A 144179-nucleotide genomic window follows, 5' to 3' on the forward strand; every position below is an offset into this window, starting at 1 on the left:
TTTTTGACTTTTGTCGTCCGATTTTGACGCCTTACTATACTATGACGTTTTTTATGACATTTTGAGGTCGAAAAAAATTTTGACTTTTTTTGTCCGAAAAAAACGCCTTACTATACTATGACGTTTTTTATGACATTTTGAGGTCGAAAAAATTTTTGACTTTTTTTGTCCGAAAAAAACGCCTTACTATACTATGACGTTTTTTATGACATTTTGAGGTCGAAAAAAATTTTGACTTTTTTTGCCCGAAAAAACGCATTACTATACTATGACGTTTTTTTTGACATTTTGAGGTCGAAATTTTTTTTGACTTTTTTCGTCCGATTTTGACGCCTTACTATACTATGACGTTTTTTCTGACATTTTGAGGTCGAAAAAAATTTTGACTTTTTTCGTCCGATTTTGACGACTTACTATACTATGACGTTTTTTATGACATTTTGAGGTCGAAAAAATTTTTGACTTTTTTTGTCCGAAAAAAACGCCTTACTATACTATGACGTTTTTTATGACATTTTGAGGTCGAAAAAATTTTTGACTTTTTTTGTCCGAAAAAAACGCCTTACTATACTATGACGTTTTTTATGACATTTTGAGGTCGAAAAAAATTTTGACTTTTTTTGTCCGAAAAAAACGCCTTACTATACTATGACGTTTTTTATGACATTTTGAGGTCGAAATTTTTTTTGACTTTTTTCGTCCGATTTTGACGCCTTACTATACTATGACGTTTTTTATGACATTTTGAGGTCGAAAAATTTTTTGACTTTTTTTGTCCGAAAAAAACGCCTTACTATACTATGACGTTTTTTATGACATTTTGAGGTCGAAAAAATTTTTGACTTTTTTTGTCCGAAAAAAACGCCTTACTATACTATGACGTTTTTTGACATTTTGAGGTCGAAAATTTTTTTGACTTTTGTCGTCCGATTTTGACGCTTTACTATACTATGACATTTTTTATGATATTTTGAGGTCGAAAAAAATTTTGACTTTTTTGTCCGAAAAAAACGCCTTACTATACTATGACGTTTTTTATGACATTTTGAGGTCGAAAAAATTTTTGACTTTTTTTGTCCGAAAAAAACGCCTTACTATACTATGACGTTTTTTATGACATTTTGAGGTCGAAAAAATTTTTGACTTTTTTTGTCCAAAAAAAACGCCTTACTATACTATGACGTTTTTTATGACATTTTGAGGTCGAAAAAAATTTTGACTTTTTTTGTCCGAAAAAAACGCCTTACTATACTATGACGTTTTTTATGACATTTTGAGGTCGAAAAAAATTTTGACTTTTTTTGTCCGAAAAAACGCCTTACTATACTATGACGTTTTTTATGACATTTTGAGGTCGAAAAAATTTTTGACTTTTTTTGTCCGAAAAAAACGCCTTACTATACTATGACGTTTTTTGACATTTTGAGGTCGAAAATTTTTTTGACTTTTTTTGTCCGATTTTGACGCCTTACTATACTATGACGTTTTTTATGACATTTTGAGGTCGAAAAAAATTTTGACTTTTTTTGTCCGAAAAAAACGCCTTACTATACTATGACGTTTTTTATGACATTTTGAGGTCGAAAAAATTTTTGACTTTTTTTGTCCGAAAAAAACGCCTTACTATACTATGACGTTTTTTATGACATTTTGAGGTCGAAAAAATGTTTGACTTTTTTTGTCCGAAAAAAACGCCTTACTATACTATGACGTTTTTTATGACATTTTGAGGTCGAAATTTTTTTTAACTTTTTTCGTCAGATTTTGACGCCTTACTATACTATGACGTTTTTTATGACATTTTGAGGTCGAAAAATTTTTTGACTTTTTTTGTCCGATTTTGACGCCTTACTATACTATGACGTTTTTTATGACATTTTGAGGTCGAAAAAATTTTTGACTTTTTTTGTCCGAAAAAAACGCCTTACTATACTATGACGTTTTTTATGACATTTTGAGGTCGAAAAAAATTTTGACTTTTTTTGTCCGAAAAAAACGCCTTACTATACTATGACGTTTTTTATGACATTTTGAGGTCGAAAAAAATTTTGACTTTTTTTGCCCGAAAAAAACGGCATACTATACTATGACGTTTTTTTTTGACATTTTGAGGTCGAAATTTTTTTTGACTTTTTTCGTCCGATTTTGACGCCTTACTATACTATGACGTTTTTTATGACATTTTGAGGTCGAAAAAATTTTTGAGTTTTTTTGTCCGAAAAAAACGCCTTACTATACTATGACGTTTTTTATGACATTTTGAGGTCGAAAAAATTTTTGACTTTTTTTGTCCGAAAAAAATGCCTTACTATACTATGACGTTTTTTATGACATTTTGAGGTCAAAAAATTTTTTGACTTTTTTTGTCCGATTTTGACGCCTTACGCCTTTTGAGGTCTTACTAAAATATCATTTTAAAAAATATATTTTTAAGCATTAATGTATACTATGTTTTTTTATGACATTTTGAGGTCTCACTAAAATATGACTTTTTTGTCATTTTTCGAAGCCTTACCATCATATGACATTTTTTATGACTACAATATTTCTCCGATAATTTACTAATAAGGTTGATCACATTGAAAATGAGTTGATGATGAATAAATCATGTATAAACAATGTTGACACAGCATTTTCAATAATGTGTATCAATCATCAATAAATATTGTACAACTTTAGTTATAAATGGCTTTATAATTATTTACAAATGTATATAAATGGTTTCTTCATGATTAGTTTAATATCTGCTAATACCTAATAAATGTCTTGTATCTTAAGTAATAAGTGTTTTAATAATCATTTCCAAATGTATGTTTTGTTCATGATTAGTTTACTATCTTTCTAACTTTTTTAACAACGTGCATGTGTGCATGTCAAAACTCCATTCTGCAAATGCTGATTCAACATTGCAATTCATAAGCACAGTGAACCAGTGTATCTGAGCCAAGACAATGTGAGAGCAGTGTTTTCTTTAACTTTACGTCTTGCAATACAGTTGTGTTCAGGAAGTTGTTTCGCTTTTAATCAAGGTGGGAGATAAACTCGAGGCAAATGCAGGTTAAGTCTCAGCATTGGCAGAGGTTTATTTAGCTCAATGCCACTTTGGCAGGTATGTAGCACAGGTTTGGAGGTTATTTTTAATCCAAAAGGTCAAACATTGCTTGTGAATTTGGGAATCTGGTTTTGGCCCATTAGCAAAAAATGTTAATTTCAATTGTTAATGTTCATTTATTTACGCAGATGAGTCACAGAGGGTTCAAGTTGAGTTACTCTGAGGAAACTGAACCAGGAAGTAAGACTAAAAAGTACAGAAAGCTGCTGGCCAGTTGCCAGAGAGCCACACAGAGAGGTCCATTTCATTTTTTTGCACTCCTCAGCTGCCCCTCACACTCTCTCAAATGAAATGACCACTGGCAGGGATCATGGAGGATGTCTTTTGTGAGGGAGTAATACTGTTGCAGCATAAACAGAAAAAAAAGTTCACATCTGCGTGTCACCCCCTCCCCAGTCTTTCCTCCTGGTTAATTTCCTTGGAGCCTGCAGGGCCAGCCGGTAGGGGGATTTGACAGAGGACTTCTGACAATCCTGAGGAGAGCTGACACTGAGAGCACCAGTCTCTCCATCGCTTGCGGCCAGATTGGAAGATGCTCAGCATGCAGAGAGCAGATGAGACAAACCCGAGGAGCCGGGAGGGCTGTTTGTGCAGAGCTGGCTAAGCCTGAGATGTCTCAGAGAGTGACACTGTGAGCTCATACTGCCACACAGAGGCTGTAATTCATACCTCTGCCACAGCCTGCAACAAAATGAACCCCTGGTCACAAAAATCTTTACTTGATTTCTATGTCGTGCACAAAATTAGATAACTAATAATTAGGGACACCACACACCCAAGATGAGTACTCGCAGGGATTTTTTTGGAAACAGTTTAGTAAAATGCAGCCCTGCAGAAATGAGTGGGTGTCACTATCATCTGATATCAAAAGTGATATGAATTCAGTAAGTGTGTAACTTGGCTGTTGGAGGTCCATTTGAAATGTAGCACCAATTGGTGGTCTGCCGCTCACATATTTCAGTTGTGTCTTTGTGACCACTCACAGCAGACCTTACATTTGAATTTAAATAACAGGCAAGTTCACCATTTCAAAGTGATATTCTGAGGCGAAATTCATGCCCAGCTCTTTTCTCTGCTTTATCCACAATTCTGCCACTTAAAATATAAATGTGACAGAGGAATGTGCAGGCAGCCATTTGCCCCATCAATGTCAAATCACAGCACAGTATTCCTGAGTCATGGGAATGAAAGCCAGTGTTTGGTACAGACAAATGTATAGTAAAGGGAAAAGAATAGAGACAGGCAAGCTCAAACAATGGCATCAGGAGATGCAGAGGGTCTCTGGGCAGAAAGAGGAAAACATGTCACTCAAGTTGAGTCTGATGAATTTTTAGTGCTGTGTTGAAGCTTGGCAGATCACAATCTACATGTAATAGAAAGAGCTGTTTTGATTCATGCAAAGAAGAGTGTGGAGAAAAATCTTGACAATTACTTGATGAAATATTTTTCTGTGTCGCAAAGTTGCGCTCTGTATTCAGTGTATGCTACCAAAAATGAATCAAAAGATGAATAAAGAAAGACCTTGACATGCCAGACAGTCATGAAACTCCACTCGTTACAATCATTGCCCAAACCAAGGACAACTTTATTATAAACCTACCCAGTATCTAAGACACCATAAAGTGCTCTTGGAAGGAGATTGAAGGCTGAATGTGTTGTCCATATTCAGAGTAAACAACAATCGAGTTTCAAGACAACACAGGGTTTTTCTCTCAAGCAGCAGAGCCAAGTGTTGTTGTGTGAGATTTTGCTTCAGTGGTTAAAAACCGGGTCCCAGAACTGCCGCCAGGTCACTGAGACAATCTAGTCATAATTAGTAGAAGTTAATGGACCAGACTAGTGATTTTGCATGGTTTAGCTCATTTACTACAAACAACTTAAACTTAGCATAAGTGCTTACATTGCTGCCGTCTTTCAGATTTTTTAAATGTATTTTTTTTTTACCTTTGAGCCTGTCATTAATTTCCATTCCTTATAGCTTAAACACCAGGCTCATGAAAATTGCTCGAGTTGCATAATCCAGCACAGTGAACCCTAGTTATGTATTAATTTGTGTCCACATACATTATCTTCATATTATTGGGATGGATGACGGGTCATCGTGTCTTTCATCTGTGACTGTTTCACATCTTAACCATGACAGCGAAGGTCCTCTGACCTTAAGGAAGTACTTATTTTGCATATAATTGATGTTGCTTTTCTCTGTTTTATAGGATTGAATATCTTTAGGGTTTGGACTGCTGCTCATTCAAAACAAACAATTTGAACTTGTGGTGGGCTTTTTTTCCCCCCACTCTCCTGACATTTCAAAGACTAAAACAATCTGTCTGGGATCTGAAATATTTCAGGTCACAGACACCAAATGAACACATGTTCCTGTTCAATTTTGTCCCAGAATGCTACATACCTAGGGAACTGTTGCTTCTGATTTAGCACAGAATTAACTTTGGTCATCATTAATGGGGAAATGATAGTAGTGAGAATGAAACCTCATTAGAATAGTCTTTCATTGCTCCTAATTTTACCAGAAACCTCCTGAATCCCCCTCCAGGATCCCTCCTGTGGGCCCCCAGATCCCACTTTGGCAACCACCGCTCTACCTGTGCACCGACACCCCCACCCCCAGCTAATCTGTGAGACTCAATTATTCCTATTCAAACCTGATTAGGAGCTGAGGTTGTTTCACATTCAAACAGCAGTTAGTGTTGGTAACAGCCCCCATGAGGTCGTGAAGATGTCGCTCCCTCTTGTTCTCTCTCTCTGTCTCAGTTCTAATTCTATATATTCACACCTGGCTGCCAAGGTGAGAGAGCTGGAGTGATAGCAGCCCTCGCCACTGTTCCTTTCGACTAATGGTGGCCATGTCCAGCCTTTGATTAATTAAACATTCCTTAGGGTCAGGGAGTCATGGAAGGCGATGTAATTTATCATCTGGCTGATGCGTAATGGACTGTGGCCTACTGCAGAGTCTCTCATTAAGAGTGATAAACTCAGTCGTTGCATCCAAGGCCTCTCTACAATTCAGAGAGGCCAGCAAAGGCACGGCACAGGGAAATGTTTTCTCAAAGAAGTGCTCCTGGAGACCAAACGACTGTAATTGTAATCATCTGCTTTCACCTTGAACTGAATGGAACAATACCAGCTTTCCCTAACACCAAGGACTTAGCTTTTTCCAAAGGGCAGATTAAATAACGTTAGCACTAAATTTGAAGCACCTTTACAAACACTGCTACAAATACAGGTCACATTAGTTTGGATGCCAGTTATATCAACATTCGCGTGTCTGTCAGATCTCTGTTGGTTAAGTCTGACTTGCCAACACTCCTGTTCTTTGACGTTGTACTTTGTTTTTGGCCTATCCAGTCATGACTTTTGAGACCATTTATAAACTATCTGACATAAACTTGAACCTGCATTAACTGAAATTTTGTCTACATGTGGGCCATGGGAACAAGCTGTAAACAAGCTGTAAGAGTTATTATCACTTTTTTTCCACATAGACGTTGCAAACTTGTTAGCCTGCAGTTGCCAATTTACACATCTCGCAGATGCAGAGCAACATTACCGTTCATCTGTAATTGTGTTTCTGTCCACCTGCTGAGTGATAATCCAATGTTCGCCCTCCTTTTAACAGTTTTCGGTCTCCACTGACTCCTGAGAAAAATATCTGGCTCTTTAGTTGCTAAATGGGTCACTATGTTCAGCAGCTAGTTTCTAACTTTGCTTGCCTTTTGGTGCTGAGCAGGTAGAGTAATGTGGGTTTTTAGAGCTTTTCACTGACAACAGCTGCTCGCTGCTGCCAAAAATGATGCTATGAGAAATGACAGTGAATCAAAACAGTAAAGTTGCGTCATGTAAAACCTTAACAGTTAGCTGAAAGATGCTACAAAGCTCTGAAAAGCTGAGAGAACTGGAGCTGATCATTCTCTGCAGGTTAGCCATTACAGGGACCCCTTTCACACTAGACCAGGGGTGGGCAAACTGTTCCACAAAGGGCCGGTGTGGCTGCAGGTTTTTGTTCCAACCAATGAAGAGCACACAGTTTAACCAATCAACTGTCTGAAGACTGAGATCAGTTGATTAAATGAGTCAAGTCTGGTGTGATGCTGCTTGGTTGGAACAAAAACCTGCAGCCACACCGGCCCTTTGTGGAACAGTTTGCCCACCCCTGCACTAGACACTCATTTAACCCATTATTATTAAAAAAAAAAAATGCTGGTAACATTCACTTTAAACTTGCTAAGCTAACACTCCAACTATTGTATATTTGCCAAAAGCCAAAAATGCAAATAGACAATTTAGCAAAAACAGGGATAGGTCAGTTAAGTGTCACTGCAAATGTGGCACAGCAATCCATCTAAGGTAGCTATCCAGTCAGTCCATCAAAATGGGTTTCTTTGAGAAGTCACATATCAAACTACTACAGTTTCATTTCACACTTTGTATTAGGTGCTTACATTGTTGTGTCTACACTCTGTATAGGTGCCGTCTCAGAAAATTTTCTCTTTGGCTCCTGGCTCATGTTCTGGCTAAGCAGCTGTAAGCAAATCCAAAACCACAACTAGTCATCTTCCTCTGAGACAGAGATTAACAGGCCTCGGGAAGCTGTCTAATTTATTTAGTAACACCAGATTCTGACAATCCTTCAGTGGACTGAAATAGAGCTCAATGATCTTACACAAGGCATGGTCACATGTTAACATTTTTTTTTTGTTTCCAACTTTGCAAAACATAACTCATCTATTCTAACACACTTCAGAGGAGACAAAGGGATAAACTGGAAACAACATGATGTAACTATTGCAAGAAAAGAGACTTTGAAATCTCTTCATCTTTGTGTAATGATGTGATGTTGAGAGAGTCTCACGCTGGATTAGTGGTTTTCCCCTGGTTGGGCTTGTCCACATTATCTATAATAGGATATCTCTATACATAGATACATATATCTATATATGCTAATATCTATAATTATTGAAAATATGTATTATATTGACGTATTTTGCTTAATATGCACTCACAGATTCAACAGCTGGACTGCAAAATCTCAGCAATGAATGATTAATGAATCGTTTAATGAATCGAGTTCAAATTTTCTCCTCTTTCATGTCTACTCAAATCTGACTGTGGGCCCCCTCTCATGAATCTAATTACTATGTTGTTGTTTTGCAAGGGTCAGAAGCCAGAAAGTGTTGCTTCTTAACATCTATTTGAACAGCAGTAAAAGCACTGAGCAAGACAGAGACTTCCTGACACTCCGTAAATTAGTACAGTCTGTGATCAGCTCTTCTCTCTTGCCCTCGTTGGTAAATGCACCAACGTGACCCGAGGAGCATGCCGCTGCTCATTGCCTGCCATTTTCCCGGCTTCTCCTGCTGAGCTGCGTAGGCGTGACTCAACTGAACTTCCCCCTGCTAGGCAGAGAACAGCCATGAGGCCCCGCAGCTATACCCCTGCTGGAATATCAGAGCATCTGTCCCCCCTGCGGCTCGCCTTTCAAACAGCGCAAGGCCATCTTCTCCCAGCACCAGCATTTTTCAAAGGCAGAGCCAACGCTTGGGGAATATATTATCATCACATCCCAAGCCCATCTGGTGGAGCAACACCTGGGAGGGCGTTTTAACTGATTCTCAAGCCCACACCAGGAGGGAAACTCTTGCCCAGCAACACTAATAAAGAATCCCTCCGTCATCATAAGTTGTTAATCATTAAAATTCATTTTCATGCACCCACTTTTCACTTTGGAGGGGTGAAGAGTAAAGATGACATCTGATAAGAAAACGGACGCTTTTTTACTTTCTTTTATTTAAGTTCTGAAATCAGATATTAATGTGCATGAAAGGAGCCGAGAGCTATTTCTTTGTGGCCAATGCAAAAAAGAAAAATCACAAAGGTGCAGCAATGAATAGCATGCTGGGTTATAATTTGTCAGAAGATCCAGCAAATTTTCATTTAGAATAGATGACAATCACAGGCAATAAAAGCTGTGAAGCTCCAATATTTCCTTAAGATGAAATCCCCCTTTCTTTCCTCTGAAGGATGTTTTGGCAGTATTTGCTGATTACATGGTTCACATGGCTTTCACAAAAGAGGAAATTGGTTTTTCATTATTCTATTCCACTGGGACACAACAGGTCTCAAGTGGACAAAGATGGTCTTGACCTGACCTTCGTATAAATATTCAGTTGTTGTTCATGTCTAATGCGGGACGTGAAACAAAGAGGAAGAGTGACAGAAATGGCCTCAGCACATTCTTTCTTTCTGGTCAGAGAATTAATTAGCTTCCTCATCAAATACACCTTTGCCAAGGTGTGTGTGTGTTAATTACAGGAGGACGAAGCCTGCACAGAAACACAAATGTGTTCATAAACAAGTACACAAGACCTAGAACACTAATTGTGTATTGATTACCTGAACTGGAATAGAAGCAATTTGTCTTAAAGTGCACATTTGATTTATTTCTCTGCTCATAAAATAAATTAATAAGTTAAATAAGAGCATCCCGCTATATGTGCAGCTATTCTGTAAGTTCCAACATGCTGGAATAATGAATCAGATGTCTCAAAATCATACTTAGCGAATGTTCAATCAGGAACTTTTCTTACGCGTGCTTCTTTATATTTATACATATAGATTGTGTGCAGTAATTCTGCCCTGTTGTGTCTCTGTGTTCCTGTTACACACTCTCCACCAATTAAGTTTGGTCAAGTTTGCTGTCAACTAACACTGCTCTCAGATTTTAAAAATGCTCCTTTTCTGCTGTTCCTAGGTGTCAGCTCTGGGTTATGGTTACATGACTCACCTCCACCACCTCCTGTGTTCATCAGAAGTGGAATGGAGCTCCAGGTGCTGTTCAGTATGCCCATCAGGAAGTCCTGATCCAGGAAGATCAACATGAGGAGGAGTGTCCTCGATCGCTGCAGGGTCATTGTGTGTTCCCAAGGTTTGTTGTTTCCACTGCACCCTCACCTAACAGAATGTTAATAGTGAAATATTTAGATTCAGGGAACAGCCATATTACATTCTTTGACAGTGTTTTGGATTGATTAGTGTAAACATGTTTTAAAATGATTATTCCCACGACATACGTGGCTCAGGTACATTTACAGGAAAATGCTGTTTATTGTTACTTGGGTCTTATTTTTTGTAATTTTGGCTCTTCATTAGTTAAAACATTGTACTCACCAGTTTAGTTGCTAAGATCTCATTGCCAACACTGATGGCCACCATTGTTTCTTTTTTTTTAAATGGTTCTTCATCTTTTATTCTTCCAGTTTTTTTTTTATGGAGCAAAGTTTAGGTAGTGTTATCATCTCAGTGGCTGCGAGTCTTCCCACCATTTTCCTGTGTTGACACGTGTGTTTAAATAGAAATGGACTGGGCCTCAGAGCTTGGAAGAAATGTAGACACTGAAGTATCAAATTGTGTTGTTGAGGGGAACATGGGGCTGTTCTCAGTTTGAAAAGAAAAAAAGTTGCTCTGAGGGAATAGAGAGCTCTGGGAATTGTACAATGGGTACACTCCAAGTAGCCATATGCTCTGTTTTTTTCCAGTGTGTAGATTCCACTGGGATGAGCTCATTATTTCTCAATGGGGTCCAATCACTGAAGAGTATATGTTTATGTTTACTCGACTAATGTCAAAACCACGGTGACACGTCGCTATAGACCAGTGCCCACAACACTTCTTTTTCCTGAGTGAAGTGTGTTTCTGATCTGAATCTAATCTGAATCTGAAAGTTAAAATCCTACCAAATTAACTGGAAACATGTTAATCTTCAAACATATTAACCCAGAGAGGAGTACAGTGAAGCTCCTGTGGTGGTTGAGGCTGCCTGTTTTAAATACAAGTGGGAAATGTCATCTTCTTATTATTACCTCTGCATTTATCACCAGTAGACAGACCGAATGAATATTGGCAATGCCTGGAATAATAGCTTACAAAGCACAAAGTCTGGGCTATTCAAATATTGCTCCCCTGCAAATGCAGACTCATGAGCTCCACTGAATCCTCCTCCCACTAATTTAATTTCCCTCCTCCTTTTCCACCACTCCTACTTGTGCGCCCTCACCACTCCGGCCCTCTCTCATCAGTTGAGTTGTGAACCCGGTGTTCTTCCCCTCAGGATCTCCCACCATATGCCACTCTATCCTATTCTACCTTCGGCATCCCACTTCTCTGCAATGGAATTAATATTTCACACGCGGCTCCTCAGCCATTTTTCTTGCTGACGAGTTGGGAGGTGGAGAGAAAGTTTCCGACCAGCCACAGAACAATAAATATTAAAGTGTTTCTCTTGGAAGTTCTCCAATCCAGAGCTCCTTATGTACACTGTCAAACACGTGCTCTCGTGCCATTTCTCTCTTTCCCTGTCTCTCTCACTCCTTATCTATCCATCTATCCCTCCCACCTCATCTGCTGCACCATCTGTGCAGCTGTAATAATCAGGGCTCCTCATGTGTTCTCTTTCACTCCCTTGCTTTCTCTTCCCTCCTGATCCTGGCTCATCTCTCTCTCCAGACATGGCCTCCCCTGCCTGGCTGTTTGACTGACTTTTTTTGCATCCCATGACGGCGCTGCCATGCAGTCAGACTCGCCGTGTGCAAAAATGGCTCACACGTTTTTGTCACACGCTACGTTCTTGCCATTGCGCAGCAAGCCCCGCCAGTTAACACAGCACTGCTTTCATCTTTCCGTGAAAGCATGCTGCAAGGTTAAATGTGAAAACCTTACATGTGTTCACTCCGTGGCGTATACAAGATGCGTGGTCACTCTCAATTTCCTCCAACAAAACAAAACCATCGCCCTCTCATAGTGAAGAGCGTACAAGCCCTAGATCTAACAATTCAAGTCCTCACCACCAGTACACTATTGATCTGAGTCAGTCATCACACTGACATCCCTCTCAGCTGGATAATGGAAAAATCAGTGTGACATATTGTGTGTGATTCTCTTGGCTTATGGTTCAAACACAACAAAACTATCTTCGAAGACCAACTCAGAGTATATGTTTTCTTTCTCTAACAATGTAAAGTGCCTGGTAAAAGGCTTCTATCAGCAGGCAAGGACACTTTGCCACACTGCAAACGCCGATGGGCTTTTGTGGCGTCCATATTGATTGTATGCCCACCAGAACGAAATGGCATGACTGGGAAAACAAAGCATGTCATCCAATACAACAAAGAGCTCTGCCGCCTCACAGTGGCACGTTTGGGCAACAATCCTACAGCTCCCTCTAAAATTATTGGAATTTCAAAGCCAGTTCCTTTGTTTCTGTTGTATACTGAAGACATTTGGGTTTGAGATCAAATAAGACAAGAGTTCAGAATTTCAGCTTTTATTTCCTGGTATTTATATTCATATCTCGATGTGTTAATCAACTTAGGATGTAGCACCTTTTGAATCAGACCACTGCATTTTAGATGAGCAAAAGTAAAGAAACAGATTGTCTTAAAATTACTTAAAGTAAATTACATTTAATATTTAGTTGCATAGCCTGGTGATTGATTTGGTCAGTCTAAAACCTTCGAGCCAGTTCCAGAAGCAGCCAGATGAGCTTGTATGTTTTGGATCATGAGCAGATCCTTTTGTTTCTCCACACTTTGACCTTTCCATCACTTTGTTAGATGTTAATTTTGGTGTTATCAGTCCATAACATTTTGTTCCAGAACTTTTGCAGCTCATCTTTGTACGTGTTTGTTCCAATGTGGCCTTCCAGTTCTTACTGCTGATGAGTGGTTTGCATCTTGTGGTATGGCCTCTATATTTCTGCTCTCACTGACTGTTGTTCTGGGGTTTTTTCCTTCACAACTCTCACAATGTTTCTGTCATCAGCTGCTGCCCTTGGCTGACCTGTTTGATGGCTGTTAATCAGTATAACCAGTAGTTTCTTTCTTTTTTAGGACATGCCAAATCGTTGTATTGGCTATGCGCAGTGTTTGTGCAATGGCTCTGATTGATTTTCCTTCTTTTCTCAGCTTCAAAATGGCTTGTTTTTCCTTCATAGATGGCTCTCTGGTCTTCATGCTGGTTTATTCTTTTTAACAGCAAATGCAGTGTTCACACGTGAAACTCAAAGGCTAAAATCAAATGTAGACATTCAGAGCTATTTAATGTTTAAACAATCCATCTAAAAGGCAATATTTTGGCAACAAGAAACACCTGACTGTCGCATGTTCCTTTTTTTTCCCCAAACAAAAGGTGATATGTCCTTAGTTGTTTAACACACGATGTAAATACCAGCAAATAACACCTGATATTCTGAATTCTTGTCTCATATACATCTTTTCATCTCAATCCCAAATGTCTTCGGTGCACAACAAAAACAAAGGAATTGGCCTTGCCAATTAAAAAGACATGTTTATCCTGAGATATCTGGGAGGTTTTAGGGGGAAATGTCAGACCAAGGAAATCAGTTGAAACACAAACACAGCAGCCAGGTTTGCTGAGCCCTTACATTAAATTGAGAATTTCTGTATATTTGTATAAAGCCCTGATCAAGTTAATCTTCTTATTTTAAAGTATATTCAGTTTATTGTCAAATAAAGCAGGATTCAGAGAAAATATGTTTGCTGGGGTCTTTTGAAAATGGCTTTTCTTTCTTACCAGCCTGTTACTCTGAGTGAACTCGATATTTTCTGTCAAAGTTAGAAGAGTTTTGTTTATTTTATACAAGAGATGGCTTTAATTGTGTTTTTGTTTGTTCTTTTCTTGTTGGTTTGAAGTGGGTGAGGCTCACTTGGAATATGTGATCACATACTTCTGTTCGCCAATCAGTTTAGCTACATTTGAAAAAAAAAAAATTAAGAATGCAATGACAGGTGTGGAGTTGTTTGCTTATGTTGCCAGCGCTGTCAATTAAATCTGATCAAACCACACCCACAAGACCCTGAAGAAGCAGTCGCAGCTGAATTTTTGAGCTATGGATTGTTTTTATAAACTTTAATTGCTTAATATTTTGTCAAAAATACTTCACAGAAAAGTGGGTCTTTAAGCAAATGTAATCTGAAATATAGGCTGAGTTAGAAGTTTAGCAATTTATTCAAAACATAAAGCCAGAGCGTATCCACATCTGCACTTTGACAATATTGTGTAACTTCATAAGCAAGGTGAATTGCTTTTGATGCATTTTTCTCAGAGACCGGTTCAAGGGTGCATATCAGCTGAGGCAATATTACATTTTCTCTCACTGATAGCTCTTCCTTCCATTGGATTGGATTTTAAAACTCCTCTTAAGCAGGAGGAATTCTATAGGAATGATTCCTCAAGAGTTATTGATTATAAAAAGTCTGATATCTCTGGACAGTGCAGAATCAATATTACTAAGCTATCTCATATCTATCTGTATAATGCCTCCAGTTAGCCAATCCTTCCAGTTTAGAGGTCAAGGAGTTGGCCTAATATCCGAACAATTTAGCTGCTAAGCCAGAGACAAACCAATTTTTTGAGGAGGCCACGGTCATAATTAGGGAAATACATTACACAGGAAGACAGGAATGATCCCTCAACGAGTTATTGATTAGAGAATATTGAATGGGAGTCAGCAGTACCTGAGGAGCCATCTCTGGCTCCCTGATTCACCATCAGAGGATAGACAGCAAGCCTGCCTGCACATCCCCACTGTGGGTCTTCACAGACCGTGGGGATGTGGGTAGGTGGGGAGGGGGATTATCCTGGCAGTGCAGAGCAGGGTTTCTGCAGCACCAAGTGGGACTCAGCGGTACCACGAGGACTCAGTGGATAATGAGCAGTCTTTGTGATGTGTGCTACAGGGGCTAGTGAAGGCTGAGCCAGGGAATGGTAATGAAGCGCAGGCCTCCATCTAAAGTCACACAGACATTCAGAGATATAAATCCACCTCTATTGTCCTATGCGCCTGCTTTTTTTTTTCCCTCTCTACTTTCACTTCTGTTTCATTAGATTTCATACATTTCTGCACATCATCCTGAATCTTATTCTCATTATGGAAATCATGGAAGGCGTTGGACATAATAATATGTTTTTAACATATGTCAGACCATAGGCACATACAATAAGGCAGACATGTAGAGATACATGTCGAATATTAAAAACACGAATGAATTAAATAGTGCTGTGAATAAAAAAAAAAGTCTCCCCTGTCTTTAACCACATTCAAACATATTTCCTTTTCTGCAAACTAAATCTTGATATTCTGGGTTTGATTATAAATGTGAAGCACAAAAAACATGTTTGTATGCACATGCTAGTTTATATGCAGTGGTAGTTACTAGATGACTGGTGAGGACGAGACACCCTGACCTTTGCTTCCACAACAACATGTAATGCACTTGTCACTGCTGCTTTGCAATTCACAGACCGCCCACGGAACGTGCTTCTCAGGATAACATCCTCAAATTCATGTAATTAAATGCGAACGCACGCATGCATACAAACACGCTGTAGTTTCACCTCACCGCCACTTAACTGCTGGACAACTTCTTCCACACTTTACAGCTCAATCTCATTAACTGAACACAACAGATTTCTGCTAAAACAGCATGGTAATGTGAGTTATCAAAAGGAGCAGGTTCTCCTTGAGTTACTGCTGTCAGCGAAGGCTGGAAAAATAATGACTGCTGCCGGCTGCTTAAACCCCTCTGAAGTAAAGCAAAATGCACACTGCTGCTACTGTATGAGTGCCACAGTTATGTGTGGGGGTGAAGAAAAACAATGCCAGTGATATGACTTGTAGATGAAGGCTCACAATTGCACATTACTAGAGTGTGATGTGCAGGGTTGCACGGGCTGCTGCACCCATTGGCCTTTTGCCCATTTAAGTTGCACAGTCAATCTGTTGTGTGCACTCATGCTAAAGAGAGAGATGCAGTGAAATCCCTGCTTGGGCGGCACATATGTTCACAGCCAAGAAGCATCCAATTTCTTCTTTAAGAAGCAAACTTCTCATCACTGTTTTTTTTCTTTACAACCATTAGAATATCTATATGCACTTAATTTCATGCTTGACGTGCATATCTCCATAGATGTAAGCAGAAATGGCAAAGACAGAATGACTTCCTCGCAACAATCAGAATTAAAAAAAAAAAAAAAAAAAAAAAAAAAAAGAAGAAAAAGAAAAAGTTGACTTGTCTTTGTCTTCATCTGCTTATCCGGGGCCGGGTCGTGGGGGCAGCAGTCTAAGCAGGGACGTCCAGACTTCCCTCTCCCTGGACACTTCTTCCAGCTCTTCCGGGGGAACCCCGAGGCGTTCCCAGGCCAGTCGAGAGACATAGTCCCTCCAGCGTGTCCTAGGTCTTCCCTGGGGCCTCCTCCTGGTGGGACATGCCCGGAACACCTCCCCAGGGAGGCGTGCAGGGGGCATCCTAAATAGATGCCCAAGCCACCTCAACTGACTCCTCTCGATGTGGAGGAGCAGCGGCTGTACTTCAAACTCCTCCCAGATGACCAAGCTCCTCACCCTATCTCTAAGGGAGCGCCCAGCCACCCTGCAGAGGAAACTCATTTTGGCCACTTGTATCCAAGACCTTGTCCTTTCGGTCATGACCCAAAGCTCATGTCCACAGACTTGTCTTTGTTTCTTTTTAAATTAATGATGTGTTTGAGTGAGTTACAATCATGTTTACAATGCCCTGACTTTTTTCACTGTTACTTCACTGTATTGAAGTAACATGAGGTTACTGGTCATCTGTACAATAACCCATTAGGTCAAACTCCAAGCACATTTTTGACAATATTTATGGTCTTTTTTTGTGCAAATTTTACATTTAATAATTCGCTCCATATAGTAAAAGAAGTGTCAATTATACATGCATGTAATTCAGTGTAATTTTAGTCTCATTGTTTATTGTTCACTGTCTTTGCACTGTGTCAGAGCTGTATAAAGTTACCACTAATCCAAACCAAAAATCCTAGTGCTGCTATTTAACATCAAAAGCTTACAACTGGAGGAATATGGGATGGATTTTATTTTTGAGGCAGCTACAAAGAACAGCATGTTTTTTTTTTTTTTTTTACTGTGGTTTGGAACCTTGTGTTTTCTGTTTTGTTGTGTTTTACACCAAACGGCCACCACACACATCAGTTCCACATATCCACAAAGAGTAACAAAGGTAATTTTAACATGCAATGTTGTACTGAGTGTTGTCTAATAAATGAATTGTTGTTATTGAGGTTAACTGTTTATGCCTAATGAAGGATTATGACCAAAATACTGCATTTTAAATAGATTTAGTGCCATCTGAAATTCTTTGGTTGTCTTGTAAAATCAAATAAAAGTGTCTTAAGGAGTCACATGCAATAAAGACCACTATGTTTTAAACATCGAAACACATTTCACTTCACATTTTATTTCTCACATCAGCTCATTTACAGTCCAACTTCAGTTTGCATCCAAATAGAAAACCTGAGTCGGAGATAAGATACAGTACAGCAATGAATAAGTGAATTAGGTGAATGACTTTTTCTAATGTCAGCTCATTTTCTGAGACAGCTTAATGCTGTGATCCAAGTGGCAGCGAGCACTAACAGCCTGCATTACTAGAGAGAGTCAAGAAGCGCCTAAATGATCTGCATCTTTTAATAAAGCCAGAGATCATGTACCTCGGAGGATAAATACTAAAATATTCATCAAAGGATTTCTTAGTTATGATAAATCATATCGTGTTCATTCTGCAAATAAAAGTGATCCTTATCATCTAGGATGTTAAAAAAAAAAAAAAAAAAATCAGATTTTTAATGCCATGTTGTGTCTGTTTGAAGTCAGTGGGCAGCAGTGATGCGGTGCAGTGAAAAAAAGAATAAAAAAAAAAATCCGACCTCTCGTCAGGCTCTGTTGTCACCTCTGATTCACTGGAGCGTGAGAGTGGCTGAGATGACCAGAGGCAGCAGAAGACCAGAGGACACACGTGTGCTTTCTGAGGTGAGAGTCTCCCCATACTGGTCCAGGAGCTGCAACGCCACGCCATTTGTCCAACCAAAACCCAGCTACAGAAGGGGCAACACAGAAGAGCATAAGTTATGTTTTTAAATTTTATTTAGCACATTAGGAAAGCTGCAAAACACTGTGATGAAATCCGGCGATTATAAATACTAAGAAGTAAAACAAGTGATTAATTTGTGCTAGTGGAAGTAGTAAGAAAATCAAGTGATTCAGTAAGTGAAAAGTAGGCAACAAAAATTATCAAAAAAGAAAACACAAAATGACAAAGAAATAAAGCGGAGTCAGAATACATGTGCATGAGCCTGCAAATGTGTTCAAGTTAAGAGGCAGAAGTGAGGTAGAAAGAATTTACAGGGCTTTGCATGAAATTAGAAGGACTAGTGTGACTGTAAGCACATTAGATTTACACCATCCAACACATGAAAGGAAATACCTGAACTTCATATTCTCCTCCACCACCAGGTTTGCCATCACCGTTCACATCATACTGTCAGGAGGAAGAAAAATTACAGATTCTGAGCCAGCTGTGCTATCGCTGCGCAACACAAGCTCTGAAATACTAAAACCATTAAAAAAAAAAAAAAAAAACACCTCACCTTTTCAAACATGGCGTCATACTTAATGTATGCCAACCAATTTGTTTTGATCCAACGCTGGGCCAAATCAAATGCTAGCTGTTTAGCATCCTCTGAAGGCAGTTTGGATAAACCTTGAAATACAAGGAGTTTTCAGTAATTAGATAAACCCACAAACATATTTTTAAACATGAGGCTGTTCAAAGTATTAAAGATAACTTGTTTTTCATTGTGTTTGCTCCCTACTGCAGCACATTGGATGCTGGATATCTGGTGAATTCATGGCCCTGTTGGGTGTGATTACTGGCTATACGTGATTACAGGACAATGATCATCCAAAGTAAGAAACCAAGGAGTTTTAGGGACAAAAATCACTGATCTCTCTGATCACGTCACGCTCGCTCAAGACCAGATTAAAGGCGAAAAGAGAAGCTGGCTACTGTACGGACCTGGCTACAGCATCAGATACAACATGTGTGCTGATGTCTGTGGGTGGTAGGATTTTAAGTCAAACAGTAAACATGATTTTAAGGTCACCTGTGGAGTTTCTGACCAATCATCTCTCTATGGAGGAATGTTTTTTTAGGTGTTGGTTTTGCGGGTCTCTGTTTTGTCTCTGTTGTGTTTGTACTGTGCACACACACACAAGGACATGTGCACAGATGGATGATAGACAGGTGGTGGTAATGTGCCAAGAAATGCTACAGTGCACCAGTAAAGGCAGGGAAGAATCAAACACTGATGACAACAATGCTGGTTTAAAACAGTCAGAAAATTTGCTTTGCAAATGTTACACAAGGAGCAAAATACTTTTGACCATGGACACTTAATGTAAACATAAATTTGGATTATTTTACATGAAATTCAACAAAGCATCTTCAAGGGTGTGGGTGTCAAAAAACATCAACAAATTAAACCTAAACAGTTGTTTTTCAACTGCTTTGATTCAAATCCAGTGATCTGGAGTACAAAGCTGGAGCAAAAAATAATAATACTAAATAAAGAACTATCCTGCCACTGTGTATTTTCAGATAATATTATGCAAAGACAACAGAGCAACATGTGTAACAGTTGGTAAATCATCACTATGGGTCTCATGAAATTCTTATGGTGGCAGATAATTCATGATCGCCTACCATTGATGAGCATGTGCTGTAAAGGAGGCCATGCGTTAGGATAGTCCCACTGTTGACCAGAGTCTTTCAGTGACGTTGGGACTCCATTGGGGAACTGTAGAGCACCACTCCCCTGTACAGACATGAAAAGCAGTCGCAAACAGAAGAATGCGTGGCTGAAATCTATGTAGTCTGTGTGTGCCATCTGCTGGCACAAATGAGCACTGTTGATAAAGCATGTTACATCCTACTGGGATTGGGCCTCCGAGCAGAGGGAGGGCTGACAACTCAAAATGCTGGTGGGGAAATAAAACGAGCAACAATCTCTCCTCCCTCAACAACTGTCAAGAAGCACTCCAGCAAAATATTTAAAGCCTACGCTGTTGAGAGTGGAGCTGCAGTCACCAACAGAAGAGGTTACTAATCATACTGTGCAGCTGTGTGCAGGGGTGGATGTGTGCAGCTGTGTTGGCATTTGTGGAAGGAAAAAAAATGTCCATACTCATTTAACCTTATCTGGATAAATGCAGGGTAAAAGTTTTTTTCAGACAAATGCATAAACTCATCATATCTTACTTACCCCAAATGGTATCTGGCCACACAGTTTTCGTATTGGAGGTATTTTACTGCCACCCCTTTGGTAATTTAGTCTTTTTTTTTTTTTTTTTTCACTGTAACCACTTTCCACTGCAGACATAGTCCCTATGAAAACTATTCACATTCGGTCCTGTGATTTATCCAGAGGCAATGGAGAATTGTATATGTAAAAACATTTTTTTGGAAACACAATTTTCAAGCACAATTCTATACACTTCCAGTGTATTGGTGTGGAGGCAGAAATCTCAGAGATATCCCAAAACCTGTTCAAATAAAACCAAATCTGCAGAACGGTATCTCCATAACTAGATAACATAAGAGGTAAGTATGAATCTCAGAATGAACTGACCCTTAAAATAAAGAAAATCATCTATTCTTTCACATTTATTTGAGAACTGAAAGCACAACTAAGCAGCACCGACCTTCAGATACTGCACAGCCTTCTCTGCCATCTCAGGCCGAGAATAGCACTGCGCCCAAACAGGTGCCAGGTTGGAGGGGTAAAACTCAAAGTGTTTTGAGTGAGTCATCAGGTTGAAGTCAAACCAGACTCCTCTCTCAGCATCCCACAGCACAGACTCTATCGCCCCCAGTCTGCGGGCTGCAGCCTGGTCATACTGTGCAGCTGAGTCACCATCACCTGTCAGGAAACAGCCCATCACAGTTATGTAACACCAGTCAGGAGCTAAACAGTGTGTGGACCAAAGTTAGTTCCAAGGTCAAAGGCTGCTCATACACTCTCACCCAGTATCCTGTGAAATGAAGCAAGAGTCTTCTCATTGAGGCACATTAGAGCGTTGAGGTCTGTGGGGAGGATCTGACTGGTGCGGGTCTCTCTGAGGGTGCCGCTGTTGTGGCTGTCACCGTCTATATACCAGCGGGATGTGAAGTCCCAACCAGACTCTGCACCCACATGCAGATTCATCCACAGCTGCTCTTTACGGTCTGAGGGCAAGAGGAAACATGAAATTGCTGCATGAGACACAACAAATCAGCATCTAAAATGTTGCACTTAATTGTGTTTGTCTTGTTTTTTTAACTGGATGTGAAAAAGTGAAATATGCAGCCTCCAAAAAACATGTTTGTTTCAATTTTCTAACTTTTTTCAAAAGCTTTGGAGACAAAAAAAATTGTCTCTTCCAAGGAGGAGGAAATGACGACCTTGACAATTTGTTATTAATAAAAAAAAAATTCATACATAAATGTGAGCAGAAATGAGAGAAACACATTTTAGTGGTAGAAAAAAAAATCTACATTTTAGAGAACAAAAACAGTATTTTCCTTTCAAGCAGATTTTCTTTAAAGTGTGGTCAAATTGTTCAGAGGTGATGTGAAAGAATGAATGTATTTAACATTAAATATTCATTACCACATGGTACTGGGCTATTTTCAGAGCAAATTTGTTTTGTACAGATGATCTTTGAATCCAGGAGACTATATTCCCCTTTTCCGCTGAGAAGCAATTATAAAAATGCAGTACATTCATTCCAGGACTGAGCGCCCCACAGCATAATCTCTTCTTTTTTTTCTTTCATGGAATGAAATGACCGTAGCAGGGTAATATTTCTCATGCTCATAGAGAGGGATTCATTCAGCCACCAAGGATATGAACGCTAATAAGCCATTACCATCAGTGAGTCCTTCAGCTAATTCTAGATCATCTGTGTAAGATTCAGGCCTAGAAAGAACAAAAGACATGTTAGTGTAGGTGAAGGCACAACCCCACAATATCCACATTCTTCGGTCTGTTTATTTATTATTTAATAAATTTCATACTGACATACCTGGGCAAGCCCACCTGCACATGATAGCGATTCAGTACATGCTCTGCCCCGTTTACTGTCACAGCCACGGAACGGTTCTGCATCCAAAAGCGATACTCCTGCTCCAGAATTGGTAACGCTGCTCTATAAAGCGTGAAAGTTTGTGCAGACAGCAGGAAGCAATGTTTCAATTCAAAATACTTTTCACAGTCTTTAATATCATTACACACAAAAGTTGGGGTGTCACATTCTAATTAAGCGTGTTAGGAAAAACAAAACACTGGAGGCAGAGAGAGACATGAGCAGTGAGGTTTTGATGCTCAGTGTGCCTTTTTTTTTCTGCTCTGGGAGCGATGCGAAGCAGCTGAAGAATGATAATGTGTCTGGCAGGACATCAGCTCGGGCCTAAATATCACCTGAGGAAATCTTTATCCTTGGTTGTTTGATAGAAGCTCTCCACCATCAGAGTGAGGAATGGAGGCTGACTGCGCCTTTCATAGTAAATCCGCCCACCATTTGGAATGAAGCCATATCTGCGGGAGAGATATAGAAAAAAATCTTTTATACCCTGAAACTTGAAATCCCCCCCTCCCAGCCCAAGTGCTCCATTTCCAAAGTGTACAACTAAATGACTTATTATTCCAAATGAGCATGCTGAACTACCTGCAGCGACCTGGACTTTTTTAAGTGCTATGAAAGATGAAAGGTGCCTTAAGGCTCACCTGTTGACAAAATAGAGGAAGTTTTGAATCATCCCGTAGGCCGTCTCTGTCATCTCTGACAGCAGGAGTCCGTTGATGACCCAGTAGGAGTCCCTGTTGGGCAAAGAGCAACTCAAGTAACTGTCTGCACATGATACCTGGGTGGGCTCTCAGCAGAGACCCCTGGCTGGGACCAGCTGTGATCTCTCCTCGCCCTGACCTGGTGAGACTCTACGTTAACTGTCAGGCAACTGAGCGACAGGCTTCACCGTTCACTCACCAATAGTAGACTTCCCTGAAGCGCCCTCCTGGCACAACAAAAGGATGTGGGAGGTATATCTGCGAGTAGAGCTCTGGGTGATCTTTAACATCGACACGGATCTGGAGGAGAAATCATTTTTAATTCAAAGTCCGTGGGCTGGGTACTGATGGAGGTGGAAAATGCTGTTACTAAGGCTGCAAATAACAATTACTGTCATTGAGTAATTTATTTTTTTTGATTAATCATTTGGTGTATGAAATATCAGAAAATAGCGAATAACGTTCATCTTAACTGCCTAAAACCCTGGATGACATATTCCATTTGCATCTTTTGGTTAAACAACAGTCCAGAATCCATAGATAATCAGTTTGCTTTTACAGTAGACTAAGAAAACCATCAAAAATTCACACTGGAGAAACTGAAAACTGTGACTGAAATTATTATTCAGTTATCAAGTAGCTGGCAGTTAATTTGTTCATTTCAAATACACTCATTATCATCACCTTTCTGCCGAGAGACTTCCACAGATTGTGTATCTTTTCAGCCCAGTCGCGCAGTTTTTGGTCTGTTATTCCTCCCAGAAACTTTGGCCTGTGTATAAAATTCAACTCATGTCAACCATGCAAAATTAAATAAATAAATAAATACAGTACAATCAGATTATGGGTCCTGAAACAACTTGATCTCACTTATCATGCCAGTCTGGTGGTGTCCATGACTCAAATTCTGTCCCTGGTTTCTCAAAGTACACACTGAGGAACTCCTGCAGCTTGGCAGGCAGGACAGTCATGTTTGGCGCTTCACTTGAAAGGTTACGAAAAGCCGACAAAACATCACCTGCAGGGACAAGACATATATCAGAAAACTGCGAATAATGTGCAACCTCAGAAAGTTAAAACAAGACAAAACCAAAAAAAAAAAACATTTACTTACCAGGAGCTGCTTTTAGCTTCATGTCAACAAAGTACTTGTCATCATCAAACAGTTTAGCTTTCTGTACCTGATGCAAGATGGGCCCAGTGCAGTATATTTCACTGAAATAAATTTAGAGTTGTGAATTATTAAACAGATATCATAAAGGCAAAATGCCTGTTAGCACAATAAACCCCCAGTCATGTTACAGAGCTGTGTTATTACACAGTAAAACCATATCAATGCAATAAAACCATATCAATGTCTTTTAGAAAAAAAAAAAAAAAAAAAAAACAGGACAAAGGTCTGAGCACTCACTTCTGCTAAAGGAGATAATTATACAACACAAATGAGAAATGTTCATTTACTGCATATATATATGTTTTTTTTTTTTTTTTTTTTTAAAGAACGCCCACCACCTTAAATGGGTTCAGCAGCAGCAGAAGCCTGATGTCATGGCACAGATATTTTTTTTGAACAAGCGAAGCAGCAGAAAGCTGCCAAGATAACTGTCTGCATTTCTGCCATTAGAGTACAACTTCCCTTTTTAGCAAATTCAGACACACTGTACCTGTAGGAAACTCTTGTAAGAACTCAAAAACATAGGAAATCATGAGTCATTTGGCAAACAGAAAGCTTGCAGAATATCAGTGGTTTATACACCATACAGATGAATTATTTTTGGTGGCAAATATGAAATTGAAGAGTTTGACAAAAAGATACAGACAAAAGGACAGAGACATGCTTTAGATAAAATGGACACTTTTATAAATTAACAACTTTCCTACGGAACAACGGGTGTTCAGTATCAGGAAGCGGTCTTCATAGTCTCCCTGAGAGACAAATATCTTTTAAAGGAAAAGCACATTCAGTGATTCATCTTACCTGTCACATGGTGGTGGAAAAGCACTCTTTACACCGGCCAAAAGAGCAACTGCTGAAAAGCAAAACACCACCAGTCTACGCATCTTGAAATATAAACTGAACTGATCCCAGAGTACGAGTTAAGACTGACTTAAGAACTGCTTCTGGGTCGTAGTTTATTTTAAGACATGAACAGAAGAAACACACTGACCCCTAGCTTTGAAAGAACAGTTTAACAGGACACTGCAGTGGTGAGGCTAGAAAAGCAAAAAAAAAAAAAAAAAAAAAAAAAAAAAAAAAAAAAAAAAATCATCAGACACAGTAAATTTCAGTGAGCTTTATTTTCAACAAAATGTCCCCAATTATATTCATGACATGACAAACTTAGTCCATTGTAAAATTAGCTTCACTGAAAAAACTGCCAATTAAGTAATGGCCAAATTTCAAACATAAAAAAAAGAAATAAACTCAGGCTTTTAATTCTTCACTTAAATTTGGATACTTTTTAAATAAGGTGTATTCCACTTGAACATTTCATTTGGAAAAAAAAAAAAAAGAATCCAAATCTAAGGGCAACTCTTTTTTTTTTTTTAAACCTTTTTTTATACCCATTATCATAACTGTGGATCATTACATCATGTCATCCTGTTTTTGTAATGCCCAAAGGCTCCTCCCCGAGTTTTTTTTTTGTGTTTTTTTTTTTTTTTTTTGTTTTTTTACTGATGCATCACATTTAGAAAGGAATTCCTGAAGGACTCCTTCCACATGCTCCTCAACAGATTAGTGACTGAATGGCCAATTTGTACACAAAAGCTGTGTTATTTGAAATGCGTCACTATCAAGAGAGGATGAACGTGTGCATCAGGGCAGCAAGTGCACTAATTTACCCACCCCAGAATTTTAAAAAGACCTTAAAGAATGAGACAATTTGGATACACAAACTATCCAATTAGTGACCAGATCTAGGGCAAGATGCTCTTGTCTCAGTCTTTGAGGTTCTCAAGATGACAGCCACTGGCAGTAAAGCGTCATCCCATCAAAAGGTAACAATATGCCAAATGCAGAAGGATCGCCGATTTGGCCCTGCAAGCATTTGCTCTCGCAATCACTGCCAGTGGGCTGACAACAAACAGACAGCTGCCAAGTGCCTGCACAATTAGATCCCTGTTCGCTCAACTACTGCGTAATTAATTTCGATATTTTAACAAACAAAACCCTCCCACCCAAAAAAATAATTCAAAACAGCCAAATTAGATGTGCAAGTATTTCTGGGACAACAACAGAATTAAGAGAACAGGGATCACAGTCCTAACCAATGAGAAATAACAGGGTAATCCTTAACTAATCAACACTGTCACACTGTTTACAATCTTTTAAAAAGAGCTTAAATTAAATGTGCAATAACACTTCTCACTGATTAGAACAGTCAAGAGAGCATCTCACCATAATAATAATAAAGGGAACCTCATTTGCAAGAAGGTTCTGACTGAACAAATGGTCACAGGACCTTAATGCAAATTAAGGCTGTCATGTTGCATAAAAAAATGCAAAACGTAATCCCAAAATACGTAACCAAACCCAAAAAAACTGAAGCAATAGAGGGCAGAAAAATAAGCCATAAAGGTACAGTCTGAGGTGCCCAAGTTTTTTTTTTATACTTTTAAACAAGCAGTCCGACTAACAGTAATTTTTTTTAATCCTTCATGCCCATTCCCCCTCCGTGCCAATTCTGTTGTATTTTTTGTTTTTTCATTTAAATGTTCTGCACCAACATACACTTCGTTCCCCTCTGGGCATCATGAGTGTACAAAAAGCAGTGCAATCAGTGTTATTGCCTGAACCCATCTCTGTGCGTTACGTGCAGCCCAACCTGCTCAGGTTGTTTTTAAGCAAAGCATCTTTTGTTAGCTGGTTTTAGGAAAGTCCGCTAACTTGAAATGCACAGAGAATGAATTCCTGCTACATTTTAGGTCAGATGGTTCATTTTGATGCATTTGGCCGACATTCTTCAAAAGGGGGAGGGGCGGGGGATAAAACCACAGCATTCTACCCAACATTTATGAAGTAATGTAGCTGTGCTTAAAGAGCACAGATTAAAGTAACAGCTAATACCTCCCCCCAGAAAACTAATTCTCTGCCAATTCAGCTGCACTGCAGCGAGTAGTACTACTACGTGATAGAATAATATTTTCTCTTCCAACAACACTCACTATAACTGGAGATCTTCAGAGTGTCTCAAGAGTCAGTTTCACAAGTTAAGGCTGGTGACAACAAAGAATTCATTACTCAAATGCACAAGGCTTAACAAAGCCATCTGTCTAGACTGAATACTTGTTAACACTGGTAGCAAGAGAAGAGAATGAGGGCAACTGCTTTAACAATCTCAGTTTAAGTGCCGCTTTGAAGAATTACACTTGCCACCAAATTTGGAGGGGCTAAAAGATTATCAGTGATGAACTCTGCCTCCAAAACATCTGATGCACAAGGTCATTTAAACGTTTCAGATCCTAATAAATTCTGCAATTTTTAAAAAAATTATAAATAACATCACAGGCCAATATTGCAGATCAAACAAACCGATAGTTAAGGAAACAGTCTCCAGTGCTAACAAGAGAGGGGGGGGGGGGGGAGCTTTGCAGTTTGTCAGCCAGCCTTTTGAACTTGTTTAAAACAATCTTAAAATGAAGGTATATACACAAGGTGTATGGTGCGCCCCACGTCTGCAGCACATCTCGCAGAATTAAGTATGGCCATCCATAGAAAGGTGAAACGCAGGTCAAAAAAACAAAACAAAAAAAAGATAAAGCATTCTCTCCAATTAAACTCCACCAAAACAGGAATCCTCATGACTCATGGTGTTGAGAGGCTGCTTATTCATTTTTAGTGTTCTGATGCTGAAGACAGAGGAAAGGGTCTGGGTCTTTTAGAAGCACAAGCTTCTTCACAAGCAACGGGACAGTCTGGCTGTCTCTTGGAAAAACATCCAGCATCTCTGTCCATGGAAAATCCAAGTTTGTCCTCATTTATCAGCCAGACCCAAATGCAGCTAAGCCAGCAAAAAAGACTTTTCAGACCAGCCTCCCTCCTGATCATCTCCATTCCTTGCAAACAGATGTTCCAACCAAAAAAACAGTTACGCATTCACCTGTGTGGCCAGACATTAAATTAGTGTAACGACTTTTGAATTAGGTGAACGTGATTGTGTGGTATGATGTGAGCAAGGATAACGAAGGGTTATTACTTTAGAACGAGTTGAACTGCTTGTTAAGGCACTTGATACAAATTGGTTAAAACTTCCAAAATGAAAAGTGAAGAATGGAGGGTGTCGTTTAGGGAGTCTGACGGTGCTGGCTTTGTGTCATTGGTGGATATGAATCATCACGATGTGCACTGTAATTTTCAACTTGGTCCCATGCTTTCCTCCCGGTGCTTATGTCTTCAGATGTGGTGGTGCAGCACAGAGCCTATAAAAAGGCAAATGAGTTCTTCCAAAACGCGTCCATCAAAACACACATTCCTTATGGTGGCATCCAAAAAAGGAAGACAGACAGAAACTGTACATAAAAAAAGGAAAAAAATACAAGACAGGGGGTGGTGAGGGATGGAAAAAAAAAGGTACATGGGGGAATGGAGGATGGACTGATCTGGAGAGAAAGAGAGAAGAGTGAAATTAAGTTAAACGAGATGATATTCAAGCCCCACTGACATTACTATGTCTTATTCCAGAATAGCTGAAGCTATTTTGAAGTGTTCCACATGAACGTACTTACTCTGAATTTTTATTCAGTCCTGCATAAAGAGATCATTCACAAACTGTAATGTGCCCCTTTATAGATTTATTTGGCCTACAATCAGTGTCATTATACTCATCAGTTTCACACAATTTAGCCATTACATAGAGATAACCTTAATATAATTATGACAAAAAATTGTAATGACAAAAAATAAACCCAACCAAATACCAATCCTCTGTTTATTGTACCTTTATTGTACTCCCCTTTTCAACAGCTTACAGTGTGAGCATTTCAGTCGCATATGTGACTGAAAATGCAGATGTGTCACGTGTTGCTAATTAACATTTATGGCATGAGTAACTTGTTGACAAACTTGTGTGTATTGCCAGCCAGTGTGTGTGTGTGTACTCACTGGCTCATGGCTTGACTTCTTCACCACTCTCACTGTGGTACTCTGCCACATACAGGCTCTTGTCAATGATGCCAGGGATGGGCTTGATCTCTGTTCCAAGCTGCTCCTCAATCCCTTTGAGGTTGAAGCGATCATCGTAAGTGATGAGGTTGATGGCTAGACCCAAGTGTCCAAAGCGGCCTGGATATTAAAGTAATAGTGAGGGTTTAAATTACTGTATTATTATTATTATTTGCTAATAATTCTTTGTACATAAGAAGCGGGTCAAAAAAAAGAAAAAGAAAAAGAAAAGACAACATAACCGTTATGGGTTCTTACCAGATCTACCGATGCGATGAAGGTACGTTTCTCCCAGCTTAGGAAAGTCAAAATTGATCACAACATTCACAGCTTGAATGTCAATTCCTCTTGTGAAGAGGTCTAGAGGAAACAACAGGAAATCAAAACCTCCATCAACATATATGTCTAAATTAAAATGTTAATTATCTGCAGAGTAGTAATTGCAAGAAAATAAGCAGTAGTTTATTATAATCCACACAAGTCATGGCTAACTGAAAATAAAAGGTGTATAGAATAATACAGAGTTCTGTTGCCATCACCACTACAGTCAAAAAAACGTGGCCACACCTGTGGAGCAACTTAAGTCTAACCAATAAATCACCAGGAATGTATTTATGTGCACTGGAGTCTCACTTTCATTTCTCTTTCTTTAAACTCACAATCCTATCAAAGTAATAAAATCCTCCTTTTACCAAAATCAAGGCTGAACGTTTGCTCCAAATAAACTGGGGTGTGCTCCCAAAGGCAAACTGAGCCTGCTGTGGACAAACTCTAGCACCGTACAAGGATTTGCAGCATCCAGATCTTGTTTAGATCCCTAGACTGCCTTTTGCTCTGTGCATTTTTGTTTATGAGGGCACATATTAAGATCCAGAACTAATTAGATCAGCCAAACATTTTTTAACTAGGCACCTCTGACAATTCAATCAGTGATAATGTGTTGACAGTCTCACAAAAGCTGCCCATTGCAAAAACAAAAAAAGACTGCTTGTAGAGTATTCCACCATTCTGCTTGTAAAAGCATATGTACATGTACACAGCTCTACTACTTACCAGTGCAGACAAGATTCCGACACAGGCCGTTTCTGAAGTCGTGGAACACTCGGTTGCGATGCTCCTGTAAAGCACAGAAGAGCCAAGTCCATTTAGTTAGAAGCCACATATGTAAGCATCTACTTCACATTAAAGATAAACAGCAGCATGTAATGTACACTTCATATGCAGGGCACTGCACAGTACTGCCTGTGTGTAGCTCCACTGTTATCAACCGGTAAAACTTGACTATAAACAGTAAAAGCTAGGCTGCAAAACATCTCTGTAAAGTGAATACATGTCTTCAATGCAACATTCTGTAACAGTGGATGACAAATAATATGGGACAGTCCAAATGCTGTTGTTTGTACATATCGTTCAGCTACCCAGGTGTTACCACAGCCATTTCTCATCAGAAAACAAAAAAGTGGCAGAAACATTCACTCATACAAAAATAGAGCACTGGAGTGAACTGTACATGCACAGAGTAAAGAGGCACATGTAGATCTATTTGATGCGCCTCTTTAATGCACACTGAAAGTAAAACTAACAGCTGTTCTGATATGCATCCATTACCACCAGTGTATTTTAGTCTTAAGCTGGTAAACAAGTATCTCTGAGGCAGTACTTTGAGCTGACCTGTCTCATCTTGGCATGAATGTAGAAACATGAATAACCAAGCTGGGAGATCTTCTTGGCAAGGAGTTCCACTCTCTGAGAGGAGTTGCAGAAGATTATAGACTGGTTGATCTGGAGCTGAAAAAGAAAATCAGCAGACACAAGTCCTGGTGAAATTACAGCTTGAACTGTGAGGTTTCTAGTTATTTGTTGCTAGTATCCAATAATATACATTTAAAATGTTCAATGCAATGTAAAATGCCACAAAGTTCTTTAGAGAACTATATTTATAACACCATTCCTGCTCAAAGTTTGCATTAAAAGCCTGCCATTTGCTTAGCGTTTTACAGCATTTTTTTAATGACACAGCTGAAGTCAGTTAATTAAAACTGCATCATGAAGTGCAACACTTACCCTGGAGAACAAGGTGTTAAGGCAATGGACCTTTTGCCTTTCAGTTACATAAGCGTAATACTGAGTCACACCCTTCAGTGTAAGCTCCTCCATTAGGTTGATCTCATAGGGCTTCTGCAAGTGAGCATTCTACAAAAAGACAAAACAAAAAAGGAGTTATGTTCTGGGTGTGATACACATAAAGGTAGATCTGTATATCAGTTAATAGGACAAAAGTTCTAAAATAAAAAAAATATGTGAAAAATATACCATAAACTTCTGCACACTGAGAGGGAAGGTTGCAGAGTAAAGCAGAATCTGCCTCTGTTTGGGCAGGAAGCCCAGTATCTCCTCCATCATGACCACAAAATCCTGAGACAGGAGTTTGTCTGCCTGTTGACCAGGGGGACACGGGGTTAATGGCATATTGAGAGTTGCCTCAAACTTACATTTTACACTTAAAGTCACACTTGTTTATTTGGAAAAAGTAATATAGGTCAAACGGCACAACAAATGAACTATTTAACTCACTTCATCCAGAACAATCATCTGCACTTGATTGACTTTGGCCACTCCTTTCTTAATGAGGTCTAAAATCCTCCCAGGAGTGGCAATGACCACGTGTACTATAAAACAAACAGAACTGGTGAAACAAATATAAAAATACACAGGGGTTGAATTTAAGAATGGCAGTGTTATGTTCATTGCAGAATTGTGAATTTAATGATCATGTCTGGATTACTGGCAATATTCAATCACTGACAACACTGCAGTACAGAAGGCTGTATCCACCCCTTCAGGAGAAATTTTCAATTATTTCAAAAATTGTTCACTCTGTTAAAGAACATGTATTTTGATTGGCTGCCATATTCTAATTATCAAAACCTCTTGCCTGCCAAAAATATGTAGTATGTAGTAAAACATGTAGTAAAAAGATATTTTAAAAAAACTGATGGTACATGTTTGCTAGTTATCAGGACACATCTCATTATGGAGTTTATGGATCCTAACAGTGTAGTTAATAATTATAGCTTTAAACAAGAAGAAACTAACAGTCACCTCACTGCGGTTTTGTGATGTGACCATTAAGTAAGAAACATATGCTTTTTTGAGAAACTCGGTTTTCCGATATCCAACCTAACAGGACACAGTCCCTTCGTTATCCGTGCCAGACACTGACAAGACCAGACTGTGGAGTTCATACATGAGCCAGACTGACATCCATCATCTGGGCCTCAAAATCAATCTGCTGAAAGTGTATAACCTTAGTCTTCTGCACAGACCTCAGTGCAGTGCCCAGAGAAATAAAATCAGGAATTCCATTTGAGATAATGACTTCATCTCACAGGAAGCACTAGGAATGTTCCTACTGAATAGAGCAGATGGGGATTTCCATTTGCTTGCATTGTATAACGTGCAACAAATCAAGCAACGCAGACGGGCCAGTTTAGAACGAGAGCTTGAGTACCAACATTAATATTTCAGTTTTCAATAAGTCATTTAAGATATTAACACAGTATTTAGTATGAAGACAGACAGAAATCGTGTTTACCTGTTTCATCGAGTCTCATGATGTCATCACGTAGGTTGGTTCCACCTGTGGTTGCCATTACCTTCACTCCACCCATGTGTTTGCTGACCTGGATACATATTTGGCTTACTTGCAGAGCCAGTTCTCTGGTGGGCACTATGACCAAAGCTGGATAAAACAGACACACATTCTTGTGAGTATTCATACATATATTAAACCCGTCCCAGCTTAGTCTGAATTTGGACACATGAACAACATAAAAAAAAAAAAAAAACTATCTAGACACATGGGAGGACACAGGGAGAAACTACAATGAAGCTTCACGTAGTTCTACAAAAACCCTGATTAGTGTTGTGCTTTTATTTGGCTGTTTCATACAGTACCAACAGAAAGATGTTTTATACAGTGGATGATCATTCAATTGATTCAATTAATCTGTTTGAATATAGTCAAGCAAACAGCACAACTATTTTTTTCATTATGAATAAATCTTAAGGCAATTCAGTCAAACACAGAGGGCTAAGAAAACCACTATGATAAGTTGAAACCTGACATTTTTATTCTATTACATCCCGTTTCAACCCCATTCTCTTGATGAATGAGATTAGAGGACAGCTGTCTTTCTGACATTTAGTGTGAGTAAACTGTGGCAGAAAACTAGCTCTCTCACCTTGTATGCAGTCCTTCTTCAGGTCAATACGTTCAAGTAAGGGAATGAGGTAGGCTCCACTCTTTCCCGTGCCATTCTTGGCTCTGGCTAGTATGTCCCTCCCTGACAGTGCAATGGGAATGCTTTCCTCCTGTACAAAAGTCAGTCAAGTCAGTGCATTTCTGGCACCTACAAATTATTTTTTCTAACAAAATATGTTCAAAGATTTATTTTTGTGAGCATGTTAGCAACCAGATACAGATACTCAATACAATAAATCAACCTTATACCATGAGCACAACCAAGAAGTGGTAGACTATAATTATTGAGTGCTTTATTAATCAAAGTATTTCATAAGGCTTCAATTAAACAAACAAAAAAAAAAAAACAAACAAAAAAAACAAAAACAAACGAAGAACATATGGGTAAAGAGTAAAAGTCAACGCACTGGAATGGTTAGCAGGATGTTTCAAATACACCCACTCTAATTATCAAAACATGCACTTCCTTAACCACAAGACACTTTTTTTTAGCTGACAAAGCGGACAAATCTGAATCTACCTGGATTGGAGATGGCTTTTCCCAGCCCATCTCAAAGATTCCCATGAGCAGCTCCCTCTTTAGGCAATAATCTTCAAACTCGTTGCCTTTCGTTGCAGTCACATCCTGTAATCATCATAAAATAAAAATGGCAGTTAATTAACATCTGACTCAAGAAATAAACAGATCATGACCTTACAAAGTGATGAACTGTGTTCCACTGAAAATGAAATAGAGTTAGAAAAAAAATGGAACAAAAGTGACAGCCAGGAATAAAGCACAGGAGTAAAACATTTCTGTAAACTAAAATCTCTAATTTGCACAGTACAGTAGCAAGTCTCTCTTACAGCTTGAAGCAATGTTAATGCTAATCAAACCACTGCAATAATTCCTATGAAGATGAAAACATGATTTTCCTAACCATAACTGCGGTGCTGTTATGACTGTGCTGCTGCTTTACAAAAAAGGACCACATATCAATAGTTAAGAACCCCTAACCGTAGTACAACATGCATAACTATTATGTGGTAACCACATAATAGTTAATGCAGATATATTACAAGGCATCCTTTCCCTAATAAAAAGAAATAATAAAGCCTTTCTCTTTAGATAGAAAGACAGATTTAAAAAAAAATAGCCAAGATTAGAAAGATTTCCCAGCATGATTAGAAGACCTTACTCAAAGGGACACACATTATGAGGAAATGATTTAAGATATTCTTAATGAACACTTTGTATAAAAAAAGAATGAATAACAGTGACATAAACTCAAGGACCTGTCAAAACCACGACTATCTACAATTTCTACTTTCAAACCAGATGGGTTTCAGATCAGTAACTGGAAGAATGTCTTGTACCAACCGAAGTTTTCATTCTCATGTCCTTTGGGGGCAATTTCAAATTTTTCTTCCAGTCATCTCCAGGCCTGTGGGGGTAAAGTTTGATTTAAGCAAAGAGCATAAAGAACTGACAATGATAATTGTGCCAAATACAGGAAACAAAGTGCACATTTTCTGTATTACTAGTCTCAAATAACTTACTTGATGACAGCGTTAGTTGTAGGCGCTGGCTGGGAATTACCATTGTTGATTGTGCCTTTCATCTGGTTAAGTTGCTGTTGTTGAGGGCCACCTCCACCTCCACCTGGTGCTCCAGCAGGCTTCACGGAGCCTCTGAGCTGTCCATTCTGATTAGACAAGCCCAAAATCACAGGGTTCTCTGTCCTGGTGGTACTCATGTTTTCTTAGCTTAACTCTTCTGTTCCAAACCTCTAAACAGTCTCTGGATGGAGTGAGTCCACTCTGCTGGGACCACTCAAAACTTAAGATTGTCCTTCCCTCTTGAGACTTTATTAATTATCTAAATGTTAAGTGTCCAAAATCTTCTGTTTCAGTAGGCTCTTCAATAATAATGTTTCTCAGACATCAAGTATCAAGAAACAAATTCCTCTTTTGAATTTTTAGAAGACTCCTAAGCATGGATTCCTTGAGCAAATTAGGGCTTAGCATAGATGTAATCTGCCAGTGTTATCTGGAAAACCATACACCAGGAGGGCTTAACTAGCTTTCAAGTATTGGCCGACTCTTCAGCTAGCCATCATATTTAGCTTAACTGAGTCGCCGCGTCCTTGCTCAGGTTTTTCCAACCCTGAAACATAAGAAACACAATGTCAGAAAACCTATACTCGACGAAGATAATAATAATAATAGACACAATGAATGAGGCTATGAGGCAAAATACAATAATGTTTTCTGAGGGCAGGCAGACTTATCGAGTCAATATTTAGCTGATCAATAACTGTAGCAGCAGATAGCTGGCCTACGTCAAAAGTTAGCCGACACAGCGACGGATGTTAATGTTATTTAGCTAACCTTTGCTAACAATGTGGAAACAGCGGCGTTATACGAACTTCCAGGCACATCCATCATTAGTTGTACAGTTACCCCAAACTGTACCGCCTGCTAAGTCAGGTGCAAAAATCCCTGAATATGTGATTTGCCAGGCGCACACTGTGTCCGTTTAATCCGACGAACTACTGGGCAACTAGCGTCAAGCTAGCATTCTGCCAACCACCGACATCTGGCTAACTAGCACACGAAGCTTTAGCTTAATGCTAATGTGCTGTTTTGGTCATCGACGCTACGATGCCGGACTCAAAATATTTAAATGATGTCGATATAAGAGCCAATAACACTCAATACGTTTTCAGTGTCAACTTAAAAACAAGATAAGTTATCTGCCGCCAACTGATATCAGATACTCCAGCCGATCCGGCTGCCATGCTAGGTCTGCTAGCAAGCTAACATAAACTGGCTAACGATGGCGAAATAACATTAACAGTTCATGCTAACTGCGAAAGGCACCACGGAATAATAGAATATTTGGTAAAGAGCCACCCATAAGTAAAAACAGTTTAGGTTTACATGCATTTACCTCAGATAAATGAAATAACCGGTTCCCTACGCGGTGTTTGAGAGGTGTAATCAATTCTTAGCTGACTACGAAAGACTCTTGTCAACCAGCCGTTCAAGATGGCTTCCACTCGTATTTGAACCCGCCCACATCCAACTAATCAGCTGATTTCATTTCAAATCAAGGTTTTAATTCAAATGTGTTCTAAGAAAATAATCCATTAATCTTAACTCACTACATCCACGCCACTGCACCTATTCCAGCGCGAATCTTTGTTGGCACCGAGTACCGTCTGTATTTTTCTTTGACACAAATGTATTTGGCCAGAAGTTATCATAACAGTTCAATTAGCAGGTGAATGTAATATTTTATACCTGAATATCTCCCCAAAATGTCATCTTTTATTTCTATTGCTACAAGCTTGAACATTTATTTACCGCCCCTATCCCGTTAACAGCTGCTGATAACAAATGATTTTAAATGTTTAAAAGTGTCGTATTTACCTATATACAATCAAATAATTAGAATGGGATGATGAGGAAACTCAATAGAGCGCATACCTCCACCAAGGCGAAAAATGCGCTGGCAAAGTGCAAATCGGTCCAATGCTTTTTGCTTTTTCTAATTCTGCTGGCATAAACCAACACACAAAAAACAAAATCACGTACACCGTTCAATGCTGACGACAGTTATCAGTCATCAGAAATTAAATAAATATACTCTATATATATAAAAGTGGCAAAAATATACACAATCACACATAACAACAGCAGAGAATAACAATAAAATAAAAATAAAAACAATATAATTTTATTGTTTTTGAATAATAAAAAAAGAATAACATACAAATAAAATATAGAATAAATATTCTGAATAGCGCAAATCCTTGATCACACAAATGAAAACACACTAAAGGAAATCACTATTGTACTAAGAGCAGCAAACAAAAACTTAAACTAAAACCTGATCTTTCTGGCCTTCCTTGATGCAAAATCATCAAAACTGTCATCATACGAAATCTGCTCCCCTATTGAGTGATTGATACTGATGAGAACAAGGCCAGTGAGCCGTTCCTGAGACATGGTTGACCTCAGGTACGACTTGGACCCCCCCCCTCCCCAGAGACCCAGAGGTGAACTGTCCCCCGCGCCCCCCTCCCCTTTCCCCTCCTCACAGCTTCTGAGCAGGGCACCTTCTCAGCAAGCAAGGGCGCCTGCAGCTGCAGGCGGCGCCAATTTGCTCATTCCAAACACAGTAATATGATAGATAATAGAAAACCGCTTAGCGGCTCAGATGATTTTTTTTTCACGTGGTTGTGCCGTCCCCCATGAGATGCCGCCCACCACTGGAGGACGGAGCTAAAAGTAAAAAACTCATTTTCTTATTTCTCTTTCCCCCAGCCATTGCGATCCCTCGACTCCAGTGAGATCTATATGAAGCAACTGAAAACGTTTTTATTCACACAAACTTTTGGTAAAACTTTTGTCCGAATTTATTTGTTTCTTCGTCTGTTTGGATTTTTTTGACCATTGTATTTTTAATAATGCTACTTAATGCTGCTTACTTAATTACCTACTTCTTTTTACATCAGCAGAGGGTCCACCACACGGGAAATCAAACACTCAACTGATATTTTCGTGTTCAAACTGTAAATCATATGGAGGGGAATCAGGGCGTATTCTTATTTCTGCGTCTTCTTTAGAAAACGAAACAAACACTCTCAGTTCAGTGGAAATACTAAAATACTAATAAGCCATACATCCATGATATTTTCCTGATAAATGTCACAATCAAAAACACAGAACTGATGTCGGTGATAAAGATGGATGATGATGGATGATTTTTAATGTAATCTCACACCAACATTCTTATTGTTAGAGCATGGCTGGAGCTTGTATTCAGATATAATTTGTAAGGGTTGTGCAGTTGTTGCCAGGGATGTCTGAAATAAATCTGACTGCAGTACAGTATAATTGTCTCTGGTTTGTCAAAACCTAGAAAATATTGTTGGTTGGGTTTCCTTGGACTTGCATTGCTGTTTTTGTTCCACTATGGAAAGTCTTCTATAAAGCTTGTTTTTGCCAAAGGCTCCCTAGCAGCTGCAAACCTCCCAAAAGAGACATCAGCAAAGCAAATATATAAGAAACAGCACTAACAGGAAGTACAACACATTTCTCTGTTGCAGTGTGAGATATACATTCAAGCGACCGAGATTTATCCACATGGCTGTCACAGGCACTTTCAAACTTTCTGAGGTAAGACATAATTAAGAATTGTTGAAGTGAATGGTACATTTCTGTAGAACTATTGTCTCTTTAAGGGTTTTATTATTTTATCATGTATAGCGCTTCATATTCTGCTCCAAATTTGATTTTATATATCCAAATGTACTTGTTGCGCATGTTGAGTTAGCAATTTCTATAATCAATGTCACTGTAAACAACAGATTGAGTCTTACTGTGATTTAGTCTTTAGTTAAATGTTCTTTAACTGCTAGTGAATACTTTCCAGTAGTTCTAACCTAATATTTAAGACAGTTCAGCACAATTACTAAGTCTTAGCTGACATTTAAAACAAAAACTTTTAAGGAAGCTTTTACTTGATTTCTATAATTAAGGTTCAACCACAAGATTTTTAAATGTTTACAAAGTACAGCAAAAGTACAGCAAAAGTACAGTAGCTTGATTTGCTGAACTGTGAAAAACTGCACCTAAACAGATGTGGGTTAGTTACACTATACTGCTTCTTTCCTGTTGACTCACCCAGGGAAATAAGCGAGGAAGAAACGAACTATAATACATCCCACGTTTGTCATGTCTTGACAAGAGAGCAGGGTGATATTTTCCGTTTTTCTAATCACAGGCTGCAATTTGCTTGCAGTACATTTATCACCACACTGATGCAGTAGGTAGAAAGAACACATTTGCAATTATATATGTGATTATTTCTAATTTCAAATCACAGCAGTTTAGCACAACATATCATAATTTAATCAAACATACAAACCCAATGACTGTAGAGGAAGTAACTTTATAAAATGTTGTTAAAACATTCTGATATAGGAACGTTACAGTGCCGCAGTCATGAACGCCCAGTACTAACACTGACGCTAAGGGCAGCAGAAATTCAACTCTAATTAGTTCAGCCTATGTTATTATTATTATATGCCTATTATTGGAGTATATTTTCTTTCCATTGATAAGAGTGGACAGGAAAAGCATCAGGAATATATCTATATATCATAAAAATATTTACCCGTCTGTCTTATGCAAAGACATTTTTTTTTCCACAAGTTGCATGAAAATACTGGTTTAAATGTGGCACCGAGTACATTCATGAGGATGCATTCAGTGCTGTTGTGTAAAATTATGAACATATTTTTATACAATATGACAATTATCCATGTTTTTATTTTAGGAACATATATGGTTATATTTTATATTTTCAGTTACTAAAACTGAAGATCTTCTAAAATCTAGCCATTATTTAAAGAGGCAATTCAGGTTTTTGTGATTTCTCCACCAGATATAATACTAACTTGGTTGCTGACTGGGGAAGAAGTAATTACTATTCATTCATTAGTATATAGCCAAAGTAGGATGTTTTGCAATATTTGCTCGCTTAGTTACTGTGAAGAGGAAGTGAAAAAAAATCTCGCTTATTCAATCTGTTTCCTGCCAAACAATTTGACTAATAAAACTGCAGGGAACAAAAACCACAATCAAGGCAGTGACTTTAAAGCTCTTCAGACTTAAATAATAATGATTCATTTTTCATTTCATCATCAAAAACATTATGCTAGCACTATTAGAATTTAGCCCAAATCAATCATGTACAACTGTGTATTATTCCACAGCACACAAAGTGATTCTCTAACTTTGATGAAGTAATTGAAACTATCATCCTCCAACCCCAACCCCCACCCCCTTTAACTTTTAAAGCTGGGAATCACCTCAGAGTCTTGGAATGAGAATGCTTCATACTACGACTCTCAGAACTTTACAGACTTCACCTGCGAAGAAAAGGAACTGGGCCTAGAGACCTTTTATGCCGTGTTCCAGCCTGTGCTTTACAGCTTGATCTTTCTTCTGGGCATGGTGGGGAATGGCCTGATGATAACAGTCCTCCTGAGACGCTGGCACCTCCTGCGCATCACTGAGATTTACCTACTGCACCTTGCCCTGGCTGACCTCATGTTCCTTTTAACGTTGCCTTTCCATGTGGCTGACAGCGTCACTGGTTGGCTGTTTGGGGAGTTTCTCTGCAAGCTGATGGGCCTGTTGAAAAATCTTAACCTCCTCTGTGGGAGTATCCTTCTAGCTTGTATTGGGTTTGATCGGTATTTGGCTATTGTTCATGCTATTCCTAGTATGCGAAGTCGACGCCCAAGAACAGTGCATCTAACGTGCATTGTACTGTGGCTGGTCTGTTTGGGTTTATCGGTACCCAATACTGTGTTTCTTGCTGTGGCACCTGACACAGCAAACACATCTAGGCTCTCCTGTTTCTATTATGATTATGAAATCCATGCACACAATTGGCTTTTGGCCAGCAGAGTCTTAGGTCATATTTGCTTCTTCCTACCTCTGGCTGTCATGAGCTATTGCTACGCAGCAGTGGTAGTCACTTTGTGCAACAGTCAGAAAAGCCAAGCAAAGCAAGGAGCCATTCGACTGGCTTTACTTGTCACTCTCATCTTTTGCTTCTGTTGGCTCCCATATAATATCACCTCACTGATACAAACCATGATAGAACTGGATGCTATCTCTCATGAAGACTGCCAATCTTATGTCCTACAGCAAGCAGCCCTTGTTGTGACAGAAAGCTTGGGTTTCTTTCACTGTTGCCTGAACCCTTTCCTGTACGCCTTTGTTGGGGTGCAGTTTCGCAATGAGTTAAATCGGCTACTTTATGAGCTGGGCTGCAGCCCTGTTTGTCTGTCTTTCATCAGAGTTCAGGGTCACAGCCGACCATCCATTTCTGATGGAGCAACAAACACCAGCACAGTCCTCATGTAATAATGTCAGCTGTAACTAAAATGCTTCTCTTCTGTTCTATTGTATTTCACTTGTAATGATGAAAAATGTCACTTATTTTATCAGATGCTCTGACAATATTGTTACTCATTGCTACTTTGCACTGTAAAGATGTTTTATTTACCCAGTCAAGAAAAAAATATTGTTGGCTGAAATCTGTTTTTGCTTCTATTTTAGCTACTGCTACTTAAATGTAATAAAGATTTCATTTATCAAACAACAACCATGTCCCCTTGTCAGTATTATTAAACCACAGTAATTGACAAGACAACCCTCTTAGAGATCAGTATTGTTCTATTTTTAGACTTCTATTAAAACACAGTTATACAGAACAACTGCAAACAATCACAAATCGCATCTTATATACAGCAAGTGCATATATATATATATATATATATATATATATATATATATATATATATATATATATATATATATATATATATATATAGTCCTTTTGCACAACAGTTTGGTAGTTGGAGAAAATAAAATCAATGATATTAAAACAAATAGAAATTTGAGGCACTCCTCTCCTGGCTGCCACTCTGTTCCCACAACAAATACACACATCTTTGAAATTTACATATTTTACAGTATTTTTTAGAAAATGGCTTCAGATTTGTTATTGAACCATGTTACAGTGCTTTTAAATATTCATTTTTTTAAATCAGCTGTAATCCAAAATTTGAAGATTATCACTGATATACTGTTTTTACATTCCTCTTTTCAAACAACCGCAAGAATAACATTAATGAAAAAATTTGGACACAATGGGAAGGTAACCTAGTGGACACGTTTTTTTTTTTTGTTTGTTTTTTTCATTTTAGTTCCAGTTTCCAGCTTATGTGAGCTGGATCAGAATGGCATATTGGCCATGCCTCCAGGGCCATAGCCAATGGGACTGTCCAGAGACATTCCCCGCTGTCTGAGAGACTGGGGGCCCATCATACCAGACTGTGGGTGAGGAGGGGCCATCATGGGACCCTGAGGGGACATTAGAGGACCCTGGGGGCCAAAGGGATCCCCTGGAACTGACATGCTTCGCTGCTTAGCCTGCATCATCATAATGTTTTGCTGTGCCATCAGATTTTGTGGGTGCTGCTGGGAGGACATCATGCCAGGGTATGGATTAGAAGGATGGTGGAGAAGGCTGTTGGCCATCATGGCTTGCTGTTGCTGGAGTTGCTGCTGGGGAACCATGCCTGTCCTTCCTATCATATGTCCAGGGGGGCACATGGGGCCCATGCCCCCACCAGAAACCATACCTCTTGAGCCCCCTTGAGGAATACCCATGCTTTGGCGTATCACACCGTGTGAGGGGTGAGGTGGCAGCTGCTGTTCAGCCATCATATTCTGTAGGTTTGCTAAGTGGGGGTTGGATGATGGGCCGCTGCTGTGTGGAGGGCCTGAAGAAGACAGCTGTTTGAGGAGCTGCTGTGGAGTAGGTTGCTGGGATGGTGGCCCCGGATGTAGATTCTGATGAGGGTCACTCTTCGGGAAATACTGAAGAGTGCTACTGGGCTTATCAGAAGGAATGATGCGGGAGAGATCAAATTCAGGGATCCCCGTATGAGTGGGTCGTATGACTTCACTTAGATCTGGGCCTTCCCCCATGGGCAGAGAGGCAAATGAGTCTGAAGGGTGAGAGGGGCGTTGGTGAGGATGACCTTTACTAAGCAGGTGTAACTGCTGGGGTGGCAGAATATCCTCATTAGACTGGGAAAAATTCTGTGACATTCCTCCAATAGGTGAATGCATGGGCCCATGCGATGGTGGCTGCATGCGAGGAAAACCAGCCATCTGGTTCTGAGATATGGGTGAAACATTGCAGGGTCCCATTGCGTCAGGTGCGCCTCCCCCCATCATGGCAGAATTCATGGCAGGCATGCCCATTTGGTTTGGGGAAGAAAGCACAGGTCCTGAGGCGTCATGGGACAGGTGCTGCTGACCTTGGCTTACAATACCCATGGGGCTTTGTGGATCACTGTGTGGACCAATGGAGCCTTGGGAGACAAGTATCTGGGAGGCCTGGGGGTTCCCCATGTTTCCTGGTAATGAAACAAGGCCAGAATGAGAAAATTCACACTGACATCGCATTGACATTTGAAAGCAGATTGCCCCTTTTTCCCCACGCTTTTGACGTATGAAGTATAAATTGAATATCTATTAATAGTTTCAGACAGCACTACTATCATACGAGCGTTTAGAATGAAAGAAGGTTTTTATAGGCAAAACAACACAAATCTAAGAATAAACAAATGTCTTTCAGCTGGTTAATCTTTCTCTGATGACATGGAAATATCTATAAACGACACACTGAACCGGGTCGCTCTACTACTTCATCTCTGCATACTGCCTAACTGTATAAGGAGTTTTCTGTCTGTGTCAAGATGCATCTTGGTTTTCATACCTCCGATGCTAACACCAGACAGAAGAGGCCGATCAGGCAGCATCTCATCATCGGAAGTGGCAATTGTTTTGATTGCATCATGGTAGAGAGGAGTAGAACTGGGCATGGCATACTTGGACATCTGCGACATGATAAGGGATAAAGGATTCTGAGATGGAGGGGCATCTGGAGAGGAAGTAAATGGCATACTCGGATTCATAGAGCCTGGCTGGCTTATGGGGGTAGAGTTGGAGCTCCTGGGGGGAAGTGACTGGCCTGCAAAAAACATTAAAAACGATTAATGTCACAGCAAAATGAGGAACAGCATTAATGATGATCAGACACCAGAGATGCCAGTGCTGAGATTTCTGATGTGTATTTTAACTGTCTTGGATTCTAAGTATACCTGTTTCAGTGGAACTACTTCCGCCATTACCCGCTACTTTCCCACTGGTTGGAACACCTGGACTTGGAAGTGCTGTTTTAGGAGACGTCCACCCAGGAGAGCCCACAGCCATAGCTGGGGACTTCAGTCGTCCAGGAGAGGCAGACGGAGAGTGCAACCCAAGGTTTGAAGACCCCATTACCTGGGGAGACTTCATGGAAGAAGAGGAAGGAGTCCCAGCACCAGACGCTGGGGGAAGAGGAGGGTGATGCCCTGCAGAGGAGATCTGAGAGGGTGACTTCAGTCCTGGAGCAGAGGGGGAGGGTAGAAGAGGAGATGGCTCTTGGTTGAGGGATGGAGACTTAAGCTGATGAGGAGGAGGCACTGAAGGGGAAGTCAGGGGGTTAACATTGATTGATAGGTCAGAGGGGTGCCTAGGACCAAGGTCTGTTACCCTTAGTCCTCCAGTCATTGGCATGTGACTCAGACGCGATGTACTTCCCATTTGATTAGGACCTTGATGGTCAGGCCCAAACATTGCAGGGCCAGATTGCTGAAGATAGGGCCCTTCCATCTGACCTCCAGAGAAGGAACCTTGATTAGGAAACTGGAAGGGCCCATCGGGTCCTGGGATCATTCCTTTATTTCCTCCTCTTCCATTCTGTGAAGCCCTGATTCGTGACATCTCTCCGGGGCTAAACATCTCACCTAAAGGGCCCCCTCCTGCAGGACCTCCTCTGAGCTTCTGGGATAGCATCATCTGCTGTTGTTGCTGAACGTTCATCTGTGGGTTCATGTTCATTGTGAGGTTGCTCCCCAGAGGAGAATCCACCAAGTCTCTCATCTGAGGACCCCCTCCAGGAGAGCCCACAATCTCCCGTGAGCTAGGAAAGTCCATAGGATCACCTCTAGAAGAGGGTGGACCACGGCCCATTACCAAATTGGAAAAGTCTTGGCCCCCAGGATTATCCATAATTCTTGAGGCCAGATTCTCTTGTTGCTGCTGTTTTGCTAATCTATCAAGTTCAAACCTGGGAAGCCCCTGCATTTGCCGTTTTTCCATGATACGAAACATTTCCTCACGTGTTAAAAGATGATCTGGGTCACACTGTAAGTGCTGAGCAGGTCCACTGGGGTAGCAGCCATGAAAAGGACCTCCCCCACCTATGTCATCTAGCCAAATCATCCCTGGCCTGGTGGGCCTTTGGGGTCCTAGACCCTCCACTGATAAAACTCCCCCTGGACTACCAGGAAACCCCCCTCCCCCAGGTGGCCCTCTCTGTATCTGTCCCAGGAACCTTGGGCCACGGGGTCCCTCTTGGTGCATGTCTATCATTCGTGCATTTCCACCCATACTTCCTCCCATCATATTGCCAGGACCCCATTGCTGGTCTCCTGGCTTGCTGTGGTAGGGAGGAGGGGGTCCTCTCATCATCAAGGGACCTCCATGCATGCCCATCTCAGTCACCATTCTAAAGTGCTGGGGATGTGTGGGGGGTTGCATTTCCTGTTGTCGTCTCTTCTCTTGGTAGTATTCTTCTTGAAGTTTCCTCCACGCCATTTGCTCTGGCGTCAGCCCTTCTGGTCCAAGTAAGGGACCCATGTCAACCCCAGGTGAAGACAGCTGGTGATGGGGGTGTTGCGGTAGGTTATGATGAGAGTCCATTTGGGGGCTGTCAAGGGCAGGTCCACCAAGGGACTGTGTTTGAGAAATTATGGACTGGAGGGGTTCTTCATATTTCTTCATCCCTCCCATAGGAGCCAAGGCTGATGATAGCATATTACCGCTACTGCAATTTCCAGAGTTATTAGTACCATTGTCACTGTCCTCAAGAATACCACTCCTGTCAGTATTGTTGTTACTGGTGGAGTTGTTAGTAGCATTATTGTTGTTGGAGCCTCCTGTGTCTCCAGGGCCTCCGCTTGCCCCACTGCGCAGAAGCAGTCTCTCAATGTCCCTCAGCGTCTGCAAAGAACGCTCCCTATGCTCCAGCTGCTCTTTGGAAAGACCATCTGTGTTCCCTGGGCCACTCCTCTGGCCCATATCACTCTGTAAGTGTGCAGATAGGATGGAGGGACTCTGTGAGGGAGAAACAGCAGCAACAGGAAGGGGCATACCCCCTACACCCTCCCCATCTCCAGTTCCTGCGACTGCAGGTGTGGCTGTGCTCCCTCCTTCTGACCTGTGTGTGACAATGCTATTATTGCTGGAGGCTGCACCTGATCTGGTCTGAGAGGATTCATTATCGGAGTGTCCTGTTGATGACGGTGTGCCTGCAGGATGCAATGGGCCTCCAACTCCTACAGAGGCTGGCCGCGGAGTTCCACTTTGAGATTTAGGGGTGCCTGTGGGTGGAGAGGTGCTGGAGTTTACCTTCTCAGATATGTTAGGAAGCTTCCCTGATGGGTGGCCCTGTGGCAAACAAAAGAAGAAGGAGAAGAAACAAGTTCAGGCTATTAAAATGGTATCACTACTCCTACAATTATATTATTATTTTTAGTGGTAGTAGTAGCAGTAGTAGTATAACTTGTTGTTATTATATTATATTATATTATATTATATTATATTATATCATATTATATTATATTAGCTTTCCAAAGCAACACATAGTGTACTTCACTTTCTCAGTACAGCAGTCACAACAACTGCTAATAGAAACAGGAACAAAGAGGTACTGAGACTAAAATAGTTAAACAAACTAATCTTCCCACATACTTTGCACCTGTGGTCTTTACTGTGTAAAACACTTTTAGTCCCTTGTGGCCAAACAGGTTTAACCCAAACTTGACATTTTGATAAATCTGCCACTGAACTGTGGATGTCTGACCTGCTCAAGCTTGGTGCGTGGAACATTTTGCTGGTGAAACAGAAGAATGGAATCGGTCTGTCCTTTCATTACTGCCTCTGCAGCACTGTCAAACATGTAGAGGAAAAACAGAAGCTAAATGATCACTGCAGTTGTATAATTCAGTGTTGAAGTAGACAATCTAACGTAAATCTGGAAAAACAAATCAAATCTTGTTTATTGTAAAGATAAAAAAAAAATCTATCTGCAGATCTCTATTTATGATACGAATAAGAACATGCATGTAAGGCCTGCAAATAGTCCTCACCTGTTGGCTAGACTGGTTGTGAAAACATACACCACTTGCTGTGAAGACTGAGATGGCTCTGCCTTCAACACTGGTCCCACTCCACAGCCCAAGACAGGACCCCCAGGTTCAGACATGGGCCCTGCAGACATGCGATCAGAAAGCCCCTGGATAGAACCTGCCAGCCCACGCTCTCCTAAGAAAAATCACCAGCACATTGATCTAATTGCTCTAAAATCATCTCCTGGTTTATAATTATAATACCAGTACATCCTTTTGGCTGCATCTAAACACTAGATGGAGCTAAAACACATGTAAAGTAAAATCGGTGGAAAGGGATAGTATGGCATTCCAGGCTGACATCCTCTTCCTTTCAGTGCATGTGCAGGATCTGAAAACAGCAATGGATAATTTATGGCTTTAACTTGTTTTCGTGGAAAATAAAATTGAGACATGGCCGGGGATTTCTACATGTAATGCATACAGCCTTTACAGTTGTGGCTACAATGACACTGTTGTTAGTAAGGACCGCGCTACATTCAGGACATAACAGCAAATGGCAATGTGTTTCCTCCACTGTGGAGGTTGGCAGACTCACGGTGGGTAGTAGTGTGCGGCTTGTCTTCATCCTCCTCTGTGTCAGGTCCAGAGCACCACTCATCTCCACTGTATGGCTGTTTCTTCTCCAGAACACAGCGCCGCTTACTGCGCATAACACTCTCTAGAGAATAACACACACACATCAGCACCTGGATAACAAATGTCACAGTACTGTCCCTTTAAAGTGTTTTAAAGTGGGGTTTTTTTGGTACATTTACCATTTATGGTCTAGACCGCTGTATTCTCCAGGAGCAGAATCTAAGAATCTAAAGTACTACTATCTGTTATACTGCAGATTGTCTTACCTGCTAGAAGTTATAGGATCCCAGCTTCCCAGCATCAAAAGTTACCTTAGTAAAATGAACCATTGCCATGTCATGAAAAATTATGGATTAGGTTAACCAGAGCTACAATGTCTCAGTGAGCCTATGAATGTGAAACATGGTTTATGCAACCACGCTTGAACCATCTCCTCTGCAAACAGGCTCCTGTTCTGAAGCGAAAGTATACTCATATTTTCTGCATTCTCATTCTTGTACTGTCATGGGAAAATAAAGCTATAACAGACTTAACACATGTAAATATGCTTTCTCTGTCTGTGCAAATAGTGAAACATTAATAATACTAAAATACACCAATTGAACTGACTTACAAATGTATTTTCTTTAATTAACTTAAATATAAAATAACACATATACACACCCAAATTATCAAAACTAATAGGTAAAAATTATACAGGATCATTTGCAGTTCTACTCATCTTTGCTTTGTTTTTTCTTTTTTTTTCCCTCAACAATGTACCATGCATACTGATCACATCTGCAGATGCAATGTTTTGAGAAGCATGTGCTGAGCATTCTCACATGGCACAATAATGATTTTGTGGATGTGAAAGCTGCTGTGTGCCAGTGGTTGCAAACAGCTGCAAGAAATATGCTGCAGTTGTAACGTTTCTGCAAGGTGGCCTGAAGCGCAAGAGGACAGAATCAACTTCTGACAACCAAATACAACGGTGGGTTTAAACTCCAAATGGCGACAGCTGAATAAGCCCACTGGCAATATTCGTGATCAGTGTCACATATTTAAAGAAGCTCTATAAACAAATCACTGAGGATTTTTCAGGTTCATTACTCAACATGTTAGTGACTCTGTGGCAGAAAACTGCCTTCAAATAAACACATCAGATGAGCCTGGGTAACCACAGACCTAAAGGACTGTGAATGTACAGTGAGGAAGGAAGGAAGTTTGCAATGACAATACAGAGCAAATGACAGCAGAGGGAGGACTGCTGCTTCGAGAGGCAGAGAGGCAGCATTAAGCTGTATGAAGTGTGAAGAGCTAACCTCTCTTTTTCTGTGAATGTTTTTGTTACCAACAGTTATTGGTTTATCAGTAGTAGAAGTCAGCTATTGAGCCTGGTTTGTTACTGTGATCAGATTATTTGTCTCTAAATCTACAGGTTTCTAGGTTTAGTAGCAGAGCAATTTGAAGTAAAGAGGAGGGAGACTTGCATTTCATTTGAATGCACTTTTGTTTTACGACAGAAATTAGATCACAGGGAACCAGACAGAAAGAGAGACAGACAGAAAGAAAGAGCGTGTGTGTGTGTGTGTGTAGAGGGGAGGTCAAATGGAGCCAGAAGAGATTTGCCTTCAAATGATCCACCCTATCTTTCATTCTCTCCCTCTTTCAGACTGTCGCTCCTTTGTGTTGGAACCACACCTCTCCCTCTGAGTGTGTCAAGGTATGTGTGTGTTCACGTCATGGGCATGAAGCCCAGATGAGTTTAACAAAGTCACATTAATGTCATCTGCACTTAAACCCTCACATGAACAAATGTCTAAATTAACAACAGCCAACAAATGCAAATCAAACACTTTGTTCTGAGCTACAAAAAACACAAATATTTACAGAGACACTCACAAAAAGAAACTTAATGTCTTTCCACCCACTCATCATCTCTTGCTTTAATAACAACCTCTCTAGGCTTCCTAAGTTTTCACAACCTCATGACCCGCCTCTCCCTCTGAGCACTACAGAAAGCCCAGACGCTTTTTCATCTGAGACACGTCACTGTAGCGCAGGCATGGCACAAACTATCAAAAGCCAGGGGGAAATTCTGACGCTTCACTGAAAGGTCAGGGCATTTCAGTGAGAGAGAAAACAATTTCTTCTGTCCTCTCAGTCCTTACATTCACTTCCTGCTGTGGAGGCGGTGAATGCTCGTAATCTGGTATTTCGGGTAAAGATTTGGCTGATAGGAAGGTAAAGGAAATGAACTTCTGCATACTTAGAACAGAAACACACTGTCTATACATCCCAGATGCTGACACAGTCTCTTCTGTGCATGCATGCCTTACCTCCTTTGGCATCTGTCTCCAGGGCTGGAGGAATGGCATTTCTTGATTCACCAGAGTCGATGGAGACACTTCGCTCCCGCTTGGATTTGGTTTTCAGCATACCTCCGACGCTGCTCACTGATTGGCTGACAGCCTTTAGCCCAGAGTTGCCAGGGGATATCTGGTTGGTTTTGACTCCATGGCTCCCCACACCTACGCCCTTTGAAACCAGGTGGCTCGCACCTCCCTGCTGCTGCTGAGCCTGCTGGTTTACACCCGGTATTAGGGATCGGCTGTCACTGGTGACCTGTTTGCCATGATTGGCCAGTTTATTGTCTTGGTGCATTTGATTAGCTGGTGATTGAGGTGGAGGTCCGGTATGGAGAATAGCTGTGCCTGTCTGTCAGTGGAGCTCACATTGCATACAGGCAACACTGGTGGAGAAAAGAAAAGTCATGATCAGACCTAAAAGTGTTTCAGACTAAAATTCTATAGTGGGCCTTTAAGTTGAAAGACAAATTGCGATAATTTCTAATCTAGAAGCCTGATCTGGGATTAAAACAAATACACACCTGACCACTGACCCAAGCAATTATTTGGAAATGTAAAACAATCAGAAAATTGTTACCATAAAGAGTTTATAGATACATAGTTTCACTAAATCCATTTTTGCTTATAAAATAAATCTTAAACCTTGAGTCGGTACTGAGTAGATGATTGGCAGCACACTCTGGTTCCAGGTTAGGCTTTAAAGCAAACTTTTCGGCCTGTACACTCACCTCATCTCACCCAGATGTTCAACTGACACACTGCCATGCTGCTCTCTAGGACACTTCACTGACTACACACGGACCTGGGGGACAACAAGAGAATAATATCATCAGTGGAGGCAGATAGCAACCTTTACAGTCAGTGCTATCTGTCAGCCTGCGTGTCTTCAGCCCGCAGGTCAACATCAACTTCATGAGCAAAGACAGAAAAGAGAGTGAAGAAGCTAAAAGATTGACAAGAGAGCAAGGCCAGAGAGACACTGTGAGGTAACTGTCCCTTTAAGGGAAAGAGAGCAAAGACTGAGTTCAAGCTGGGGGAGGGACCTGCAAGCAGAAGTAGCTCAACAGTGTTTTAGGTCCCTCCCCCAACCAAACACTTTACAAACCACAAAAACACCACACATTCCACAACACTGTCTGTAGCAATACCTGTCTCTCTCTCTCTCTCTCTCTCTCTCAGAGACGCATTTTCTCAGTTTCACACTTTGAGTTTAAGCACAAACAGGCAGAAAGTTAATACCTGCTGATTACAGACTTTGGGTTTTACAGACTGAGTTATATCACAAGCCAAAGAGTTCATTAGTATTATCCGTACTTGTTTTTAATCTATTTTACTGTGTACTGAAAGCAGATGATGAGGCCTTCAGCTCAGTTCTCAGCTATCTGCCTCGACTTTTGCTGATAAAGGGAGTAACAACAGCTTTCAGCTGAGTGGGATTCAAGCTGAGCATTAAAAATGAAGGACACTTCTCTGTATATGAGGCTTCATTCTGGGTTCAAGTCCATAGCTGCAAGCTGATGCCCTCTTGACACCACCACCTGCCTGTGTCCATAACCCCAAGCTTCTGATTTTAACCTTTGCAACTGGGGTGTGCTCATCTGTGTCCTAAAGAATTTGCGTGCAGTCTGCAAACTACTTGTACACAAGTTTTCTTGCTGTCTATTCCTCAAAAGCTGCTCATGCACAGAGCATTAAACAGTTCCTCGGCATTTGCAGGTCTCAACAAGACCCTTCCACACCTGTTGCTGGTGAACAATAGTTGGTCAAAACAGTCATCACAGCCTGTTGAAAAACATCTAGCCTGAGATATTTGGCTGACACAATGCAGATGTCATGTAAATATTTCCACCGGGCTCCATTTTCCCCCGCTGACACAATCCTACCGCTGCACACAGCATAGTCAATCAGGTCAGCTGTCCTGCTCTAACAGAACCATCTGTACCACTCACTCACCTTGACAGGTAATGGTAAACACAATGCTGCAATTAGTCATTAACTAACACCAGCTCAAGTCAGCACAGAAAGGCGCCTTGTTCGCTGGCTGAGGACTTCATCACTCATTAACTCGAACAGGGACAGTCAGACATCATTCCTGTTGACAAAGTGTGACTCACTTGCTTTGTGCAACACAAAGAGTAGGCAGATTAATTGTAGAGTGAGACGCTGACCTTCGAGAGGACAGTTAAGAAAAGATAGGTCTATCTAAAGTGAATACCAGTCTAGTAGATATCAAGAAGACGCCCAGTCATTTCTGCTGTATTCGACATGATCAACAAGGTAACAAGGGATAAGCCTACAGAAATCAGGCGCAGCCCAGTTTGAACTGTAAAAGTAAATGTGTCTCACTGGAATATTTTGTAAACCTGGAGTTAGGCCTCACACTCCCATTATTCCCACTCCTAACCACGTGTACAGAGCCTATACTTTAGCAATCAGCCATAAAGAACATGACAGTGATTTTTTAACAGCCAACAGTTAAAGCTTTTTTTTGGATTGGATGAATTTTAAGTGGATTTGAGGTTCTGTAAATACACTTATTACAAATGATTTAAACCAATCTGCCCTTAATGAATATTCTAAGATCTAATAAATGTTGCTTCTTGACCTTCTGGAGTAGTAGCTAGACAAGATTCTGGTGTGACCAGCCATTTTTTGGTTGGCATATTAATGTTTAACTGAACTGTTATGCAGGTCTCAAACAAAGCAGGTTTCCTCGTCCAAGCCAAGAAATTATATTTGTGCAGTGCTGTGGCTTCAAAAGTCATTTTAGCTGGAAGAATCTCAAGACCTAATTTGTGTTACAACATCTTGAGGAGAGCGCTTCAGTGATTTACAGACAAGAGAACAAAATTAAAAACCAGAAACCATAATGTTTTATAGGAGAACATGGAGGGTTGGGCTTAAGATTAAAATAATAATAATTTGAGAATACAAACGATTAACTTGAGTGAACAATTTAAGTATTCTGAGGGCACAAGTTATTAATTTGAGGCTTACTAATCATAAAATCACTCGTGACACCTGATTACACATGGCTAATCTACATTATACTGATTATGTAACTTCTTAAAATAAGAAGTTACATGTGTCATAGTACAGTGTGAAAATACATTTTTAGGTACAGAGCTGTATATTAAACAGCAGTGCAGGTACAAGCAAAATCTGATCTGCATGTAGTGCCATCAGGTCTTGTTTTTCTTTATAAAGTTGTCAATAAATCACACAAACCTGGAGCACCACAACTAAACTTAACTGATGTCATCCGCATTTATTACATCCTGACCTCAACACATGAACATAGCAAGACATTTAACAGCTAAGCTTGAGAAATGATTAGTACTTAATTATGATGACATTTGAATGATGAATTAAATCAAATCAACCTGGCTGCTGTGCAATTAATCTGCAATAAAATCAAGGTTGTAAAATGTGAATATCCCTTAAGGGAAACGCTCTCCTGTTACCTTCCCCCTCATCCATTCAAACAGTTTCTGTCAAAGCCGGTTTTCAACATTCATTTTCAGTCTAGCTTTTGTGTTCATGTTGACAAGGCTGCAGCTCTCCACCTGGCCTCACAGGCTGTAGCTTTCCTTATCAAACGGGGTCTCCTGTAATTTTCCTCTAATGGTTTTACAACTCGTCACTGGAAAAATATGTTGCTGTCATATATTTGTATTTGCAGGTCCAAAATCCTAATTGCATGTTTTTCACTAGAAAGGAATAGAGATAAAATGGCCAGCATCTGAAACCACACATAAAAATCTTTGAAGAAGAAGACTTTCTTACCCAAGTTGAACTAGTATAGGCTTCAGGCCCACGCAACCCTAAAAAGAAAGTGAGTAGAGATAATGGGTGGATGGATAGATAGATGAAACCTGATTAAGACCTAAGTCTTACTGTGCAAAGGAAGCATGCTGACACGGTTTGGAAATGTACAAACACCAGTTCAGCTTGTTATGTAAAGGGTACAGGCTCCTATGACTAATCACACATACCTGGTGTGTACAGAGACTGACTAATCAAGACCATGGCGTCACCCATACTGACTTGCAACTGACCAATTACTGAGGCAACACATCGAAAAGAAACCATGTTAATCACTTCCCACATGGCTAAAAGCTTGATAAATAACTATAGATAAAGTAGGATGACATTTGACTCTCGGATTTAGCCAAATGTACTAAATAACACTCCAAACTGCAAGCTCACAGTAGTTAGATACAAATAAGAATGTAACAGGAAATATTGCAGTTATACATTACCTGCTTTAACGCCACTATGTGAAATGCTACTTTTATAAGAGATCATATTGTGCACTATTATACAGTGGACCGTGTGCACACAGCAGCTGAAAGAACAGCCTGTGCGGTATCAAGAGAAAAGTGTGTCAAGGAAATAAAGACAGATGGAGTGAATGAAATAAAGTAAAGTAATAATAATAAAGTACTTGGAAGGCATCACTCAACCAAAACATAGTTGTTCGCTTGCTAACACTCCAGTGCTCCTCCCTGACTGTCCAGATTACACAAAGCAACATGTAACTTCAGTTTCTGCTGCTAAAAGACTTGCTATTCATTTTAGAATATTAATAAATGAATATACACACACACACACACACACACACACACATATATATATATAAATGCACAAATGATTGCAGTAACTAAGGGGGAAAAATACAATTTTGTGTGGACGCTAAAATTTTTTTTGAATTGTTTCAGTTCAAATCAGTCAGTGTACTAAGATAAAATCCTAACTTCACAAAGGTTATAATGTCCAACTTCGGTAGAAACTGCTTTAAAGTGGTGCTGATTCAATTTTACGGTTACAGTGTATAATACTGAGGTTTAATATTTGGTAAACCCTCAATGATGTAAACCGGGTGGACAAAATACTACAAACACCTCCCAGGTTTGATCCCTACAGCAGCAAATATTTGAACTGGCAGACAAAGACACACAGGCACTGACAGACTGCTTATTTCTTGTAACTAATGCTGACTAATTTAAATTTAATGTAATGCCTGTATGTTGCACAGCAGCCTGGAGTGTGCAGCAGGTGTGCAACAACAGATATGGAGGGAAAAACAGTTGCCAGCTTACTTAAATTTCAAGCACGCCTCAAACCACTACTGAACTGAACATTTTTCACCACCAAAGGCGTTATGTCAAGGTGGAGCCTATTCTAAAAAAAGACGTCTCCAAGTGAGGAAGGAGAGATAATGGCTGTTTGCTAGGATCAAATGGTATCAAACAAGCTGGTGCCTTTGGTTGCAACAAAAAAGTCATTGTCTTGATGTACACAATATTTATTGGGTTACTTCAGTGTAGAATCCAGTCCAAAGGACACCTGGTGATTATGTGAAGGACTTTTTCTAAATGTCCGAATGTTCATTCACACTATAATACTGTTTAATGACAAGTTAAGTCTCAGTCACAGCTCCATACACTCTAAACTTTTGTTTGTATGGTTTTTCAGGATTGGCATATCCATCATCAGTCACTGTTAGCTTTCTCATCTTGCTGTTGACTTACAGCAGCAGCAGTAGCTAACTTTTTTTTTTTTTTTTACCTTATTTGCAAAATCTGCTCAACAGTGTATTGAGGTTCATAAAGAGTTTGTTTCCATTAATGTGGTCTGAGTTACCAAAGCTTTTATAAATAACAGGTCAAAGACATTATCTAATTGGCTGTTTTTCTACCAGTTATTTTAAAGCGCACACAAACAGTGAAGCAGGGGAAGCTGCCAGGAAAACAGAAAAAAAAATGTGGGCTGGCATTATTATGTTCATGCCCTGGTCTACATTGTTTTTCTTATTGACTTCTTGAAAGGTCCAATAAGGATGGGAGACTCTTAATAAGCATGCAAGGCATGCTGGTGTAGTTGCTCCTGTTTAAGCTAATGGATATATGTTTATGCAAAGGTTAGCTATTATACAATCACCAAATGTGTTAAGGCATAAAATGTTCTCAGTTCCCCTTTTCTCATTTGACATTTTCCCAAGCTGTTTTTGAAACAAATTCAATTTGACAATTGGACCTTATCCAGATGTGTCCAATCACTGCCCCAAACAAATTTGGGAAATAATTCAATGAGTTTTAAAATCCATAGCACATGGTCTTTACGTATAAAGCCAATTTATTTAGGGCCACCATGGTAGGTGCATACACACACAAAGCAGGCCAACACACACAAACACACACCCCTTCATTCCTTCAACGTCAATGGAAACAAACATCACTGTCCTGAGTAAGGCCTTGAGTTAGGCCTAGGCCCAGTAAAATGATGTAAATGAATCTACCAAAAGGTATTTGCCTTTCAGTGTGGAAAATACTGATGTTCTGTTAATTTTTTTCAGCTGAGCATCCAAGGCTGCTGTATTCTAAAACTCATGGGTAATTTGATTTCCAGGTTTCAGTACAATACAGGTCACAATTTCTAACTGCTGTGTGTGTGTGTGTGTGTGTGTGTGTGTGTGTGTCAGTTTGCCTACGGTAAGAGGTTGAGCTCCTATTTAGTCCCAGTGGGTCACACAGTACTCTGTATTTTTAGAGCGAGCTGGTATTAATAGACCCAAAGAGCCCTGGGAAGTCAGGGCCAACAGTGAGAACAAAATACGAAGCCAAGTCCAAAACACAGATGCCACAGTGCTGCTCTGTGGATCAACACCAGTAAACACTGAGGCCAAAGTGTTTAACAGTACTGATGAAATGTGTATGACGCAGGACAGCACACACTTACACAGAGATGCACAGCTGAGGCTTTTTTGACATCAGCTGGTTAACAAACTGCATTTACACATGGCGCCAGTCGAAATGTAGCCTAAGAGAAGGAAAATGAGTTAAATGTGCTTGGCCACTCTGCACTCTAACTTAGGACAAGGCCATGGCTAGCACAACACGTATGACTGTTAACAAAATAAATCCTCTGCGAAGGACTAATCAAAGTTAAAACTTGTCCTTGCAGGCTCTGCCAAGTTGTTCTTCAGTTTTTATTAATGATAATAATAGTAATAATGGAGATCTAATGCTACAGCCACGACAAATATCCATACCAGGTTCACCAGAGGACATTTGTTAGTTTTGAGCTGATGGTACAGGTTGTGTGATGATTCGTATAAAGGCTGCAGGGTGGTATACTGCAAGTTTAACTTTGATAAAGAAGACTGTCAAAAGTCCATGAAAGAGGTAATCGGCTGAAAAGACGCCAAAATATAACAATGATGTTAATAACACTGTTGGGAGTACTGCGGGAATATGACAATGATTTCTCCAAAGAGCTGGTGGACAATCAGCACTGTGAGAGAACTATAATGTTTTTAAAGGTCTCGTATCTCGTCTCAAATTACAATATTTCCAGGTAAGGATTTAAATTTGCTCATTTAAGCTAACTGTGACTCTTGTCTGGCATTGTTTTCCTGAAATGTCTTTTTGTCTTTACTGCAAATGAGTTCTCACCACCTAAGGCACAGTTTCCACTCAACCTTGTCATCAATATCTTCAAAATATTTCCATACTTCATCTGAATGTCTCGTCAGCATCCTCCAGAATGACTGTGTCTGTGTATACTGCATTCCCCAACAAACATCATTTGAAAAACAACTATTGGGACATGCTCTGTAAAAAAGTGCTGAAATTAGTGGTTTTTAAAGCGATGACAAAGTCCCTGATTGTAAGCTGCATTTTCAAATAGAATCACCTCAGGACTTTTACACACGCAATCATGAGCTGCAAAAACATATCTCTAAAGCTGTTTTTGCAGCGTAAAGTTGTCATTTTTAAGCACATAAGATGACACGAATTAACATCAACAATTTAACTATAGATTTTTTTTCCCCCAGAGTATTATTCGAGTAAGTATTGACCTTAACGTCTTTTTCACTATGAATTTTTGTTTGTGAGACATGCAACTCCAGTTTATCACAACCTGCTAAAAATAAAGAATACAAAACACCTCTGATGTTACACGCTGTAATGTGGGCTATGCGGCTGGTGTAATGACTCCCTTCATGTCGACACACAAAGGTTTCAAACAAGCCCAAAATTGTCACCCTTACCACCACTGACCACTTTCCACTGAGTCAGACAGACCACATATTTCCCCGGGTTGCTGCTGGTAAATCTACCTGGGGGCCTTCTTTAATAATTTAATCAACTCTAAAGGGGACGGTGACAAATTTTATGTGATGTGATGTGAAATGGACAGCTTTGAACTCTTTTATGATAGAGCTTAGAAATAACCACGCAACCCCATGATCACATTGAAGCTACCGTGAGAGAACAGTTTGGGATGCACTGTGATAACGTGGGATGTAGCGTAATAAAATTAAAAGGAAAAAAAACTATGAGTGGTGTCATGTACATATGAGTGGTGTAGTGTAATTTCTCCAAAGTGTCTTGCTAGCATAGAAATATGTTTTCAGTCACTGGTGGGGCTGCATAGTACCAAAACTACTATTTGCAGCAGTAGTGCAGTGCAGAGCTAGCAAATATCTCAGAAGACTTACAGCCAAAGGACACAACTGAGACTGAGGAAAGGACTCTAGTGTCTCTGCAGCAACATAGAAAAAAAAGTTAAACTAGCCAGTTGTTGGTATAAGGAGTTTAATTTAGTTTAGACCTGTGGACAGAAAATACAGCAGAGTACTGTTCACTGTCTCCTGTGGTTCAGAACCCACCGCGGCATATCAAAGACGTACATAACGCTATATATTAAAAAAAATCCTCCACTCAGTGAGAACTGTCTGAAAATAGAAAAAAAAATCACAAAGACATCCCTCAGCTTTGAAATCCACAGTGAGCTGTCCTTAATTGAATTAAAATACATGTTTGAACTACATGTTTGAAATTTAAGGCAATCGCACAACGGTTCTGTCAGCTATGCCTCTGTCACTGGAGCTGAAATAATTTGCAGGCCATGCAACTTTAGAGAAATCAACATGGATGATGACAGGCCAGCACGGCTAGGTTTAAAGATGTTGAATCAGCCATCAAACCCCTGCCAACTTTTACTCAAGGAAAACCAACTGGGACCAATAATGTGAAACTGATTCCAAGTGACAGCCATCAGGACATTTTGAGTGATTACTGGTGCCAGCATCCAATAAAATACAGCCTTTAGACTCTGTTTGATGAATGAAGTTTCTGATTTGATTTTTTTTATGCTTCTGCTGGAATCAAAACCAGTGTTAAAGAAATATATTTCACTCATGGGTCTCTTAACAATGTGACCACTCAAAGGTCATTTAATTGGAAAGCACCAACCACCCGTGTCTGATAGCATAGCAACTGATTCCAGGTTAGAAACTAGGAAACTATTACCCAACATGGAGAAATGATCTGCTATTGATGCAGCCAGTGTGAAAGCTTTCTGCAAAGAAGCAGATGATTAAAAACTCATAACTTCTAAACAGGAGAAAACTACATTTGTATGCTATCAGAGGCTGTAGGCAAGAAAAGGACACAACTGGAACTTGTTCCAGTTGAAAAGTCTTGTAGAAGGAAAAAAATAGAAAGCATACTGCATGTTTGTCATTTTTTGGTCAGAGCTCTCCAGTGGGCCTGCTAAGAGTAACAGACAGGGAAACCCTGATCATGGATTATTGACCCTGCGATTATTCAACCCTGCAGCCATATCTATTTCTTGCTCTTTATAATCCTCGCCATAACCATTTTTCCTCCCTCCTCCCTTCAGTCATTTGCTTGTTCTTCTCTCCCATCATCCAGTTTGTTTTTCTGCAGCCTGGTGTTGTGGGAGTGTATTAGTCTACAGGCATAACAAGAGGTTACTGCAGGTCAGCATCATTTTGAACAAACATCTAAAAATGAGAGGGTTTTGACTGAGTTAGTTCAAAAAACTATTATGTTTAACCTTTGATTAAACAATGTGTTTTTATTTTTTCAGAGGTTAATCCACACTCTGTTTACACGTCTGTGAGATGCCTGCTCTGCACTCACAATTCTCAGTCTGCTCATAGTACTAGTTGGGGGTAAACTGCAGTGCATTGTGGGACAGTACACAGGTGACAGCCAAAAAATAAAATCTGCACACGGGGGGGTTGTGGCAGGTTGCTGTGGCAACAAAACATGTCACGGGGCTGAGTAAATATAGGCTAACCAGTAGGCGATGTGCAGAGAGAAGGGCTTGCAACAGAGGAAAGGCCACAGGAAAAAAAAAACTGAGACACTTGTGAAGATCTCAAAACATCACTGTCTTTTTATGTAACAGGCCTCTCTGAATAGTGACAACAAAAGAGATGACCTAAGATGCACCTGTATTATAAACCATACAAAAAGTGGTGAGTTAAGCGGAGGAAAATTGATATTTCAGCCAAAAGATTAACTGATTTACTGAAGCCATGAACAATTCTGATTTATGTGTGTTTTAAAATGGAATGGATTTTGCACATGTCTGTGACATATGTGTTCTGGACTGGGTGAACTGGGGGAATTTTGCTGAAGGCATGGAAATATGGCCAATTTACGCAGGATTTGTTGGCTGTTCCAGACAAACAAAGATGAAGACCTACGCAAAAGGATGGAAATAAAGTGGTAAGAAGCCTGTAGGCACCTAGTCCATGGTTTGGCCTCAGCTCAGGGACAGAGAAGCACTGCGCTCATTTTGTACAGAGGGTCAAGGGTTGTATCCTCTCCAACACATTCTGGGATGAAAGCCAACTAGAGCAAGGAAAAAGATCAAACTGCAACCTTAGTACTGACAGAAGGCAGGCATTACGGCACACAGGCAAGTTGGAAAACAGAAGGCTGATGGACAGAAGCCGAACACACACCTCCCAGTCTGCTCAGGAGAGGACGACCAGTACTTCCAGATACAGTGTCTTGGTTGAGTGTAATGATGCACTCCACACAGGGTTTATCATTGAATATATTTTTACATAACCCTTTTTTTCAGATTAGATTAGAATTAACATAGTTGAACTAAAAGTGTAACTGTTGTTCCCACTGGGAGCATTAGGGGTTGAACACAGCATCTTCTTCCCAAAACAACACTCAACTAACTGTAAACAGTGGCCAAAACTTTAACCTAAAATCTGACTTTAACGGAAAGAACTTGAAATTAGGCAACTTGTGGGACAGAAGGACTACAATGAGAGAAATGTCAAAACTGACATTACAATCAGCCTTAGATGTCCAAAACCGAATAACAAGTGGTGAAGTACAGAAAAAGTAGGAGGGTGAGTGTCCGAGGCTGAAGCAATGATGCAAGATGAGAGAAACTTGGGATGGAAAAGAGATGAAAGAAAGCCAAGAGGAAAATTCACCTGGATTAAACAGGCAAACTTGTAAGTACTGGAATGGATATAAACAATGTGGGAAATTACCTCCAGATCATCCAAGTGCTTGCACGTGTTTAGCCTTTGCTAGTTAATTTAAAGCATTTATGCTTGTAGACATTTGGTAATTTAACCACCGTTAAACTTAAAGTGATGTTCTTTACTTAAAGTGTATTTGTTAGGCCAGAAAGTGAGTGTCCTACAGATTTCAGTACTATATACACACTGTAAATAATGGTATGCTTACAAAAGCAAAGGGCGAGAAAGCCACAGAGCATAGAGGTGCTGACAAATACAGCATCTGGATGCAGAATCCCAGTCAGAGCCTGTTTGTGCATTCATATGTAATAGAATTTGCAATACACACTACTTAGAGGGAACAATGGTATACACTGTTAAAACCACGCCTAGCTCCATGAGACCCTCGCAAAGATAAAATACTATTGTGCATTCATATAGCAAGCACTAGAAGTCAAACACGCATCTGCCAAGTTCTGCATTCACATTCCAGCAAGTCACTTGGCAATTTTCCGCACTGAGTGCATAAATTAAAAATGTTATGTAGTAATTTTCCAAAAACGCTCTTCTCTCATAGTCCTTTGGTGAAGAGAAGCAGAGCTTTAACATTAAACTGGCGTCAAACACAAATTATACAAAGTCGGACCCCTTCACAAAGAGAGGTCCTGCATCGCAAGAACATGCCAGTTTCTTTGTTATAAGCATTTTTAGCCTGGCTAAGTGTTACATAAATGCCACTGTCAGATTCTCTATTCAAAACTCAAAGAAGTGGCATGAAATTTAAAGCCTCTAATGGGGCTTTAAATTTTTAATTGTTTGTAAAATATAAATGTCTGCATCTGAAAAAGTTTAGCAAAAGATTATGGCTACCTCTTTCAGTTCTGCACACTAGCCTACAGTACTGTACATACTGCACATACTGCAGTATGTAGCCAAACACTGCTTATATATCTTTGGGTTTTGGACTGTTGATCGAAAAAAGCAAGAAATCTGAGGATGTCACACCAAGTTCTGAGAAACTGAGAGAGACATTTTTCACAATTTTTAAACATTTTAAAGCTACAACACAATAACTGTTTAATCATGAAATTGTCATTACTGACAATCATCAATAATGAAATCAGCCATTAGTCAGTCACAGTCAGCATGAGATTCAATACATTTCAACTTATGTTAACTGTCCTTGTGATGTGATGTTAAAACTCATTTGCAGTATTTTTCCTTCATAGAGCATCCTTGCATTTCATTTACAAGGTTTCTGACATTGTTCAAATATTCTGATGATTGGTTAGATCTGGTCAGAGGTCAGGCCTCATGGTGGCCTCACTGGTAACTAAGCCTGTGATCACACCCACAGTTGGTTTTGTATCTGGAAAAGTTCACTTTGATGCATTTTCCTGTTTGAGTCATCTACTTTCAGGACTACATGTTTCAAACCTGGTCACTCTTGTCTCTATAACTATAACTATGCATGATACATTTGACTGTGCTCTTTACTAAATTTGACATTTTCTAGTATTTATATCATTTGGGAAAACGTGAAGAAATATCCTAAGCATCCATTGAGACTTAATTTGTTACATGATGCTTTCCAAGCATAAGTAAGTGCTGACAAACAGAGGTGAACATCTGTTCTCTTGCACCCATGAAACTGTGTACAGTATCTGAGGGTTAAATCCTGTAGCTGGTTCAGATTACATCCTCGCTTCTACCAAGCAGTACCACAGTTTGCTTGGAAAAAGACCAGAACCTGCATGTTCACAAGGTCTTGGTGTGGTTCAAATGGCATTGTTCTCACCTGACCAAACAAAGTAAAGTTAAAGAGCCTTAATACGCTGCTGGTGTATGCCTGGTGTGACTATATTTATTAATGCAGTTTAAAAGGTTGAGGACCAGTAGCAGAGAGGATGGAGACTATATGCAAAAAACATGCAAAAGACAAGCACATAGAAAGGCTCAAAACCACAACAGACACTGTGGCATTAATGTGAACCTGAATGCAAGTGTCATAAAAAATGCTTAGCTCTAATACTTTCTATTTAGGGATTAGACAGGGCCTCGCTTTTTTCGCTAGTCCAGTGCTTAAGTGTCCTAGCATATTCTGTCGTGTGGAAACGTTCTCAATATCACATTATTCTTTCATAGCTCACCTTAGCAGTGCTCCCTGTAACTCACCCCAAAGTTCTCAGATCACCTAACCAGATAAGAAACACTTTGTCAGCAGCTCACCAAATCTGTCTCTGCTTGCACTGGAGCAGTCTGTGTGGACACGCAGTGACTGCCACATGCGTATTCACTCAAATCAACTCTAGACAAAACAAAAGGCAGGAAATACACTTTTCATTCACACCTAGAGTATGGCAATATATGCATACAAGCTTATATTTTGCTATGGTGTACAATTATAGATACATTAGCCGTCTTGTTGCAGGAAGGCTGCTCCATCATCACTGATTCTGTCATTTATTTCATCCAAACCAAGTGTTCAAATTTACTTACTAAAATATCCATGCAGTTTGTCAAGTGCTGAGCACCGGATGGACTAACAACAAAATAACTCTGTCACTATGCACTACAACCTCATTTATGGGTGCCCATGAGGACAAAACACATACAAAAACAAAAACACAAAATGAAACAGGTTTGCACAAAGGCCTACAGGCAGGCAGTGAACTGTCCTTTAAAACAAAGAAAATCATAAAAGAAAAAGATACTCTGAACTGAAAGATGAGGGAGATATGTCACTTCCAGTGGAAAGCAACACACAGTGTACTGTAGCCCTGAAAGACAATTCAGATCAAGTTGCAAACTCTGTTAGGTGCTATATATAGCTCACCAGGATATTGTAGATACACACACAGCATGAAGCGCCTGTGCACACACGGAAAGGCTGTGTAGCAAATGAGAAAAGCTGTATTATCTCTTCTTGTGAGCAGGTTTAAATGCAGCATTATCACACCATATTCAACAGGCTGAACTAGCAGGGTCATAGGTTGTCATAAGTTTACTGGACTGAGACCACACACACACAGAGGGAGAGAGAGAAAAAGAGAGAGAAACAGGAAAAAGGGTGTGTGAGAGAGAGAGCTTTGCTTAAACATTTATGCTACACCACTTTTTACAGGCTGTATGTCAGCATTTAGCTATAACATTATGTTAACTAAAATTCTAATATCGGTACTAACATACCAAGTTTGACCACTTTAACTTGAACCAACATGACATGTTAGTTGTCACAGCTTCACGTCCAGCAACACACTACGTATGCGTGATCACAGCGGGACAGGAAATACATATTAAAATAAAATATTTTGAAATGTGTATTTTTTTTTTTTTTTGCATTAGGGTAACGCTGCCCACGGTAATATCAAAGTGGCTCACAGTGTTAAGCAGCGGCAGCATTAACAGCATGTTGATCTCCACATGCCTACGCTGAGTGTGTTGAAGTGACAGGTATCCTTACGCAGCCTGTCACCCACCGAACACGGTTTAGCTGCTTAGCTCAAAAACACCATTCAAATGCTGCTTTGGCTGAGTCTGTCAGATTAGCTAGCTGACAAGCTAATATTAGTAAATTACACATCTGGATTGAAACGTTCCTATCGGCACACCCGAGAGGGATAAAACACAAAGTTGAGCAAGCACCGCATTGTTGTTAGGAGAATTTAAGGACACATGCCCCTGATGTGAACCCCAGCTCTCATGACTGGAGACCTGCTGCGCCAGCCAGGTCCACGGGCTAACTTAGCATGCTAATTCATGTCTCCGCTAGGCTACTTGCTTGTAAGCCGACGTTGCCGTAGCACACATCTGCAAGCGAACCAATGCTAGCTAACGGGATTTGAACTTTGTTATTGGCTTGCTAGCGACTCTGAGACTTAGTAAAAAAAAAAAAAAAAAGCAAAGAAAGTTGTATGAGTCCGCACATAAAGAAGACAGCTCCGAAATATGTGGACAGCTAGCATGACAGTCTTTTGAAATGCCGTGTACTCTACCCCATTTGGCTGGTGTCTGAGATCAGAAGAGGCCGATGTCAGGACTGACGGCCAGTCGACATTCCCCGGAGTGGCCGCCGCCGCCACCGCTTGCTCCGCTCGCCGTACCACTGCGCAAGATGGTCCCGATCCCGATGTTTGATAAGAAAAGGAGGTGGTGCAGTTTGACGGAGGTTCAGATGGTGATAAATAACACGGCGTGTCTAGGTTGAAGTTTCGGTTGAAATCAGAGGACGTGTCACCTTGCAGCGGTTCATGACTCCCACTATTCAAGATGTAGAAGGGCAGGACGTTGCATTTCTCTGCGAGTCCATTCACTCCCAGCCGCTGACAATAATTAGTGTGGCCACACGGGCATCCGTATGTCACTGTACTGATATGTCACACTGGACTTCTGTGCTGCCTGAGAGTCGGATTATTTTTTTTTCTCTCTCTCTCTCTTCATGTATAAATATTTACAATATTTTCAGATGACGGTGACGATGTCAACTCTGAAATGAAATTTAGTCTTGCAGACATGAAATGAATCTGCTTTTCCTTAAACTTGAAAGAATCAATCAGTCAATCAAATAATGAAAAAACAGATACGTTTTTACTATTATTTTATCTGATTATCTGATCCAGCGAGTCCATGAGGTCTCAGATCACATTTCTGGTAGATAGCCTGATTTCCTGCCGTGATACTTCAAATTTCAAAGCAGAAGTAAATCAGAAACTGAGCTGCAGACACCTCATGTTCTGCGAACCATTATGAAGTTAAGTCAGAGTGAGAATACAGTTGTTGCACTGTTAAACCTGTTCTTTTATTTCAGAGGAATACTCCCTCTGGTGGTATGGGTAGCACAAGTGGGGCTTGCAAACATACCCTCAAGTGAACTTGAGGGCATGCCTTGCAAATGTACTGGGTGTGTTTTTAAATTGAGATAGGAGTTCAATTGATGTCACCTGCAATCTGTTCTATAGGAACATGTCTTTTACTCTTGCATTTCCATTTATACAGTTAAAAATACTTACAGTAGACTACATCTTGGAGCAACAGAAGACATCCATACCTTTCTGGTGCTGGCTACCGCTTAGCCCTACTAATAAACTAATTGCCATAATCAAGACATTGTTCACACTTTTTTTTTTACTTGTCCAGATGTTTCCACTGCTGCAAGAATTTGAAACTGCAACGGTTGCTACTTCAACCTAAGATGTAGGTTTCTAGGCCACCCACAAGATTTTTTTGTGCTCAAAGGATGAACAAGAAACCCTACTCTGATTTTTTCTCCCCTTTTTTCTTTTCTTTTCTTTATTTTTTAACATGAAACAACCAGTTGAATGTTAGGGAAGAGTGGTACAGTACAGGTCCCAAATCCTTGTGGAGGGAACAACAGTGATTTAAGCTGAAAAGGTGAGGAATAAAACACAAATCTGCAATGGATAAGGGTCAGAATAGAGCAATGAATATAATTACAGTCCATGGAGGTGCCTTGCCAGGACTCCCTGACCTGTTGATGTGGAGCCAGGACTGGAAGTCTGGTCAAAGCCGTGCAGGAGAATGACCACCTTCTGCATGACCTTCTTCAAGACAAGGCAGAAAGGACTGGCATTAATTAACTGAGGAAGCACCATCACACCTGTTGGCATCAGACATTTTTCATTATTTAGTAATTAAATAGCTTGAGATTTTAATTCCAAATCATAATGTCAGACTGGATTTAGGATGAAAGCATTTTTTAATTTGAGTAACTAAATTGAAGGATAAGCAAACATATTGGGTTATTTGATAGCAGCATCTTGTTTTTCTCATTGCTCTTTCTTCTTTTTGAGTGCTGTATGCCCTTGTGTAGGCACACTAATTGCCAAAAAAGTGTTTTGTTTTTTTTTTAAATCAGAGGAAAGGATCCACATTGTTTTAATTCAACAATTTTGGGCTCTGGGCATCACTCCTGCCAAACAGGCAGGCCCGGGAATATTTAAGAGTGAATAGAATAGCCCACAGACAGAGTATTGTTCATTTGTATATTATGATAAAAATGCAAAAAGATGCTGTGAATTCTATCCCACCATTCCCCCCAGGATATGTTTTATCTGAGTCCATTATTCTCTGCTGGTATATGGCAAGCAGAGGAATGAGCTCAATTAGGTGAGGAAATGAGGAGAGAGGAGGAATTTGGACCTTGGTATTTGGAGAGAAAGAAAATGAAACATTGGAGGAAGGTCAAAAGAACATAAGAAAGGAGCAGTGGGGAATGAGAGAAGAGAGGAGGGAGACAGAGAGTGAGACAGAGAGGATGAGAAAGTGAAACTATGTTGTCATGGAAACTGGCATGGATCTGAAGAGCAAAACAAGAATGTAAATTGGTTTACCCTTAGGGAATGTGATGGCGCTACAGGGAAGAAATAAGCAGTGAGATGTATTTAACAGAGGACCTTCCATAACGTTATATATAAATAAAGAGATTGGAAACAAAATAAATATATGATAGTAATGATGAAGCTATATGTGTGGCTCTTTAAATATAGAGGCTTAATGTATTGACTCCCAGCATCTACCAGATAAAGACAGCTGTAGCCATCCCTCATCTCTAGGCTGAACAGTTACAAATGACTAATTAAAAAATACATCCGTTTGAGGTGCAGAGGTCAGTCTGAGTGGGTGAATGACTTATGCGGATAAACAACTTGTGGCTTGGCTACTGCTGCGTGCCAGGAATGTTGTTTAATTTTAACAGGTTGACATTTAGTGATGGAGATGCATGCTAGCCCTCTCACGCTTATCATTCAAGAGTGTTACAGATGGCAGGGTTCGAGTCTAAATGTCTGATTTTCGTCTTTACAAAACCACCTGTCAGCAGCTGCAAGAAGCCTGTACAGACCCACTGGGTAGGGATTGAAAAAGAAAAAGTTTTGTGAACCTCATCCTTATTTTCCCTCTCAGCCTTTGTCACCCCTTTGCACGATAACATTCTTCTTTCAGTCGACTGCCAGAATCCCATCATTAGATTCGAATTTAGAGTCAGCTAGAGATGATATGAATGTTGCCAAGAAACTAATGGTTTCCGTGGTGACACTACCCCTGTCATTGTGTGTAGCAATGCAGGAAGTCAAGTCTCTCACATACAATCTCTACCTGTGCTTTCAGAGTGGAAGCAGAGTACATCTGAGAACAGCTTGTACTCAACAGACAATAGCATGTGCTTTAATCTGTGTGCATGTGCTTGTGTACATGTCTATCTATGTTTGTGTGGACAAAATTTAGCTTGAAACCATTGTCATGAGGACATTTTGGCCAGTCCACACAACTTGAAGGGGCTTTTTGTGGGTTAAGAATTGGTTTAAGGTGAAGGTTAGAATTAGGTTTAGGTTATGGTTAAGCATTTATATGTTATGGATAAGGTTAAGGTAAGGGGCAAGGGAATACTTTATGTCAACAAGTGTCCTCACAACTAATGTAAGACAAGCACATGTGTGCCTATTTGTGTGTGCTCTTGTACAAAAGGATCATACATCTTCTGGTTGCTCTCTTGTATTCACATAAATGAAACTATTCTTTATGCAATATATGTGTTTGTGCATGTTAAAATGTTGAAATTGTGTAATGTATTTTCATGTACTTTCACCCACAATGTCATGATTTTTGCTTTGGCAGGCAACTTGTGCACCAATTCATGTATACAGTACATTATATCTAATAACATACAAGACAGTAACATAGAAAAGAACTGACGCAATAGGTGAATGTCAAAAACAGTACTGACAAAATTAAACTACACTGAAACACTGCAGCAGTTTTCACAGACTATGCTGCCATTATCAGTTATAATGCTAAATACCTCAAACAGAAAAGGATCAACTTAAGAATGCAGTGAAGCACAAAATAAAGTGGAAATGATGTCTCAGTGGCAGACACTGATAAATAGACTGAATAACCTAATAACCAGCAGCCATGTGCAGATTTGTTTGTTTGTTCAGTCGGTTTGCCAGTATGACGATGGTGTGTGTGTGTGTGTGTGTGTGTGTGTGTTTTCGGTGAAGAGGGTAATTGTGATTGGGGAGAAGTGGTTGCCGTGGCATCTGGTGCAGGCACTGATGCACAGGACCGGTATCTCAAACAGGTGGATTCCCAGATGGGCAAAGTCAGCAACAATTATGTTTTCCTCTTGCCCTTACTTTAAAATCATGCAGCTCTTTGATGGAGGACAGCCAGCAGACATGGAAGTGACAAACTGCTCAGAAAAGGAGGAAGCTAAATCAAGCAGTGATGGATGCTGAACAGATTTTCATTGACAATAATCTGGACCAGACACTGCTGTGACATGTTCAAGCTGCCTATTTTGAGACAGGAAAAGCATATTTCAGTCTGACTGGAAATGTTCTTGTCTGACCTGAGGGCTTTGATGTATTTAATCTGCTCCACTGTGTGCACAAGGTATTGTCATTGATTACCAGGGGGAGATGAGCATATGGGTTCTTGTGGAAGTCAATCTAATCTCCACAGTCTTGTTTGTGTTATTATCAAGGCTGTTGGCACACCTAAATACCCACGTGGCCAATCCTCTGCTGTAGATGGCCAACTTATTTTCTTAAATTAAGTTCAGAAGGGTGGTGAATGAAGGTAATTTTTAGCTTGTTAGTTTAGGTTCAAATATTACCATACTGACAGCAGAAGTTTATTAAAACACAATAACACAAAGGTTCAGATTTTGCATCTCTAATTGGGGTGGAAGTGGGTAAGATGGCATTACACAAATACTACAACTAAAACTAGAAAAATAATAATTCTAATTGAGTAACAAAGCATAAATCCAAATAAATTGTGCAACATAAGGTTCAGGTAAAGATAAGAATTTTACCTTTCAAAAAAGAAAGAATGAGGAAGGAAGAAAATTCATCATTGTGTCCCTAGAGACATAAAGAGTACTGTCCCCTGGATGGCAAAATACCCATGATCATTTGGACATACACCTGAGCTACTTTGAGCTAGGAAAACATGCTTAGCAGCAACTCCAAAATGACTTGGTTGAACATTAAGCAGAGCTCAGAGCCTTTTAGCACAAGATTTGGAAGAAGACCATGCTGACCATATCATATTTTCTCTAACTACAGACGATCAGATTTCAGATTTATTGCAAGTTTGGACAAAACCAGCTGCTCTAGGTTCTTCATTATCATTACAGATAATGTTTTAAAAATCAATAGTTTTAGAACATTTAACCGCTCTTCTTTTATCATACAGGTGGTCAGAGCGATGTCCTACTGCTCAAGTGAAGCTCCACAACAACAGGAAATTTGTACTTTTCACTGTGGAAAACAAGAGCAGACAGTAGATGGCAGTAGAGCTACTCTGATGAATTTTGATCAGGTTCACAGTCACTCACCATTCCCCTCCCTCAGTGATAGCTTTTGTTCCACACAAACACAGGTATGACTCACTGAAAAACAGATTAATGGAGAGGTTATAAGAACATTATAAACTGCACTAAATTATTTAATCCTGAACTACCGGTACCGTAGACTTTTTCCTTCTGTGGATAAACCTAATAACTATTCTTAAAAAAGTGCAATTTTTGAGAAATGTATATTGAACAATTATATAGAAGTATTGTCATCTGAAACTAAGTAAGTTGTATAAATACTCGTTTTGAACACATTAAGAAATGAGGTGAAAGTGAAAGGAAAGCTAAAAAAAATAATAATAGTAAAGTGCCACCAGTATAAACATTATTCTGTCCTTTAATGTACCATCAATACTTGTGGCAGGACGGGAAAACGATTCCTTTGTTTAATGCTAGACAGTGTAAAGTTTTTTTTGAAGGTACAATTTTGTTTTATGTGAACTAACTGCACTAGTAAGTGGAGTTTTATTTAAATTCAGCCCAGATGAATCCCGTACTACGTCAGAGGCCTAAAAATCAGAATATCACCATACAATGATGTGTAACATCGGACCACTTGCAAATATGTGTATTTACATTTGTGAGGGTAATGGGAGACACAAAGCAGGCCATGCCTATGAAGTTTAATGGGGCCACATGAGGTGAGGTCCAGCACTATTTTTGAACTGAAGCTTGACCCTAAAAAAAGGTTATGGGGACTGGAGGTGTTGTTGTGACCTTTTGTGAAGCTGTTAATGCCTGGCTGTGCCTGCTCAGGTCTCCAACAAACACAGTGAGTGTAGACGTACACATGGCAGCGTCTCCCTTTGAAACAGCGAGAGCTCAAAACAGTCTGGATCCCATTAAATCTTTTGTCTTTCTCCCATTCTCCCCTCCTCGGTGTGCTGTCTGTTTTTACTTTGTGTTATTCATATTCATTCCATTACGACCCTCCTCCCCCAGTCTTTAGCATCCCACAATGCATTTCATCGAGACTGCTTGGCAGATGTTTTCATGGTGCTGAAGCGTATGAATCCTGGGTACAGAAATGTTGGACAAAATTGGACATTGAACACAAAGCTGGGACATAATCTTTAAAATTGAATAATTAACGTGTTTGTATGAGGTTACTCTGCAGCATGAAAGCTGTAAAAGAGACAACCAGCTTATTCTATTGATCCTAGCAGAAATCCTTGCCCCAACCCACATGACAGAGCAGCTGGCTGAGAGTGGCCTCATCTGGAACTGCCATCAGTCGCTTGTTAAATGCAGTGTGCGAGTGGGGCGGGAACATGGCAGCATGCGGTCTCAGCCAATCCATAACCAGACACTGGGAACTGTGCACACAAGCTACAGGTCACAGAGCAGTTTGTTTAGTGTGTGTGTTTGTACTATGCTGGGCCAGACCATGATACAGACTTTGTGCCCCCCCCCCCCACCCCCTTCTCTCTCTCTCTCTCTCTCTCTCTCTCTCTCTCTCTGAATCCTGTCTATGTAATTGATCCCAGACTGGACATTTGAGTTGCCAGCAGCGATTCATATCGTTTTTATCTTTTAGACAAGCCCTCTACTGCTTCCAGATGGGGAAGGCACTGCAGGGTTCAAGTTTGTTTTTGAAAAAAATGTAATGCTTTAATGTCTTTACCTTACAAAAACCACGCAGCAAGAGGAGAAACCTACATGAGTGTAATACAGCCTGTCACAGATTTGTGTCACTCAGTGGAACTCATTGGCCATGCACTGCAGATAATTTGTATTTTACCTTTGTTGGCATTTGTTTTCATAGCAGTGAAAGAAATTGCCACCATGCTAGATACTAATTCCACTGTTGTAAATTAAAGAAGGTTAATACTATACAAACACTTCACACTAATCTAATGTCACATGACACATCTACATGTTATCCACCCTAGGACATACCAATGTTCTCCATAAAACTTTCTTATGCTGAAAAAAAAAAAAAACTCACCATTGCAAAGTTCATTTTATAAAACTGAAGTTCATTTTCAACTGTGACAACACAACAAGCTTCTTTCCACTCAGACAGGGTTTTAAAAAATGAGAGGAGGAACAAAAGCAACAATGATTACTTGGACAAATTACTGACCACTTTATAGCCACCTTTCCATAGATTTTAGAAGCTTATAAAATAGCTGAGGAGAACAGGAAGACTCTTGCTGATTGTGGGTTTTAGTTTTGTCTGACATAGAAAACATCTGTACAGATGTTACACTGACGTGTTTGACATTACAAGAAACTTCGAAGCCAGGTCATGAATACGGATGAATGTGAAGTTGGGCGTTAAGTTTTGTTCATTAAACAAGTTTTTTTTTTTTTTAATCTCTCAAGACCTTTTAATAATGCAACTCAAATCATTATTCACAGGCCTGTGAAGAAATTTCCGTTTATGTTGTGCAAATGTAGTTTCAAAGATATATGGATGTCTTTTACTATCTTATTGAAATTGATCATTGAAAATAATAAGCTGGTAGCTAAATGTCAGTTACCTGGCTACATAGTGATCAATGTGTTAAACATTAACAAAAGACAGTAATAGACCAGCCTTGCAGCCTTTCTTGAGGTTTTTAACTCATCTCATGATGTTAATCACCTACAGTGCAATTATAAAACTATATATATATATATATATATATATATATATATATATATATATATATATATATATATATATATATATATATATATATATATGTAAAAGCTGTCAGACTTCATCTCTTCTTCCCCTTGAATCAGTGAGCATCGTGCCAGCCAGCATCATGCACGTTCACACCCGCACTTGCACAAATTAGTGGTGTGCTCGTAAATTACACACAGGATATTTTTTTTAACAAGAAGAGTTAAGAGTTAAACCATGTTTGACAAATCCATTACACCAGTGGAAACAAAATAGTAATTTCACTGTCATGTTTGAAGCATTTTTGAAGCTAATTTTTGGTTTTAGGGAAACGTCTCAACATTTAAATTGTCGACATACCATGGTGCTGCGCTTCTGTTGAGAGAGTCTGATAATTTACTGTCGTACATCTGGTGATAAATTGGATAATAATACAAACTGTTCCCCAAATGCTGGAGTATAAACAGTTTGAACAAGAAAACAGGAGTCACAGTGACAGTGAAATATGTTGTTTGACACTGAAGAAAAAAATACATGAAGTTAGCATCTGCCCAAAGCAATTTAAACACTGCATGATTCAGCCCATTGACTACACACCACATACTGTACACTTAACAGTACTGCTAATCATTTTTGAAAGCATGCTATAGTTTTAACCTTTTGAAGTGCTTTTTACAAAATGAGTGAGTGTATTTAGAGTTAGATGTAAAAAAAAAAAAACAAAACAAAACAAAAAAAAAAAACTACGAAGCAAGATTCAAGTCACTGTAGTGTCCATAGTGCCACACTAAATCTGTGTTGATTTTCACAAAGCATGGAAATAAATGGCTGCACAGAAGGCTGGAAAAACAAAACATCTTAACTGTGCTAGGTTTTGAAAAATGGTCAGCAGTTACATACAGCCTTCATAATTATGGTTGGAACATTGTCAACAGATGAAGTATGTAGACCACTGCAGCTATATTTCATCTGCATTAAAGCAAGAGTTCAGCATTTTGGAAAATACACTGCTTTGCTTTCTTTCTCTTGAGTTAGATGAGAAGATTGACAGCTACCCCACATGGTTACTGCACACAGCCTAGAGAAGTCCTGCACATAACCCCAGTAAAAACCACAACAATTTACCTTTGGACAGAACCAGGTAAGTTGTTTCCACCTGTTTCCATTCTTTATGCTAAGCTAACTAGTTGCTGGCTGTGGTTACATGATGCATTAAAACTTGGCTGTGAGTGACCAGTGAGCCCAGTCTTGGGACAAGCATACAGCCGCCCTGGCCATATAGATTCTGGTTTGGCAAAAACACGTTGAGCATAGGATAATGATTGTGGCCTAAAAAAAAAAAAGAAAAAGAAAAGAAACTGGAAATCTGAAAGGTAATCATGCATTCATCTGATTCTTTAGCATCTTATAAACACTTGTTACAGAACATGCAAGATTTTAGATCAAGAGGAATCCGTTATCTGATCCCTTTTAACAGTACAAACACTAGATTTCGTTGTAGAAATGTCAAAACAGAACTTGCTGCAGTCACTGTTGCCTTCAGTACAGCCATATAGGTTTTGTAAAACACACGTGTACGTATGTAAAACCATTAAATGAAATACTAACTGAGCCCGCCACTGTCGACCTCTCTCCTAATCTGATTTAATGATATTCTGACTAAATAAATTAAACCAGAGAAAGTGGAGCCTAAAGTACTGGATTATTACATGTTCCTCTTGTTCTCTGCCCTAAGCTGCCATGGGAGACCCTGGAAAACAAAGAGGCCTATGACAGACCACCTGCTCAGAGAGGATTGTGGGTATGAGCTACTGTACACTAAACAGCTAAACCAGGACCAGGGACCCGAGGGGAGAAAGGAAGGAGAAGGAGGAGGGGCTGCTTCGGACGAGGTGCTCTCGTGGAAACGGTTGCAGAGGTCGTGGCTGTATGTGGCATATCTGCTCATTGAATACTGATGGACAGTGGTCAAGTCGGGGCTCAGTACATAAATACTCCACGCTACATTAGCCACCAAAGCCTTTCCACATGTTGTTTGCAGAAGGCCTCTGTGGTGCTTAAAACCCTATCCCCATCTGGCTCTTTCCAGGTCAGCTCGTCCAAGACTTCACACACGTTCTCTGACATGGACCTGCTTTCACAAGAGAGGAGAGTGCCAGGCCCTCTGTTGTCCTGTGGTTTACATACCCAACCTAGCATGTCGCAAGCCTGATCCACTCAGACCAGCACGCTGTAAAAAATGACCACAGTCAGACACTGTTTGGCGTCACACCGAGTCTTAACTACGTATTCTTCTTAAACCAAAACAAAACGTCTGTCAGTGGAGTGAGATAACTCCTGTTAGATCCAGTGTGGGTGCTCTTGTTACTGGACTCTGTGAGTGTAAACATCTTTAGACAAGACAGAATAAGCAGATCTTTCCACTAGTCTCAAGAGAACGACACTTGATTCAAGTAAATCGTTTACACAAGTTGAATTTAATTGGGAACAAGTTAAATAATCTTAACCCAATGACAAATGTTTCTTCTGGCTTTGAGAAAAACAAGATGTCAACACTAAACATTAAACTAAAGGACCCGCTATGATGTAAGTTTTGTGTAGTGGAAGCGATCGACAAATACACTTTAGTTTGGCTATGAGAGCAAATTTTTATCTATGTGGCCTTTGAAAGCCAGTTGAGTTCATCAATTCAGAAGGAGAACAAGTCTTCTCAGTTATTTCAAACATCAAGAGCAAGGCCTTTGTTTTCAGCTATTAATATTGATGATAATATTTGTTTAGAGTTGAATCCTTTCCTTATGCTTTTATCTGGCAGTGTCCATTAGTTGGTCAGTTTGTCCAGCAATTTGAAGTCAGCAAATTAGAAGTCTGTAAAGTTTCTGTTTTTTCAAGTTTCTCCATTTAAACACTATTTTTGGGGACTAACTAAAAGAAGAATTACTCAAGACACATATAATGTGTTTCTCCACTGGAAGCCTAAAGTACTATCATACTTATCTTCTTTTTGCCTTCAAGCTATACTTTGCTATTTGTTCAAGAGAGTGGTGTAAAGAAGATTTAGACCACTCTCAAATATAGCTATACATACATATAGCTACAGCCAGCTAGTTTAGATCAGAAAAAGAAAGGTAGCAGTCAGAAATGATTAAATTTTTTCCGCCTTTGGACAGGGCCAGGCTGGTGTGTCGCCCTGATTCCAGTCTTCCAGCCTAGCTACGATAACCAGCTGCTGGCTGTAGCCTTAAATTTACCACAAAGACATGAGAGAGGTATCCATCTTCTCATCAGATTAACAAGAAAGTATTAAAATATACAAGTGTGATGTTCTACTTTTGATACTTTTTTAGATGCAAATAACTTGAATATAACATTATTTCAGCATTTTCTACAGTATGCAGTCGATAAAAATGGAATTACCCCACTGACCTAATTTGTCACTTGTTATAAGAAAATGGGATTGTAGTGCAAAAGTAAACCTGAACGTCACTAGGAAAACAAACTGCATGGCTGCAGGACAGCAGAGGTTATGTTCTGTAGAACAATATTTTGTGCCTGTGCACTCCTGGGGCTCAGTTATATAGAAGAGAGAGGCCCCTTCCTGCTGCCCTTGTCCCAAGGCCAGTCAGCTGTGGCTGTGCTCTGCTCTGTGATTCAGGTAGAGGCCCAACAGGGACCCCTCTGCAGTGGAGACCAGCATGGCCAGGTCTGAGGCTGTGAGATGAGAAGTGAGTCAAGAGGGAAATGGAGGTCATGGGGGTGGGCTGCTGTGCTTTACGAGCACAAGCCTGTGCACAGCCCTGCTTACCTCCACTCTGCCTGTCTGGCAGATAAATGATGATAGAGCAAAAATATACGGTAGGCTGGCTAATATATGTTAGCCTGTCTACCCGAGTAGTACAACAGCCTTGCTCCACCTCCTCAATGTGTGGTCCCTGACACAACTGTCAACTGAAGAAAAAGCAGGGAGGAGGAGGAGGAGGAAACCTCACAGCTGTAGCCAACATGAGATGCATGGGACTCAGATTTGAAGACAGCGGGGTACAGATTTCCGCTACTCTTACAAATAAGAGGCAGACAACATCACTGGTCAACACTGGACAACTCTGATAAAACCTGAGTTACAAAAATAAACACAGTGGCTGTACAGCACTCTGTCAGCGGAGAGAATAAAAGAAAATCAGAACCTCATCAGATGATAATTAGAAACATTTGTCCTCACTGTAAGCCAGCACAGACTATTTTTCTCATCCAGAGGCTGAATCATCTGCTGTTAAGCTTTAGTAACACATTCCAATACAGGTGGTCCTCTGAAATGAGAGGTTAGCTGTGCTTTCAACAATGCCAGTGGTAATGACTGATCTAATCATAGGGCACGCTCAAGGAACCCACCTGTTTTGCCAGCTTTGCTCTCACATAAAGAGCAGTGTTGCCAAGCTCTCACAGTCTGGGCGGGTGGCACATGTTGGGGTGGCAGTAATGTGTTACCCAGATCCCTATATAGTCCCTGCTATCTGGGTCTGATTCTGCTCTCTTATCTGCTGCCAAGAACAAAAAAAGTCACTCAAACTTGGCCCGGCCGGATCCGCTCAATGGGGCACTGCACCTGAAAGCTTTTACAGGGCTAAGAGGGTCCAGATAAGATGCAACTTTCCCTTTGTCGCTAACTCTCCCCCACCAAGGCCAGCTTTCCCCCCACTCCCACCGACCACCATCCAAAACATTTTGTTTTTCAACAACTCACATTTTCCAGTCGCCTGGTCCTCTTCCTTCACAATTTTTTTTTAAAGTTGCAGGCAGCCAGGCAGCAAATCAGGCAGGCAGCCAGCAGATGTGGCAGACCCTTGTGTGCAGGACTGTAGTGCTTAGAGAGGATGTGCTTCACCAGTAAAGAATTTGTTCAGCTTTTACTCCGACAGAAAAGGACTTACCAGTCCCCATTAATGACAAATCACACCCCTTCTCCCCTTTGTCACAGCTTGGACTTTACAGCCTAGTGCAGCAGCTGCAAGACGGTTGTTTCAGAGGCCTAGTTGCACTGGGATGGGTTTAAATTGTTACTGTGCACAGAATGAATATAGTACAACGAGGATAATTTTATTGCTTATCTAAGGTCTAATTTACTGTTATCACATATGATGCAAAAGTGGGGAGTGCAAATGGTAAACCCAATTTCTGTCTATAGTTGAAGGTCAGCTTACTTAGCTCTTCCCAGAACTTTCAATCACACTCAACAGCCCTTTTCACCTAATAGAGCTTGCTCAGGTGTCATCACGTGACTTTGGCTGCATGTCACGTGGTTAAGGCATAAAACCATGTTACTCTCTTGGTTTCAATGGTAATTACAGTTTTGTTGGTTTAAAAATATTCTATTAAATATTCTAAGTCCATCCATCTTCTATACTTTTATCAAAAGGATAGTTGTGCAGTTTATGTTTTTTTTACTTTCTTGTCAGTGTTTCTCTGACACATCTTTGACTTCATCTGCCAGTCCACTCTGCCCTAAGAAACCATGTTGTTTTACATCACATTTTTATTACATCTGTCTGTCTTCCAGCAGCTTTCTAAATATAGTCCTCCTCTTTGCCCCCCCAAAAGAGCTGAACACTAAGTCCCTACTAATTAGAGCCTTCTCCTTAGTCTGGGGTTGCCTCCAGTAAGAGCAGGTTTATGGGTTGCTTGCAAGGCCACACTGCTCAGCTTCAGCCTATTCTGTTGCAGCTAGCAGGCCCAAACATCAACCAAAGGCTCTGGGAAACAAAGTTTTTACTGGCGGGTGCTGCGTGGCACCCTAATGATGTTCACTGTTTGTCTCCTCCTAAATCTAATCTAAACAGAGGTTCAGAGACACTACATGAGCGTCGTACATCACAAGCATTTAAGGATTTTGGGACTAATATCCATGCATGAATTATGCAAAAACCCATGCATTTTTACATGCCTATGTGCACAGCTTCCAAGCTTGTCCAAGCTTGGAGTCGGCACAATACTGTCAACTGAGTCATGAGAAAACTGGTTATCAGAAGATGACATGAATCAGTGGTGCTTTTATACTGGCTGCATGTCGCTCACAGGCTGAATAATAACTTGTGTTTGTGTGGGAGCCTCCACACTCATTTTCCTACCTTGCCAGCTCCTATTTTCATTTCACGTTGGAAGTGATGGAATTTCTAAAAAGGCTATCTCAGCCGGTTTATTCAATAATATATGAAGTGATGGCATCATCCTGACACCCTACACCTCTCACTCTCAGGTCCAGCCATTAGCCCAGTCATGAGTGGAGAGCTGGAGAGACAGGCAAAATGGAGCGACAGTGGGGAGGTGGAAGTGCTGATGAATAATTTAAAGTGAATCCAGTGTAGTTTGAAAGAATTCTCCGTGTCAGTCCTCCAGCCTTGCTCAGCCACTCTCAGTGTTTACAGCAGTGTGGACTGGAGAGGAGACACGCTTACAGCACTGTGATAAAGCTTTAAATAGCCTCCTGACTTGAAATTTTCAGTTGAAGCTTTGTGGCACCACAGGGAGTCTGAGGATGATTCCTTATTTCTGCTTGCTCCTCTGCTGGCTGGCTCTTCCTCTACAAGGTAAGGGCTCACTGTAATTCAGCTTACTTCAACAACAAAGACGTTGACTTGGAGACAAGTTGAGACAAGTACATTTTCTCGTCATCAGAAACTGCTGTCATTATTTTGTCAGATTGCTAAGTACAGCCAGAGGGAGGGTCATAAAATTTGATCCATCAAACAGGCCAGAGGCGTATAAACTGTGAGTGTGTTTAATTATGTGTTGTTCATCCTCGAGAGCTGACGCAGTCCGTTCCCAACAAACTGTGAGGTCTTGTAAAAGTTTTTTGAAGACACTTACTAATAAACATCTGCCAATACGGTGCCTGAAGAGGCTGTTTTTGTTGATGTGTAGAAAGCAACACAAGAGCTTTTCCCTCTGCACAGTTACAGTAACTGACTCCGGCAGTCTTGTGTTACAGGTCTGGAGATACTTGACCCTGAGGAGGTGGAATACATCCGCTCCCATGCTACAGCAACAGTGGGAGGCTCAGTCGCTTTGGACTGTGGCTCCATTATGCCGAATATCTTCATCTGGGGCTTCACCAAACCAGGAACTGATAATAACATAGCAGTGGCTTACAACTACGGACAAGGCCCGAAGCTCCAGTCTCAATCCAGCAGCCTGGGTCGCATGCAGGTACCTGTCAACACCTCTGCTCTAGTCATAGAGGAGCTGCAGAGCGAGGCAGCGGGGATGTACACCTGCCAAGCTTTGTATGATACGGACGAAGGAGCCAGGGTAACTTTCTATTTCACACGGCTGGACGTGGAGGACGACTGATGATGACTCCTTTTTGATTACATCAGCCTCACCACTTCAAAAGTGTGCTGCAATTCTGCCGACTTTTTAAAATTCAGCTCGTGACCATTGTGTGTATAAGTTGGTTCATCTAAATTCCCAAAGACCTATTCTTAAATATATCTCCAGTGGTGTCTTAGCCTTGCAGATTGTTTAGGTCTTATTTGCACTGGAGTTGAAATTCCCGTGTCTGAGATTTTTAAGTGGACTGCTGTGGACAGGTTTTTATATTGAAACTATTACTACTACTGATGAAACCACAACAAATGAAGTTCCATTCAGCTTCACTGTTTTGGGATGGAGACAAAAACTGATAAACTGGGAAAAACCTAGGAAAATAAAAATGATCTCCATGACTAAACACCATTAGAGGTAAATGAAAGTATAAGTTTTTCAGTCATTTGGATGAACTGATCTTTTAACACCAGACTGGACTGCAACACAAACTGAGACACTTTGATCAGTGAGAGACTGCGCTATTGTCTCCTGCAATCTTTGTAGCCATATAAACTTACAGAGCGTGACACCATGCAGACCTGAGGTTGTGGTTTCCATTTCAAATACTTCACCAGTCTTGTATTGTGTTGATTATTAAAACCATCTGGAGTGCGGGTTCATTAGACAAGACTATTTTTTGTTTTTCTTGAAATATATTGTTCATTACGGTTTCCGCTTAATTCCAATTACCACCCTGCTGTGTTGTTTTTCTTTCTTTAAGCGCATTAGACTGGGCTCGTTAGCTACTGTGTGCTGTCACTCTCAACCAAGTGAGAGATTGTGGCACATCCGGAGCAGACCGACACATCTCAACATTTCAAGCACATCGCTCAAGGTCACAATCTCTCATTCCCAAATAATATCCCGGGAACATTTTAGCTTCTTTGAAGCAAGAGATACCTTGACAGAAAACCTTGTACATAAAAAAAATGTTCTCTTAAATAATTCATGAATATTAGAATAAGCATACCAGTCCTCATGTCTGCGCACAAGATATCCTCGAGTGGTCGGTGGATAAAAATGACTACATAGCTGATTTGTTTCTGGCTCTCAGAATTTCCTCTGACTCATGTGGAAAACATCAATTTCATTCTGAAGATTAGCTCACGTCAACAAGTCCAACCTGCTTGTCATCGATAGGCTCATTATTGATCCGGAGCAGAATGAATATGCTGGAATTGTGAGGTCTGTCGACAGGGAGAAAATGGGGGGGCGGTTAAATGGATGCAGCTGGGATAAAGATGAGTGTGTTTTGTTGTTGTTCTTCCTGATTAAATCCAACAGGTGCAGTAGACAAATGCCAAAATTGTCAGCTGTGATGTGGCATCTACACGCACCAAGACCTGAGCCTGATTACAAATAAACAGCGGACATCCCTGAGGGAAAATTTAGATTATTAGTCTTTTACTGCCCATGAGCTCATCATTTGCTGGGACCCACTGGAATGCTGTTGGAGTTCATCCAATCACAACATGCTTCACTTGGGGTTTGTGACATCTCAAGGATAAAATCGCCCAGGGCTGAATCAAGCGAGTTAACAACACACTGCTCGATTCATAAGAATTGCATTCATTCAGGGTGTGCTGGAGAGGGGAGAGAGGAAGAATGGTGGGCGGAGGGGAGAAGGACTGGCGTTAACAGGTCGGCTCTGCGGCAAGGGGCAGAAATTCCAGAGTGGACAATGAGCTTTCTTGTTCCCATGGGCTCCTTAATGAAGGGGTGTAGCTGCGTGGGTAGAGGGTGCAGGGCAGGGCTGAGGGAGAGTGCCGACTGACAGACGTGGGAGATGGAGAAGCAGCTCATTTAGAGACAACCCTGCCCTTATCTTCTCCTCATCAGCCCAGCCTGCATCTGTCAGCATCCCCTCTCCCTCCCCAGACCGTTTCTCTTTCATTTCCAGCTTCATTTCCTACCCATTGTTTAGTTCCTTTTTCTTCCCAACGGCGGGAATAATAATGGAGACTCGAATAAGCTACTGCATGGAAATAAAGAAAAACTAAATGACACTGTGTAAACAATGGCCAGTTTTTTTCCAACATTTTCTTGATCAAACACTGAAGAGTTTGAGCACTGAAAAACTCCGGCAAGCTATTCCTGGGAAAGAAGTAAGTTTGAATCAAGTCAACTGGGCAAATGCCATCAGCCTCAACAGAACAACAGCCTCCATCAAGACTAAAAATAACAGCCGGAAGAAGCTGTGCCACGCCTGCAGCAGGCAAGTAAATCCATGTGCCAGGAATATCCCGTATACCATCAGGGGGAGGAGAGATGCCAGGCGAGCCGGGGCCTGAAGACTGGCAGCCGACTCTGGCACAAACACAGGCAGACGGGCACCAGGCATGGAAAGCCTGCACCCCAGTCATCCTCAGTGAGGCACGGCCAGCCCTGTCATCTGCCCGCTGCAATCCTATCAACTCCAATCAGCCAGTACACCATGGAGATTATTTTAAAACCAATGGAGGGTTTAAGCCTTTAGAAAATGGGTTTGGCTAACTCAGGCTGAAACCTGAGGAGAGTATATAACAACTGTTTTATGAATGACTTATCTGCAGTACAACAGGATCATCACACAGCAACTTTTGATGACAGAAATAGAAGGAGGTGAGTTAATATTCTAATATACCCCTGTCCGTTTTGTTCTTTACGATAAGATAATACAGCTGCAACCCACAGCTCTGCATGTTGGCAGCTCCAACTGAAATCATGGAATAAAATGTCATTAAACTGGGGCAACTGATCATTTTTTTAACGGGTCATCCTACCTAAATAACAATAACACAGCTTCCCACTTAGCTCCTAGTGGGTATCTAGGCATGCATAATTTAAATTTTGGTTTCACATGTCATAGTTTTGACATCCTGAGATTTCTGCCTGTGACCAACACAGTGGAGGTGAAGAAAAATTAGTTTTAGCTGCTTGAATTACTGAAGCGTTTTTGCTTGAAAAAGCAAAACATATTGTGTCTTGTTGGACACAATGTGCCTTTTTACTCTGGATAATCCATAACATCAATGTTCACTGATTTCATCTGGACTATTTGTTCTCCTTTCTTGGTACAGTGACACAAAACTACATAACTAACATTACTATTTACCACAATGGGTACGGAAAAAGCATGCTTTTTTATGGTCTGGGTGAACTGACCCTTTTATACCAAAAGCACAACACTGATGAGAGGATAACGTTTTCTCTGAATGGAGAATGTGCTTCAGTTTTTGACACAGTTTGTGTTAAACTTGGTCAGACAGAGTTCACCTGCGTGATCTCAAAATCAGAATTGATGGTGAAGTATTCTGTGTTTACCAGCAGCAGAGCAGTCTCAACATAGAAAGGTTTGAGTGAGAGGTGTTGCTAGCGTTTAGAAATTCTGCTTTAATGAAACTGCCCCACTCCTCAAGCAGATTGGGGCCAGTAGGTCAACAGTCCCCTCAAAGCAACAGTGCATTTTGCGTAAAGTGATGAGCTATCAAGTATTCACTGAAGCACAGAGCAGCCGCCTTAATCTGAACAGTGGAGGGAATGTTCACCCTGTTCAGGGGTCACTGCAGTGGAACAGCCCATCACAGAGCCACATCAAAGGCCTGCCAGAAATATCGATGGGTTTGGGCCGAGGCCGGGGAATTCACTGCGGCAATCATTCATCAGGCGCTGTGCATAAAGGTGGGGAGGAAAAACACTGAATGTAGGTTGTTGTTTACTCTTCCATATCTTCTCTTTATATTATTACAAAACTTTACACAGACAATTGCTAATGTCCACACTTCATATTGAGTGGAACACAGAGGGACAAAACAACAAAAAATAAAAAGTATTTCTCATCCAAAAGGCATAAATAATATAAAAGACAAACTTTTTTTCTTTAAAACAGATACATTCATATGAAATAATATTTTACTACTACAAAAAATAAATAAGTCATCTAAAGAGTTTTTTATCTTTTATGAGAGTCTTCCCTCCAGTGGGATATAGTTTCTGTCTTTGAGCAACGCTCCCTTTTCTCTTTGCATTTCTCTCCATCTGGCTTTGCTTTCAGTCTCTTGTAGTCGCTCATTTTTCCCATGTCGCACATCTCAGCTCAGTCTATCAACAGTTTTGTGTCCTTGTCACCGTAACATGCAGTGTCTCTGACTATCCCACCGCTGGTCCTCTTCCTTCCTCTGCAATATTTCCACAACTGTCTCTCCGCCTGGTTTCTCTAAAGCCTCCACACTGCAGAGTGTGTTTGTGTGTGGGCTGCGTTCAGACCTCCTGTGGGCCGGGCTGGATCAGCTCTCCTGCCAGGCTGCTGCTGGAGATCCACCCAGGCTTTTCGTCACAGTCCAAGTCTGGAAGGCCAAGACTCTCCCAGCACACCACAGGTCCCTCCATGTCCACACAATCCAGCTCCTCCTCAGCTGCGCACAGAGAGAGGAGAGTCTTTGGTTTACTTCATATTAAAAAAGACAAGTGCAGATTCTGCAGAGGCCCACAGTGTAATTTGTGGTGATGCTTCATAGTTTGTCTGCATACAACATGAGGACTGGTAATGAAACTTGCTAGTAAGGCACGTAGAAGAACTGTCAGGGTTTGATTTCACAATAATGATGAACCATGAGGGCCTGGAAGTAAATATTTTCACGTAACCTCAAGGGAATTTGCTTTTTAGCTCTAATGTCTAAAAGAAATTGTTTTGACACTTTGTGAACCATGCTTAAAGATCAATAGCACTCATAGCATAGCACAGCACTCATGTGTCTGGTACATATGAAGCTATAGCTGACGGCAGATCAGCTTAGCTTAGACTGAAAAATGGGGAAAACAGCCTGGCTCTGTCCGAAAGGAACATAAATCTGAATACCAGCAACAACACCTTTAAATATCACTAATCAACATGTCACACCTCATTTGTTTAATTTCTACACCAAAATAAGTGTAATACTCATGTTTTTTAGAGGGTTATGTTCGTGACTTAAGACTTTCCCTGTTACTGAGAGAAAGTAAGTTGGTCTGACTATTAATAGTATATTCATGCTACCGTAAAAGCTATTAATCATTCTGATTGTAATTTTGGTATTCTGCATTAATTCGTTCATAAAGGTGTTTAAAAGCACTCTTGAAATATTACTATCACCTTTGTTTTATTATGTTCATGAGGAGATAAGGTCATTCCTGCCTAAAGCTAATCTTTTGTATATCCTTTTTTTCTGAGTCTAAGTCATTAACCTCCTAATTCAACTAATTGGTGTTTTGATTAAGAGATTATCCAGTAACTATCTGAAATTATGTGAGATTTTTTTTTAAGAAACAGGAAATAATCATATTGTGTAATCTGGGCTAAAAAAGCAGTGAGAAGTTTCAGTTCTCTGTGGCAATTTCAACTTAATATCATCGGTGGATTCATGTTACGTGGAAAGATACTGGCAGGATCAGGATGTTTTTTTTCTATTATTCACAGAAAAGTGTAAAAACATAAGATGGACAAAAGAAGTTAAAGAAAAAAGAGGAGGAGGAGGAGGAGGAAAAAGACAAAATATATGGAAAGATTTTGTGGGCATTTGGTATAAAAATGTGTCTCACCAGTGTTGTCTGCTGGACAGTTTTCATTGTTCCCGACCAGACAGCAGGAATGCTGCGAGGGCGAGGACTCCTTATGCTCGTCTGGCTGGTACCCTGTGTCGGCCTCCTGGTCGCCAGAGTTCATCTGTATGTTGGGGCTGTGGCACTGCGATGAAACCTGGCTCAGAGGCACCATCTCCAGCCCATCCTGCTGGCACGGCGCCACACGATGCATTAGAGGCAGAGTGCCGCCGGAGAAAGTGCCATTGGTCTTGTTGTAACATCTGCTCAGAGACAGAGGAAGATGGAAAGAAAAGTGGGACACGTACATTCGTTTATACGGTGCCCGTGGGCTGATGAGTGCTCACCCACTGACAACACTCAGCAGCGCTTCAAATACGGTACCAGTTCTTCCTCTGTAGATGTCAGTGGGTTTTCCACCAGACACAGAAAGCCCTTGTGTTAATACTCCCAACAGTATACAAAACAATGACAGTGCTAACACAACTGGAGCACTCTCGCACAGCTGCAGAAAGCATTTAACAGTTGAACCGGAGATTAAAGGTCTAGTCTCACTGCCTCTAAATAACTGTGACACATTGTGGTTATGCTCTCCAGTGAAGTTCCCAAACGCAGACGGTTGCACGCAGCGATCTTCACCATGTTTCCCTAAACTCAGCTTCACTCTAACGGTACATGATTGGATCGTGACCACACCCCCTCTTTTCCCAGCAGCCGGAGGTAAATAAACACAGGGCTCATTACGTCTGCTGGCTGGGTGCACACAGGGTAAACTGTGATGCTGGGGACCCTTAAGTACATAAACAGGACTAGCAGGAGGGCAAATATGTGTGTGCATGTGTGTGTGCGTGTGTGTGTGTGTATTTGGGGCTGGTAGGGGTCTCAGCTGCTGCTTATGAAATATGAGCAATGTTTAATTTTCTCAGTCCAGCTTTTTTCGTGTGATATCCATAAGGCTCATCTTTTTCAGACTTTGAAAAGAAAAAAAAAACAGGTTAGTTTACTGAGAATTTCACCCAAAATGTATTCCCATCACTGTAGTGTAGCGATCACTGTAGTTTACAGCAAATGAGGTGTTTTTCTGACAAACGCAGTTCAGAAAAATTTCTGATATGGGTGTGAAGCAACAAATTATGCACCCAAATCCCTAAGTAAAAAAAAAGGGATAAATGGTTGAACTACAGAGTAGCTGTCACTTTTCAGGTCTGATTCTAGCCTGCATATACATTCATATTACTGATTCTGTTGTTGATGACAGAAATAATGTGAGCCAGACATCCACAACCAAGCACCAAATGCACATAAACTCAATTCTAATTTAGATGAAAAAGACTCCTTCTCTTACCTGTTGTTGTTGCAGAGGTTCTGACAGCTCATACAATCAGAAGACTCTGTTTGGGGAAGAGCTGTGTACATGCCTCCACCCTGACAAGAGAACACAAACAACAGATTTAGCCAAACTAAACCGAATTTGTTCCTGTCAACGAAAAGTACCACACTTCATTTAAAACTTGTACGGCATGTATAAAGCTATGAATGAGGCACCCAGTCTCCAGGTCTGGAATACTTTGTGGTGTCTGAACTCACGTTATGGTGGTGGTGAGGGTGCGAGTGCTCGCAGTCTCGGGTGCTGTGGGGCAGGGTGCCATCATGGCCGTGTGGGTGGCCAGGTGAGAACAGGCCACCGGAGCCATTGAGCAGTGCCAAGCCATTGGGGAGTTTGTGGTGAAGGTGATGGCACCCTTGGGGTAATAGGGGACCAGTGTGTCCATAGCCCCCGTGGATACCTCCATTGATGCGGCTGGTGCCAGGTAGCGTGGTGTACTCATGAACATGGCCGTTCATTTCTGCAGGCTGGCACAAGTAGCCAGGTGGGTCATACTCTACAGCAGAGAGAGAAATAAAGGAGGTCATGAAGAGGCAGAGTGGTTTGGATTCAGGTAGAGACCAGTTTGAAAGTCTGATCCAGTCTAGTTTAAAAAAAAAAACTTCAAAATATTCTTAAATATTGTTTAAAATCAGCTTATGTAAAATTAAAATGAAATACTGTTCTTTGAGATGTTTGAGGAGGAAACTGTGCTTGTATTTGCCAAAATAAGTTAAATAAAAAAACATATACTGCTTAGTGTCAGTACCCAAACTCAGGTAACACATTGCCACAAAAATCAGCTCTGTTCAATCAACTGTGTAAGCACCTGTGACTCAGTCTTAGCTTTTCCTACAAATCTCAGCTACGAAACCCCAGCTATTTACTGATCCAAAAGGTCTGGTAAAGAGTCCATCCAACAATGGCAAACAGTTTTGCAAGCACTGTGGGATCCATATTTGCACTATGAACATTTGGAATATTCTGCACATGCTGTCTTGGGGCCAATCTTTAAATATGAGACAACTGAAATACAGTTAACTCTTTGTTTGTTTGCTGGTCAAACACTCAAACTATGGTACAGTATAAAGAATTTGATGGATTGTTTACAAACATATGCAAAATCTTGCAGTGTAAATACATATTTTGCATTAGTTTTGTGTTTATCAATAAACGCACTGTGCATGTTGTTCTGTTGGCGATTCCTCCACAGGCACATGGCGATAAAAGCCAGCAGGATGAGCACCATCACTCCCAAAACACAGCCCACAATCAGGTACAGCAGTCCTCCAGGAGGGCTGGGCGGCTCCTGCGGATGGGGGCCAGGTGGAGTGATGGGGTGCTGGCTGGGTGACCCCGGGGACTGACGTGCTGCAACAGAGAGGAAGGAGGAGACATGAGGGGCAGGTTTTTACCTGCTAGCAACAAAGAAAAATAACACAGTACCAAACAATAAAATGCGAGCCATTGTTGTTGGTCTCATAAAACTCAGTACATTTATGTTGTGTAATTATGGCGATCATACCCATCATTAAAGTTACAGCCTTTGCAGAAACATGCCTGGACTTCTGATAAAGTGGAGGTTTGGTTGACACATGAGTCATCGCCTGCGCTGCACAGTTTGTGTTCTTACCCTTCGTCTCACAGATCATGACGTTGCTGTATTCGCTTTCTCCCCCATCGTTAAAGCACTGCATCTTGATATCATAGGAGGTCTCGGGCTGAAGATGTCCAATCATGTGCCAGTGTTTTACACCTGAGACGGCAGGTGAGACGGTGGAGAGGGAAAAAAAAGGGGACAAAGGTGAGAGACCACGTCCTCTACAAGTCAGTGTTGACTCATGTTGCCTGTGTAAACTGAAAATCTGTATTACCCGCCTTCTCTCCCTTCTTTTCATGCCTCACACTTTCATGGAGGTCATGTTCTTTCACGCTCTCTCTCTCATTCACCCCCCCTCTCTTTGCTTCAGCTCACTGCCGCCCCCCCTCCCACCCTTCTCTCTTACTCAGTCCCACGAGGGCCCAGACAGTTGCTTTACTCTAGATGAGCTCCATATATGGCAGCTTGATGTTTGTCCTGGCTTGCCTCCAGTATCCCCATTCTACACACACACTGCTGCACTACCACACACAATCAGACTACTACGTGCACTGAAATCACAGATGAGACGACAATCTCCAACTTGGAAATGCTACATTTCCAACAAATGAGGCTGAAATAAGCTCCTGTTCTTGCTGTGTTTTGTTTAATATGAAGTATAATAAATGACTGCATGTGTGTTACTTCTGCCCCAAGGCAGATTTTAACTCTTGTAAGTGGAAACAATAAAAGAAACCGGCTGTTAAGGTTAAAGCGACGAATCAAAATCAAAATAGAACCAAATTTTAATTCACAAATAAACAGTTTTTGTGCTAAATAACAGTTTTCATACATGCAGTTTCAAACAAGACACAAAAACTGAACCTTGATACTTGTGTACTGACTGAAATGTGTCACTGAGAATCAAAAACAGCTGACGCCATGAGTCGGCACTGAGTGGTTTCTCAGAATATAAGTATCGTTTTGTTTCAGGCAAAGTTTTACTACATTAGATGTTAGACAATGAGGACTTATGGAACTTTCATTTATTCATTAACAAAAAAGGGATTACGTGAAAAAAATATGTTTGTGTTCCTCGACATATTGTATTGAGACTGACACTCTGACACACTCGACACACTGACTCCTTTGATGCTGGAGATGCCAAAGTTACATATTACTACATTACTACACATATTAGGCCCATTACAGTTCTGTCTGGAAACCAAACTCTGCACACCTTTGTCCCCGACAGTGAGAAAATCGTGGAAAGCCAAATGTTCAGATGTTAAAGACTTAGAGAGTAAAAGGACATCCCTCCTTCCCTTCCTGTACCAGGCTCCACTCTTAGCATTCCACCCAACAACCTGAGCCCCTCTCCTCTGGCTGGGCTCATATTTCAGCTCTGGCCCATTAGTTGGCAACCATTTATTAAAACCAGATTTCAGAAAGCCCTGCTGCCCAGGGACAGCACTCTCTATAAATCAAACAGCAGAAATGCCCCTCTTCACTGCACCCCCCTCTTAACACTGAGTATCCATTACCCTTCCAGTTCCCAGTTTATCTGCACAGCGTGAGCTTAACGTCCAGGACCGGATGAGGCTGTCGACAAACACTCTACACCAGCTACACACTATGTGCAGTGAAAGCACAGACACGCAAACATTAAAATTTGCATTTCCACTTACCATCGACCACATCCCTTTTGTAGTCGCTGTCATTGTCGCTGTCTGTGGGCCTGTAGTAAATGTAGAAGCCTTGGATTGGAGTGTTGTTGTTACTCGAGGGACTATACTGGATGGGGATGGAAAAAAAAGATTACGTTAGACTACAGAAATCTGGTGGGTAATTATTATACAAAGAGAGGAAATTTTCCGGCAACTAATGGCAGGGGCTTGTTATCAGCAGATGTACGGGACTGCAAGTGAGATTGTGATTGCACTGTCTGTCTGAAGTTCAGGAAATAATGAGACTGTCTGAGGTTAAGTAAATGCGGGGAACTATCTGCATCCATCTGCAGCTCAAACTGTTGTAGGGAGGAGAACCAGCTTTGAAGAGCGCAAAATAAAAACGTAGACAGACAAGGGCTCTTAAGCTCTGTTAGAGCAGAACTCTAATCAGCACAGCCGCTCAATTAAAGGTACGATTGAGTCTCAGCTGCCAGAGAACCACCAGGAGCTCAAGCATAGATGAACCAGCTGGAAAAGACATATACATAAACCTGTGGTTGCCAAGTTATTCTGAAGTACTGTTCTTAATACTAGAATTTTAAGGTATTTGCACTTTCACTTTTTATGCTACTTTATACTTCTACTCTAGACCTGTAAACCTGACACTTACTACTTGGGCTTAGTCACGCTTCTCAAACAGGAAGACTTGAGACCTAACTTAGACTTGATAGCAACATGCCGTGACCTCCTTGACTCTAGAAAGTAAAAACTGTCAAGTCTCAGGTTTTGACCTGATAAAAACCCAGAGCAGTGCTGAACAGGTTTTAAACAAATCAGCAGTTTATGTAAACTTCTTTATTCAAAGGTAAAACTGGTGATGAATACATCTGAAATTCTAGCAATATTGTGTATGCACAACTACAGTAAGTGTCAAATTATTACAAGACAGTTCGGGTTCACCGCTGTTCTCACTTCCAAAAAAAGTTTGTTTAAAACCCTCATGATCATGTTCTTTCCCTGTCTGACTTCTATCCTGCAATGCTGCTTGTTTCACCCATTTCAGCATCTAACATGTTGAGTAAAAGGTTATAATTACTGAGAGGAATAAAGGACTCAAGTAAAGTATCTATAAACATGTTCCTCCTGCAGCATAGTGAGTGTCAGTGGTGTACTTACAGTCCAACGCAGCATGATCTGCGTGTCGCTGATTGCATCTGTGGATGAGATGTGAGGTCCGATCACAGGACGGTCTGCCATACGTGGGCTGGCTTGTGGCACCTGATACGGCTTTGAGGGAATGCTGTGGGGACTCTCGCCATACATGTTCATGGCTACGACACGAAACTTGTAGGTGGAGCCTGAGAAAGAGACACAATGAGAAAGGCCATGTTACAGTACAGTGATGCTGTAACTGAACAGCATTCATAGGCATCTATCAATACATCATATCTGGTAATGGTGATCCACACGTCAGCTCTGTTACTGAGTCATTTTAGTTGTTTAGCTGAACTTGAGAGGTGCTGGAGTGTAAACAAATCCTTGTTGCTTTGCTCATGGCAGAAATGAATTGTAATTGTATACAAAAAAAATCTTGTTGTTCCGTCCCAAAGCAATGATCGCATGCCTCAAACCCTTTGGAGCAATACTTATCTGTCACTAACTGACTAAAATAGTCAAAAATTAACTGGATGAATGAGCCACTCTTGTATGCAGCAGTGAAACAGGTAACATCAGTCTGGATTATGGCTGACTGACCATAATCTAGATAGAAAAATAAAGTTAGGATAGATAAGCAAACTAGTCACCTGATGATCATTTGAGATCTGTGTTTTTTTTTGGTCCCCAGTTTTTCTTACTAGGCAAAGGATCAAGAAACTCTTATCTGGGCTGAAGAATCATGTCATGCTTCACTGGACTGTAGAGAAAAGTTTTGAACTATGTAAAAGCTCACCAGGCTCCAGATTGCGAACTTCCACAGACAGTTTGAGAGGTGAGATATTATCCGCAGCCACAACCCACTCAGCACTACGGCCGCGCCTGTACTCAACGCGGAAGGCTGTGATCGGAGAGCCGCCGTTCGCTCTTGGAATCCAGGTGACATACACCGAACTTTCAGTCGCCATTGAGATGGTGGGGCGATCAGGGGCCTCAGGCACTGGGACAAAGAGGAATAAACTTAGAGCAGTGCAGACTTCTGGGAATCCAATTAAAAACACACAGAGAGCAATAAGAACTGGCAACCGTCGCCACTGCGTCCCATCTCATGTGAGGACGGAACAAGTTCACAGAGAAGGAAAAACAGGAAAGAATACACATCACAGTAAAGTGGCATGCTGCGGAGGAATGTGTACTTACTGCTTGGGCTCTTAGCCACAAAGTTAGAGAGGGCAGGAGAGAGTAAGAGAGGGAGAAAAGAGGGTTAGTGAAAAGACTAATGTGAGTTTCAGTGAAAATAGGCTTGTTTGTAATTCGAGTAAAACATGCACACGCGCACACGCACGGATAGACACACTCAGATCTGACCCTGAAGCCGTGTGAAATCTCACAGCTTTCTGCTTACAGCATCCTTCATCCAAAGAGTCATGAAGGGGTGTCAACTATCGTTTCGCTGTTTTTACTCAAAGAAACAGAACAGGCCACATCTAAACATTAAGTTTGGAGATCTATCCAGCACTGTCTGGTCATGAACTCGACAATAACTATGTACATGACAGAAAGCCCCACTACTTCCTCATAAACAGCCCACGATCGACATCCGTACACAGTCCAGCAGCTGCAGCGACAAAGTTTTGCGAGTTTGCAGACAGTCCTTGATTTTTCTACATCTACCTCTGTCGTGTATGATGACTCCAAAGTGTGTGTTGGGGGTCTTGTCCTCCGGAGCTTTGGGGGGCATTGAGACAACAGGAGGCTTGGACGGATTCTTGTTGGAGGAGGTGCTCTTTTCTGAGAGAGAAAAAAAAAGGAAAGCTGGGAGTAAGAAAACAAGGCCCAACAGGTCTTCAGGGCTATCAGTTCCACCAAAAGCACATGGAACAGCTCCGGATGTTGGCTCTGAAATCTAAAATTTCCTCCTGGTTTTTAGAGCTGTTCTGGTTTTATCAGGGTGGGTTTCAGGTTTCTGTCTGACAACTCTGCAGCCACAACTTAACTGTGTAGTTGCTTGGAGGAGTGTGTGATGTGAGCCTTTATCCACTTTTCGAAAACAGAACAGGGACATGAAACTTGATGATAATTTCATTAAAATGATTCTTAAGATAAAAGAACAACAATTTAAATGTTTGTATATTTAAACAGGGCTGTAGCTACCACTGAGGACACAAAGGTCATGCCCTTGTTACTGTTTCTGGGTATTTGAGGTTTTTAATGACCTCAGAAAACATTTTCATTCTCCAGTTACACACACATTATATGTGGTGGCTTTTAAAGGCTTCTGTTGATATTTTTTTTTTTAATTTGACTCTTTTCAGGCAAAAAAAAAACCCCATATATATGCAATTTAGACCAAAACATTCACAGACCTTATATGAGGATAAGTCAAACATTTTTCAGGAAGGTACCATCGTTCTGGAGAGTTTGAAGCCACATCTGGACATTAGAGCCTGGTTTTGGATTGGTTGGCCTTTTTTTTTTTTTTTTGGTTCAGCGACATTTTGAAAAAGAACCACCCTTGGGATACAATCATATCCGTGGTTTTTGGCAGTATTTTACATATTTCTGAGCAGGGAACATTTTTTCAACCCTGCTGTGGTATAGGATTATTGTTAGTTTCTGGAACATTTGCGGTTGTTCTTATTTTTATTTGTCTCAAAAACAAAAAAAATCCTTGATTATCATGATTGTATTGAGGATTATAATTGGATAATGTGCTGGAAGTAATCTACTCTCAGATACAGTACCTGCCTGTATATAATCCATTTTTAATTACTCAGCAGTTATTTAGTGATGCAGTGTGATAATTTTATGGTTTGGTGTATCCACTTATCCTCAGCTTGTTTCTGCGTCTACTTCAGTTTCTGATCTTTCTCAGTCCAACACTGTGAACTGATTTCATAATGTGATCTATGGATTTGCTCTGAAGGTAGAAACATAAATATCAGCCCAAAAAGCTACAGTTGATCATCTTACACCCCCAACTTCAAAATGCAGAAATAAATTTCTTCCTGAACGTCTGCTGAACGTCAGTGCAGAAAAACTGAGTCCAGAAATGAGCAGATGCTCTTTAACTCAGAGGAACTGACACCAAAACTTGACATTTACTGTTGATGTTTTAGGCAGCTGAAAATTTTCATCGTTCTCTTGAAAAATGGGGGAAGTGGTGTCTTCCAGTGGTAAGCTATTCCCAAGAATATGACAAGAAACACTAAACAGGCTAATGCACACAGAAATTGCAGTTACACTGCTAATAACTGTTATTTTACAGCAGCGTTTGAGTGTTTTTTTGTTATGAGCCAGTGGTTGGACTGACCCTTGCCGGTGCGGAAGGTGAGCATGGCTGGTTGGCCGTCGCCTGCTGAACTTCGAGCCACCATCAGCACCTCATAGAGACTGGAGGACTCCAGCTCTGACAGCCGCAGGGTCTTCTCGCTGCCAGGGACACGAACTGTATGCCAACTCCCCACCACTGTTCCCATTTCATCGACCTGACACGCAGACAGACACAGACAGACGGCCACACACACACAGAGACAAATACAAACACATGACTCAAATTGACAGAGAGAAAAACAAAATCATCTGTGAGTCTAAAGTCCTCTATACTTCAGTCTCTTTCCGAGCCTGAATAACGACAGGGAACGGCCTCAAGAACAATGCCTGTGAGATTTCTGTCACAATTTCCAACTCCAGCAAAATTGAGTCCTGCTGCCAACAAAGTCTTAACCAGTATCGCTGCAGTTTTATAGTCAGGGTGAGCTTATTACTGAGGCAAACACAGGATTTTAAAGAGGAAATGACCAACCTTTCCGTCAGTCCGGGTCCTGGCCCTACCTTCTTTATTTAATGAACAAACAGCATTCGCTCATTCTCAGTTGGTTTAGTGCAGGACACTTCAGGGAAAGGTCGTGCATTTGTGGTCAAACTGAAATCCGTCTTTAAGACAATGGCAAGAAAGTAGCTAAATGTGGCAGTGGGTATTTTTACCTTACGGTATTTGACAAAATAGGCGATGATTGGACTGCCTCCATCACGCCCCGCCCTCCACTCCAGGTCGTACATGTCAGGCTTGTGAGTCTGCGGCGGGCTGATGATGATCGGTGCCTCAGGAGTGGGATAGTCACCGCTCCTATCAGCTGGTAGGTTGATTGTGTCGCCCACGCCTTCATCATGGCCCTCGTCGCTTTGCATGGGATGGAGAGATGGCGAAGCCTCCAGGAGCACACTGGCAGTGGAGCCCAGCTGCGGATCTGTCGGTGAGAAAAACTGAAATATAACTGGGGTCGCAATGATATGAGTTCAGTCAGATACATTATAGTTTTAAAAAAATAAAGCTGCTGAAAAAAATAAAAAGGCCTCTACACAAACATTTCTTTGTCTAGATAAAACTAAAGTGACCAGTCTAAATGTCTAAATATTTAGAGCAAATGTCTAAACCTCTTCTCCAAGTGTAAACATCTCCACAAAGACTTTTACATTTGTGAAAAAAGACAATTTTTTTTTTTTAAGATTTGTTGCTGTGAGTTTGGAAAGCCATTTAATTTTGGGATTATGCAAACTAACCTTACTACGTGTTAGGAGTGACAACCAAACAGATTTAGTTATTGCAATCAATTTTTCAGCTCTAAAACATTTTTGTATGACAATATATTGTTACATCCCTAAATTCCTGAATCATATATGAACACTGCAAAATAAAAAAAATCTAAATAGCATACTGTATTTCCTGCATAAGATGACAGATGTATTCCATTTTTACTCTGTATTATATAGTTACTTAAGAACCTGGTTATGCTGAGTTTAGGAAACCCATTGCTGGAAAAGCGCAATGCAATAAAAGCTGAAGCAAAGGCACCAGTGTTGCTCAGTCAGTGACTAACAGAGGTGGACCACAGAGGACAACCAGTGCTGGAAAGTTTTACATTTGGAACAAGCCTTTTAATCTACATAACATAACGAGGAAAAAAAACCCTGGCTCTCTGCAGCACTACATAATCATGCTTTGTTTGTTTTTTTCATTAAATCTTCACCAGAGCCAGAGAAGTCCACCTGGGCAAATCATGCAAGCTGGGAGCCTTATTATGGCTGACACCGGTTTGGCAGAGCTCCGGGTGGAATTTTTTGCAGACGTTTGGAGGACACTGAGCACAGCCCACAAAGAGCGGGGACCTCTCGACTCTGTGCCACACCACCGAGGTCAAAGAGCGACATAACTGAATATTAAAATCTAAACAAGCGAATAAGGAGGTTAAAGCAGCGAGGCTTGCCACTGGGACACACTGCTGGGTCTAGTTTCGGGGTGTTTTAGGTGTGTGCGGCACCCGTTCACTTTGTAAAACAAACAGGCCCAGAGCTGGTAACACTAGACCTGATCCTGGGACTGCGGCCAGCTGCCACACATTCCACACGCCAACCATTAAATACCGGAGAGAATCAGACCCCAGCGCTACACCCAGCCCTACACACTCTCCTGCTCATTCCATCCCTCTGCCCTTCAACACTGCTGCCTCTCCACAGCACTGACTCATAGCTTAATCACAGACAGGGCTCCTCCTCCAACAGACTGATACAGGAGGATGCAGTTAAGGCCGCGGCATCCTCATGATGGAGAGGAGTGATATATCTTGCCTAAGTGCTACTACACCTGGACAGAGAAACGCTGGCAGGTCCTTCCCAGAAAAAGGTCAGTCCATTAGAGGAGAACACCTGGGAGTAAATGTGAGAGTAAATCACAAAGGATTACCAGCAAGGAGGGGGCAGCTGTGACTACGACTGCAACTAATGATTTTTTTTTTTTTCATGATGTATCCGTGAGTTTTAATTACTCAATCATTAAAATCAGAAAATAGTGAAAAAAGAGAGTTAAAGGCAGAGTCTTTAAACTCTTTTGCCCAGCAAGTCTAAAAACCAAAAACACCCTGTTTACGATCATTTAAACAGAGACAAGCACAGAATCTTTAAATTTCAAGAGATGGATGTGTGTTTTACATTTCTGCTCAATAAAAAAAAACTTACTAATAAATCATCACAACTGTCCAATGTCTGTCAATCAACTGATCAAATCATCTTTTCAGCACTAGCTGTTGCTCTAACGTAGCTGCTAGGTTTGCCATTTGGGAGCAGGGGAGCACAACGGGTGCGTCGAGGGGAATGGCAGGGAGGAAAGAGCCAATCATGTGACAGAATAAGGACACCACATGTCCCCTGTGGTACATCCCACTGAACGGATGAAAGCAGGGAGTTGTCACGGTGATGGAAACAATGATAGCAAACATATCTCAGATTGCTCTCTGTGATGAATCACAATAACAGACTGCACGCATCAGTGATACTGTTTACTTTGAATGGAAAGGGCATTTGATAAGCTCCGGTGCCTGGTACCTAAAAAACAATCGGACACAAATTGACCTCAGAGTGTTTACCTCTGCTGGGCATATCCTGCTTATCAGCTCCCCGTTCTGTTTTTGTGTATAAACGTGGTCTGCAGCAGTAGATTTTACTACTCATTCTTCTTCCTGCAGTCTGTGGAAAGGGAGCGACTGTTTTGCAGTGAAACCTCCTGATCCTGTCTGATTTGTACTCCCTATGTACCACATGTAGCTGTATTAATCATTCTGCAGATAGAGGGTCGAGCTGAGGAATGGGGCCCTGGCGTAGAGCGGCTGGGTTCGGGGGGGCGGCGTCTTTGGGGAGAGTGGTGGAGGAGGGAGAGGGTTGTGATGTGTTAATAAATAAAAGGCAGTTGTGTATGATGTTGACAGCTGGGTGGTCTGGCCCTCGTCATAACCCTCCACGGCTACTCCTTACATTCCAGCGTCCGGGGGCTTATCCCCGACGGCGTGCACAAAGCTCACTCTCATGCTCAAGCTCAGTTCAAGGCTCAGGAGGAGGGCGGCCTTAGCCAAGCCTCTCCTACCAGCCTCCGAAAAAACACACGCACACACTCACGGAGCGAGGACTCCCTGCAGATACAGTATGCGCAGGCCCTCAGAGACCCTGCCTGGTAAGATGCCTTGACCTTTTCTAACATTAGCAAGAACTTTTGTAACACTTAACAAAGATGTGTCTTTTCTGGAACTCCTCCCTTTGGTATCTGCAATGTCCTCAGCTCCACAGTCCTTCAGTGTTATGATACAAACGTGTTGTAAGGAAAAATAATGGTAAATGGTGTGAATTTATGTAGCACATTCACCCATATGCAATATCAGGAGAAGTTAGAGGTTTAGTGTCTTGATCAAGGACACTTCCAAACGCTCCCTGGAGGATCGAACTGGGAACCCGCCGATTACTAGATGACCACTCTACTGCCTGAGCCAAGCTAGTAGGTATTACTCCACAATAAACCAAAACAACAAATCAGTATAAGAGCACTAACGGAAATTTACCTGACTGCATCGTAAGCATTCCGTATGTCTGCGCTGAACCAATCCCGTTGTCCAGCAGACACTGATACACGCCGACATCCTGTGGTGTCACGTCTGTAATAACAAGTGAGGATCCAGAGATCTGAAAGCGTTGTGATAGGGTGATGGGATCAGCGTTGAACAGCCATGTGACGTTTGGGGAGGGGTTTCCTTTTGCTAGGCAGGTAAAACGAGCAGAGGAGCCAGGAGAGACGAGCTGGTTGCTCAGGCCCTCCACGACAGAGACAGGCTCTGTGGAGGAGAGAAAGGGAAAATTTACCTCACCATGACCATCTGCTGCTGCATCAGCACCCACGTAACTCCCTTTCTTGTCTTTTTCTTACCTAGAACTTTCACAGTGTAGTTAGCGCTGATCACAGTCCCCTGCTTGGTCTCAGCAGCACAGGCGTAATTCCCTTCATCGCTCCTTGCCACTGTTACAAAGGCCAGGTTGTTGTGCTGCCGTTGGTGAAAAGGCCCCGGTGTGACCTCCTTACCATTCTTAAACCATTTGGCTTCTGGCGCAGGACTACCAGACACAATACACTCCAGCGTCAGTGGCTGCGACTGCTGCACCGAGACAGTCGTTGGTGTGGTGGGGTAAACTATCCGCACTGGGGAGAGGGAGTCTAAGCCTAAACAAACAAATGAACCATGTTAGTAGATGATAAAATGCAGCTGAAATAATCTGAAATTAAATGTCATCAGACTTACGTTTCACTGATAGCTTGGTACCATGAGGCTGCATGACCGTTTCCCTAGTAACAGGGTTGAATGCACCACATTTGTACATGCCCTGGTGCTGGACTGAGGCAGAGATAATCTGAAGGTTTCCCGACGGAAGAACTAAATAGTCATCTGAAAAGAGGAAGATAAAGCAGTTTCAATAATAACGCAGACACCATGAGCAGATAAATAATATTAGGAGATATTACTAATATTAATAAATGTTGTGAAGCAGTAAATTTTCTGGAAATTCAACAAAGAAAACCTTTATAGATGAAATAACTAAATATAAATGTTTGAAAATCCTGTGAAAAAAAAAATCAGTGACACATCAAGAAACTTTATAACACTGACAAACCAGCAGTTCTACTCAACAAGAGAAATTAACAGTATAAACAGTAAAACATAATTTCTGAATTGCTGTTGTCTTGTATTATACGTCACATCACTAAACTCTAGTTAAAGCCATCATTCAGAAGACAAAAAAGAAACTGCACACTTGTTCACTGGTTTCATAAATACCTGCTGACACTTCCATCCACTCCCCTCGTACTCTTAGTCTAGGAAGAGCTGGAGGGACGCTGTGCGGTAGAGGACACTCTATAAAAGCAGTGCTGCCTTCCTGCACTGATAATGACCGCCGTCGCCCATCTTCATATTGTGAAATTTCTGCATGGACAGAGAAAAAGATGACTTCCGCAGTTAAACTGACTTTCTGTGCAGAGCAGGATACATTCAGTATGCGCTGAGTCTCTGCACAGTCAAGAATGAAGGCCAGCAGCGCTACTTGAGTTGTGTTTGTGTTGGATCACTGGGTTTGTTTATTGTTGCAGTGAGTGATTCTATTCAGCTTGATACAGTTGCATATCAGGGTCAACCCCTTAGTGTAGTGTCCAACAGCAAGCAGCATCCCAGCAGGAACATAACACACCACACAGGAAAGCCCAAGGCTCATTAAGGATACCGGTCAAGAGGCATCTGGAAGGGTGCCCGAGTAAAAACTCCTACTGCTTCCTTCCCCTCCGCCACTGAGCAGCAGGCAGCCGAGGACAGGCATTCTTTCTAAGTGTTCAACACTCACAAAATGGCCTTCCTTTTCTCAAGGCAACTTCCCCTCTTTCTTTACCCCCCTGCTTTGAAGTAAGTAGAAGTATGCACAGAAGGGAAATTTTCTGTATCCGTACCTGCTATGTCTACACGTGCGAGGCGGCTGGCGATGGCCGGCCCGTGGTCTAAGCGTGCCAGACATTGATAAATGCCAATATGGCTGGGCTTAAGGGAGGAGATGGTGAGGGAGCCCCCATTGAGCTCCACACCAGGCAGGGTGTCCTGGTCCAGGGGAAGGCCTCTGAAGCGCCAGGAAACTGTAGCTGATGGAGGACTAGCTAAGCAGTGCAGACGAGCAACAGAACCTTGACTCTGAACCAAGGAGGAAGGCTCAGAGCTGAAAGAGGGATATTGAGCTGGTGAGGAGACAAGAGCACAGAAGAACAGGTTCAGACGTTGCAATCAGGAATTTTGTCTTAGATGGTTTGTATATGATTTTCATGCAAACATATTTTTGATCATGGAAAACCACAAGACACCTTTGTCCCAGCAGACAGCAAATTCTGAGGAATATTAGCTGTGTTGTTTTTGCCATACAAATTCAAAAAAGAGTAAAACCATGTGGCCAGCACTGATGTCTTTATCCTTTTTCCTGATTAGGTTTGACTTTCACGAGGCACCAACCCTTGTTTTGTCTGCTGTGATGGCTGTCAAGCTCACCCTCTCTGCTTCTTTAACATTCTAATGTACAACAGTACAAAGCTACCCCAACACCAAATGTTTTGTACATTAAATGTATTAAAGGTGACAAACTGTCTATTTTTTGGCTTCTTGGGAGCAGGAAACTCCAGAGCAAGCTGGAAACAGAGCCCTCACATATCCAGCAGACACAGAGCAACATTAGTCTAGTTAACTTGCAATCATGTTTACGGCCATGTAAGGCCTTTTAGCTCTGTTTTGGTCATCAATAACAGCTGAAAAACATATTTGGTTCTTTAGCTGTTGGATGATCCACTTTCTTCAGGGTTTTTCACAGTCCCTTTGTTGAAATCAGCTCCTTGCTGCTTTTGAAACTGATGAAAGTGTAATTTGCTGCAAAGAGCTGCAACGTATAAATGTTTATGCATTTGTCACTATGAGCGATATCTGTGACACTGAAGGTTGTCCTTTGTCTTTTTTCAGGAAAATGGATCTAACCCCTCCTATCTCTGTAAAGAGCAGGACCACAACTTACATGAGCAGCTGATGAGCAGAGACTGGCTGAGACACAGCACAGTGGACAGGAGGACCCTTAGGCCACTGTCCATGGTGCACTTCGACCCCTGTCAGCAGCCGTGTTGCCCAGCACGTACGCCTTCGTCTGTTCAGCAAAACTGCAACACACAGAGGAGATAAGAAACTCGTCAAACCAGAGCTCTGCCTGGAGACATGACAGCACGCACATCAAGACAAAAGAAGAAGAGGACACAAAAGAAGAGGTGAGACAGAAATAAACAGCAACAGAGATTTCAGAGTTGGATCTGAATGAGGGAAAAAAATCCAGTAGATTCCAAATGAATCCTATATGGCAATCCTTTTAATCTTCACAACACATCCTCTTTACACACTCCTTGATCTCCACCTCCCACCCTCTCCTCTGACCCCTCTTCTCACCCACTTCAGTGTCTCCACGGAGGCTGGAATGTCCAGCCTCTCTGCCCCCTTGCTCCTCTCTCCCACTGGGCTGCAGGGATCTCCCGCTAATGGAGTGGCTGTGGAGAGACTGTCGCTTCACTCTTAATATCACTCTCTTGTCACACTGTGTTGCTTCCTCATAGGTTCACTGTAGCCTGAAGTGCAGGCTCAGACACACACAGGGAGACAAGAGAAGAGCCAAAGTGAGAAACAGAAAAGGAGTGGAGGGCACGTAATTAGGAGAATTCCTCTATCCTTTTCAACCCGACCCCCTCTGACTGCGGCACCTCCTCCTCCTTTTTTTAAGAGTAATCCGGGGAAGCTTTGATCCCAGGTTGCTGGTTGGTAACCAGGGTTTGAGCCTGAGGCCAGAAGGACAATGGCCGTCCAGCTGTGATATTCACACTGGCGCTTCAGTGGCTCGCAGACGTTCGCGGAAGGGCCGACCGGGGCTGAAGGGTGGGTCAAATTAAAAGGATGATGTCTGGGTGGGATCAGTGAAGCTGAACAGGTTTCTAACCCTCGTTTTTTTACCTAAACATTGTTTCATCTGCTGGACAATCAAGCAGGTCGATTTATTTGGTCTCCTCTCAAGGCTGCAGACAAGTTGGTCCCAGTGGACAAGTGAACAAATATTTTCTTTACTGTTATCACTATTTCTGTAAAGAAATGGTTAAAAAAACTGGACAGGGCATTTTCTTAGATTCAAAGTAGACCTCTTCAGATTGCTTTTAATAGTCCAAAACCAAAAGATATTCAATCTTACAAACATAAAACACAGAAAAGCAGCAAATGTGGGCAATCTAGAACAAGCAAATGTTCTGCATTTTGCTTGAACTGAACGATTAATCAACTATCAGTTATTTCAGCACAAGTTGTGAGTAATGCCAGGCAGGCGTTTGTTCCCCTGTGATCTAACCAATAAGACACAGATGCTTTATTCACATACTCATTCTCACTCTCTTCATCTTGCACCCTCTCTCTCTCAGAGGGCAACATGAGAGGAGGAGGAGAGAAGAGGCAGGAAATAATAAACTCTCCCAGCTCCTGGCTCACGCCCCATTCTCACCCTGAGGTCAAAGGTCAGGAAAGAGCAGAGAGAGGGTGAACCAGCGGGTGTCTGGTGGCCCTGGACCAGCCCCCGGAGGTCACCTCAAGCTCGCTCTCTCTCTCTCCCTCTCTCTCTCTCTCTCACACGCACACGCACACACACACACACACACACACACACACACACACACACACACACACACACACACACACACACACACACACATTAACAATCACTCCACACAAAACAAGTGCCTCAAATTTAACTAGATTCTGACTAAACTGCTACTTCAACAAGACTTTGACTTTACTACGAAATTACAACATACGACATTATGTATGTGGTGTGTGCTCTGCATTTCAGGCTCCAGTTGTGTGCATTCTCATTTAGGCAGATCAAACCCACATCTTGCAGGCTAGCGTTTCTCCATCCCACGAGTTGCAACAGGCCCTGCACACTGCCCCCATGTCATCAGTGGAAACTATCTTTCTCTCTCTGCCGGAATAATGATATATAATTACAATAATTAACAACAGTGCTATAAAAACGCACAGCCAAGAGCAGGCACATTGGCACATGGCACGGTGAGAAACCAGAGCTGATTCTGTAACTCCCTCTGTCCTTATCTACCTTTCTTTTTCTCTCTTATTTTAACCATTTTCCTCCTCCCAGTGGACGTAGCAGTTGGGCACTGCAGCTCCGACTGGGTGCCCTTGTGTAAACACACACACAGCTGCCTATCTGGCCCATCGATCTGGCGCAACGAGGAAACACAGGGGCATCATTCCTGCTTCTTATCTGTTTGGCTTTCCTCTGATATCCGCCACCATGAAGCCGCCTCAGTGGAGACAGACACTGTGAGGATATCTTGTATCCCTCATCAGAGAGAGTTGTCTCGATGCTGGCAGCAGCGGCTGCATGGAAAGGCAAGTCCTGCTTCCTCCGGAGCAGACGCCCAGACAAAAGCTGGAGTGGCCCTTTGACAAAGGGGAAGTCCCTGTCAAATGAAGCCTGATCAGCCTGAGAGCCGTCTCCTCTGGTCCACTGTTGATCTCCGGCCAGCCCACTCCCTCACTCCTCTGCTCTCCTCAAAACTCCAGACTATACAACTTAAAGGGAAAAAAATCCTTCGTTCCAGATTTCCTCCTCCTATCCCAAATCTGATCTTGTGTTACTCTCTGTTTTTGCACTTATGTTGAAGATGCATGGCCATTCTCAAAGCGGGATCGACCAGCTATAAATTGAAGAGACATCCTGCATACAAAACAGACTGCGCTGTTGAAAGCTGATATACAGACACAGGGACAGTTTATGAAAATAAATGAGGTTAGTGTCAGTGAGTTCAAGTGGAAAAGTTCCTATTTTTTGGGTGTGGGGGTTGACCCATGCATGTTTGGGAAATGTTTGACTGACACCTGACTTAACTGTGTGAGAGTGAGAAAAAACAGCTCTTCTTTGACAGTTGTATCTCCCTCTTAGTCTTTGCAGCTCAGTGTTTTGTATTTTATCTGTTATGCTCCCTTCCAGAGAAATCTATAGTAGAGGTGTAGTGTACCTTTGAGAGGCGGCATCTTTATTGATGCATCTTGGGAGTAATACAAAACTCAGACACAGGAATAGCACCATCTATCCCCATGTAGGACAAGAGGGATCCCTGGTGATGACACAGGAGAAAATAAACACACTGACAGGCTGGCCTCAGGGAAAGAGAAGGGGTTCAAGTTTTGAGGGGGGGTTAGCACCTGCACTTCTTTTTAGGCCTCTTCTCTGCAGGAACTACTTAAAGCCCCATCTGCCCCCATGCGGGGCTGGCCCATATCCCTGTCATATTGGGTAAACAGGGACAAAAGCAACACGGCAGAGCATCAAAGACCTGGAGGGCAGAGGAAGAACAGGTCACAACTGGTGCTGCTGACTGAGGCGGGGGCCTGGCCTCTCCGCTTCACACAACTGCACAGCTGAATGAAAGCCAACGGCAAACATCATAAAGCAGCTCCATCGCTGATCCGATAACAAGGGTCTGATCCCGACTGCTACGACAATCAATAACCGTGTGAAATCCAATAAATCTGAAGAATCTGAAAAAATAAAAATAAAAATAAAGAGAGAGAACTGCAACAAATGCCGAGGACTGAATGAAGCTCAGAGTCAGAGATAAAGACTTTAAGGGTGAGGGAGCAGTGGGGTGTAAGAGAAAGAGCAAGTCTTTTCTGGTATGATGGTCTAATCTGACATGTGTGCTGAAGCTGATTCACATGCTATACCCCAAACCTGTCTGCACTCGCCCCACATCTCACTGACAGAGGATCTGCAGCACACACATTCCTCAGCTCCACAGAGAGAGAGAGAGAGAAAGAGAGAGAGAGAGGGAGAGAGAGCACGACGGACACACAGAAAGAGACAGAGAAAGACACACACATACACTCTCACACACACACACACACACAAGAGATGGGAGATAAATTCACAAGAAGAAGAAGATGAGAGGCAATGGGGAAAAAACATACAAAAAGCTCTTTGGGAGAGAGGAGTAAAGGGAGATGGGGGTAGAAAGAGGTGAAACATTCACTGTGAGGTGAAAAGTTGCCAAGCTCCGACTCATTTCTCCTCCCTCTTTTTTTGGCTCAGAGATACAGACGTACAGATAATGGCTGAGTTCGCATCCACATCTGCCAAAAACTGACTGATGATTCAGCCTAACTACATTCAGCTCGGCCCAGAAACTTGGGAAGAGCCTCCCGAGAGAAGAGACTCTAGGGGACCATTATGGGCTTCTTCTATTGGTCTGTGTGAGCCCACTGAGGCAGCCTGGGGCCACAGAGGAAACTAATGAGTGGAAACACTGGGCCTCTGGTATGGCCTAACTTTGTCTGATTAAAGACTGAGACGTTATTAAAAGTGGGACAGACTTAGAGAAGGGGACTGAGCTAAAGAAAGGGAGGGAAAGAGAGAAAAAGAAAGAGAAGACATGATTTGGAATCAACTGAGAGAATTAGGAGGGTAAAGAAGAGAGGTTCTTTTTGTTTTCCCTTGAGAAGTGGGGAGAAAATCACCTTCGGGGGGGTTTAGTCAATCCATCATACAAAATGTCTGAACCTGACATCCTGCACAAAGTTAGAAGAAGTGCGAGTGTCCTCACTAAATCATTTAAACTGAGTGTAAGTGTGCAGAAGACAAATGTGATACATATTCAAGGACAGTCTGCTTTCCAGACACTGCTGTCTCTCTGAGTGTCTGTAGGAGGACAGAGCATCAGCAGTCCTGGAGGCAAAGGGTGACGGCAAGGCCAAGCGGGTCCCAGAACTCGGTGACGCCGCTGCCCTGACAACACCACCGTGGTGTGGGATCAGACGAGAGGAGGAATGAAAGGAGAGGCCCCGGGGATCAGACAGTCACATCCCACAAAGCCCTGTTTACCAAGGACACACATCTCCCTCCCCTCCATTCCTTCCCCCCAATGCCTCAGTTCACCAAAGCCCGACCCTCCCAAAGTGCCAGGGCCGGGACCTGGGAGACAGCGCTAATTCTACCCTGAGGCTTGTTGGCTGAGGACACAAACAGGGAGCTGAGAGGGGAGAGAAAGGGAGGGAGGTAGAAAGATTGAGACAGAGGGAGAGAGAGCAGGGACTGAATGGTACAGTATGTAAGACCCATCTTAATTGGAGATTGTTCTGCAATGTCTTGTTTTTCCTGGGAATCTGTGAGGGGGAGGGAAAGGAGGGTGGGGAGGTATGGTTGTTTCCCAAGGTCCTGAACAGCGGGATTAACCACAGGGGCGAAACTCAATAGCAGCCTCGGACACTGGAAACAGATCCCCGGGTATCGCCACCATACAAGTCCACCTCGAGACCTTTTGCAAAGCGCATGTAACTAACAACCCTTCCCCATTGTCGAAGCTCTCTGGGCCCTTCCGGCTGATTTCACAGGCCTTTCAGCCCACAGGGGAACGTCTGCTCGGATGAAAAGGTAATTCTGATGGAAAGGAGGAATGCACAAGAAGGCCCTCTTGCCCGCGGGGTGTGTTATAACACTGATCTCCAACATGTGCCAGGAGACTGATTCATCACGCCAGGTGAGAGGGGAGCTGGGATAGTGCAGCCATGGCACTCGGGCAGAGGAGGAGGCTGCAGATTCGCATTCCTCAATATCAACCTCGATTAGGAAGATGAGAGGAAAACACACTGATGCAGGGGAGGAAAAAATTATCTTAAGTTTGCCAAATGTCCACCTTCTCTGGGGGGAGTCAAGACAGTATCTGTTTTTAAATGCTGTTGCGTAGGCTATGAACTATGGGCATGCAGTTATCTGAACCAGCTGCCCCCACTCCTTCTCTCCTCAGTGCAGCAGCCTCCCGTCCCTCCCCAGCTCTCCTGGATTCCATCACTGCCTGTGTCTCTACGGCAACAAGCAGCAAAGACGCAGACAACAGTTTCTGTTCAGTCTCCTCCTGATAGGTCCCTGGCTGCCGACCAAAAGCACTTTCAAACTAAAACATATATTAAATAATGTAATTTCAAACATGTGCAACAGAAACAAATTGGCAGGGTGTCCAAACAGATACTAACAAGAAACTCCATTTTACAAAGTCAGTATTTAAAACCGAGGTGCTTACAGGGGTGTTTGCCTTCTCGTTGTTTGTCACTTGAGAGGCGTGAGAAAGAAAGTACACACAGAGTATTTTCATTTCTCAGAGTGATAAATTGACTCTGCAAATATAATGGAGCAATGGTCATATATTCAGTGGGAGGAGGCGGGGGGGGGGGGGGGGGGGGGTTTCACGGGACAAAAAGGCTTGCCTACAAAAACCTGAACTCCACAGCTAACCAGCAGAACAAAAACAAACACATGTAAAAAGGTTAAAATATAATTAGTCTTCTTCACCAATTCCACAAATCTCTTGCAAAAACCCAAACAAACAATCCAGCTCCCTTGTATGAACAAGTCTGAGGACCTACAAGATAAATATGCAGTCCCAAACAGTGTGTGTAAACGCTTTATTTAGTTTGTCTAAATGTTTATCCGTCTCGCCTTGTAACACTCCACGCTTGTTGTGCGGCAATCGAGTGATCGCAAAACAAACTTGGTGGTGATACATCAACACACACATCATCTGAGTTTCCACTTCTGGCTCTTGGTCAAATCATAAAAACCTCTCCGACATGTTTAGGGCCCAGGCTGCTCAATGAGCGCTGGAGGTGAGAAGAGCTTTTGGCAGATGACGTAGTGCTCTGATGTGCGCCAAGAGAAACACAACCTCATGACAACAGCAAAACACAGCAATAATACAGAAACCATGGCGTATGCTAACTCAGTGCATTCTTTGTGTAGGTTTGTGTGTGTTTGCTACTATGTAAGAGCACCAACAGAGAGATGACAGCAATTTATTTTACTTGATTAAAGTCAGTCAAAGCAGAAATGTGTTTCCATCTACCACAGGGCATAAATATACACTGCACTATGCTGAGCATCTGCTCCATCTCAAAAGATTCCCAGAACAATGCAGAAGGCTGGACCAACCATGTGTTTGAGCCTTCTGACTTGAATTCCTCCGCTCACATTGAATATCTTTTATAAATAAGGAGTTCCGTTGCTCCCTAAGGGGCCACATCTTGGAGGAGGGAAGGCCCAAAATGGCACCCATAACCACAAGCCTGGAGGCAGGCAGCAGCAGTACCCACACTGCCTCACACTCTGATCTGGGAGAAAAACAGCCCTTCAAACAAGCAGCCTGTTTGTCAGCCGGAGGGGAGTGCCAGCCACTAGTTTTGCCTTAATATAGTCTTGCTGATCCTTGTGCTGGCTTTTCAACAGCACACACATTCTGGTTCGCAAAAAAAAAAACCATGTCAGATGTGACTTATTGGTTCAACATTTGAAATAGAAAGCTGCGGTTGCTCACAGTTTCAAGAAGAAAAGACTCTAACTCTTGGGGCCTGCGCTGAGGCAAAGGACTAAGTCAGGCATATTTAGTAGGGTCAGTTGCAGGAAGGGAAAAAGAAATGAATCTTGCAAACAGGAAGACGCTGAGGATGCAAAAAAAAAAAAATCCCCTCACATGTTCTGAAATACTTTGCAGTGAGAGCTGTCAGCAAGGGTCCGGTTCAGAAGTTCACTCCCTGAAATCTTCCCCAGGGCTGAGGAGTCATTAAGAAAACTACACAAGACAAGGCTGCGGAACAATGGGTCTCATCGTGTATTTGCCTGACAATTATGAGAAAAATAGTTGTTTTTGGAAAGAGGCGAGTGCTGTGCGAAATGCCACGTTGAAGCCTCCTGGGGAACTTTTTGTTCCCTCTCATACATGCGGTGTCCTGCATCCCGTTGGAGGCACATATATATACAGCTACACAAGCCAAAAAGCAATCCTGGATTATGAGAATATAATAAAAGGCATCTACAGAAAGTAACAAACGTCAAACCATAAGGCAAAAAAAAGAACCTGCAGTTGGCTTCAAAGCGGCTCAGGACCTATTCTGCAGTCTGTCATAGTCGTTTGGGCTTTTCATCAGAGCCTACCAGCTACATATAAGATCTGATCTGAGCCTACAGCACATCATTTTTTCCTACAGTAAAAGTCTCAGTCTCTATCAATGTGGGTCTTTATGTGTCACACAAACTGCTCTTGACCATCTGCTGTTGAGGTATTTTCATTATCTGTAGCCGCATGCACAATGTGTTTTTTCTCAAACCGCTGTGTGTGTGTGTGGTACTGGTTTATATTCCCTTATCATACTCAGCTCACGGACATATATATTTAGTCGAAGCCTGTATTTCAGTTACATTAACAGAAAACAAATCATGTTCAGAGAAGAAGCAGACCTCCTCTCTCCCTGCCTATCTCCAGCCTGTACAGCTTGGTCCCACTGCATTTCAGTGGCTGGCTGGAACATCTGTTTCTGCTGCTCTAAAAACTGTTTGTTTGTCTTAACAATTACGCCCTGATGTTTCTCATTTCATTTCTCAAATCTCTCGAAAGTCATTATCCAGTTTCAGGTCCTTCAAGGTTCTGAATTTTTAGAAACTCAATACGACCATCTGTTGAAAGCTGGTGTATACATCGGGCTACAGTGAGCTCACCTTTGACATTTCAGACGAGTAGTACCGGAGGAAGCACGCAGCCTATCTGTAACCTCCTGGAGTAACATGCTTGCATAGTACAGCGAGTCAGCGCCGGGCTGTTTGGATCATCTGTCAGAGTCGGGGGACATGGAAGAAGCGGGGAGGGGGTCCCACCGAGAGACGTATGCGTTGTGTAGTTAAAGTAATGACAGTGTGAGCTCAGAGCAGATAAGAAGTGCTACTAATGGCAGCTCCATGTAAACACGAGTGACACCTTCAGCTACTGCATTTGCCTTCATGGCTACTTCAACACAGCTTCAATTTAACCAATTCAACTCACAGCTTGTCCCTAGAATAAACTTAGGGAGGGAAAGTAAGGGTGGAAAGTAAAGTCAATTTTTGTTAGCACTGCAGCTGCAGGGTGCACTCACCAACCCAGCAGTAACAAGAACTCAAACTCTTTCTCTGACCTGCCCATCTTTCCCATCAACCCCCTGCTCATGGCTGCTGGGCGTTGTCAATCAGCACCCCCTGGCTCCTTGAACATGGGGGCTGTTTGGCAAGTTGCCCAAAACTCCCCTCTGTCCATCTAATGGGGCCTGAGCTCTGCGTCTGTCCTTGACGAATGGGAGCTGAAGCTCGCAGAGTAAAGGCCAGCATTAGAAAATGGGAAAAACTCTGCAGTATGACTCAATGCCTGAGCAATGAGAGTAAAAGGAGCGCTATGTGTCAGGAGTTCAAAACAAGCCAGGTTTAAGTTTGGGAATAGTTGCTTGGCAGGTCAAACGTCAACCTTACAGTCCACTAAATTCTGCTTTATTATTCTAAGAAGCTGAAATGGATTAGCTATCAGAGATTTAGAAAATGAGCAAGACTTAATTCTAGCAGTCACAATATTTGTGAGGATGATGAAAAACAAGGTGGCTGCTTGAAATTCAGATTTCTCTCCCGTTTTATGACTCTCAGAACATTTTTCTCGGCCAAAGGTTGATCTTTTGGAGCAATAATATGACAGATTACAGCGCAAAACCAAATAAACAACCAAGCCACACTGTGATTTAGGTTTTAAATTCACTTCCATTCACTTAAGGCCAGGACTGAGGTTTGCTGCCTGGCCTCAAATCTGCATGGCCTAGAAAGCAGGAGAATGTGGGAGGTGCCCAAAATATACTTTAGTCACCCATTTAGACACACCCTCTCCCACCACACTCACCTCAGATAGACATTCATCCACTTATCCATCTCTGACATGCTTTAGAAGTAGGGTTGCAATGGACAAATGGGTTAGTTTGGGACAAATGGGTTAATTGTCATCTTTAAAACTATTTTGTCCAACCAAACTGTCCAAGATATAAAATGATATAAAACAGAGAAAAGTATTACGTACTCACATCTGAGAAGCTGAAACTGACGACTGTTTGGCACTTTGGTTTGAAAAATGACTTCTCAACTTTGTTGTCAGTCAGTTGATCAGCTAATCGACTAATCGTACACAGCCTCACTTCCTGGTTTTACCCAAATTCAACAATCATTTGTCAGTGTTGAAGCACATGTGCTTGTGTGATTATAATACTGCATCAGAAAAATCAAGAAAGCCATTATGAGAGCAGGGGCTGGTATCATTACACATGCTTACATTCAAATTGCCCACTTAACATAGTTCTCCTACAGCAACATGTGTTTATCATTAGCCAGCACCCTAATGGCTCAAACATTATTCGAACTCGCTTAATGGCATAGTTGTGCTTTGTTCGGGTCTGTCTGATAAGAGTCGGGCCACTAATGGTTTATTAATTTCCCTACAAGTCACAAAAACACACTGTGAAAACAAAAAAAATGATTCTGAGGCTCTGTTGTTGTCTGATTCAATCACATTCCCATTCCTGTGGGGGAAAATCCCACACATTAACAACATGGTTAGTTATACTAAAAATACTCCACGGGTCCACCTTAAAATCAGGCATCTAAAATCCAGTAATGTAGCTTGGATTTCTGGGTCTGTTTTTGTCATTCAAAAGAGTAATGTTTTCACTTTCCATAAAAAAAAACTGCTTAATATAGATATAGCATGATGCCATTTTAAAATATTTCCAGCACGCGACAGAGGACAACTGACAGCAAAAGCATCTTTCTGTAATTTAAAACACATCTGTAAACATCATATGTGGGTTGTCAGTCATTCAAAATAAAAGAGTAAGAGCCTCTTTCTATAGACTCTTACAGTGATGAAGAGGCAGAGAAACCAGTTTCTCCACAGACTGACCTAAGTGCAACTCAGCCACAGGACACACTATGGTTACAGCGAGGGAGAATAGTATTAAAAGAAATCATAGAGTGAATTAAGTTAAAATGAAGCAGGGTGAAAAAAAAAAAACAAAAACAACAAAAAACTCAACAAAACCTGACAAAAAAAGCTGGAACAGACTCAGTATCTAAACCTGAGGGAGGATCTCTCCTGAGCGCCGTCAGTGTCCAAGCATGAACACAAAGGGCAAATCTCTCTCTGCCCCTGTCAAAAGCTCACCCAATATTGGGGAGCACTGAAAGGATTTGAAAGCCATCGGAAGTGTCTTCTTGTCCTCCATGGACGCAACAATGCATGAGCAACTGTTTGAACTTGAAAGTGTTTTATCTGAGAGCAGCCATGTGTGTCCCACTGACTGGATGTCATGCATTCGAGAGGGATTCAGGACTTTGTTCTCAATAACTTTTAAGTGTTCACTTTTCTGAGAGTTACCCGCATGTAACAAAAGTCCCTGTGAAGCTCTGATGATAGGGGTGAATGGCAGACAGAGGAAATTACTTGACGGAAAAAAAAGTGACAAACTTGTCTCTGCAGTAACATCGTTGCTATCACTTTCACTCTGTCACAAGTTTTATTTCTGCTCTGAAAAGCAATCGCAATCACCTCACCCTAAACAGAATATTTACAGTCCTCAACATTTATATTTCAGCTTACATTTAAATATGAACTCTGTATGTGTTTTGTGTACTTTACAAATTTTCTGTTTAGCAGCAAAAGTCCAAACTAACTTCACTTATTTGCATTCAAAAAAAAAATTCTAACAATACAGATGAATTTTAAGTTTCCTAAAAAGTTTGTCTGTGACAAAAAAAAATTTGAGTTTCATGGTGTCATCTTCAAAGTTCCTGAAATGCAGCAGAGCAGATCACAACACAGCAAGACCTGAGTACAATAAGCTCAGGCACACAAGTGCACACTCAGCCCTGAACTGTTAGCAGTGACAAATCAAACATATTTCTTGTTTTGGGGATATTTTTCACATCGAGAGGAACAGTAATACGCTCCAGAAACGTGAAACTGAGTTGATAAGAACAAAGCACAAGCTGATTGATAATCTCGAACAGACAACACTCACACTTATGCTTCTTTTCTTTTAGCAGAGCTTTTAAAGAGTCCCCTTTGCCTCTAGTGCTTTTATCATTTCAGAAACCAAACTAATAATTTATCCCAAGTCAAAAATTAGTAAAAAGCTTGTTGCCAGACCGTGAACAACGACACCTTCATTCAAGCAGGCAGGGACAGTTGCTTTTGTTTGCTTTGCAAAGTGATTTGTGCACTTGCCAAATTTTAGAGCAATACTAACATGGATTTACCAAAGCAACATTTATGACACCCTCAGGGGATTTATCTAAAACAATAAAGGCTCTCTGTCTTTGGAAAGAGGAAAAAAAAACCTTCAAAAAAACCTTCAAATATTAGTCTAAGCCACCATGTTTCTGCACAGTGGTAAATGTGGCAAAAGAGTTGGCTCCTAAAGTAGATCCATAATAAAAAGTATAACTTTAGAACAAAGTAATGTTTCACATATTCCCCTCCATTTTCACCTTTTATGACTGTGACACCAATGTGTCAACCAAGGGACATATTTGCCATTTCTAAAAATGTTCTTTCATCTTTCAAAGCTGAAATGCAGCCCGCAGGCCATCTGTTTTCAACTGGGATGTTAAGTGAAGTGTCGCTGCACAGAAACTGTTTACCAAACAAATATTTAGGCATTTTTCTTGTATTTCATTCACTTCACAGACAACAGAGCTGAGCTGTGTCGGAATGCAGGAAAAAGAGCAGATAACTGCTGAATAATGATGCTACTTTTTGGATTCTTTTGTTGTATTTTAGCAAAATACAAAGCATGGTCTTACACCAAAATACAGCTCAGTCTTGAGGATTTTCTTGTCCTGTCTGCAGATTTTAATCTAACAAATCTGAAACCTGAAGTCAATAAAATCCAGACTATAGCAGAACATCAGGTTCTGACACTTCATAGCAAACTATTCTGCACAAATCAGATTTTCACTAATCAGAGTGTAGTCGCTGTAATGAAGAAAACGTGGACAGTTCATTTATGGATATACACAAACATAGTATTAATTTCCGTACACGGGCGCCCCCGTTTACCAGACTGCCACAGAGACGGCGCACTTACTGCCACTCCGCGCCGCTGCTCTCCACTTTCACCACAGCACAAAGTCAGGAAAACACGGCAACGTTTGAGGAAAAGATAAACCGGCACAATGGAGTCCTCTCTTTTTTTTATCTTTTGATTTCCAGGGAAGCCCAGCTGGCCTGGTGCGCACACCGAAGCTTCCCCCAGCCCCTCTCCCAGCCAGCCAGCCGGCCCGGGACTCCCTTCTCCGCCTCCCCTCCGTCCGTCCTTACCTCTCTTGCAGGAGGGCAAAAGCTGCGAGCCGTCGGGTGAATTAGAAGCAAGACGCATTCTTCTGGTGGCAAATCCGTACGGGGCCCTCCATTAGACACGGGCTGAGAGTGCGAGACGACGGGAGGAACATGAAAACAGCCGGAGTGTGGAAGGGGGGGAAAGAGTTTTCAGACCCGCAGAGCAGCGCAAGCTTCGGGGCCAAGGTGCGAGAACTCCCCCCGGTCTAAACTGTAGCTGAGGTGGTGGAGAGTTTTCTGTTTTTCTGAGTCCGTGTGTTTGGATCAAAGCGTAAACTCCCAGCTCGGTGCGCTAACACTCAAACAGACACACACTGTGTCTGTGTCTAACCCGATTGAAACTTCTCCGCCGTTTCTCGGTCTCCGTCTCTACCGCTGCTTCCCCTACACACGCATCTTTGAAGCCAGTGTCGAATTGCTCAGCAAATCATGGCAGCGGCGAGGCTGGTCGTCAAACCAGGAATGTCCCAGCCCCACAGCTCAATACGGCTCCTGGAGAGGGGAGGGAGAGAGAAAGGGGGAGGGGGGGTGTTGCCCATATAGACGGTGCATTAACAAGTTTTACAATCTATCGAGAAAAAAAGAAAAGAAAAAACAAACTCCCTCCTTCCTCTTCTGTGCACACTTACCTGTGTGACTTACTCTAATCAGGATGCATAAGTAAACCCACCTGAGTACATTTTCCCTTTGTTTAGTATGAACTTGTTAATGAACATTTACACCACAACAAGGGTTTTAATCACGATTAATCACTACTTCTCAAATCTGTTTTTTTTTTTTAATTATTATTTTAAATGTTGATCTATATCTGGATTTACAAAAAACTCTGAATCAAGGAATAACAGGATAGAGTGTGCACTTCCTTATTGGTAACTAAGACAGGAAAATAGTTACACAATAAAAATGTTTAAAACACAAATAACATCTGAGAAAAAAAAGCCCAAAACTATCCACGATAATACAAAACCCCCAGATGGATTGTTTTTATTTGTTTGTTTGTTTTCACCTGTACAGGTATGATTTACTGGGAGTTCATACTTTTCAGCAGCCTCGATGATAAGCAGAGATGGGATGAAATAACATTTACATTTGTGAACTATAAACTGTAAACTCTCACGCAGGCAGGTGATCATCATGAGAAAAAATTACCACCCATATGGAAACAGAACTGATTTATATTTTCAGAAACACTATTGACATCAGTGTTGACAAGGAAGTTGAAAAGCCTGAAACTTTGTACCAAATGTAAAAATTTTAATAAAACCAAGTCTTCAAATTCTGTAAACCATCCAATTTAAAATAAAGTTAACATCCACCTCGTGCATGAATGCAGCATTTGCTGGAAGATTTTTTTTTTTTTTTGAATAATAAGAATAGACTAAAACATACTAAGGTAGCCTCACACACTTCACATTGTTCCTACCTAAACCTTCATTGAGTGAGTAAGTCTACTTCTCTGTTTAGGCCCGTGACAGTTTCATCTGCTGCACAAACACCCTCAATCCCTTCACCGCCTCAAAGCCATAAAGACATGTCTCTTTTTTTTCAGTGGAATACACTGTTCCTTGTAGATTAAACCAGCTCTCACTGGGGCCATTGAATTGAATTAAAGTTATGTGGGAGGGGGGAGTGTTTGAACAGCTAATAGCTGCGGGTCATTTCTGGCATCAGACCTGTTGGCTGCATGGTCTGAATGTTGGTTGGCTGCAGCCGTTTCCTCATCACTAGGTAAAATGCCTTCACAGAGAGGCGGGGGATAGGGAGCTGTGAGTGAGACACAGTCATCTGTTGTGCGTATGGGCATGAGTAAACAGCATAATCATCTTTGAGGCAGTAATTATGTGCTCCAGCGTTGGCCAGGCGGCGGCAGCGGCGGCGGGCCCACCCTGCTTCAGACAGCAGGTGCAGCTCACCATCTGACAGCTGACTTCTATGGAAGGTGTGATCCAATCCTCCCGAGGCTAGGTCGACCCAGTGAGGGCCTTCAGGCGGTCAGGGCCAAAGCCAACAAACCAGCAAACCTCTGACACAGGAGGAGAAGGAAAACAACATGGAGGAGGTGGTGGAGACGGGATGGTTGTAGGACGGATGCCACCACTCTGTTTTCACTAACAGGTGTTGGACTGTCCTGTTTTTCTTTAAACTTATTGCTAACAGAGCCAGTTTTCTGTCATTGTGAAGGATAATTTTCTATCTACTTTGTTCCTTCTCAACATCTCTTAACAAACTGTTCTTTCACAACCTGGCAACCCAAAAGTTGTTTTTTAAATAACTATAATAATTCACAGCATCTCAGCTATATGGTTTCAACCCTTTATGATGCCTTTTTAGGCAATGCTGAGCCCACCTTTCCCCTAATCTTCCTGATTACAAGAGATTAATTTTATTTTTTCAGATCCCACTCTCTCTCTTGCTCTCTCTCTCTCTCTCTCGGGGTCAGGAGCTGGTTGGAGATGGAGACAGAGTCTCTGGGTTCAGAGGGGGGTGAGCGGGGTGATTGGACACAGTCGCATGTGAAAGGCCAGTGAGCAGCGAGTCCACAGGGAGCAGGGTCCACACACAAAGGGCCTGGGAGGGGCTCGGTGGGGGCGGGAGGGGCGACCAAGGAGGAGAGAACACGCTGGGAACCAAAGCTGACAGCACAGACACTTCTTATCCACTGAGGGTTTGGCTGTCTCTGGCCCCCTGGGGTATATACTCACTTATCTGCACGGAGCTGCCAGCTCCGCACTGTTGAGCCACAGCAGCTTCAGAGAGCTGCTCACTGAGGGCAGGAGCAGCAGAAACATTAAGCACACAAAGCAGCAGTGACCTCTGGCCCACATTTAACTGATATCAGGTTTGTTTCCTCAGTCATATCAGCCCTGACCAAATATCAATAGATTACAACACATTTAGCCAATACAAGAGATTACTTGTTGATGATCACGCAGAGACTGCAAAACACTGGAAGTTTACACTTTATACATTAAAATACAGATTTTCCTCCTGTGACACCCTGATTGAGCTTAAAATGGCAGGAGAGCTGCTAACAAGGGATTTGTGTCCTAAATCCTCAAGCAGGGATTGTTTGGAGTTGGTACATTCAGCTTGCTGTGCTTTGCTGTGAGGATAATAAGCCTCTGATCACTGTCAATAGGGTGTTTATGACCTGCAAAGCAGCGGCTGGGTTGTGTTGACTCTGTCAGCAGGAGGCCTGAGGGATGCCTGATTCCCAGCGCTATTAAAAGGCACTTTCAGATAACAGGAGTACCGTCCTTCTGTTTGGGCCTGTCCAGGTTTGTGGATTGGTCAGCGGGACAAAATACCAGAGCGTAACTATTAGGCTTGAGATCTGGCAACACAGTTTACATAATTTACTCAAAAACAGATGCTGTTGGTAAAATCTCAGTGCCATGGAAAATCAGTTGTTCCTCTGCTTTTCACAGGATGCTAAGGCACGAGGTGTAAGTACAGAAATGTAGAAATACTTTTTTTTCTGAGGAGCTGAGACAAGGACATTTATTTGCAACTTTTTATACGTTTTTATAAGACAAGGAAAACTTTGTCCAGGTGAAGAAATATATACGAGAGTGAGAAAAATCACAATATTTTACAACATAGACTAAATGGATTTCCCCTCAGAGGGTTATATATCTCATGACTTAGACAGGTGTGCGCAATGACTGTGTGTGTGTGTGTGTCTGTGTATACGTTGTGTCTTTCTGTAGGCTCAAGTATGTGGCGGCAGTTGTGTGTGTGTGTGTGTGTTCGTGGATGTGTAAAAGAAAGAGAAAATTGAAGGCACTCCTCTCCATCTGGTTTCTGCATCACTGTGGTGGGATCACATTATCCATCGTAGGCTCTCTGGGAATTTCATCAGTCTGTAACATCTCACTTATTCACACATCTCCCCGGACTTCACCATGTACAATGATCCTGAGTGTCCCTCCTGACATTGTAGTGACCCTGAACATCCTCTGGTCATCTAAAGCTTTCCCCCATCTGACGTGAGAACTGTACGGGCAATAAAACTGTCTAAACTCCAGTTTTCACACTGTCACTGTTTTGCCTAAGCTGTCTACAGCTCAACAATATGTGAAAATGACAAAATATTCTCCCACATACACAACTTCCAACTGAATGGATCCAGTGATAAATAATATTGAAGGCATGGATATAGCCAATCAACTCGAAAACTAATGCACTTTTTTATGAAAAATTTTATAATTTTGTTAAATTACGGTGAATTATTTGTCTGTGTCTCATCGTTAGAAAATCAGGAATTAATTTGTATTATAACTGTGGTAACTTTTTCTTTACACTTCCACTATTTGTGTACTTAATTAAAAGTCAATTTTCTGAACAGCAATCTTGATGTGAAGACATGAAAACTCCCCACTCCTGCACTATATCACTTCCGCCAAGCTCCAGTCCATAAGTGATTTCCAAATGGTGTGGATGGGTTGTTCCGGTCCCATCCCCAACATCCAAAACAGCTCTGACATGAAGCTGTCATGATAAAGCATCCAGGAGTTGGTTGTAGTGGGTATCTGGGGAACAGTGGAGCAGGAAGAGGCTGAAGTGAAATATCATTCCTGTTTAACACTGATGTTTCCTCTGGTCCCAAAGGCTCATGGTGACCTTGTGATTTATGGTGCAGCGCTGGAGGAGCAGATCAGAATACAGCTGCCCCACAGCTACACACAAACATGTGTCAGACTCATGCATAACCTTAACTTTCAAATGCAGCCACTAATCTGCATTCAAATCAGCGCAGCTTTGGAGTGTATGTTTTCCAGCTGTTGGGCAAATAAATAAACAAATAAATAAACAAATATCCTCTCTTTTGTGTGTATTTGCTTCTGTCCGTGAATCCAGGGATTATGTGTGTGAAAATGTGACGCATGTTGCGCCTAACTGGCTTTTCCAGCTCATTCTGAATGGCATGAAGTGATGTAGAAAATGAGCTAGATGAAGAGGATTAGGACCGGAGACTGCAAGCGCTTATCATCTCCCGTAGCACTGGAGTGTAGCCATGGAAACAGGAAGTGAGAGGCAAGCTTCCAAGATGGCCACCAGCTTGTGAATGGGTGCATTCCTCAACGGCAGGGTGTCTGTTGGAGGGAGGAGGGGCGAGCAAGTGTGTTTACTCCGAAAAGGGACTATATAAATAGTAACTGCTGCTGTTTTAAGGACTTCCTGTCACTAGGTATTCCATAAAACAGTAGTTAAATAAACAATCAGTTTCCCATTGGGGCTGCCTTGTCTATACTGAAGTGAGGTCTGCAGTGGGTTCAATCAAGGACCCCGGCGTGTGGATTTTAAAGCCCCAGACTGGAGTCATGGAGCTGTTACAGGTCACCACACTCTCTTTCACTCGCAGCCCGTCTGGTCATATAACCTCCACACGCACAAACTGAGCCTGAATTCCACATTCAGCAAGTTTTTTTTTCTCTCTCTCTCTCTGCCAAGTAACTTCTGTGCTGACTTTTCAATGAGTTCTCCTCATTGTTTTGTTGTGTGAGCTGTGCATGTGGTGCTGTTTCACACTGCAAGGATTCAGGGCACTGAAATGATCTGAGTGGGGCATCATTCAACTGCAACTTGTGTTCCAGCCAGAGAAATATAAAAGTTGTGATTAGTAAGTTAAGTTTGTGGTCACTAACGCAATTCTGATTTTTTGAGTGTTTCGTTTGAGTATTTGTGAGTGATGTCCATATTAGGTGCTGGAGCTGTACCATTTTTGTACACAAAATATATATACAAATATATATACAAATCCAACCCCACAAATATCCAAAAGAAATGCAGAGGTCAAGCGCTCAGTTAATTTCACATTCATTAAATCCAGGGAACCTGAAGGAGCTTCTGAAGATGAAAAAAAGAAATTGTGGATCATACAATTAATGATTACCAACGTTGACCAGTTTTATCCTGGGGTCACCAGGGGTAGTGATGATACAAACAAAGCATCATGGTTCAGCATAAAGACAACACAGATGTAAACATAATCACACAATGAAATGAACAGAACATAAATCATTTTCCCTTGTAAATATATGGATGACCTCAGCTCTTGGGAACGCATCAGAAACCTGATGAGAAGAGGTCAGAGACAAGGGCAGAGGGGTAAAGAAAAGGAATCTCTGGTAATCTTCTTCCTCAACTACACACACACACACATAAACATATATGTAAATGCCATTACACAAATACACAAACATCTACCAGCTGGCATTGTCCAGAAGGACACCATCCGTGCTGGCTCTGTTTTGGACAAGGCCATGAAGCTGTCAGCGTGCATTCCTGAATGCAGCTTTTGCAGAGCACATTTGTCAACCTTGAGGAGAGCACATGCCCAAAATGTTTGGATGTTTAAACTTATCTCATAATGGCCTTTGGAGGTTATTGGCATTCCCACAGGTGTTAGAATAATTCACAGACATAGTGCTTCACAGAGTGCTTTGGTGTGGAGGCCTCAAGTGGTATGATACTCCGGAGGGCAGCTCTCTGTACCATGGCATGTTTGTTTGTTTTCAGAGATCTGAGCTGAAATGCAGAGACTGGAGTGTGACAGACAGAATAGAGGCAGATGACAGGATGTCAGGGTGTGATAGAGCATCCACTGCCCTCATCTGTTTCTGTTTTTTTTCTGTTTTCTTTTTTTTTTGCTCATGTCTCCCAACACAGACAGCACCCTTGTCTCAGGAGAAGTATCACTTTTGTTTGTGCATCGCACTGGTCAAACACACCGTCCAAGAAGATACCATCTATCTCTCTTCCGCTTTTTCAGATGTGGAGCCTCACAGCCCCCAGCAGGGGCCAGGCGCACAATCACTGCAGGATATCACCAGATAATCACCGTGGAGCCACAGGAAAATGTACCAAGAGTAAACAAAGAAAGTGCGTGTTTGTGTGTGCCTGTGTGCTGATTCATTGTACATGTCTATTTACATTTTCCTGTGCTTTTTTCTATGCAGCCATATGGATGCATGTTTTGTCTCTCCAACCACATCATGATGATGCCTGCTATCTAATCAGTGACAAGACACAAGAGATTTGTTGGGTTCAATCAAACCCCAGTGGAATGACTTTCCCCCGGAACAGGATGGACTGTGGGGAAATCTCGGGCAGATGTGAAGTGAAGACACTGATGTCTTCATAATGATCTCTGTTTTTTTTGTCTCCTATAACTCATGCTATCTCACCCAGCTTTGCCTGTCTCCTCCTTTTTCTCCCCCTCATGCCAGAGAGAGACAAGCTAGATCCGTGAACAATCTGCTCCATTCTGCAGGCTGTGCTCCCCTCTTTGCTCCATAAATCGCAGCTCCCTGGGGACAGCTGGAAAGACAGTGCGAGCGGGAGCCAAATAGAGCTATCTGAAAAGGCTCCTGTTTCAAATTAGGCTTGCTGGACAAAAGTCCCCTCGACCCCAAAGTTGAATTCATGTCTACTTCCTGTATCCCATTTCATCCAGAGCTGTGGACAGACACTGGAAGGTAAGAGTCAGTGTGTTAGGGCCGATGAGCCTGGTGTCACTGTGCCTGTGGTCTCCTGATCAGGGCCCTGAAAGGCAGTTTACAGCCCTGTTAAAGGCGAATAAAAGGCTCTCACTAAAGAGGCATATTTCATGGCCTGTGTGCTCCGACAGTTAATGTCCCAGCCCAGCATGAGTTCACTGGACTTCCTCCCTCGTTCTGTCTCTGTGCCCTGATGGACTGAAGTCACTGAAAAGTTGTATACTCAACATGAAATGAGGCGCAGTAAAATGGAGAAGTGAAATTTGGTGCATCCACACATGAAAAACTTTAGGTTTATAACCTTTTGCAGATCCGCAGGCACTGACTGCGATACAGCTTTTCAAACGAATTAATTTTGGTTGAATTATTTTGGTAAACTTTAAGGTCCAATTTGTGATCTAGATATAGTTGGATCACAAAGTTGTTCTTTTTTTCTGAGGCTGTAGGTTTGTTAACATTGTTAATATTTCTCAGTACATTTGTCAAACAGGCCTATTTATTATGGTCATGCTTTTTTTCAACTGTAACACTTCAATTATGTCGATATACAGCACATTGTGTATGTGGTCAAATAAATACAGACTGGATCTTTAAGGGTTACACATTAAAAATAAGCAGGAAACAAGAAACAATCACATAATCAAGGGCAACAGTGTATTTTGTTTTGTTTTGAGTGTCAGATATGAAGGAAAACTGAGCAGCCAGGACAAATTGGTTGAAAGAGAGACAAGGCAGGTGGAATCTCAGCTCTCAGGATGGATTGATGGCACAGCGGGGAACACTTAGGCGGCTCAGGTTCGCTTCTGTGATACTGGGCTGTTTCGGGTCAGAGGAAGAAGAAATCAGTGGAGCACCAACTGAGGGAACATCTGAGGCTGCTGTGGGTATAGTGTCATACCAGCTTCCCAAGGTGGTTTGATAATGACTGATCTCACCCCAGGTGCTCATGAGTAGATTTATTCACGGGGTCAGGGCAGCAGAGGAGCATGGCTAACATGAACCTGACCTTTTCAAGAATCATTTTCCCCAGTTGTGACTGTCAAAACAAGCTTCGGGTGACATCAGGGGTTGGACCTGCCTGTCTCCTGCTCCTCCACTCACTGTAAAACACTTCTTTTTTTAATTTTATCTAAAATATTCTGGTTTTAACTGATGCTATTGCAAAGCAGCTTCCTATGGCTTCAATCTGTGGATTTCATTATGGTCTGAGGCCAAAAGAAATGTTTCTTCTGAAAATGTCAGAAGTGCCTGAAAGATTCAGACCTAATGGAGTAAAAAAAAAAATCCTTCAGATATGATACTAAACTGATTAAAAACTGCCAGAAACTGTCATTTATTTTGAGGAAATATTTACACTTTTTAAGAAATTTTGTGTACTTTTTTGTTGATACTGTCTCAATCGTACTTGTAAAGAAATGTAACTGCTGAAATAAATAAAATCCAAAGAATAAAAAGCAATCTTATCATCATTTAACTGTCAACAGTCATTATTTTTTTTGATGCCGTGTCTGTGAAAAAGCCATTAGCCCAAACACTCAAATTATCCAACATAGATCAAGTTCAGTCCTCTTCACAGCTGTTGAAGACAACAAACTCATCCATTTAGAATTTAAAAAATGTATTCAGTTTCTCCAAACAGTTTATGCTGCATAATACCAACATTTAATAGCCACAGAATTGCAGTCACCCTCCTTACTGATTATGCTGTGGTTGCACACATGTATTTACCCTAATGAAAGACTTGCTGGCTACTGCATGGTCTGTTTGTAAGCAGAGAGCTGTCAAGTCAGGAAAATTTAGGAGATAAGGAGATAAATACTAGTCTTCTGGACCCACAGCGCAATCGCTTGGCTGCAGAGTCTGTGATTATGCAGCATGTTTGTTTAGAGAAATTATTCTGCTTTTCTTTTTTGGAAAATGTGAAAGGATAATGAGTTTTCATTTTTCAACTAATGCATTAACAGTCCAACTGTGTATGCCTTATTTTCATTGTTTTAATGTTCATGCATTTCTTATTTCATTTGTTCGCCAGCACTGTACAGGTGAACACACTCAGCTTGTCAACTTGTCCTAGAATGAGCATTTTGATTTTGTGGAATTCTCTGGGTCTACGCATTGATGGAGTTAATCTCTTCTGTTTTAATCTGGCTCATGGATATTAAGACCAGCCTCCTCGGCCCCGGTCCCATCACCTCTGACCCCCTCTGTAATCCACCTCTCCCATCAGCTCATTAAGCCCGGGGAGTTCACACCTCTCGTCATGTTGGGCCCAGCTGTGTCCCCCCGGTGCCCAGGCCGGCCAGGGGTGTCAGGAAAGGCTGCCGGCTTCACAGGCGCGCAACAGGCCCGGGCCTCTGATCTCTGCTAAAAATGCTATAAATCACAGAGTGGAGGTGATGGTCCAAAGTGCTCATTAAAGTAGGCAATAATAAATGTGGAGAGAATGAAAGGCTCTCTCTACCTGTCAGCCTGGGCTGGTTAATGAGAGGAGCCTGCTGGACTTTACTAATGACTGATGATTAAGGAAAGGGTAGATGGAGTGTTAACAAACGTTTAACTACAGAGCAGCGGTCATAAATGTTTCACAGCTACAATAGGCACCACAGTGTTTCCTTCTGAGCGCATAAAAAGACCTTGTCTGATGCATTCATAATCATAATTTCATCAGTCTCAGCTCCACTCAGACAGATTTTAACAGTATGTCTGATTCAGTGGAGGCTGTGCAGTGTTTATGCCTTTAAATGTCACAGTGAAACACAGCGGCTCAGTTCTTTTAGTAGGATTTTGGCTTTGTTTGGTGGACTTTGACAGAGCATTTGCTAATGGACAAGCCTGTCTCTCTATTCATCAGTCTGACAAATAAATCTTCTTAAGTTCATAGTCTTACCAAAAAAGGTGATAACTGTAAAATGTCTTTGAAGACTGAGTTGTACAGTGAAAAGCTGTCATGCAGCAAAAATGAAAACTGAGGTCATGGCGTCGCTGTTACAGTTTACCTGTTTTTATTCCTTTTAGGGGGACTAACATCCATACTGAGTTTGCCTTTTTGAGTATCATTTTAGGAGGTCTTCTCAAAAACACTGTCCAGAGTTGTCCTTATTCGCTTGATTGACAGAAATCAGCAATATTTTTGATAACTGAATGTAAGTAAAGTAAAGTATTCATCAAGCAAAACTGCCACATATTTGCTTGTTTCAGCTTCTTAAACACTGGGATTCTCTACTTTTCCCTGTCTTATAGACTTAGACTTGTTTTTATTGTCATTCAACAGACACACCGTCAGTGTATATATTAAACGAAATACCGATACCTTGGCTCACAGTGGGGTGGACACATAAATTGTCCAAAATACAAAAATAATATATTCACAGAATATAGAATGTGAAATGTAAGATGCTGATATAACATAAGAGTTAAAGTGACAAAAAAGAGTAAAGACAGTAAAGTGGCATAGTGATATGGTGATATTGCACTTGTTATTGCAATTGTTATAGTCCAGTGAGGGTTCATGGGGGTGAGGGGGGGGCTATTGCAGTCTGTAGGTACAGATTACTGTGTGTATGGTTTGCACTGTGGGTGGGACAAAACTTGTGAATCAATGAATCAAATAAATAATAAATATAGAAAATGAAAACTTAGTCCACAGTAAACCTTTGGAAAACTAAATAAAAAATATATATGAACAGGAAACTTTGCTAATGGCTTTTTCAATTTCCAAATCTGCATCACAGTAAAATATCCACAGCGACATCGCCTTTCAGAGCTCAGGAACACGACACACGCAATCAAACAAACATGCTCATATTCATTACCTGGACTGGCCAGCTGAAGGAAAACTAATATTGGGTTTGGTGGTTTGGGTGGCGCAGTGTGGATTAGGAAGCAGTGTGGGTGTGAATGAACTCTCTTCAGAGCCTTATCACTCAGCAGACAGAGCCCCCCCCCCCCCTCCCCCCCGCACCACCACCACCACCAGCCTTCAGAGTCGATCCAAAGGCTGCTTTCACCACACAGCCAGGTGGTACACAAGGAAGACCCCTCTGTCTGCCTCTGTGATCGAAAACACAGCACAGGCCTCGGTCAGCAAAACCCTGAGCGGAAAGCACGTTCACTGTGAATGGGAGAGATGCAGAGTGCACAGGCCTCGGCCGGGGGGGGGTGGCCAGCAAAACCCTGAGCGAAAAGCAGAGTCGTGCTCTTAATGTTGGGGAACACATGGATTAAACTTAGCTGATGTCGTGAGATTAGTCCCTGACAAAGAAATGTAAAACCATTATCATCCTGTTTGTGGGTCATTCTCTTGTTTTATGAAAGCACCAACTCTGTTTGAGAACAGTTGGATGCTGAAAATGAAATAGAAGGACAGAAAGGGAAGGAGGGAAGAAAAAGAGAAGTGCGGGCCTGACTGGATTAGGAGAGGGCCTGTTTTTCCTCTCCATGTCAATGCACTCCTGCACCAGAATAGATAGATAGTGACGGCCTGCCAGTTGGTTTTCATTACGTTCTCTGCACTTCAGACCTAGGCAAAAAAAAAAAAAAAACAGCAGCATCCCTCCCTTCCTCCTGCCCCCTCTCAGCTGAACACACTTTTCCCTCTGAAGGAAAGGTACAAAATTGTTCTTGAAAGTGGAAAAAAAAAATTGCCAGAGGGGACGTTTTTCAATGTATTTTTCTAATATCCTCTTCAGACTTGAAGTCTCCCCCTGCATGCCTTTTTTCTTTTAAGTAAAACCCTGTCATCTACCCTGTGGGGGCTATGCTGGAATGCTGCTTCAATATAAGATCTGTACCTTTGCATTCTGTGTGATGCATGCCTATGTGTGTCCAAATGGCTCTCCCCACAGGGGGAGAGAGGAAGGCGGACGGGGGAAGGCAGGGAGGTTTCAGTCAGGGATATGGGAACAAGGTGGAACTGTGCTTTGTTTGTTGGCCTCTGCACATACCAACACAAAATTGAACAGCAATAAAATAAGGCACAGATGTGCATTACTGGCTCAGACTTCAATTGTCCGCAACCTGGTTGGAGGCCTGGTCACATGGCATTAAAAGGTGGATGGTCTGACTCTCTCGCCCCCCACTCTCCCTCCCAGAGGCCTGTTATCTCTCCAACATGCTGTGCTGCCTGGATGCCAGCATTGCGCGCCGATAACCACAACCAGAACATCTCCCCTCATAGGTCTCCTCACCGTGTTTGGCTCCAGTCACGCCATGCCATTCGTACGGGAGCACTACGCTTCAAAGAGAGCAAACTCGTGCACGCAACAGAGCCACAGCAGGCTGATTTTTAGTGGATGAGACAACTGCTGTCTCTTCTTTGAGAAGCATTGCACTTTGACCCCTTGGCTTTAACTTTGACAAAGTGAACAGTTCATTATTTCAATCAATCGGAAATTCTTTCCTGCACACGTCTCCTGCTTTAAATCACTCAGCATTAGCTGCTTGTCTCTGTATGGTTCGGAACTGCGGGAAAATCAAAACCATGCAATATAACGTGAAAGAAACACAGACATTTTTGATCCAAATAAGTGGAGCAGCAAATATGCCACGCAGAGAAATAACGCTGGAAACAAACAGAATAATCATAAATCAACCTTAAACACTCCGAGGACCTCGGGGATGTTGCTGTATGGTTCTGATGAACACACCTACTGCAGTCATGAGAAATGTCCTGCCAAACTGCACTGCTGCTCTTCGTTTTTGGTGGCTCTTGTCCAGACTCAGGCTGAAAGGTTTTCAGCTTGCAGGGCCACATTGTCAATAAAACCTTTGCCATCGTGATAGCCTTACATCTGTTTTGTTTCTGCATAAGAAAATGCAGTGCTGTAAATGGACCCATAAATCTCTTGAGATGTTCATTTAAACAGTCCCTTTTGGCTTTCCCAATGCTCTGATTTGTGTTGTATGTGAACGATGCGCACATTCAAATGAACGCTTTTCCTTATGGCCCCTTGCCAGAACTATAAATGCAAATCCCAGCAAGATGAAACTAGAAAGTAAAACTGTATATTCTTTTATTAGAAATTAGGAACTAGAATTGAAACATGTCTTGTGGAGATTTATTATGCACAGCCTGATTTAACCAACAAATAATTACTAAAGTTTGTTTTAGACTTGTTCCAGGTCACTATTTCATCAAATGAATTGTTAGAGATTCCCTTTTTATTGCTTATTTGTCAGTATCTTCATTTTTCCCATTCTTTGTTTCTTTTGATCTATTTGTGTTTGTTGTTGTTGTGTATAAAAACACATGTCAGGAAGAGAAAGGGAAAACCAGAAGACAGTCCAACTGGCCGTTTACCCTGCAGCTCTGGCCAAGCAGAGGAGGGACAGTATGGGAACTGTTTTCAGCTCCAGAGCCTGCAGATTTTTCCAGATAGCATATCTGCCTCTTTAACTCTGCCAAGAAGGGTTTGTATAGGACCCAGACCCTTCAGTAAGCAACAGTCTGCTGATGCAAAGCAGAGCAATTACAATTCTTGCCCAAATTACAGAACTCATTGCCTCTTCAAGCTGAGGCTTCAGCAAGTTGGACCCTGCATCTCCAGAACACTATGTATACACTGTACTCTTATCTGTTGTAGCAGAGAAGCAAAAGATAGGGATAAAAAGCTACAGTGCTACCAGGACGGGAAACGGGATCGCTCAAATGACACACAGACAAGTAATCTCTACACTAATCACTCTAATTAGTTCACTCAAAGGGGGGGTTAGGTCTGAACATTAGCCTTAAGGCATCTTTTTCCTTTTATCTTGAGCACTTAGCTCCATTAGTGAACAATATCAAGCAGCACCTGAACGAGACTAAAAAGACTGTGAGTGTACTGAACATAACTTTGGGTGGAAAAGCTCAAACTTCAGTTATTTTTTATTTATTTATTCAGTTATTTCACATTATATAAAACAGTTTTCTATTCTCTAGAACAACATGAATCACATCCAGGTTTGATGAATGGTGACACTTGAACTTGTCCACAGTAGCTTGTCCTATACACTATACAAGCAAACATTCTATGGATAAACAACGTAACTTGTGTGGGTGTACATAAACTTTTTTAGAGTGATCATATTTCATTTTATACTTAGTTTAACAACTAGTACTAGTAGCTTTAGCTTTTTCTTTTATGTTCAAATAACCGTGGGTAACAACTTGTGGCCTTAAACATCTTACATTTCAAATTCTTGTTCAGATTTACAAAAACTTCTGAGTAATGTATAAATTCTGAAATTGAGTTCAGTCCAAATGGCAGCTGGCAGCTGATTTAATAAATTTTAGATCAGATTACTTGAAATGAAATGAAACCTAATCCCAAGGATCCTGCAAGGTACCTGTGTTCTTCAACCCGCAGATACGTATTAAAAGCTCCATGTGCAGTTTGTAATCTATTCTCAATGAGGAGAAAAGCTGTGACCCTATGACAAGGTCTTTAGTTTGTCAATAGCATCTTGAAGTGGATTCATACACGGTCAGTTAACACCCATAATAAATTTCAGAAGCAAACATAGTTTGGGGTAAAGCATTTCTGTTCATCTTTGATGTCAGGAAGCAGAAGTGAACAGTGTTAAGTGCGAATCTGTCTTTGAGAGTCACCCGAGCGAGCGGTGTGTGTTGTGAGCCTGTGGGCCCCTGCTTCAGCAGGTTGTGTGTGAAAGCGGCTGGTGCTGTGGAACCGTCCCGCAGCGTGTGAGAGTGAGGAGCTGGAATCATCCGAACCCCCTGCTGCAGCTCCAACATCTGCTCGCCCGCTATAACCAATCAGAGGGGAGAGCTCGGAGCCGTGACAAATCAGCCTGCTCGGTGATCTTTTCAGGGGATCCTGGTGGAGGGGTTCGAACAAAAGCCAAACCCCACCACCCCAAAACCCTCCCGCTGCATCCACCCTCTCCATCCTCCCCACAGCCTTCTGGCTTTGATATCTTAGACCCCTGCGTGGAGGAATATCCTCCCCTGTTCATACCCCCACACACACCCCACCTCCATACAAATAATCCCATGGATCATGATAGAAAAATGATGTGGGTTTTAGTATCATGGTTGACATACATCTACACTGCTCTCTGAAAGGTTGTTTGTGTCCTTTCTTTTCTTACCTTTCACAGGGTGAACTGGGATATTCCCACACTGGAATTTGAGGGCCTAGCCCCAGTAAGACAGCTCTCTTCTGCAGCCTCAGCGCTCGAACTGTCTATCTCGTTATACTCATCTCTTATCTAGACATTCTCGCTCTAAGCTGAGATACACTCTGGCAACCCAAGGATACACAGGCGTCATGTGAGCAGATAGACATAGCAACAGAAGTTTTTCCAATATGAGATAATCAGACCGCAGAAATGTAACTCATGCATAATAAATCTGAGGTTTTAGGGTCACAGGTTGTTTTGAAGGCCAGTTTTATATTTATTTATAAAAACAGACTGCACCAGACGGCTCTGTAAGAATGGTCTAGACAGTCAGTCCTCTGGCCAGCCCATCTCAGCAGGCTAATGACATGGCTCTCTCTGAACATCTGAGGAATTGGCAGACAAGCAAAGGAAGGATTGGGTTCACTGAGTGAAGTGCAGAAGGTAATTATGGGATGGAGTAATGGAGAGATGGACAGAAGAGACAGGGGGCACATCGAAGAATGTGGCAAAGGGCCCGCTGACACAATGGGTACCCGCACAGGGATGACATCCACTCCGTCCAGATGATAGGCCGTGACCAGCTAGAATTACGCCGTGCTGAAATATGTCCGTACATTCCCATCTGCAGGCTCATATGATCCTGCTGTTTCTCAGGATGACTTCAAACAATCAAAAGTTGAGCTCACTCTGCCAAACGCTGTCACATTATAGCACATAAATCATGGCCAATAGATATATGATACCTCCATTTTGAGGTAATGGAGTTTTCCTCCTGTTGATGCCCATGGTGTACATGTGAAATGCCAGTTTGAAGGGGTGAGGTGGCAGCTGTTGCTCTCATGTGTGATATGGGGGCAGGCATGAGAGCTGTTTTCAGGTGTGATCTTGATTTGATCTCTGTAAAATGAGAAGAAACCACAAATCCTCTGCATTTCATCAGGTAAGATTAGTTCATTCTTATTTGATGAAGGTCTGCTGATTAACTTCCTGAGACCCGGCAATTCATTTTTGTCTTCTGTGCGGGACACGAGTCTGAGACTCTTAGGTCAAAATATCATTTATGGAATCTATCTCAATCGTACTGTCCTTTTAAGTGGAGATCCTGGGCTTTCTTGTGATGCCTCAGTTGTGGGGTTGTGGCCAACTTCCACATTTTATGGCAACAAGAGAGTCAACAAATCATTGATTTTTTGCAGATATCATGTTTCTGTTGCTAAAAAACAGTTTTTTCTTTAATATCAAAGTCTTGACTTCAATTTAGTAAGATTTTAACCCCCACAATAATTTTAACCCGTTCAAAACACATTTTTGATTCAGTGTCCTTTGTAGTGGACAGCAGGACTTACTAACCCCAATTTTTAATACATTAGGGAGCAGAGGGCTAAGTGAGGCAGAGAGGATTTTACTAAGAATTGTGGAGGGGGATTGTGTAGAACGGGAAATGAAAGCAGTTTTAGTTCACTGTTCACACTGTTGATGTTTAACTACCTCACTTAGTTAGACTGAATAGTTTTAATTAATTTTGTTACATAAAAGAAAAAAAAACATTCTCTCCTTTGGGATTACATTGTAGCCCTGATTTGCTAGCTGGTATCTTTCATCTTTCATCTTTGCACACAGACCAGCTGACAAGTTTGACTGAGATGTGCTGATTTCCTCCATTTAAAATGATATCCATAAAAAAAATTAAAAAAGAATTTGACTGTGAATGGGAGAGATGCAGAGAGAGCACAGGCTGAGAGGGCTGTGGGGGCTGTGAGGGTGCCACCACCTGCACGACTCTGGTTTCAGAGCAGATGTGCCCGGGCACTGGGGATCACCTGGGGAAGCCTCTGCCTCCTGGCAGGAACAGCTGCGCTCCTCAAACAGGTGCCTAATGGCTGTAAAATCAAGTCCGGCCAGTTCATCATTACCACTTGAATTCATGCATTAGTCAATCCTCTCCCTTTCATCCTCTCAGCTGTCAGCTCTTATTTATCTAATTGGTGTTACTGGTGATGAGGCACTGACCCGCTGCCCTTCACCCCGTCCACCAGCCTCCCTCCCTCCTTCTCCACGAGGCCCTGCCTTTGCCCTCTCACCGGCCTTTAAACCTCATGTCTCCAGCTCCATACGTGCAAGCCCACTACTTTTATGCACCTCTGCACATTGAACTTTGGTTAACCCCTGGTGATGATGAGTAGAGGCTCATCATCAGTGACAGATCAGACTTAGCTGACCATCTCACTGCTGAGAGACTGAATGGGGCCACAGATCTGGTTTTTCGTCCGTATTCAGAATGAAAACACAATACAAGACAACAGAAACCAGGAAGTTTGAAGGCTTGTCAGATAAGACACAGCTTCAGTATTTCTACTCTACTGTGAGAAGTTATCATAGCAGACATAGCATGTGCCCCTGTCTGAGCACTTACGAGGCAAACAGCAGATTTAACAGGGTTTAACAACACCACACAACACAAGCCACAAGGTTTTCTGCCTGGTATGTACATGTGATATACCAGCCAACTAAACAAAGACGCTGGACACCACAGCTAAAAAAACGGAGCCCCATCAGTGAGCTCAGCACGCTACATTACACTACTGATATTAGGTCTCAGACAAGACACAGTCTCAAGAACAGATTCGTTCTTAAGTAGCACATATAAGAGATTTTCTCATACCTAGAATTTTCAAGTAGGTCCGAATGAAATTCATGAGTGATCCAGACCCGCCATACGAGCCATGAACAAATAGGCTGCCGTTCTTCACAGGGCGAAACACACCTGTGTTTTAAGAATTATAGTGGCTAAATCTGAATGAATTTTGAGTTTAAATCATTAATACTCTGTTCACCATATTGTCATAGTCACGGCTTGCCAATTTACTGCAAGGTTTTTTTTTATTTCAGTATGTGAATTTGCTGCATATTCGTCATAGATTTTTTTTAGAAAGACGTTTTTAGTATCTAACCTCTAAACCATTCCACCTTTGTTTCTATCGCAGTACAGTGCTGCTCTGATGGTGCATCTTTGACAGAGTTACTATCAACATTTTCTTGCCCATGCAGGAGCTACCGTGCGCTCCTGACAACAGGGATGGAGATATCCCAGCGCAGTGAGATCGACAAAGTTACGAAGACAAAGTTACAAAGTTCTGAAAGGAAGTGTGGAAAGTAGACAGGAAGAAAGGCCTGATTTTACTACCCCGGCGCTAAGAGGGAGTTTTGAAATGGAGAAAGCAGAGAGGACAAGAGCAAGGAGGAGGGGGAGGAGCTGAGCCGACTGCCTGAGAAACAAACTGGCTCACTGCAAGAGTTTCAGTCAGGAAGGCACAGTGGCTGGTGGGTAATTTATAGCACAGAGAGGCTTGTAGGGTGAAAAACATTATTTTAGCGGCCCCCACATCCTAATAGAAGCCAGATGTGGAGGGATTAACAAAGACCATTCCCCCCTTCTCTTTCTCCCTCACTCTGCCTCTCCCTCTCTCGCCCTCCCCTTTCTCTCCCTCCCCCTTCCAGCTCCAGTCCCCACTGTCTCATTTTCTTCCACTCTCTCTTTCATTCTCAATCTCAGGCTTTCCTCCACCACTCCTGCATGTTTTTCCTTGAGAGTGCAAGATGCTCTGGGAATACGAGAGCAGTCAACACTCTGGTTTTTGAGGTGAGACTTAGGAAAGCGTCACTGAGCCTTTCCAAACAGATCCTCTGTTTATCCCTGCTCCTTCCTCGTGTGCAAACGGGAGCTCTGTGGTCACTGATGTCACTTTACTCCAGGGGTTGGACGGAGTTTCCAGGCCACACGTCAGGCAGCAACAAAACAGCCTGGCATCACTTTACCCAGTGCTATCAGGACGTAATTTGTTTCTCTTTACAGTGAGCTCTCCAGGCCATTAGAAAGGTATGATTAAACAGTACAGAGATACTGTTGTAATGTGGCGCCAGAATCTTCAAAAGCTCTTTATAATTTTGAGCTTGTGGCAGCATCACAAAAGCCATTACCTGGTGTGGCTTTGAAGGCTAACCAAGCTGACACACAGCAGACATGCTGAAACCCATATCAAGTTGGTAGGCCAAGTGCAGCACCAAAAGACAGTTAGATGAGAAAGTGGGACAGATGTTTCAAGTCTGTTTGAGTGCATTAATCACTAAAATGTGTTGAGCGCGGGAGCTGCCAATGAAAAGGTTCTGTGTTCCTTCCAGCAGAATGGTATCAGTTCCAAAGTCAACACATTATGTAAATTGAATAAGATTATTTTCACTCTTCCCTCAACACTTACATCATCACCTGGGAATAAAAGTTTGATGTTGCAACCAGTGCTGCAGCCTCAGAAGACCTCTGGCACTGGGATGAAGGGCGCAGAGTCGGGGCAGGTGCTTCTGGGAAAGTTTGCGGTGAAGTTTGGTTTGTTGCAGCTTTTAATTTTGCCTCACACGAGCAGCTGACTGTATCTTTACAAGTAGCTTTTTCTGTACTTTGTGTAAATGTGTTTCGTGTGTGTGTCTGCCTGTTGGTCATACAATGGTTGTTCAACAGTTTGTGTATATAGGCATGTGCAGCAACTGCGTGTTTATCCTTCTGTTCATGCTTTGTGTGCTGCACATTTGTGTGTCTAGCTGCATATTAATGTATGTAGTTGTACTTCTGTCTGTATGTGTGCATGTATGTGTGTGTGTGTGTGTGCGTGTGTGTGTGTGTGTGTGTGTGTGTGTGAAAGCAGCAGGGGCAGGAGCTCTGAGAATGACAGCGTGTCTGTGGCGGGCAGAAACTCGAACCCTCTGATCTCGTCTCGGAGTCTCCTGCCTCCCAGCTGTCACTGTGCCTCTGGCATCCTACTTGGCCTCTCGCCCCCCTCCCGCTCCCTTTGAAGACGGCTACCCAGGAAATTGAAAGCTGTTTTCAAACAAAGACAAGAGAGAAGAGAAGAGGAGAGGAGAGAAGAGAGGAGAAGGGCGCAGACACTGAAAAAAGTGTGTGATGATGGAGAGGTTCAGGTTAAAAAGGATTTGAGATGTTCTTCAGTGGAGTGAATCTATCTTCACTGTCCGAGTTATGGTTACACAGATGAATCATGTTAATCAGACTGCTACTGATCACAGTGTAATCTGTGATGACATGGTTCTGTCTACAATAACCTAGAAGAGTTCTGCAAACACAAGAGAGTTTGAAGTGTTTCTGAAAACTAGTCTGAAAAGAACAGGTTTTTTTTCTTCCATTCAGCCTTTTTCATTGTCAAAACCTGGCTCCAACACTCCCCACAATGCAAATCAACCACAGACAGGTCTGATGGAGATTCAGGTGTGATATGCTCCCAGTGGTTAACATAACCTTGAGCCATTAGCCCCAAGCAGAGATGAGGAGCCAGATAATCTCACTTCTTTCTAACTCCACACCCCCAGATTTTTTTTTATTTTCCGACATGCAGACATGCATTTTCTGTGACTCGGGTAAATGTGGACGTCTATTTGCATGTTGCTAACCTTGATTCAGAGGAAAAAACAGGGTACGAGGTTGGAATTACACACAGTACAAAACAAATGTCATAAATGTACAAAAGTAAAGAAAAGGTAATATTAAAAATTTAGTAATAAGAGGAGAATTGCAAGAGGCTTCCAAATGCAAGGTGAAAACATAATAAAAAGAGCAGGAAAATGTTATGATGCAAAACAGTAGACAAAAAAAAAATTAGGAACAAGAAGATAAAAATACCTAAACATGAGAAAAGTATAAGAAAAAGCAAACACAGCTACAGCTACTTGTCATAGAAGTGGTTGTGGTGTCTGACCACATGTTCTGTGGATGAACAGATGAATCCGGGCCCTATGACCTGGTGTGCTGCTCTCACCGAAGCCTTCAGGACTCCCAGGGAGGAAATCATTCTTACAGCAGAGTTTTCTTCAAACTTTCCCTCCTCACATCTCAGAGACAATACAGGCGTGTGCCAGAGCACCGGGGTTCCTGTAGTTTGCTGAGGTTTACAGTGGAATAACATTTTCATGATCCATGTTTCAGAGGACAGGAGCCAGGCAGAGGGCAGATGGTTGTGTGGTTTGGCCCAACAGCAGACAGCTCAGAAGACAGGCAAACAAACAGTGATGGACAGGTGGGCGTCACACGGGTGCGGAGCAGCCAGACTGACAGTCAGATGGAAAGCAGCAGCAGAGGATTCAGACTGGCATCTTGGCACAAACAGTTAGACCAATGCACGAGTCTCCTAGCCAACAATAATGTCTGCCTCATTAGATCTGAACCACGAGACTGACCAGTTGTTCCAGAGGAGAAAGAGCTCATGAAGCGCCCCTGGTCAGGACTGTAAAGTTTATAAACGCAACAGATGGGTTAGCACACTGTTAAATAGCAAGGTAGAGAGTTTCGGTTACTATTTATGGTAATGAGAAACTGAGTGTGGTATTCTTTTGACCTCTGCAGTGTCTTCTGCTTTTTGTTTTTTGTTTTTTTATAAAAGAATATGAGTCAGCTCTACTTTTAAACCATTTTTTTGTACTGATGCAAATTTTAATACACATGAAATTGGTAATTTCACATCTAAACTCTCTACATTAAAATGGCGTGATTTTTTTTTATCTTGTTCATTTATTCTTTTCTTTTTCCATTGCTGAGAGTATTGTATAAAGCCAGACCGCGACAGAAGGGACGGGCGGCGGGCATTGTGGGTAGCTGAGAGCCCTGAGCTGTGTGTATAAAGCCAGACCGCGAAAGAAGGGACGGGCGGCGGGCATTGTGGGTAGCTGAGAGCCCTGAGCTGTGTGTATAAAGCCAGACCGCGACAGAAGGGACGGGCGGCAACTGGATGCCAACACTTTCAAAAGATTTTACCAAGGTTATGTAAACACGTACTCTAATGGAATTAGTGGGCTAAAGTCACCTCGACTTTCTTCCAAATAACACACATTTCATTCATATTATAAATACAAGCCTATAATTCCTGCACGGTTTTGTTTTTCTGATAATACTGCTCCCAGGATCACACTTACTCTGGCTTACTTTCTGCTATTCAGAATATTTATTATATATTTTATTGGTATATTATTCTTTTATTTTCTTTATTATTCTAAAGTAATAAAATTATATTGTTTTTATTTTATACTATTATTCTCTGCTTTTGTTATGTGTGATTGTGTATATTTTTGCCACTTTTATGTATATAGAGTATATTAATTTAATTTCTGATAACTTTCATTTCTAAATTGTTTTGGCAATGTTGGAGTTGGAGATTGTTATAATATATTGTTAAAACATGGCTGTTTGTGTCAAGTGTCTTTTCTTTCGTTTGGGGGGGAAGTGGGGGGGGGGGGGGGGGGGGTGCTCAGAGGGGGTGTCGCCCAGGGAGTAATTCAATGTAGAACCGCCACTGGGTGTGACTGTCAGTTGGAAAGCTTGCTCTCGCTGCATCAGTTTCTTCACACGTGGAATAAGAAAAATGAATAACCTGATGAAAGACTAATATTTGCATTTCACTGAACACTCAAAAATGAATGTGACATGTTTTTCTCTCTGTCCCTGAAATGTTGTCTCTGTCCCACAGACAAAATCAAAAACAATAGTTTTTATTCTCACAAAGTTTCAAACAAGGATCACCCATAAAGGGTTAAAAGGCAAAAAAACACAAAATGCAAACGCAAAATCATTCTTAGCGAGGAGAAAGACAGAACAAGGAGCTAAAACCAAACAAGAAACAAAGTAACAAATAAATACACAACTTGACTGGGGATACAATGACGAGGGGCAAGATGAGAAACAAGAGACAAGGCACAAGACATGAGACAAGGGCAAGAGACAAAAACGAACTAACAAGAACACAGGGAAACGATGAGACTTAAATACACAAGGCAATGGGCAACAGGTGAAACCAATTAGGGCGGGGCAGACAATCACAAATGGAGGGAAACAAGACAAAGACAGGAAGTAGAACAAGACAAGATACACAAGGGCTATGATTTCAAAATAAAACAGGAGCTATAAACAAAACTTAAACTAAACAAGAGTCCAGCAGTCCACAAAAGAGTTCAAAACAAAACAAGGACTCAGAAAACAGCCCCCATAGGGGCTAGTCATGACAGTCTGCCTGGATTTCTGAAATGTTACACAGTCTATTCATGAATAGACAAGAAAGCACCCCTGCACTCTTACATACTGTTCCCCTTCTACAGCTATACCATAGCGCCAGCTGGACCAAAACATTTGCAGGAGTAAACCATTATATGGCTAAATATGAGTAAGGGAAATCACGAAACCATGTAATTATGGAGTAATACAGCCTGAGGCACTGGAGGGTTAATTCACCCAGTTTTAAATGTTAACAGCACAGGTCTCTTCGCTATTCACACAACAGTCTTTCACAGCACCTGTGAATGAAATTAGCTTTTTTTTTATTCTTTCTTTCTTTCTTCTTTCAGTTATTCTTACACTACCTGAGTTTGCTAACAGATTAAACTCAGTGTCAGACTGTAACTGTAACTTTACCTCCCACAGGAAGACTTGAGTTCACAGCCTCTTATCACCTTCTACTGTCTCTTCTTCAGGCAGCCTCTGTATCCATGGTAACAGGTTTACAATGTCAAACTTGGAGACACACATATATTCACACACACATACACACACAGGTTTAGAAAAGAGGATATTACCGACTCGAGAAGCGTTCACAAGCACTACAAAAGAACATGTACAAACAAATCCAGGCTGGTGCACTGCGACGAACCCAAAGTCAAGACCACAGAGGTAAACAGATACATGGATCAAACAGATCCTCAGATATTTAAAAAAAAATGCACAGCAAGCATTTAAGTATGGCGGCAACATGTTTCTATTCAAATAAACTGCAACAGCAAATATGTTTGTATTTGCAACTTGCAACAAAGCATAATCTGATCACAGTTCTGTTTCAAACAAAGCATATTTGTTGTCGGAGTTTAGTTGAACAGGAACATATTTTTTGGGTTGCAGACAGCATGAAACTAGAATGAAATTTAGCTCAAAGTAGCTTTAGCAGTAGTTTGACATTTTGGAAAGTTTGCTTATTTGCCTTGTGGCTGAGAGTTAGATGAGAAGATTGAAACCACTATCATGTCTGTACTGCTGACAGTTATCTTAACTTAGCGCAATAAGAGGAATGAGGGGGAAACAGCCAGCCTGGCTCTGTCCACAGGTAACAAAATCCAGCCCAAACACCTCAACAATTTACTAATTAATATGCAGCTTTACCGGGGAAGGAGGATCGACCTATCTTTATTTTTTTCTCATTTCTGTTTATGTCTATATGTCCTCCTCCACTCACAGCAATAAACAGCAATAAGTTTTGTGACCTGCGTCCCCAGGTGCGGAGGTGAAGGGTCAAAGCTTTATGGTAGAGCGGGCGGGGGTCGGGACCTGCGCTTTGTGGAATTTGGGTGTCACCATGGCAATCACGGTGGAGCGGTGAGAATGACAGGTAGCCCCTGGGGGCTGTAAATAACAGATATGCTCTCATACTTATGGGAAGGGAGGTTGTGGGGGGCTAAAAGCTTGGTGCAGCTCAAAACAGGAAATGAGTATAAGAGGGATGGGGAAAACAAAAACAGACAAATGGGAAAAGATAATTGCATTTGAGGAGCAAAGGAATGCCACCAGCTGAAGGGCAGAATCTCCAATCCCTCTCATAAAACTTTGCAAAACCCAAGTATAAATTCAACAATTTAGAAGGACTCTTAACCTCCTCCAGTACTGTCTGTTTCTGTTGAAATATTTGGATTCATCTTCAGTTTGATTTATCCTTATAGAAATAAATCACAAAACAGAGAAGTGGATAAAAATGATAAATTGGCACATGACTTAAAAGGGCTTTTTTTTTGCGCAGTTATAAAACATGGAAGTGAAGTGGATAAAAATATATCATGAAAAGCAATGATGACAATCACAGAGACAAATGGAAGGATCAATACAGAACAAAATGTGAAACTGGTGCACTTGAAATCAGTTTTATAACATTTACATTTTGATATTTGACCATAAAAACGGGCTTCAAGCGCACACGCCAAAATATTTTAGCACTTAGGAATAGAGCACAAGATTGCAAAAAGATCCCTGCCAGCAGAGAGGAGACACAAGCTTGAAACAGGGCCAGCTTCATCCCAAACACTTTGCTTGTCTGGCTTGTCAAAATGTGGAATGAGGAGCAGAGAGAACTCAAGTTGTTTAAATGTGTTTGAAAAGCACAAGCAGAGACAGGGCCAGCAACACTTTGCTTCGGACCGAGCTGGAGCAGGAGACGGTGGCGTGTAATACATCTCGTTTCTCCTACAGTCTCCAGAAAATTCCTGTAAGCCAACACACATGCAGGACTGGTGCCAAGGAGAGGCAGGGGGTACAGGAGGGAGGGCGGTCAACATCAAAACAACATGGGCATATGAGTCCGGAGAGAACAGTTACACTCTGTCTTGTTATTTTCGAGACCAGACTTCATCTGAGGTAACTTCCCTGAACCAGGTAATGATGGTAAAACCTCTCTTATTTATTATCTAGAAGATTATCTAGAAGTTTTCCAGGTCATTTTTTTCAGGATGTGGAAAACATTGAAGAGAGTAGTGCTGGAGAACCATGTTTTGGAATATATAACCGCAATTGTGTTCTACACAGGCGCCATTATGTCCACAGGATTTATAAACTGCTTGCTTTAAATTCAGCTGCATGATCAGAACTTTCAGTAAAGCTACAGGTACAATGACTCCATACAGCTGGCTGTGGAACACTTATTGATCTTTCAGAACAATACAAAATAGAGCTGGAAACTGGATACAGCAGCTCTTTCTGCACTCTGTCAGTTGACCCAGGAGAGACTAAGGGACTCAGGTGTATACAAAATAAAGAGATGGGGAGACACAGCCCATCTCTCAAGGAGGAGAGGTGGGGGAGAGTCCTTCACCCACCCCCAGGGTAGGTCACAGTCCCTGGCCTCTGACCTCTCTCTGAAAGAAGGGAATTTAGGGGAGGGAGAGAGAAACATGTCTGAGCAGAGCAAGTAGCAGAGGGAACAAAGACTCGACACAAGCAGCACGCCACGTAACACATCTACATTTAATGTGGGATCATCAGACATCATAACAGTCCTCACTAGAGGTGAAAACAGCTTTAAATTTTGTAATAAAATCTGAATTTGAAACTGGTATGAGTCAGATTTAGTCTCCATATTGTCAATGTAATTACACATACATGCAGATTAATAACAGTGGTTTTCAGTCCTGGACTATTTCTGTAACCTCTTTCCTGTCTTTTTCTGCAATCAGCTTCCCCGTCATACATACCTGAGTGATGTTGATCAGAGTCTCAATCCCTGCTGTCCAGCCTTGGAGCCACTACAGAGGTTTGTTCATTTCTGTTGTTCCTCACTTTTCTTCTTTAATCTGCATTAAAGGGCCCGGGTGACCCCTGACCCCTCATACATCAGTCTCAGAAGCCATGTGCCTTCCAGATGTGGACATACCTGACCCCCAGACTACAAAAATCCCAGCAATTCAACAAGGCATCAGTAGATGGCAGTACACAAAGTTCAGAAACCAAACCAGCAAATGAGCAATTCTACCAAGTCACAGTTAAAAAATGTAACAGTATCCCTGTTAAATGTTTGGGTTTCCATTTGATGTTCAACAGTATAAGAAACATTTGGTTTAGGAAATGTATCTCTGCAGATAACATTATTTACAGATTTGGTCTTGTACATGTGACAAAATGGAAAACCTCAGTGCAAGACCAAAGTCAATCACACAACTTTTCTTTTAATGAAAACGACAAACACTGAAAGAATAAGTAAAATAAAATAAGATTCATTACTCATAAAATGATAATGATAATCCTAATTCAAGCCAAAATAATGACCTCATTCCTTTAAAACAAAGTCAATGACAATATGTGGCTTGTTACTTCTCGTCTTTACTCCTCTTCCTCTCTAGATCATTGCTTTTCCTTATCCAGATGTTCAGTGTCTATAAAAACCTCACTGAGAAAAAGTGGGGGTGAGCTGTTTTTGCACGTGTGTGTGTGTGTGTGTTTGAGTGTGTGTCCTCTCCAAAATCTGGCAGAGACCCAGCCAGCAGCTGCTCAAGAAAATACTACATTCATATTGTTTTTATTTTAATGTGCTAAAAAAAAGTATGTCCCACATGGGAAATTGGGGAGCGTATTTAATGATTATAATTATTTCAGCGAGCAGTGAGAAAGTGATGATGAAAGGTTTGATGGAAGACTTGAGTCCTGAAACCTGAGTCAGGCTTCAATAGAAACACGAAGTGTGCTCAAATTAAGGTGACGCATCCAGAAATTTAAAATGTCTAAGCTTGAGTGAAAAATTTGCACTCTGGGTTTTATAAATCTGCTTCATAAACAACACGACATAGAGGAGAGTAAAGAAAATAGAGACTAGAGAGAAATAAGTGGAGCTCCTGGTGTGTCATGGTGTCCTGGTGTGAGATCAGTCAGAGGCTGAGCTGCCACACAAACACACACAGGCCGATTTTTATACAGGTTTGGTGATTTGATTTCTCTATAGCTTACAGCAAATGTCTATACAGGTGGTAAATCGGCTGCTTGGGACGGTCCAACAATCAAATTCGCGCAAATGACGCAAGACAAAAATTTGCTCTGTTTTCTGCCTGAGCACAACTTGAGACTAGACTTAGTTGATGTTTAGTTCACTTAATACTCGACCTGAGACTTGAGAGCAATAAATAAGAGTTCAAAACTGTACAAAAACACTATCCACAAACCTTAAAATTTCATATTGTTTTAATTGCTGTTATTTAGAAAGCTGATAGAATGGCGTCTGACTAGACTGGACTGGATCTGCCTTTAAG

At 41.6% G+C, this 144179-nt stretch overlaps 5 protein-coding genes across 7 annotated transcripts; 1 reads left to right on the plus strand and 4 right to left on the minus strand.

Annotated features, from left to right (window-relative positions):
* Positions 1-17423: 17423 nt before the first annotated feature.
* Positions 17424-25099, minus strand: treh (trehalase (brush-border membrane glycoprotein)). Of its 3 annotated transcripts, XM_041045493.1 has the most exons (16): positions 24837-25083; positions 23973-24073; positions 23729-23876; positions 23543-23630; positions 23058-23158; positions 22799-22891; positions 22493-22609; positions 22098-22220; positions 21942-21991; positions 21058-21258; positions 20736-20953; positions 19738-19849; positions 18623-18735; positions 18460-18513; positions 17903-18070; positions 17424-17489 (listed from the first exon to the last, which is right to left on the minus strand). In XM_041045493.1, exons 1-15 carry the CDS (start codon positions 24917-24919, stop codon positions 17933-17935), a joined length of 1740 nt encoding a protein of 579 aa, XP_040901427.1. In that variant the 5' UTR covers positions 24920-25083; the 3' UTR covers positions 17424-17489; positions 17903-17932. The 3 variants fall into 3 exon arrangements, with proteins under 3 accessions (XP_040901427.1, XP_040901428.1, XP_040901426.1); XM_041045494.1 differs by having other exon boundaries at positions 17430-18070; positions 25027-25099; XM_041045492.1 differs by having other exon boundaries at positions 17430-18070.
* A 408-nt stretch (positions 25100-25507) lies between these two features.
* ddx6 (DEAD (Asp-Glu-Ala-Asp) box helicase 6) lies at positions 25508-36320 on the minus strand. Its single transcript, XM_041045970.1, has 14 exons — positions 36218-36320; positions 34825-35431; positions 34646-34709; positions 33806-33910; positions 33266-33395; positions 32617-32763; positions 31596-31690; positions 31335-31457; positions 31086-31214; positions 30693-30809; positions 30075-30138; positions 29280-29381; positions 28962-29141; positions 25508-28459 (listed from the first exon to the last, which is right to left on the minus strand). The coding sequence occupies exons 2-13, from the start codon at positions 35019-35021 to the stop codon at positions 28966-28968; spliced, it is 1449 nt and encodes a 482-aa protein (XP_040901904.1). The 5' UTR covers positions 35022-35431; positions 36218-36320; the 3' UTR covers positions 25508-28459; positions 28962-28965.
* Positions 36321-37593: 1273 nt separating this feature from the next.
* LOC121186881 (C-X-C chemokine receptor type 5) lies at positions 37594-41449 on the plus strand. Its single transcript, XM_041045757.1, has 3 exons — positions 37594-37669; positions 38382-38451; positions 40138-41449. Exons 2-3 carry the CDS (start codon positions 38419-38421, stop codon positions 41212-41214), a joined length of 1110 nt encoding a protein of 369 aa, XP_040901691.1. The 5' UTR covers positions 37594-37669; positions 38382-38418; the 3' UTR covers positions 41215-41449.
* A 572-nt stretch (positions 41450-42021) lies between these two features.
* On the minus strand, positions 42022-65806 carry bcl9l (bcl9 like). The gene is made up of 9 exons (XM_041045756.1): positions 65396-65806; positions 50818-50891; positions 50060-50472; positions 47698-47820; positions 47121-47295; positions 46835-46919; positions 44028-46419; positions 43643-43897; positions 42022-43280 (listed from the first exon to the last, which is right to left on the minus strand). The coding sequence occupies exons 3-9, from the start codon at positions 50382-50384 to the stop codon at positions 42088-42090; spliced, it is 4548 nt and encodes a 1515-aa protein (XP_040901690.1). The 5' UTR covers positions 50385-50472; positions 50818-50891; positions 65396-65806; the 3' UTR covers positions 42022-42087.
* Positions 65807-84126: 18320 nt separating this feature from the next.
* cdon (cell adhesion associated, oncogene regulated) lies at positions 84127-116172 on the minus strand. The gene is made up of 19 exons (XM_041047033.1): positions 115720-116172; positions 102489-102627; positions 101392-101670; positions 100730-100876; positions 100196-100339; positions 99826-100116; positions 99464-99733; positions 96066-96328; positions 95392-95566; positions 93753-93869; positions 92875-93078; positions 92100-92281; positions 90942-91047; positions 89308-89430; positions 88854-89045; positions 87896-88191; positions 87654-87733; positions 86309-86571; positions 84127-85146 (listed from the first exon to the last, which is right to left on the minus strand). Exons 2-19 carry the CDS (start codon positions 102559-102561, stop codon positions 84992-84994), a joined length of 3360 nt encoding a protein of 1119 aa, XP_040902967.1. The 5' UTR covers positions 102562-102627; positions 115720-116172; the 3' UTR covers positions 84127-84991.
* Positions 116173-144179: the final 28007 nt, after the last annotated feature.

Source organism: Toxotes jaculatrix, chromosome 9 (genome assembly GCF_017976425.1).
Source record: "Toxotes jaculatrix isolate fToxJac2 chromosome 9, fToxJac2.pri, whole genome shotgun sequence".
Lineage (NCBI taxonomy): Eukaryota > Metazoa > Chordata > Actinopteri > Toxotidae > Toxotes > Toxotes jaculatrix.

Coding starts and splice junctions, on each gene's coding strand:
- treh (XM_041045493.1), bottom strand. CDS start 24,919: ATGCGTAGACTGGTGGTGTTTTGCTTTTCAGCAGTTGCTCTTTTGGCC. Junction 20,954..21,057: donor TTCATTTCACAGGATACTGG/GTGAGAGTGTAT, acceptor GTTTCCTGACAG/GTGATGGTGACTCAGCTGCA. Junction 18,736..19,737: donor ACAGCACATGCTCATCAATG/GTAGGCGATCAT, acceptor TTGTATTTCAAG/GTTTATCCAAACTGCCTTCA.
- ddx6 (XM_041045970.1), bottom strand. CDS start 35,021: ATGAGTACCACCAGGACAGAGAACCCTGTGATTTTGGGCTTGTCTAAT. Junction 33,911..34,645: donor ACATGAGAATGAAAACTTCG/GTTGGTACAAGA, acceptor TGATGATTACAG/GATGTGACTGCAACGAAAGG. Junction 33,396..33,805: donor AAAAGCCATCTCCAATCCAG/GTAGATTCAGAT, acceptor ACTTTTGTACAG/GAGGAAAGCATTCCCATTGC.
- LOC121186881 (XM_041045757.1), top strand. CDS start 38,419: ATGGCTGTCACAGGCACTTTCAAACTTTCTGAG. Junction 38,452..40,137: donor GCACTTTCAAACTTTCTGAG/GTAAGACATAAT, acceptor TAACTTTTAAAG/CTGGGAATCACCTCAGAGTC.
- bcl9l (XM_041045756.1), bottom strand. CDS start 50,384: ATGCACCAAGACAATAAACTGGCCAATCATGGCAAACAGGTCACCAGT. Junction 43,898..44,027: donor AAGTAGTTCCACTGAAACAG/GTATACTTAGAA, acceptor TGTTTTTTGCAG/GCCAGTCACTTCCCCCCAGG. Junction 43,281..43,642: donor GTCTGGTGTTAGCATCGGAG/GTATGAAAACCA, acceptor TTTCATTACCAG/GAAACATGGGGAACCCCCAG.
- cdon (XM_041047033.1), bottom strand. CDS start 102,561: ATGGACAGTGGCCTAAGGGTCCTCCTGTCCACTGTGCTGTGTCTCAGC. Junction 100,340..100,729: donor GTGGATGGAAGTGTCAGCAG/GTATTTATGAAA, acceptor TCCTCTTTTCAG/ATGACTATTTAGTTCTTCCG. Junction 99,734..99,825: donor CTACACTGTGAAAGTTCTAG/GTAAGAAAAAGA, acceptor TCTCCTCCACAG/AGCCTGTCTCTGTCGTGGAG.